General features: G+C 40.1%; 2 protein-coding genes across 13 annotated transcripts; one reads left to right on the forward strand and one right to left on the reverse strand.

Annotated features, from left to right (window-relative positions):
- The first annotated feature begins 50,779 nt into the window (after positions 1-50,779).
- CEP162 (centrosomal protein 162) lies at positions 50,780-92,319 on the forward strand. 6 transcript variants are annotated; one of them, XM_080588136.1, is made up of 29 exons: positions 50,780-51,042; positions 51,523-51,608; positions 52,448-52,527; positions 57,651-57,789; positions 66,392-66,544; positions 66,813-66,999; positions 67,941-67,993; positions 69,024-69,091; positions 70,024-70,051; positions 70,441-70,563; positions 71,198-71,389; positions 71,546-71,627; positions 72,519-72,783; positions 73,806-74,073; positions 75,792-75,934; positions 76,700-76,927; positions 77,621-77,758; positions 78,602-78,714; positions 79,483-79,588; positions 80,402-80,528; positions 81,187-81,350; positions 82,021-82,125; positions 83,289-83,513; positions 84,409-85,079; positions 85,876-86,016; positions 88,311-88,380; positions 88,749-88,847; positions 89,738-89,872; positions 91,886-92,319. In XM_080588136.1, the coding sequence occupies exons 3-29, from the start codon at positions 52,465-52,467 to the stop codon at positions 92,102-92,104; spliced, it is 4,305 nt and encodes a 1,434-aa protein (XP_080444262.1). In that variant the 5' UTR covers positions 50,780-51,042; positions 51,523-51,608; positions 52,448-52,464; the 3' UTR covers positions 92,105-92,319. The 6 variants fall into 6 exon arrangements, with proteins under 6 accessions (XP_080444262.1, XP_080444261.1, XP_080444263.1 ...); XM_080588135.1 differs by having other exon boundaries at positions 50,782-51,042; positions 52,445-52,527; XM_080588137.1 differs by lacking the exon at positions 88,311-88,380 and having other exon boundaries at positions 50,782-51,042; positions 52,445-52,527; positions 85,876-86,017.
- Positions 92,320-98,365: 6,046 nt separating this feature from the next.
- MRAP2 (melanocortin 2 receptor accessory protein 2) lies at positions 98,366-118,318 on the reverse strand. 7 transcript variants are annotated; one of them, XM_080588142.1, is made up of 8 exons: positions 118,171-118,318; positions 117,494-117,756; positions 113,656-113,758; positions 112,833-113,001; positions 110,053-110,155; positions 108,810-108,959; positions 103,334-103,433; positions 98,366-98,797 (listed from the first exon to the last, which is right to left on the reverse strand). In XM_080588142.1, the coding sequence occupies exons 6-8, from the start codon at positions 108,934-108,936 to the stop codon at positions 98,404-98,406; spliced, it is 621 nt and encodes a 206-aa protein (XP_080444268.1). In that variant the 5' UTR covers positions 108,937-108,959; positions 110,053-110,155; positions 112,833-113,001; positions 113,656-113,758; positions 117,494-117,756; positions 118,171-118,318; the 3' UTR covers positions 98,366-98,403. The 7 variants fall into 7 exon arrangements, with proteins under 7 accessions (XP_080444268.1, XP_080444267.1, XP_080444270.1 ...); XM_080588141.1 differs by lacking the exon at positions 118,171-118,318 and adding an exon at positions 118,010-118,090; XM_080588144.1 differs by lacking the exon at positions 118,171-118,318 and adding an exon at positions 109,041-109,297 and having other exon boundaries at positions 117,494-118,003.
- Between the last annotated feature and the right edge of the window lie 8,860 nt (positions 118,319-127,178).

The following is a 127,178-nucleotide window of genomic DNA, read 5'->3' on the forward strand; positions in this document are numbered from 1 at the left end:
CATATGGGTCTCTTGAACGAAACTTGCAACAGAGCATGTGCAAAAATGTTCATAACACGCTAAACAGGAGAGCAAAAATATCCATTTATAATTTAAATGTAGATACGGCTGGCATTCCCTGATGGGCATGTCTGAGGGATGGAGACGCTGAGCTGCAGCCATTAGGGCTGTACTGATCACAATGCAAGATCGTTGAGAGCTGTGCCTGGGTACGGTGGCACTGGGGAAGGAGAAAGCCAAGCTCTTTATGGCCATGGCTTGGGTTGTGCTGAAAGGTGTCCAAGTACTGCCTGCTCAGCTTCCCACACCGCACACCCACAGCTGTGTGTAGGTCTATATTAAATGAAGGACAAGCCTTCCTCTCCCTTCCCCAACTCCCATTTTAACAGTCTCTTACAAATCCTTACCAAAATTTAATCTTTTGGATGCAATACTGAAATACTTTGTTGTCCTGACAAAGGTGAAAGCGATAGTGCCCACATTCATGAAGGTCATGTTGAAGCAATGGGGGAAAGACAACAAATCTTTTATATTATTTTATTTTATTTATCCTTCCATCACCAAGTATTCTTGACCCAGCAGAGTTGCTCTTACAGGGTACAGAAATTCCAGCAGTGGCCATGCTGTTGTGAGCCTTCTGAGGGCTTCCATTGGGCTCTTCATTTTTCAAATCTCAACTTGCTTTCATAAAAAAAACCCAAAGTTTCTTGTTCCTGTTGCCTAAGGGAAAGGCTGAAAACATGAATCCCAATTTTGGAGGCACATGCAATTGCTGCATAGCTATTACCCCTTTCCAGCCTCACGATTTTTCATTATTAAATGCTTATGGGTAAAACAAAAACAAAACAAAACAAAACAATTAGAGTTAGTAAAATTATTTTACATTGAAGCATAGATTTACAGCCTCACTATAGGTGGAACAAAGTATGCTGTTAATCCTAGAATTTCCTGAATTTAGCAATTAATTTGAGGTTCAATGCTGAATCAGGAAAGCACTGAAAGATCATGTGATTTCCTGTAGATGGGGAAGGTACCAAGTTATCATCTTTTTTTTACAAGATTTCTGCCCTCCTGAGCCCATCGGATTTCATCTGCAAACAGTTACTCTTTAGCTATAGAGCCCCAAGAAAACCAAGGGAAGCAGTGCAGCAAGGATTCGGTTTGGCACGCATCTCTGTGCTCACAGGGCATCAATTAAGGTTTGACTCTCACTATAATAATGGACCACGAGTGGCTTTGGATTCAGATCTGAACTACAGCTCTAAGATACACGGCCCCTATGTTATTTAATAGAAAACACTGAAAGGTAAAAGACAGAAAATAAATCATTATCACGTTTCTATTCTGTTTTGTGCTCTTTTCAAGCCAGGGCATAGTTTTTACATCTGCTTTCATTAACCCAGCAGTTTTCATGTAGTTTTCCCTGCATAGGACCATATCTTGCTACAATCTGATGCTGCTAAAACCAAGTTGAATAAACAAGTTGTAATTCAGAACTAGGTCACTAGGTGGTATACAACCAGAGGTGCAGGGACGTTAAGACAAACGGTGATTAGCGCAATGTAATCATCTATGCAAGGGCTCCGTTTCATTAAAGATGTGTTAGAGCACACATCCATGGCCATCTGGTTCTATTTTGCCAGCCCACTTGATTGGCCATCACAAGCATTCCCATGTGTGCTGAAGCATTGTTGAGCAGAACATCTGGCAGCAACCAACACCGCTGTTAAAAAAAACATGATAACAACAGAGGCATTAAAGCAAATATATGTACAATAATTTCATTGTTGAAATCTCTACCAAGTCAGGCATGTTGTCCAAAAAAGAGAACATTGAAATTGCTCCTTTCCTAAATTTTTACTTTACTGGGCATGCCAACACCTCAGTAGGAAGACACTTCAGTGGAACAAATGGAATTCCTTTTTCTTTTTTAAAAATAAAATAAATAAAATAAATAAATGGCATTTACAAGGGAATGAAAAGTATTAAAGCAAGACTGAACTTTTGACTAATTTTCCTGTATTAAATAAAAAAAAAAAAAAAGAAAAAGAAAAAAAAAGAAAAAAAAAGAACATATTCATGCCATATGTTGTCAGAACATATAGAACATGCGCATTCTAGAAATGGAACTGAAAAATCAAAACATCTGACTCTTTATCTTGGCAAAATGAAGAATAAGTGTTGAAGGAACCTAATGATCTTTGGGGAGTGAGAAATATTGCTCTCACTGAAAATGGATGGAATTACTCCAGATTTACACTGATGTAAATCCAAGCTGAATGTGACCAAAGTTTTAGTCAGCAAGTAAATAAGTGAGTCTATTTACAGCTACTATTTATCATAGACTTAAATTTTGTGAATAAGCCACTGTTTTTCCCTTTTGCATTCTTGAGGCTAAATTTTAATGAGTTATGAGGCACCTCATGCTGAAACAACACACAGCTTAGAAAAAGCAGGATGTCCTCAGACCTCCCATCTTTCTTGATTCCTGCGTCCCTCTCTTTCCTTGTCCTTCGCTTAGTCTGAGCCCTACCAGATTGGCCAAGCATCTACAAGGAGATAGAAGAAAAGTCAGACGAGGGCTATGTCTGTCCTCAGAAAGTGAGCTCTGCTTAAGATCCTTAAGCAAACACAGCTGATGCTTTTGCAGCTTGTCTGCTTATGCATTTCAGCATTCGATGCAGAAACCAAACCAATGGAGATTGAGCACACTTCTTACATCGTAGTGTGTAACAAAAAAGCTAAAAAGCAAGATGTATGCACACAGGCCTAATGTCTCCAAGCCCAAGGCACAGAAACAAAGTAAATAAAACCACAAAAAAATCTTTTTTTTTTTTTTGGTGAGGCTATCATAGTATCTTTCAACCAGTTGCTTAGAAGTGTAAATGCTAAGTCGTTAGAGGTAAGGAGGTGCCTCTATATACTGGTAAATAGTAGGAAGAGGGACACTGAACAGCTTCATTGGATTATGATATTTTACCCAGAATTTCCATTGTATGGAACTCAAGGACAAAGACATTTTCTGCTTTCTATATATTGCTAAAAAAAAAAAAAAAAAAAAGAAGGAAGTGCGAGGTTTCTACCCGCTTTCTTCTGGAGAGTACACGAACAGTATGAGGGCTGTCTTTTCCTGGCCTCAGCCCCAAGAACGGCCCTGCTAACATCAGTGCAGTCGAGGAGGACACTACCTGCTGGCAACCAGCTGTGAGGAGGGCTTACCGGAAGGAGAAGGGACAAGTTTGAAGATGCTCTTGCCTATTAACTCTTCATGCTGGAAGACAGGGAACAGAGTTCCTGCTTGTTCGCTGTCAGGGACCATTACACTAATCACACACGTAGATGGTTGCTGGGTCCTTTCCTCCCCTGGCAAAATCCTTTAATTTCGCACCAGACCAGTGTGGAGGAAAGCCTTTGCACAGGTGCCAAGTTAAGTCTCTCCTTGTTCTCAAATATGCTGCCTGATGCAGCCGGCTGGCTTTCAGAGGGTACATCAAAACCATTTCAGGGATGCCTGCCAGATCTCCGGGCAAATTGGTACAAACCAGCTCATGTCCCTGCTGCCACTCCAGGGGGTGAGGACCTTGGAAGGAACTGTCTTCTCCTGCATGCTTTGGATGCTCCTTGGAGGAAATGGTTTGGTTTGTGCCAGCACTGAGCCCCGCAGCAAGCTACCAGCTATGCGTTGGCCCTGGAGACGCACAGGGTAGGTATAAAGCTGATGGAGCTGTCACTCCAGCTTTGCACTATACCAACTGCTTGAACCCAGCCCCTGTTACTGCTTCACAACCCCTGACAGAAGGGTTAGGCAGAGCTGTTTTTACTGGCAAGGATGAGATATGGTTGTAAGGGAACATTACTGATGTACAAGGAAGAATAAGGATGGGCGGTTGCGCTAAAAATACAGCAGTCACCACACAACTGCTAATAACCTCGGTGAATACGATCATGTTTCCCTCAGACAGCCGGCCCCCAAGCACTCATCTCTTCCCCCTGGTGCTAGCGGCACATATCCTTGGGGATCAGCATGCCCCCTCTGAGCAGCCAGGAATATTTGCTTCAAAAACATTAGTTCGCTACCAGAGTAAATGATTTGTCAGGGTACTTGATCCCAGATCAAACTCACATCAGTTGGATGTGTTGGGCTGTCTTTGACCTGTGGCTCTGACTGTGGTGTCCCTCCAGCTCTCCAGGAAAGGCACAAGCAGAGGTAAACAGATGCCCTCCTTCTCCGCCTTGGGCTCCTCTGTGTGGCTGATGTTCCCACATCATTTCTAGTATTGAGTTCCCACATCTTTTTTAGTGCTGAGTTTTGGATCAAGGCCCCTAGTCTTCCTGCAGCTGTAACAACAGCAGCAATTTAGTGGTAACTTCTGTCAGAAGGATTATGAAATTCATTGACAAATGTTCCTGTGTAGTGTGTCAGATTTGAAGCATAACTGAATGGGAAAAGAGTCCTATTCCAAAAAGAGCTTTTAAAAAACGTGAAGTATGTTGCACAACTATGTGTTTTTTTTGTTGTTGCTCAAGGAATCAGTCTTGGTTATATTCACATTTCTTTTGTCATTGGTTTCTTGGTCTGGGTCTGGTGGTGGCTGATGGATCTATTTTTATGACATTGCCAAGAGAGTCCAGAGGTGTGAGGTAGGAGTTCTGGCACTGCAGTCTAATGAAAAGGGGGGAAAATGCATTCAGAAAAAATTAATGTAGAAGGACTAATAAGGTTTTGAGAGATGCAATGGGGGTACTTTCTTTTTTTTAACCCCTAACTCCCATTTATCATGGACTTTGGGATGGCAAGCAGCCCTGGCCATGTGATTATATTGTTTCATTATCAAGACTGTGGTGTTTTGCTGTATTTGTGACCAGCAACACATATTTTAAAAAAAAAAAAAAAAAAAGTCACTCTTTAGTACATGGAATCTGGCTGTGCTTGCCATTAAAGTGGAGAGAAGGGATATAGTATATTTCTTTGTGCATAGGAAATACAGAAGCTTTCACAGTGTGCTGCCAAAGTGGAAGCACCTACAGAAACTATCAAGTTCCACAGCACATTCAAGAAACTATTTATTTTTGCCTATCCATTTTAAGGTTCAGAAAATTTTAGTGTGCTCAGATTTGGCTTAACTCTGATCCCACTGACTTCAAAAAGAACAGAAATAATCCACTGCTGAGTTCTTCTGGAAGCCTCATGCTTAATTCTCATGCAAGAAGGAAAAATGCTGCCTAGGAGAGCGATGGGTTGTGTAAAGGAGTTGAAATGGAGGATCTCAATGCTCCTAGTTTTTCATTTAGAAAGGACTCAGATGCAACAGGCCTTATAGCAGCAGAACCTGGTATTATGTATGTATTATAGATGCCAGCTAATTCTCTTCCAAGGCAAACTGGGAATAGCTAAGATTTCTTATTTGGGAAGGAGAGATCAAGGACTCAGGAGCAGGTCGTATTTCACAGAATGGAAGTACGCACTTCTGGGAGCTGGCTACCTTTTTGTTACTGCAGGCAGCCAAACAACAAAGCTAATATATATATATAGAAACAGGAGTGGCCAGCCTATGACTCCTGAAGCTCGTGTAGCTCACAAGCAGCTGAAAGACAGAGTGGAAGACTTAATAGCCAAGACAGACTGGAAGACTTAAACCCTGCAGTTATACGTTCTCCAATGCTTAGAAGAGAGGTCTGCTACAGTAGGACACTTCAACTGCTCTTCAACTGCAAGATAGACAGAGAAACTTGTGGAAGTGCTTGGAAGAAGCAATGTACACATTAGATATTTCAACCTTATTTTGACCATGTCTTACTGCCTCCCATCTCTGGTTCCTTACCTCTCAAACAAGTGTGGTCCAGATGAATACAATTTGGAATAGATATTTGGACAAATAGGAAATGGCAGAGTCAAGCAGACTGTCTCAATTCTTGATATGCTGGAATATATTTTGCATCTATAATTATCTTAGTATGGTGTTACCAAACCATGCATTTTTTGGAAATAAACAACAAAGTGAACTACATAGGAATGTATGAAGAAAAGAACTGAAATCTATCTCCTTCAGAAAGGCATTCTTTTAGTAGTATGTTATCTTGTCATTGTGAACTGTCATTGAAATCAATAGGGCTTTTGTTGGAAGGAAGAGATGCTCATAGACCCTGAATGGAAGCCAATCCAATACATCAACACAGAGAACAGAATTTCATCTGGTCCTCAGTGTACCTGCTATATCTGGGGGCATTTCTTGGGATGTCCCCTGGCTCAGCTGCTTCTAAGTTTATTGCTTCCACACAGAAGGTGCATCAGAAATGGTAAAAGATTCCAAGTCACTTATTCATGAGACCTTTGGACCAAACTCCTGCTACTGTATGCTTCCTGCTTTACTTGTGAAGACCCCAAAAGAGAAATCAGAAGCACTTTGTCACCACCCCCAGGAGGAATATTCCCACCCCATCCCAGTCAGCTGCTGCTGACTCCAGCACCTACCCCCATGTACAATGGGTGCTTTTTATGAATGTTGTCCAAGTCATCTTTTGATACCTACAGCATTGCTTTGCCTACTGCAAATGCTTAAGTAAATATATTAACCTCAGATCTGTAACTTCACAAAGCCTCATTATAGTTTGTATGCTTCACTGAAACCTTACCCTGTAGTACTAAACATCTGTGATTCAGGGTGTCAAAGTGTTAATCGGCTGGCATGATCAAGATTAAACAAGTAGATTATTTTGATATTCTTCAGTAATATATTAAAAGTGAAACATGATCTGTTGGCCCTTGAGGTTCAGCCTCAGCACATGCAATTATACAAGGAGTTCCCTGTAAAAGTGATCTGGAGAGCTGAAAAAAGAGTCCTTCCCAGATGTGGTCTTAGCAGTGGTCCATAATACATGACTTCAATGAGTTAAACTAAGGAAACTAGCGAAGGCCAACATCTCGGTTTTAAGTTTCAGATGAGGTTTTTGCTTATGCCCACCTCAGGAAATGAATATTGCATTCATAAATTGTTTTTCTTATCCAGGAGATGAACCTTAACATTTTCATTCAGCCCCAGAGTATTAGATTTCTTTAACACTTTGCCACATTAGAATATGTTTTCCATCTGAATGTGATGATGCAATATCTGAAGAAAAAGTTGGCTGAGTGGCATTCCATAACAAGCAATAAAAGTTTATGATGCACACAGTATGATAATTGGCACAATATGAATTGAATGCTTCCTTATGGATAATATTTGATAAGATATAGCATGTGTAGCTATCATAACATTTCAATCAACCCACGATTGCTACTTTAAACTGTATTTATTTTATTGTCTCCATAATGGATTTTACAGTGCCAAAAATTGGTCTGACTTCACTAGAAAGATGAAAAATCAGTGTGTTGTTTTCCCTGGTGCATTTATTTCCCACTGAAATCCTTCTCTCTTATTTTCTTTCTTCTCCTTTTTTTCAACCCACCTCCTTTCCATGAGCTGTTGACATACGATTTGTTGAAAGTCGAAGCTAGTGGACACCGATGTTTTATTTTTTCCCCCCATCATGGCATTATTTTTGCATAGGGGCTTTTACAAGGTTAATTAAATCATAATGGGGAAATCATTCACGGACAATGTCCTTTCCCAGTTTCCAGATTTTATAAACCTCACACCTGTTTTTCTTAGGTTTTTGTGCTGCATCAGCTTATAAATCCTCCTGTATTTCCCAGTGTAGTTTCTTATGAAATAAAACTTTTTTCCCTCCATTTGCTCAACTGTTTTCAATACTTGCAGTCAAGTCTGAAGTTGTCAATCAAGGAACAGCTTATCAGTCTGAGCTTTTCCTTTTCAAGCTTATAGTCAGTGACTTTTGAAACCTGTCAACACCCAGTTGATTTTAGCCTTAACAATAAAGTCACACTCTATCTCCCACCTAGTAGCTTTAGATTAAATTCTGATGTCATATACGTCATATTTACATAGTTAAAACTCATAACAAAGCAACCCACAGGCAATAGGATGTAATAACCATGCAACAGAGCCATTTCCTGTCCCCTTTTTTCTCTCACACTATGTTTCGTGTAGTTTATTGGATGTGAATGTTTTGAAAATGAAAATCGTCTGGGAGAAAACTGCTAGCCAGGCGTGAGGTTTAGAAGAATTCAACTAAAAGAATATATAGAGTTGTAAATGCTTGGCCACCTCTGGTATTGTAAAATAGAAACTCTTTCAATATTTCTTTCATTTCCACAAGAAGAATAGATGGGAGGCCACAATTATGTGCTCCAACAGTCGATTTTTAATATCTTTAATTCTGCTCATATTAAAGGAAAACAATTAACTTGGAGTCAGAAAGCCTTAAACACCAAAAGTTTTACAGTTTTCATTTTAAAGCACAAAGGACCTACTTCAAATACAATGCAACGGGAACTTTAACCACGGGCTATGTTTAAAAGACAAATCCACCATGGTACTTTAAACAATCAATTAAGGCAAGTTTAACAATTTTTTTTTCAGCCTCACAAAATAGCCCCGTTAAACGAAAGAAAATAAAACCCGCTGTGTGCTTCTCTCTCCCACACACTCACACACGCACGCACACACAGAGTACCCTTTAACCATAGTCATATCAAGAGATTGTTTTATCTAAAAACAGCTGTGAGAAGAGTAAGCCTTAACCAGTGACCTTTATGTAAAGCAGTGCAGTACCTTCTGCAAACTGGTTTTGCAAATTGAGGACGACCAAAATCTTCTCATTGATTTAGCTATTACTAAGATTCTGAGTGAAAAGTAAAAAAATAAAAATTAAAAAAAAAAATTGCCTCAAATTATTTATCAAGGTTTTTTGTTTGTTTGTTTGTTTGTTTTTTCACTAGTATTGGTTTAGTTTAAAATTTGAACCTAATGCCCAACTAAGAGAATATGAAGAGTGAGGGGGAAAAGTCGTCAGTGTCTGCTGGAAGGCCAAAGTGCACCTTTCTGGTGGGCAGACCCTGCCTGCAACATTTCCCTTCTACCCTCACCATGCCTGTCTCCAGGATGTTCCAGCATGGAAATAAATGGTCCTTTAATGCTGAAGGGGCACTCCAGGGGATCCTCCAATTGCTAAAAGCTTACGAGTAGGCTGGGTTTAAACGCACATGTCTGTCTGCATTGAGCAGGGCTTGCATCATGGGCTGAGTGCAATGGGCTTGCCCAGATGTATGGCCAGCATCCAGTTCCTGCAAACCTCGCTGCTTCTGTTTTCCTTGCTGCCGTGGCTGCTACTATTGTTCCAGCAGCTTTCTTTTCTATGACGGCTGGGCCAGCAAAGGTTAAATCAAACTGGCCTTGGGGCCAGATGGCTCTCCATGGACTTGGGAGAACAGTTTTATTTGTACTGAGTTCTCCATTTCTTTGCTCAGTAAATAATGGTCCGTTTCAAAATGAACCATGTGTCAAAGCACTGGCTTTCTAGTTTGTCCTGAGAGTGCTTTATTCTTCAACAACCAGCAGTCTAAATTCCTCATGAGGAATTCCTCGTTACACAGTGGGACCATGGAAAAAGGGCCTGTGGGTGACCCTGGTTAAATGTCAGATGGGAGCTACCGGTGTTGCACGGGGAGCTGCAGGAAAGGTGAATGCTGGGGGTATAAACAGGAGTGATGTTCATGAGATATCCTATGACTTGCTTGGAGGTCCTCTGCTGAAGTACTGAGTCTGGTCTTGGGTGCTGCACTGAAGAGAACTGCTGTGACGGGAGGGACTCTCAGGGTCATACAGAAAGACAATGAGAACAAACAGAGATCGAGGAAACAAAGAAAGAAAAGAAATCTTGTACGGTTTAGTCTAGAGAAAAAGATGGAGATAAGAAATGGTAATAGACTTCGAATTCTTTGAATGATATGTGCTGAAGGGGAAGGACCTCTTCTCATTCTTTTCACCTCCCTGTAGATGTGACAAGCAGTAATATGCTTGAGTCGGAGCATGGAAGAATAAAGTCAGCATTAGGAAAACACTCCAGCCATAAAGATAACTAAACACCATAAGGTGTTTTGAGGGAGGCTTTGCAATTTCTAGTACTGGCAGCCTTTGTAAGAAGAAACGCATCTGTCAGAAACAGTTTCAGCACAACAGGTCCTGTCCTGAGACAGGGGGATGGGTAATGACCTCCCATTGCTCCTCCTCGCACCCCTGTTGTCGCTAAGCCTGTGTTTGGCCTTCAGCTCTCTTCCTGACTGCCTCCACACTGACACCTGTCCCACCTCCTAAGCCATCCGACTCAACCCCATAGCCTCTCCTCAGGTGAAGTTAATCGTCAGGAGCCCATAGGACTCACTGGAAGCAGCTACCTCTACTCCCCCAGCACCTGGCAGTGTTTCCTGGCAAGGGCCTATAACTGCAGGAGGGGCAGGGAATGGATGCCACAGAGAAGCAAAGCCACCCAAGGTCAAGCTACCAGCGAGGGGCTCGGCAGTCTTCCTGGGCCTCCTCCCACAGCTTTGTGAATCCGGTGGACCACGCTACGTCTGTCAGTCAACCGGCCTTTAGTACCAGGGTTTGGCTATCTCTGCAAAAGGAAAAAATATATGGGTATAGTTAACATGTGTAACTCTAATGCATAACACATGTAGCCATGTATGTAGCCAGAAGGTGTTCATTGTGCTTGCTGGAGTGATGATTGCCTCAGCTTGCACCACATTTTTTGTGCCACTGCTGCATTTCCCCCATCAATTGCCTGCTTGGCCACAGAGCATGAGTGCTTTTTTCCTCCAGCATACTGAAACAACCAATCTCATGCCAGCCTCAAACCCACTGTGGACCTCCCTGTACCACAGGAGACTTCAGGACGTCACGCAGCCAGTCTGACATTCAGAGCTGCTGAGCTCTTGCTGAGCTCTTGCACCGTGTGCTGAAGTCAGCAAGAACAGCAGATGTTCAGCAACTTTGGAAATCAAGCCAAGAGCCTTTGCTGGGATTGGTGTGATGGCAGAAGGACCCTATTCTGTGTATGTGATATAAAACCCAAGCTGTGGGCTCCCTTCTCCTCAAATGAACGTGTCATGTACGGTGTAAAATTGTACTCTAAGTCTTCTGTCTACTTCATTCCATGGCAAGTTTATATGAAGCCCTCAGATAGCCTGCATAGTAAAAGTCTTGTTTGAGTGGACATAGACCGCTTAAGCCTGCAGCAGGCAAATTTTTAAGGGAGATGTGGCAGACTTGTTTTTTCTTTCCTAAATTAGAGATTATGTGTACCAGCAGAAGCGACATGAGAAGCCATGCATTAGAGAAGCAGGGTGCTGCTGAGTAGCATGTCTTTGGACTCCTTCTCTGGAGCAATGAAGGCAGGAGCCAGGAGCTGGTGCTCCCCATGGACACCCCTTTTACGATATTGTGGTTCCTGTCTTGCCTTGCTGCTTGTCAGTCACAACATGCTGGGTGCCAGCCTGGAGGTTACTGGCTCAGAGCTAACAGTGTCCCAGGTCTGCAAGGGCTGGTGTCCAGCAGCTGGGATGCTGGCCACATCTCTGTAGCCCAGGCTCTCAGCTCTCACAGGCCTTTCATACTGTCTTCTCTGTTTACTAGCAAAGCTTTGTCACGACTGTCCAGAGAAAGTATATGCTCCTTTTTCACCTTCCTTACCTTTTTGTTTATTTAATCAGAACATTTCCTGGTCTCATTTACCAAAGTTTTAATTTGTCTAGGATAGTGGTGCTTTCTTTTAACATCACTCACCCAGGCAGTGTCTGAGACAATGTGTCTCTGAACCACTACTATTCTCTAAATAATAATAGTTATGGTGATGATAAGAATAATAAATACTTAAGGCTTTCTAGCTCAGGGAAACATGAATTGGGAGCCACATGCTTGCAGGAAATGGTGGGAGAAGGAAGCTAGAGGTGACTTGCTCAGTAAATGTATTCATACCTTTTCTTCTGCAGGTGTTGCATGATACATTAGGCTTTGTGATTCCTTGGTGAATGAAGCACGGTGTGTATAATATAGAAAGATGACATTGCACATGAGAGGTTTATGATGATTACAAAGGCAGAAGGCAGGGTGCAGTGTGAGTTTCCTTCGACTAGTCTTCTACCAGACAGTCTAACAGGGAGGAAATATTGGGGCAATAACGGGAGTCAGAGAAGTAACTGGATTTGTTGGAGGAATGAAGCAGGCTGACACTCAGGATAAACACTTTCAGCTTGCCCAGCTTGTCACTGTTAGCTGCGCAAGTGATAAAATAATCAGACCAACAGAATGGCCTCAGATACTGTGAACTGTTACACAAGTCAACTCTGTGTGTCACATTAATGAATATTTATGAAAATTAATATGAAACAATGGAAAAGTTCAGTCATTAAAATATGACCTGCCAACTGCTTCTACCATTGTTTTTGCTGCACCCCATGAAACAAAGAACATTTGGAGTCCAGGCCTCTGCTTCATTTTCAGCTTGTCCCAGGCTTGTGATTTGTAGTTGCAATTTTGTCAAGATGCAAGAAAACAGTGGCCGGTCCCACCACTAGCATCTTCCAGCGGCCTCTACAAGGATTTCACTACGCGGCAACTGCCACATTGAAATGAACTGTCTCTTCTCAAACTCCGCGTTGCGTTTTCTTTGTGGAGCTAAAGGCATTCTTCTGTCCCTAGTTATGCAGGGCAAATCCTGTTTTTTCCACTGGGAGCTGGGCCACAGGGCTGGGGCAGGCGCCCGTGTGATGAAATGGCAGAGCAGATGGTTGCAAGCCATTTCTGAATCACAGCTCAGGCACCACCTCTCTGCTGAAGCCCATCTGATCCAAGGACCTCACTTGGTATCATCAGTGTATCATCATAGATCTAGAATTAACACACAGGGATATCTGAAATTAACGTGGTTTTTCCTTACACTTTGGCTACAAGATGTCTATAGTCGCAGTGAGGTAATGACTGGCAGACACTGATTTTCCAGTGACCTGTGAGGATGCTTGCTCTTGATCTCAATTCAGCACTCCTGATGGTATGTTTTCTTACCCTTTTTTAACTTACAGTCTTGGACTGACTCCCACACATTGAGTCTTTAACTCTCTCAAACTACACATAACAAATACAAGACCCTTTTTTCTAAATTACTTTCTATTCTTCTACATGCTTTATTCCACTTTTTGTCCACTTCCTTTCTTCCCTCCACAAATTATCTCCCCCCCCGCCCCCAAACTGGTGGGTCTCAACGCTCCATCCATCCTCCACCTCTGCCTTGGGCTTTCCACACTCGCCGTTGTCTGCCACCCTTGCCTTTAGCTCTGAGGCTCCTCTTGCCTTCGCCACATCTCAGCCAGCGCTCACACACTTGTGAGCCATGCGAGGAAATCTCCGAGCAGAGCCGACTGCTCCACACTGTCTATTTTGTCCTCTCACATCCTCACCCTTCCCCTTTTCAGAGCAAAGGATTGAAAAACAAAGTAAGAAATCATTTTCTTGACTGAGGGTTTATACACTGATCCTCTTTAGTTCTGGCACCTTCGATTCTCCTTTAATCTTATCTGGAGCTCCTCTGTATGCCATTTCAGAATCATATAAAATATGCAGCATATAATTTATCTTTCCCTTGCTTCCTGCTTTCACCAGCTTCCTTACTGTCAGAATCTGAAGTGGCAGAGATCTCTTTTCATGTCTGAATCTCGGTTTTCCAAGTTCCATTTTTGGCTTCACAATTTGTGAGTGTGCTGTCTCCTCTGTGTCTCAGTGCTGTGTCTTACGGATGCTGCCCACACCTCCAAGGATAAACCACCACCCAAAGTACAAATAAGAAACAAACAGCTGAGATAAACGAATACCTGGGCAACCATGATCAAGTGAGAAAATTGCTCATTTGAGAAAAACTATACCATACACTTTTAAAAACATTGGAAAAAAACAAACTGCTTTGCATTTTACATCCCTCTTCCTTCCAAAGACAGCTGCAAAAGACAGCTGCAAAGAGAGGGGAGTTTTTTGTTTGTTTCCCTGGCTCAAACTGTAGATTCATGAGGTAGCTTAAAAAAAAAAAAAAAAAAGGATCATTTTGACTTTAGATACATTCAGTCTTTTCATACTGTTTTATCCAGTAACACAAGCACAGCTCTGAACACAGGTGGAGTTTGAACTTAAACCATACTGTGCCCAACAGCCCCAACAACATCTATCCCCCATCCTGAGGTCCCATTGGCATCCCCAGCACAGACAACGAATGGGCTTTAAACAAAACCAGGAGGGTTGGAGCCAGCCCTGGATATTTGAAGTACCTGCTCATATTGCCTTGTCCGAGCTCATTGTCTTTCATAATTGCCATCATATGTTACTACGTGCAATGTGACTGAAAGATAGTTTTATTTCCGCTTTGCTGTTTGCTTATTCTGCTCCACGGCATATACAGCAGGAGTCTCCCACAGTTGTACAAAAGTTGGGATCAAAGTGTCCATAAACGAGCACAATCAGTAGCCTGGACTCATTTTCACTAGGTAGAGGATATTTTAGTTATGCGTTCTTGTGATGGAAAGTAGCTAAAATCTGCTCTATTTCTAGTGATATTAAACACAGTTTTTTCCGTGCTGTAATTACACCTCTTTCTTTAACTGTAGCTTGGTTAAAGCAAAAGCTTTTTCTCAAAGATAGAAAGAATATTAATTTAATCTGGCAGAAAAATAACATTTTTTAATTCTTAAAAAGTTTAACATGAAATTCAGTCTATGTACATAATTTGTCTCAGATTGTTTCACAATTGGCTGCCAATACCACTTCGCCATTTTCACGTTTGTTCATTTTGTTTTTAACAATCCTTAATCCCAAAATTGCCATGAGGAAAATTTCACAGTTCTATGTACTCAAGGAAATTTGACAATGTTAATTCACCAAAGACATTTCTATTCGGAGGCTGAAATGGAGCAATTGTGAATGGATGCCAGGACTAAGTTATAAAATGAAAGACTGTTGCAAACTTCAAGGCACCATTGTAAATCGACATTTTTCAGTCCCTGAGTCATGTGATCACCATGTTTCCCTATTTCTAACAAATTAAGAATATTCATCAAACTAGAAATCCTTTCATTGATAGTGAGGATTGCCTACAGGCTGAGTAAATGTGTATCCAGAAATACAATAATATCAAAAAGATCCTGTGCATTAACAGAGATTAAAAGTATCCTACATAGTTTCATAATTTTACACAGCACCACGGAAGACTTACATAGCATAACTCACAGAAGAACAGTTCATTTAGCTGGGAGATTTAGAATTTCAGGTGCCACCAAAACGTTCACAGTGTCTGTGACCACACGCATGGTTAATTATCACTAGAGCACTCTGTTACGTAGAGATTTTCTCAGGTTAAACAATTCTGGTGGACTGGATCTGGGGGACTGGAGAAACGCATCCATGCAAATCTGCATCTGCCTCTCCTGGTCACCACCTTCTAGATTTCAGCAGAATTGTGTTTTCTTTCTGCATCAAACCATCAAAGGAGGCCAAACACAGAAAGGGAATCCATGAGAAACCTCAAACTTTGGTCCAACCTGCTAAATATTTATTGAATTTGGAAAAAATGTGAGACAAATTTAGACTGACCTTGGGCTGATTTATTGTGATTGGCGAAACATGCTTGTTTCGTATGATTATGACTGTCAAACCAGACAAAGCTAAGTGGTTTCATTTGAATGAAACCAAAGCTTAAATCAAAGTTGGAGAGGCATTACTGGAACAAAAGTTGTTGGGGTTTTTGTCTTTTTTTTTTTTTCCTCAGGAACAAAAGTTGTTTTGGTTTGGTTCTTTTTTCATCTCGAGCCAAACTCCATAAAATATTTTATCTGTGCCTTCAGTCTGCCTGCACATATACAAATAGAAAATCATGTTGATTTTCGGTACAATGTTCTTCCTGATCTATATCTACCTATGTTTGCCAGAATGTAAGAAGTCTTCATAGTTTTCTAAAGTGGGTTTCTCCACATCAAGTAGATTCTTCCAGAATAAAGAACTCTTTTTGCCTAAAATATGCAGAGACTGAACCAGAAAGAAAGAGAAACTCTCATGATTTCATTGGAGAGGTTAGAACAAATTACTATTCCAAATGTTAAATTACAGGCAATAGGCAAGTGAAAGCAACAATAAAATATCAACATAAAAAAATGCAAGTCTAATTTTGCTATTCTGGCATTCCTGAGCATTGCAAAATTTATGGCACTTCCTTATATCATCATAATCATTGTTATTACTTGGAATCATCAAGTGGAGTGGTATTTTTTCTAGCCAGAAGAATTTTGGAGAATGTAAGTTGTAAACAGTTTCCTCATCATTTCATTGATATTTTTAAGTAGACTTATTTTTTACCTGTTGAAATAATCTATTTGAAAATATAATATTAATATATATCCTTATCTTGAAGCTAATGCAGATATATAGCCAACTTCTTTAAAAAAAAAAAAAAAGCAAACATTAAATAGCAAGTTGAAAGAACTTGAAGAACTTGGGTAGGTAGTACTACATTTTTTTCTTATATGGTTATAAAAAAACCATTTCCTTTCAGGTTTGAATTATACAATTCACCAAAGCAACCAAAATTTTTGCTTTGAATTGCAGATGTCTTCCTTGACAGAACAATGTATTTAAGTGAATTTGCAATGCAGTCAATACAGAAATAAACATAGTAACAGTTGTACTGCAATTTGTCTTAAAACAGAATTAAAATACATGCAATAGTTTCATTCCTGGAGGCTAAAGGAGAACATTTTGGTATCATTGTGGTCATGTAAAGGAGAATATGATGCAGCTATAAGTTCAGTTACACAGATAATCTGGCAACTGAAAGTAGAATCAGGGCCCGTACTTTTGGGTGTCATTCAAGGAACTCTGAAGAAGGCATTCAAACCTCAACAAAATGCAAAATGAAGGCACAGAATACATTAGCACAGGATATGAGTTAAGATAAGAAAGTAAGGTTTAACAATAAATCTTTTTTTTTTTTTTATATATACATATATAGATAGATAAGATTGCTGAGAAGTGCAAAGGGTAACTCTTAGGAAAGATGTGGTAAGAAGCATGTACCTGGGAGCTTCATGTTGGGATAGTTTATCCTTCCAATGCTCAGTAAACAGAGCTCAGACCCTTGTAGGGCCATGCAAAAGCCAACAAAAAGAAAAACTCTGCAGCATTTCAGTGCAGCAGAAGTGAGCCACATTTCACAGCCTGGCCTTTTGGAGGGTTGCCCCCAATTCAGTGTTTGCAGAAAATTCACCAGAAAGGTAAAGCGAAATTGTTTATGTTCTTCCACAAGCACATCTAAAATAATACCCATTCCCACTGTGGCAGGAGGAAGAATCTAGCTTTCATTGAGCTGCTGAAGTATAGCAATTTCTTTCATTAAAAACAATTCTTTGCTTTAGCATGCAACACAAAACACCCACAGACCACAGGAAATCTCTGGACTAATTCTCCTGCCCTTTCACCTCTCACACATTCGAGCTTTCTGCTTTCTTCCTCCTGTCCATCTGCTTTAATCATTAGCAAAAGCCTTGTGCAACAGCTCTCACAAGTGAAGTCAGCTGTCATCGGAGCATATTTAAACTCTGACTGTTAGTTTCCACTAAATCAGCCCTATGCCCACAGGCCTCATTAAACACAGGGAAGAGCAGTGATGCAGGTCCCAGAGAGCTCGAGGGGGAGCCAGCCTTTCCCACATGAAATTGTGGTCAGAACAGTCCTCAGAGCAGGTTTATCCTTTCCTGAGTTTTCAGGTAGCTTTGAAATGGAAATGCGATAGGCACAGAAAGCTGTCACCGTGTGACCTGAGCACTGGGGGTGGATCTGAGAATGGAGGTTCTGCACCGTAGGCATTTGAGTGCCAAAATACACTACCACTGGGAGGGAAAAATAAGTGCAGCTCTTGACAGTGGTCTACATGGTGAGTGCGGAGAGGACTGCAGTGCAAGACCTGGAGAGGGTTTGATTTTGCTTAGGAAATGAGCTCCCCTTTCAAAACATACTTGCCTTCCCACAGAGCGATGGCTGGAGGAGGAGAATGAAGGCAATGTTGGGGGAAGTTCTTGATGGCCAGCCAGGAGAGGCTCACGGGCAAAGAGGCCTTGCAAAGTCACAGTCTTTGCCCTTGAAAGCAGTAAGGGCATTCACAACAGAGCAAACAAAGTGCAGATCCAGTCCTGTGTTGCAAAAAGCTTTACACTTGGATTACCTCTGCTGGAGAACAGCATATGAAATTCAGAGATGCAACTGAAACTAACAAGTTAAGCCAAAAAACAATTGGTAGCGGGTTACTCAGCTGTGCTCTTAAGTGTCTTTCATCGTTGTTGCCTTCATTGTTCATATACTATCTGCTTTGTATGTATGCTATCCACCAGAGTATTAAATCAATCATTAGGTAGGCCTAGAGACCAACACATCAGTGGAACAAAGTCAAGTGAAAAAATGAGGCTTTGGTCCCACGTATTCATTTAAAATATACGGTTAAGTACACATATTTGGATGAGATCCCCAACTGCTGTGAATTTGTGTGCTAGAATTACAGAAAATACAGACTACCAGGACAATCATACATACACACAGCACCTCCCATTCATGAGGAAATTATTTAGGTTAAGTGTCCTCAGCTTGGAAAAGCAGTGGCATAAATTGACAGTCCAGAACAATCAACCGTATTGTAAGTGGCATGGCAAGGATGAATAGGAAATCATTATTTACTGTTTGGGGGTGGATGCACTGTCTTTAGACCTGTGCCTGGCATTGTCCACCCCATGAAATACAAGGATGCTTAAAATACCTGTATGGAAGAACATTTTCACACAGCACGCAGCTAGGTTTTGCAAGCCAAAGAGAATCAGACAGATTTATGGAAGGTAGCTCTATTTCAGGATATTAATCATGGCAGACGTCAGTGTAGGGCATCACTAAACCACCAATTTCTAGAGGCTGGGAAGATGAACAAAGCTCTACACGCCTTGCTCTAGTACTCTGTCACTACGTGTCTGCTATCAACCACTGTTAGCAACAAGCCACATGGTGTGAGTGATCTCCAGCTTTCCAAAATCACAACATGTTTATATTCTCCAGAGTGTAACAACTCACTGGACATCTTGCCAGGTATTTGGTTCAAATGTTAAAGTCACAGACTGAAACACTGCAAAGCAAACAAATCCATAAGCAGGGAAGACTCTTGTTTGCAACACAGCATTTCCAAATTATCACCTGGTATCTTGAACAGTGCTTTTAATCTGCATCGTACTTTACTTATTAGCTGGTGGAAGGGTGGCAAGCCTACAGAGGAAATGGCCCTGATCTTCAGAAAATAAGGTATGTTTCCCTTAGGGTAGCAACAGATTCAGGTTACCCTGAGTGTACAGTCTATGGATGGGTGTATTTAATGAAGTAAGTTTGAATGTTTCAACAAAGCTGAATCACTCATGTTAATGCAAGCGCAATTAAAGTTATATCAGCACCTCTGCTTTGAAATTGCATCTCAGCAAGTCACTTTCAAAAGTGTATTTTGGACACAAGTTTCAGCAAGTGAAAAAATCTGTGCCAAGGATGGTACTAGCAAGGTATCTGCAGAGGCTGCAGCTACGCTCAGAGCACCTGATCCTGGGCTCCAGGCCCCTGCTCGCCCCCTCCCTCCAGAAGAGCCTGGAGCCCTTGGTGGTTAGAGAACAAGGGAGTGCCTTGGGCCAGCCGCCGAGCCGAGGCACCCTTCCACGTCTGCTGAAATGAATCTGGCTGTTTTCCACCTTCTTACACCTCTCTAAATGGCCACATTTTAAAATACACGCACACACAGCACACACGAGAACATTTCACATTTGGTTTTTGCAATGTAATGGTTTTGCTTGCTTTGTTATGGTTTCTTGCACCAGATGTAGGAATGCTGAGACATATGGAAGAGAAAATCAGCTAGCAAGAATGTGCTACCAGTCGCTATTGCAGGTTCCTCGCAGATAGGTGAATAATATTAAAGGTAACATCAACCAACTGCCAGAATGGCTTAGAGAACCACTGATGTTTCCATCTTCCTTATCAACACTCCCAGCCCAAAACAGTGTAATGCTGGGCCATGCTTGCTCCATTCTTCAAAGGATGCCATTCCAGAAAAATCCTATGATTATAGTAATTAAATATCCCATTGTGAATGCTGCAAGATGACAGCAATTAAAAAAGAAATTTAAGCTTCTCCACAACCTAGTTTGGGCCTGTTCACCAAACAATTATATTAAAATGGGGGCTCCTGGGAGCACTCCAGCCTTAGAGATGTTACACAGGACAAACATTACAGGAGAAAGATTTAGAATGTCTCCATACTAAGTGAAATCTTGGACATAGGACAGGCAGGCTGGTGAGGATCTGCTTACTCCTGATTTACAACCCAGCACAGTCTCCTCCACTCTTCCCCAGTCTTGCTATGTGTCATCTGTTCCTCGCCCTGCCTGCCTGCGAGTTTCAGTGGAGACAATGTGGACACACTTGAACTAGCTTAAATCTCACCAGCCTGCAGACCCACAGCTAGAGACCCACATGGGCAAAGTAATGCTTGGAGACAACCGTGTACAGTGCAGAAAATGCAGAGAGCAAGGTGTGCTGACTGCCTGCACCTGTAGCCAGCCTTTCTGCTGGGTCTCGCTGGCCTCCTCCCAGTACCTCAACCACCTTGTTTAAAACCTGTGCATGTCTGCACCACACCATCCCGACTGCACCGCAGGCAATCCTGGGTCCAGAGACAACCCCTTGCCTGGGTGGCTGTGCACAGCAAAACCTGCTTTGCAAAAGCAACGCTTCAAACCAGCTTTGGGGTCGCTTGCAGAAGCATACAGCATACTTTGTTTGAGTGCTCAATGGCCTGTTTGTGTGTTTACCAACCAGAGGGGGGGTTGTAGCACGCAATTTTGCCAAGGCAAAAAAGGTGTTCCAAGAAGAGCAGCAGCAGCTGTAAGCAAGCTCTGGGAATTAAATAATGGCATCTTATAAAACTTCACAAATTGAGCCAATAAGTACGCAGTAAGTCAGTTTTGAAATTACTGTCTTATATCAAGTTTCTCTAATAAAAGTCAAATTTGTGCTTAGAAAAGCTTAAAGTCCATATGTAGGAAAACTTTATAACTCTAATGGGAGCCATGATAGAGCAGCATGTTAGTAAATACATGTGTAAGCAGCACAGTACAAAGAGAAAAGTAGCAATATGTTAATTATCTCCCTTCTGTATTATTTTTGGTTGTCACTGTGGATGCAGTTGCAGTGAAACACATGCATGTTCCTGACAGCTGTTCTGCTCCACGAGGAATAAAACGGCAGGAAGACTGGCAATAGGAAAGAGAGAAAACAGAGGCTTTTCTTCTATAAAAACAAATTATATGTCCATCCAAAGATAGAAATAACCTTTTTATGCTCTCAGTTACTGATTCAGAGGCAACTTTTCTAAAAGAGAGATATGGGTTGGAAAATAAAGTTGTCTGATGCTGGAGAGCTGTCTGTAGGGAAAGGCTCCTTATTAAGGTTTTCACTTACCTTGGAAGCATTGCAAACGACCATGCCAGCATTGACAGAGAGGTAGTTTCTCACATCCAGAAAGCCCGTATGGCCTCTGGCAGTTGCACCAAGCAAGCGTGAAGGCAGTCTGGAATCCAGTTCTCCACCAGACGAAAGGTGAGCAAGGCTGCTGCCACTCTGCAGGTGTGAGAGTTGGACACTGTGCAGAAGACACATCCCATCGCTGGAGAGCTTCCATGGGAGAGTGCCCACGGCATTGCAGTGTTCTGTGCATAGCACCACCGAGTAATGGCAAATCAACCAACAGCTAACAGCCTGATTTGTTGCACACGCCAACAGGACTAACTTTCCATTACCCAAGACAAAAACAGACAAACCCTTTTTGCTTTCATTTGCCCTTAGCTGCAGTACAGAGCAGCACCATTCTATCCTGTCCAGATGAGGTAACCACTGCTCTGTTCTTTGAGGTATTAGTAATAAAGGCTCAGCTGAAATGAGCCAGATAAGATCTTCAAGGACATTGGTCATCTCATTAGAGTACTTTTTGTAAAGAAAAGTCTAGTAGAGCACCATAAATGAAGGCCACCACAGGCCTTTTTCCATTCTAAGAGCATACTTTTAAATAGAGTATGCTTAAATAAGAGTAAACATGATGGGTTTTTCCTTCAGGGACCACGGTTAATAAGCATGCATTAAGAACAAGCATGACTTAATAGCAATTACTTCTGAGGCAACTTATTGGATCAGCGATGGGAGCCAATCTCAGCTCTGTCACAAGAAGGGCAGTCAAATCTTCTCAGGCAGAGGAGAAAACTCAGCTGGAGATGTTGCATAAAAAGGGTGAAACAGTACCTAATTCCACAAGGGCATTCAAGACTTCAAGTCTCAATGTCCTCAAAATCCAGCATTAGTAATCTAAGTCACATGGTAGTGTGGGTCTCTAAAACATACTTGTCTCTTCACCATTTCTTTCAGCTTAGCTTATATGACTCCAGTTCAGCCCATTGGATTTTGTGGGTTTTATTCTCAGGCATTCAATACATGCACTGCACTGTACAAGCACCAACCCTAATATCTTTATTAGATAATGTCTAAAACTTGGGCATTACAATGCCTACTTCTTTTAATGGAGCTACACTTGGGCTAATGTAGTAAACCAGGTCACCTGTTTCAGGGGGAGAGGGGTTATTTTTTATTTTTTTATCATTTTGAGTTATTAGACAAAGTCACATCAAACAGTTTCCTTTGCCTTTGAGAAAAAAAATGTAGCTGCTATAACCTTTCCTTATCACCAAGTCTCCCTGAGACCTACTGTTCCTTAGATTGATGCATGCTGCGCTGTTAGAAATAGACAAATTATATCCTCTTCCTGTGATATGGTGACTAAAACTGTATAAACAAGTGTTTCAGATAGTGATGTGTAAACAATGAGCCAGGTCATCCCTGTGTGCAAGTATGACAGGAACACAAACTTTCCCGGACTACAGTGAGAGTGTGAGGAAGGTAACTCCCCAAATACGCTGTGGCTCTGGACTTAGAGGCTAGAAAATTTGTTTTACCTATTGTACTCCACATCATTTTGATCATCACAAGAGTATGCAAGTATGTAAGCCTCTTTTCTTAGCATGGTATCTTCTATATATGGCTGGTTGTCTGAACAAGTCATGAATGTTGCAGTGGTTTGCTTTGCTTGGATTTTTCCTTTTCTGTTTTGCTTTTTGGGTTAGCAGAGAGGACATGTGTGTTGTAGAGGATGGGTCGTGGATGCATGTAATGCCCGTCTGAGAGTTGTGGATGGTCACAGACGATCCCTGTCTCTATCAGGGCCTTCATGGTGAAGCCAGGCAGCAATTAGTGGTCTTTACTTCCTGGATCTCTTAGCCAGTGCTTTAGAAAGCCTGAGCTCTGGCCATGGCTTGTCTTGAAAACAAGACTCAAGACCTTAATCTTGATTCATAATTCAGGGGAAATCCAGTTTTCTACCTGTAAGATTGAAGGGCTGCCTAGAACATCCTGGTCCATACTTCAGATAGCCCAATTCCACTCAAATCCCTGTGCTTAGGGTGTTCTGTGACTGGCTTGAGGCCTTCAGACATGCCTAGGGAATACAAAACACTAAACAAAGGGGTTTGGAGGGAAGTGAGGATGACTGAGCCTAGGCCCATAAGTTTTCACTTCTAGAGGTTCTGTTTTTTTTCCCACATTTTATTCTGCAGCATGCCCAAGATTGGCAGGAATTGTCCCAGTTATGAGAAACTACATGACAACCTACTGCAAACAGCCTGAACTAATGTCCCTGACTTTCAATAGGGCTTTAAGCTCCAGCACTCCGAATCCAGTTTCCAGTCTTCAATTCTGAGAGGAGAATGCAGATATACTTTTGTCAGATGTTCTAAGAAGGGCTAAAGTAACTAAACAGAAGCCACAAATCCAGTATATAAAATAGCAGATCTCAACTGCACATTCACAGCACTTTACCTCTGATATTGAAGAATATCATTCATCTTCTTGCTTTGTTGTGTATGTGCATGTATACTGCAAAAGGGGGAAAGTTCTGGAGCAAATAGTACAATACAGTTTCATATAATTATTCGGACAAATCCATAATGCTGTAGTAGAATTTAAGTAACATTCTGTTAGTATAATAAATACAGTGTTTTCAAAAATATTTGTGTTTTTCCATTAAAAGATTGCAATCTGTCCCTAGCTTATGAAGCTCTTTTGCTTTTGAGATAAGACTCTGCAAATGTATAACCAAAAGGTTTAGCCATTGTTTTTTCCCAGAATGTCACAACATGCTCTGCTCTTAAATTGGAAAATATTGCTGTCTCCATATTTCATGATATTCTGGGGAATACAAAGTGAGCTCTTTTATGGACTAGGACAGAGGGGCATTGGAACAGCATGTGCAGGAAGTCACAGTGCAACCACTGGGGATACAGAGAGATGCAAAAAAAAAATCACATTTCTACTTACAGTCCTATCTGGGAAGCAATTTCCCAATAATATAAGAAGATATATGGATACTCTGACCTATTTTTCTTAGAGACTCACTGCAGCTGAGTATTTCCTGTACTGACCTGGATCCAATATCATAGAACCTAATAAATCAGTTAATATTTCAGGTAACTAAAATATTAAAAGATGCCTTAAAGATTTAAAATTTTTCCACACATCATACTCCAGTTTAACAAACAAAGGTAATGTGAAACATGTAAAAATTCTCCTCCTTTATTAATTTTTCATTCTCTTTTTTTTCTTTTTCCTTGAAAGCTATCCAGCTAAGAGAGGGGAAGCCATGACCTTAGAAAGCGCTTTTCTCTTTACCAGAGTGTTTGGAGACAATGTGTGTGGCACATTTAAGTGATACATAATCCCCAGTTCTTCCCCTCAGTCTCTGAGGAATACAGACAGAATCTCTTGTTGTGGGAAGAGCTATTCCCTAGAATGCAGACTTGATCTATTCGGTGCATCTAATGCTGTTCATTTATTCAGTAATTCTGTTGTGTTCTGATTTGTCCTCAAATATAGGATTTTCTTCTGTAATTTGACACAAGAATCCAAATCTTCATTTGTGTCACATAGGCCCCATGGCAATCACTCAGTTCTTTGACAAATGGAGATTCTGTATCACTATGCCAGCAATCATTATACTCAGAATAGACCCAACGCCTTTCATTTTGTTGGGCTCTGTTGACAGTGATGTAACTGCACAGGCACAATCTGCTTAGTCCAGGAGAATCTTCCTATAAAAAAAAAAAAGAAAGAAAGAAAAAAGAAAAAAGAAAAAAGAAAGAAAAAAGAAAAAAGAAAAAAGAAAAAAGAAAAAAGAAAAAAGAAAAAAGAAAAAAGAAAAAAGAAAAAAGAAAAAAGAAAGAAAAAAGAAAAAAGAAAAAAGGGAAAGGGGAAGACGAAAGGGAAAGGGGAAGACGAAAGGGGAAGACGAAAGGGGAAGACGAAAGGGGAGGACGAAGGGGAAGGGGAAGGGGAAGGGGAAGGGGAAGGGGAAGGGGAAGGGGAAGGGGAAGGGGAAGGGGAAGGGGAAGGGGAAGGGGAAGGGGAAGGGGAAGGGGAAGGGGAAGGGGAAGGGGAAGGGGAAGGGGAGGGGGAGGGGGAGGGGGAGGGAAGGGAAGGGAAGGGAAGGGAAGGGAAGGGAAGGGAAGGGAAGGGAAGGGAAGGGAAGGGAAGGGAAGGGAAGGGAAGGGAAGGGAAGGGAAGGGAAGGGAAGGGAAGGGAAGGGAAGGGAAGGGAAGGGAAGGGAAGGGAAGGGAAGGGAAGGGAAGGGAAGGGAAGGGAAGGGAAGGGAAGGGAAGGGAAGGGAAGGGAAGGGAAGGGAAGGGAAGGGAAGGGAAGGGAAGGGAAGGGAAGGGAAGGGAAGGGAAGGGAAGGGAAGGGAAGGGAAGGGAAGGGAAGGGAAGGGAAGGGAAGGGAAGAAGGAAAGGAAAGAAGGAAAGGAAAGAAGGAAAGGAAAGGAGAAAACTTAGTGTTTCTATTGTTTTCCTAAAACAAAAGGATTCCAGTTTCATAAAACCAAGGCTTTTATATTCATCAGAGAGTCTGTTGATCTTTGCCAGCCACTACATTTCTTTGAAGCTTAAGGAGCTGAAACAGTTAATTTACCATGATCTCTTAGAGAGACTCTAGTAGCAGAAAAGGGTTTGCTGAAGGCATTTTCCTGTACTCAGGGTTTTAGTTAATTTTATACACAACAACTAGGATGACACGCTATTATGGAAAAGGTCATAATTCATTCCAGTCCATTTGCAAGCCAGGAATTCTAGGATTTGTATAAGTCTTTTGTAAAATGGCCAATTTCATGTAGAGGCATGCAAACACTCAGAATTGCAACTGTCAGGAGACAAAATTCACTAACAGCCGAGTGGAATTGAACTGAAAAATATTTGGGTTACTGTCTTCTATACTAGATAAACAGTAAATTTTACCAAAAAAGAAACGGTTGTGACACTGAAATAATATTTTGCCATCTATCCATAGGTATTAATTCAACCTAAAATGCATAAAACTCAAGGTTTTGCATTTTTCATGAATGTCTGATGCAGGCTTCTATGGTTTCCTAGCTATCCTGACTCTCCCAGGCCTATAGTGGAACACATGCACTGAAGGTCCTTGGCATACCCATAGTTAACAGCCTACATACTGATTTCAGTTGTTTTTCCTATTTGCATATATCCCATGAACAGTGTGTGATTTGACCTCTTATTTCTTGAATTTGATGTAGTTTCATAGCTGTGCTATGTAATTTCATAAAGTGCTTCAACTTACAGGCTGGGCACACAGGATTCATTGAACGTATCCAGCAAAATCCATCTAAGATTTGGGCTAAAATTTCAGATTGTCAGTGATAAAGTAGTAGACAAAGACATATCTTTGTGTTTACATACTTAAATTTAACTACATAATGTCATTATGTTTATGTATATGGCTAATGCTAGAAGTTAAGTATATAGTTAAGTTTGCTGCTGGATCAGGGACTTATTTCAGGAAGAACATTAAAGCTCTCTGTAGCATTTTTTTAAATTTAGAATAAAGAATAAAAGGGTTGATTTGCTTTTCTTCATTTGCTTGTTTGATTCTTTTTTTTAAGTGTAATTGTGGACCTGTAAACATCAACATAGTTTATGAATACATTTTGCTTTTAAGAAATTGATTATAGCTCGGAAAACATTAAAAAAAAAAAGTTCACAGAAACATTTTATAATGAGTATTTTTTATTTTCCCTGTTAAAATAGGATTTTCACCCCAAATATCCTTCCTTTTGTTTAAAAAAAATGTAAAAGAAGTCCTCAGACCCATAGATGTCCCTAAACTTTTAGGATTTTAACTCTGCTATCCACCAGAAAAAAAAGACTGTTTTATGCTTGGGTTACTTGATTTTTTTCCCCTTGGACTGCAAGTAAATCATCCACCCCAGAAGAGCTTAACAGAAAGACAAAACAGTCACAAACTTCAGCCTGGGAGCAGTGGCAAGACAAAGCAGTTTCATGCGTATTTGGTGAAAGTGGCCCTTAAGCAGCTCCCCTGAGCATGGGAAAGCAGGAGCTCAGTCCCTTTCATCTCTTTTTACATTGGTCTGGCAATGGCTAAGGCATAGATTGAAATTAGGTAGAAGAAGCCAAGTGCCAGCAAGCCATCCTGTCCCAACACCTCTCCTGCAACCAAAGCACCTATTCCACACCATCGTTGAAGTTTGACCATTGGTAACCCAGCCCAAAGCTCAGCCCACCATGGGGTGGACTGGGGCAAAAGCTGCCCACATGCCGGTGGTGGCTCCATCCCATAGGGAGGCAGCCCCATCGGCCGGCCAGAGCACATGGCTGCTGGCAGGAACCATCTCAGCCATCCGATATTAATCCTCTGCTACATGTGAGCCAGAGCCCGAAGAGTCCCCAGGGCAGAATTGCCATTTAATAGCAACCTTTCTCAGTATGCTCTAAATTTGGCCAAGTCAAGCAGCTGCAGTCCTATGTTAGTCATTTGGCAGGCGGTTTGATCCTGCAATTTGTTGAGCACACATAGTAGTCCTTTAATGTAGTCCATTAAACAAGCCTCGGTGCATGCGAGTAGCCCTTGTGTTCAGTGGGAATACTTCAGCAACCGAGCGGTTTTGGTTTCAGGAGTCCCATCCTGTTGAGTACATGGGAATTTTGCCATTGAATTCCACGGGTGGGGGGTTCTCCGGGATCAGGAGGACTCTGTAGCAAAGTGGGGGAAAAAAACGCTTTTAGGCATCATGTGTGGTTAGCCTGGCATTGCTGTTCTGCTAAGGAAAAATTTTCCATGTGCAAAATCTGCATTTTCACTTTGCAGTGTTGCAACTACAGTCTTTGTAAGTGTCTGCTTCTTGACAGATGCAGACTGATATTGAAGGTACGAACGGCCCAGTGCTGTTTTGGCAGTGTAGCGATGAATAAGCAGTTCTTCCCCATCACTCTGTGACAAACCTGTGGGGCGCATGAGCTGCCATATGCCTTCACTGCCCTGACAATACTTTCAGAGCAAACCTAAAGTTGCTGTACATTAGGATCTGCTATGAAAGTGGCTCAATGGGGTAAAATGGGAGTGACTCGAGTTAAATGTGTTGCGTGCTTCCAAAGGCTTAAAATGCCTTTTTCTCCTAAGTCCACCCAAGACACATCCTCCTGGTTAATCCCGGGAAGCCGGGGAACAAAAAGCCACTTCACACAGTGTGGTTCATTTGGATAACAAAATATCCAGAGGAATTAGGTCTGGGGAAATGCTCTGACTTGCAGTTGTTTGAAGGCCAGACAAGTTAATAGTGTCACTGCTGAAGATAATTCAAGGAATTTCAGAGATAAACAGAGGCTGAAATGTTCCCTGTTTAATGGATATCTGATGTTACACCTTGTTATTTCTTTTGAGAAGTCTGCACTTATAAAGACTGTCAACAGCAATGAATACGGTGGGCTTGAGGATCCTCATGTCCACCAGACAACTCCGTTTTTACCAAACTTCCACATATTCTTTGACTTGCAGCTACTTCTCCATCCACGCCACCACATGTCAGTGCTGACCTACCCCAGCCTGGGTGCACGTGGCTATTGCCGCTCACACGGCACCGATAGTGGGCTGGAGGCTGTGCAGCCGAGCAGAAGGAAAGGTCACCACAGAAATAGCTTTCAAGGGAGAAGTGCTGTCTGCAGCGGCAGATGCATGTTCTCACACACACTCCTGCATCCCCCCCCCCGAAGTCAGGGGGCTGCAGCAGGAGCAGACAGGTCTACCTGCAGGGAGCAGCAGAAAAAAGGTGCAGAAACACCCTGGATAGGAGAGGGGGTAGAGGGAAGAGGAAATAAAAGTGCAGCAGAATGAGCTTTGCTTATTATAAGGGTTTGGAAGATGGTTCAGATGCCTTTTTTTTCCTCTGACCTGTAAATGCCTCTTTGAAAAGACATATAAGCCATTTAGGATAAGCGTATTTTAAGGATGTGGTTAAAAGAGAAGAATATGAAGGCAGAGGAGGCTGTATTTATCACAGTTGTTTTAATAGCAGAAAAGACATAACTATGTTGGTCAAGTAATTTCTTCCTGCTGAAGACGGCAAAAATATTAATTGAACAACTTACTTGACAAAAAACTTTGGCTATTATTTAGTCAGCTGTACTTACAGACGAATTTATGTCTGTTTCCCTCCTCATTGTTATGAGAGTATCCCTTGGGAGCTAACAGTGTGAGATAGTATAAAAATGCTTTTATTTTACTTTATTTTATTACCTACACCCAAATGCTTGATAATGGTACCAGGTTTTCTCTACACAACAAGAGGAGGACATGCTGAGTGAGAACTGTAATAGCAAAAATAATTTAAGAAACAAAAACCTTGTTTTCCTCAACTCCCAACCTCGTGCACACCAGCATATAACTGAAGTTACCCAGAAAGAGGTATTTGTGATCCAGCCAGCACATGAACTGGCTTTAATGAGATGACAAAGAACCTAGTATTCAGCTTTCTAACAAATCTTAAGGCCATTAAGGTGGGGTTACTTCCAAGCAATCAAACTTGTCTCGTACCCACATGGCGGGCTCTAGGATCCACACTGCAGAGCATCCGTACAGTCCCCTCTTCACATGCACACGCCAGGCACACGCTCCATTTGCACAATGACGGGAAAAACAATCTCAGTGTGAAACAAAAAATGCAGCAAAGCCAGCAGGTGTTTGGGGACACAGCGGCATTTCCTCCCTTTACTCTTTTGCTTTTTCCCTCTTCTTTCATCCTCCCTCTCCTCCCAGTGCTCCTACATTCATGGCTGCTCTTGGCCATGTCACCATCCGATCACAGCCCTCCTCCCACCCCTGCACACACTGGCAGTGCCAGCAAAGATTCATGGGCTGGTCGTGGCCTGCCCACCCAAAAGGAGAGCGAGTGACTGAAATATTCCCTCCAGGATTTGCAAACACCAGCTCTAAGAGCCCGGACTCTATGCTGTAGCCCAAACACAACTTAGTGTAATCCCTTGCTGCCTCCTGTGCTTATACAGTACAGATCTTCTTGAGTTACAAGACACTTTGAAGATCTCACCTTCTCCCATTACTCGTCTTTTACATAAAATGTCCACAGATGTGAGTCTGCTGGTGTGTCGGAGGACTGCGGTTAATAATTTATAAACCAATACTTCCTATTGGGCATATTGTGTAACGCACTGGGGTAAGGGAGTGGGCTGCCTTGCTGCAGGAGCACCCTCTGCTGACAGGCGGCAGCCCCGAGTTGGGGTGATGGCCACTCTGGAGGCTTGCAGGGGACCAGTCCCTGGCCACAGGGACACTGTGTCTCAGCTTCTTCGGGGTGGTGGCTGGGTCATGACTATTAAACCCCTCGCTCGGCAGCAAAAAGCTTCATGACCCCAGCAAAGCACAAATGAATGGGACTCTGGTGGAAATACCCCTTGTGGGGTTCCTGGGAACCCCACGCAACGCAGCCCTGATTCGTGAAACATGGCTCGCAGGAAGCCCAGCGTTTCTGTGTGCATGCTCCAGCAATCACACTGAAAAGGCTCCTCTTGAGCCAAAGCCACAAGGAAATGGTCTAGACAGCTACACCTGAAAATAGGTCGTTGTGTGTGATGGCGTTTGCCCCATACTCCTAATTCAGCCCAGGTCTGAGTGGAGCACGGGAGAGGATGTGGGCAGATAGATTTGCAGTGCGGAAGATAATTCCCTGCAGGTGGGACTGATGCTCTGGATCAGCAGTCCCGGCCTGAGAAGAAGGGTCCTCCCTAGGGGCAAGCACTGGATGGATCTTCTTCAACTCCCTTCCCGTCTGTGACAGCTCTGGATCTTGAAATTCCAGTAACAATGGTGAGAACAGTCCTACAGCATTGTCCTGCAGGGATGCATGTACTGTGTCATCATAAATAAACAATTTGGCATAGCTAGCAATGGCTGCTCCATAAAGAACCATTGTGTAGCTCTAGAGCACTGACGGCAAGTGCTTGTTCTTCCTTCTCTTAGCACATCTGTCTTTATAAGCGCTACGTCTATTTACTTTTTCACTTTTTTTTTTGAATATTTTTAATGTTTATGAACACTTTTTAACCATTTAATTTATATATTTAAATACACTAAGCTCACCACTAATTGGTGACCTAACAGTTCTTCACATAATCAGAGATCCTCGAGAGATTTTAAATCAATTATTAATTTCAGATTCCCAAAATGCAGTAGGCAGTATAAAAGTTACAGAAAAGCTTTCCAGGGCACTGTGCAATTTCAGCTTGTTTTGAATTTTACTTATGCCTTTGGCCATTTTTCTTACCGGAAAAGTGATTACAAAACCAAAATGTTCATGGCTCTCTAGGCATACCTTTACTGACCTGAGGAAGAGTTTGTGTGCAGAAAGCTTGTCTGCTTTTTCAGACTGGTGTAATAAAAGATATTGCCTTCCCTAACAAACCTTGCCTCGTTGACTGATCAAAATGCTGCAAATGTTATTTCCAGCAGTGCTTTATTATTCTGATCAGAAGGGCAAGTTTAAAAACCTGTGGTAGAGGGATGTCCTCATATAGCTGGAAACCAAAGTGACACTCTTTTCCTTGAAGCTTTTGGCTGCTTATGTCCAGTCTGTGGCCGGTGAGTCCATTTTTGCACCAGCTGGAAACACGGACAGCTCTGCTCTAGACACCCTTCACGGCAGGATGGAAGCAGCTCCACATCCTTCCTCCTGCCCCAGCCGAGGCTCCAGCCATCCTCTCACCACATGTCAGTGGTGCTCGCTCCTCACTGTCACCCAAGCCCACGTTGATGCTTGTGAGCCCCAGACTGCCCCTTTCCTGCTTTCCTCACGAGGGGGGCTGCTGGTTGATGAATAGTAAGGGGCATCACTGGGCAGCCTGGACAAATGGTGGGATGCTGGAAGCTGCTGTGCTGAGAGTCGTGCATAGGAAGGGCCGTCAGAGTCCTGCACATGCACAGCACATGTCCTTGCCTGAGCTAAGGACCACTCGTCCTCACAGGCTGCTCAGGAATGCCTCCAAGGACTGCCATTACTAAGTGTTATTATACTCTTCTTTCTCATCATACAACACAGAAACTATCTTGCAAATCTGCTGTTAACAGGGCAGGAATAAAAGCTGAGGTGATGTGTAACATGGCATAAGCTGACTGAGTTTTCGTTCACTCACCCAGGGGCAACAACCACCTCCACAGAGGGCAGACATGAACCACCGTGAGGACAGATGGCAAACCAAGACCAACTGCCATCAGAAATACCACACATGTTATACTGTCTTGGAGAAGCAATTTGTTGATCCCTGTTTCTGTGAATCAAGCCATTTCATATTTTTAAAGGAGGTCAAAAAATACAGATAGCCTCCTTCTGCCAAAATGTACCTGTTAAGAGGCCTTGTGCTGTACTTAACTGGAACAATATCCTGATTGAACTGGCTTTTGGCTTGTACTTCCAATTCTTTTAGAGTTAGTGCATCAGTAATATGTGCACCATCTCTCTTCCACAGCCATGTAAGCATGTCAGTTTCCTCTCAGTGATCTCCTTTTGTCTCTTCTCCTTTTCATACCTGTATTTTCCTCTTCTTTTCAATAGGGAGGAGGAGTTTTCTCCAGGTAGTCATTCATAATGGAGTAAAGCTTGACTCTGCAAAGTGCCAGCATTAAGCTGGTGGCTCTAATGTCACAGGACGAAACACATTCCTATGAAACCACTGAGAGTTTGGGGATCTAGTCAAACCCTTGCTTCCATGTGACAACAGCAGAAAAAAAAAAGACCATCAGTAGCGATCCTGGGCATTTTGAATATTGCCCAGTTGCATGTGTCTGCACAAAGGGATTTCCAGTTCTTGGCTGCTTTCAACACAGCCATGGGCCAAGGCAATCCTTGAAAAAATCACTAGAAAACAAGTGCTTCTTCCCGGGAAATGCCATGTGCTTCAACCACATATTGGGTTCAGTTTTGTCTTCTAGGTGTCTCCCATCTTAGGGGTTCATCTTCCATATTTTTACCAAATTTTAGATCAGCAACAACTTCCTGTTTTGTGTGTGCTTGATATTCACTGTCATTGTGGATAGTCAGTCATCAGGTATGGATAAAGTGCAGTTTTAATCACCTATTCATTTCCTAGTGCTTGTTACAAAGAAGCATTTAACAAACTCCTCAGCTCAGTGGGTCAAGCATCCACAGAGAATAAGGTGCGTGCTGCCAGATAGAGCAACCCTTACAACAAGAGTAAGAGGATATGTTCTTGAAGGTCTTTTATTTAGGAAGAGGAGCAAAATGTTAAGAAGTGCCAAGATTTTTCTTTTGTGTATAAATCCACTCACTTTTATTTCTGGGGTCATGCACCGCTGAGGTATGTGGTAAGGAAATAGCATCTTGAACTTGCCTTATATTGAAAAATGAAACAGATCTTCAATATTCCATTGAGAAGAGGGTGTGCATCGTTTCTTGAGAATAAGCCCTTTGTGTCTCTATTATTTTTACAATGCACTTTAATGACCTGAAAGCATGTGTGTGCCTTCTTAAATCATCACATACAAAACTACATTTTGACTGTAAAATATATTAAGAATCTTATAGAGGAAGTTATGCCATGTGTGTGTGTGTGTTTTTTTTTTATTTCTCTGCTTTCAAAGATAGGACTAGTTTTGCCTATATTATAAGGACAAGCTCCAAAAAATGAAAAAAATAAGGTGGGAAGGGGAAGGGTTTTTTTGAAAGAGAATAAATCCTAGCCCTAGACTTCAGTGTTAGAAAAGTCACCCTCACCAGATGGCTAATACAGACAAGGGAAAATAGCCAACTTGATTTCAAATGTGAGAGTGATTTTTAAAACGAATGATAGAAACTACTTCAGATTCATTATTTTAAGCAGGGAAACTCATGTGTTTAGCTTACAGGTCTGGTTTGAATAAAACTTTGTCTTTCTTGAATAGAAATCATATGTGATTCCAGGCAGTGGCCTGGACCATTTGCTAATACTAATTGTTGCTGGTTGAAAGTAGGGTAGAAGATTGTTAAAGTCTTCCCTGGCAGTAACTTGATCTGTGGAAATGTACTTTACAGGAACTGTGATGAGGTTTGCAGCTGGCAGACGCTTGTGATAGGATGGCCACATGACTTTACATCTTCCTTTTAATAACAGCATAAAAGCCTGTGTGACACAATTTTGGTAGGATGGCAGAGATTGTATGAACAGAAATAGGGTTATATATTTTTATAAACATTTCACATTTTGAATGATACTCGATGATGTGGCTATTTTGAAATAATATTATCACAATATGCTGAAGTAAATCTGGCAAGTTAGAAAACCACCAACTGAGGCCAGATGGGCTGTTGACGTTCTCACATGAAGCATCAGTGGTAAATAAAAAAGTGTCAGGTTATAATCATACCAATTTACCCTCACTCAGTCTTAACAGAAACCTGGTCAATTGATAAATACTTCATTTGTCGATAAAAAAGAGCTCTAACCTTAGTTAATTAGATAAAATGTGATTTGGGGGGGGATAATTTACATGTTAGCACCAGTACCCTGGTAAATTTCAGAGTGAAACCTTATCTTCTGTTTCTGAAACACCAAGGCTACCCTATTTTCTACATTCAGCCATAACCTGCAGTACAGTGTTGCTGTCTGCATTCACATCCAAGCGGGCAGCATTTCCCTGGTGTGCAAAACACCCAGGGCATGATTCAGCTGCCTAAAAATAGGTCTCTGTGCCCTTCAGAATGCTCTGACGCGTCTGAGACATCCCCACGGGGCTGGCAGATGTGGTGCAAGACCCACCATACCCCATAACCTGACCTGTCTGGACATCCAAGCCCTCCAGAGTAGCATCCAGCTGCATGGGTGGACATCCCACAGCATCGCTAAGAGTGGAAAGCACCAGAGTTTGAAGCACTGAATTGAATTCCCTTTGTCTGCGGTATAAACCAGCTAAAACACTTTGGGATCAGGCTCTCCAGACTCCTGTAGTTGTGGCTGTGGAGCAGCTGTGGGTTTGATGCCACCTTTCTCCCAGGCTGGATGTCCATCTCTTCTTCCCCATATGGAGCCTTCCAGAGGTGTGAGGAAAGCTCAAATCCAGTTGAAGGGATGAATGGCATTTGGATGGCATTAATAAAGATGACATGTCACTTGCGAGCTCATCCAGAAGAATTTCAGCGTGCAGTTCCAGTCCGAGCATCACACGTTTGTTTTCATTGTGCATCCAATCAGTATCAATGTGTTTTCTGAAGATTTGTCATGCTCAGCTAGATGGAAAGTATTCTTTTCACTAATATTTGCATTGTTTCACATCTGGTTCATAATATTTCTCATGCTATTGTCAGTGGAATTGTTCTGCCATTTCCTTTCATGATGTGCTTGATGGCTGTTCTGGAAAATAGTTTTTTTACAGGTTCAAGAAGATGCCGTTGGGTATATTTTCCATTTGGCAAACTACAAAAGTAACATTTACAGTTATAAACACCTGTATAGACTAACATATGTTGTATAGCTTTCTTCACAGAGAGGTATACAGCATAAATAACATGTAAACAGCTTTCTACAAGTTAAAATGAATGCAGAAAAAAAAATGAGATTCTTAGGAAAATAAAAAATAGAAAAAAGCAACTTTTAAAAAAACTTTTAAGTTCCATTCCTCCCCAGTCCCACATTTTATCCAATGACTCTCTTTTGAAAGTAGTGAATATTGTGTACTCATTTTACATTCTATTGAAAAATATAACAACTTCACAGCCACTGGCTCTTTTTATTTATGATTTTACTTCTCTACCCATTTGCGGAGTGGCAGCTGGCTGAGGAAATGGTCTGTGTTGTGTCCTATTCTGTGTGGTCCTGTAAGAAATTTTAATGTGATTTTCTCCAGGGAAACCTGAGCAATTTGGTTGGGTCACATTGGCAGCCAAGGCTGGCAGTAAGTTCTTTCACCCCTTTCTGGTTCTCACCTGAGCATCCTCTGGCATTTTTAGGCAGCACAATGTCCTTGCCTTAAACCCTTGGCTCAGCTGGAGAGCAGACGTCATTCTTAGCATTCATATTCTCAACACTAATATGTGGGCTTCAGTCATGCTGTTGTCCAGTCTAACTCCTGATTTTCTCTGACTGGAGATTTTTGGCAATCTCTTGTGACAATGATGATAATCTTACAAGCATAACTCTAAAGCAAACTCTGCTAATTTCTTCACAGTTGACAGTTTAAAACAAAAGTAGTAGGGTAGGTTGTACAAGAAAGTGAACGTTTGCATTGTTGTGCCTTGTTCTAAGCAGTATGTTGCATCAGGGATGTCTTTCATAGACGAGCAAACAGCTTTACCCATATAAATACTGTATTTGTATTTGCAACAGCCATTTGCATATAAAGACTGCAGCTTCCCTGACTATGGAGTTTCCAGAAGAGTGTAAAACATCTGGGAGAAAGTCCAGCTCTTGCACTCACAAACCTGATACTTCAGGCTTAAATCTCCCTCTTGTCTGCATCTCTCTCAAGAGAAATGGAGATGGCTGTGGGACAGACCTTTGCTTCTTCGATTCAGAGAGCAATGCACTTCTCACCCGCTTCCCTGGCACTCGTGTTCCTGAGGGAATGTGTGCTTTTTCTTCGTGCCTCCTGTTATGTCCTTCAGTTTTCTTCCAGTGGAGGACATGAGGGAAATGGACACAAAAGGTGCAATAAAACTCACTTAGTTGCTTTGAGGGTGTGCAGTCTTACGCTGTAGTCCTCATCTGCCACTGCTCCTGTGCACTTCTAGGAGGTGCAAAATGGTTCTGGTGGTGTGGGGAAGCAGATCAAGGTTGTTCATAGTTGTTCGATAACATTCAAGGCCATAGAAGGTAAAATGCAGAAATGTATGAGAAACAACTGGCCTTCCCACTCCTGCTCAGACCTCGAGCAGGAGGAGCCAGAGAAACACCAAGCAACTCCAAAATCTTTAGGTGCACCCAGTGGAGACCGTTTCCTCACACAGCCTGGGGGCCATACTCCAAGCGGCCCCTCACGAACTCCGAGCAGTGGCGGGGTGTCTGTGGGGAGCACTGTGAACAAGACTGCAGCACGGACGCTGGGCAGGCTCTTGGAAAGGGTTGCTGTAACTTAACTGTGTCTCCATGGCTGCCAAGATTATGCAGAAGACCACGGAGACCACCAAAAAAAGAAGGAATGGGATAGATTAAAGCCACCTGAGACCCACACTTTCTAAGCTATGCCTCTTAGAGTTTCTGCACGTGTCAAGCCTTTCACAAGCAGTTTGGTGAAAACGCTGATCAAATGCTGGCCTTTGCCAGGAGCATGCTTTATAGAACTGTGTGGACAAAGGCTAAGAAAAGCTTTCACAAAAAGCATACAAAATAGGAATTACTGGAATCCCTTATCCAGCTGTAATTCACGTGTGTTTTAAATACTATTAACACAGACAAAAACAAATTCTCAGATAGTTTCTGTTTTAGCAAAAGTGGCTGCCGTTATAACAGGTTACGATTCAATGTTTCATTTTCTTTCATGCATTATAACTTACATACAGCCATCTTTTAGCTGGCTCTGTCACCAAGTTCTGGCTCCCTGTTGAAGCCTCAGTCTCCGACACTCATAACTAAAGCAACGAGACCAAGTCCTTAAACTTATCCACTAAATGTGTTGGCTCTGAGAGCTTTTTCCAGAATTATGTCAACTCTCCACTTATCACTTATCTTCCTGGCTCCTGCAAATGCCCTATTCACAACACTCTGTACATAGCCTCAGACTTTCAGAGGCCATCATGAAACATATTAAAACCATTCTAATCTGCTGCTTCACACATAACCCCTCAATCGCAGCTCGTACTGATTCCAACCACCAGGCTCATAATCTTTGTAGCACATTAGCCAAAAGGAAAAAAAAATCCATTTTCATTCTATCTTATCCATAACATGTGCAAATATTACCTCATCCATCCTTGAGCTGGCTCCAGAGATTAACCCAAAGCTGACATGATAGACGTCTAATTTAAAAAATAGTCCATTTCCTGGCAGTTGGTTTTATTGTCAGGTTTGTTTTAAACTTCGACTTTGGGTGTGATATCGCTACCAGAATTTCATATTTTTAAACACTATTTTGCCCTCAAAGGCTGTAGCCAGGGGTGATGTCATGTATTCTGGTAGCTTTACACATATCTGGAGCAGGAGCCTGAAGATTAAAAAGCAAGTTTTACTCGCTACAACAACAGAGCAGGACACACAGAAAAAAAAAAAAAAAAAAGGAAAAAAAAAGAAGATTTTTGTAAGAAACTGACACAACACTGCATTTAACCTTCTGATTAGGTAAAGCATTACGCGAATCTTTTTAATTGAGGGAACGTCGCTTAGGCAGTTTACTAGGCAGGAAGTGGCCGCCGATGCCTAAAGCAAGCAGCCTCCATAAGGTTTGAAGCAGTGCCCTTTGAAGTGAATGGAAAGAGTTTTACTGAACTCAGCGGAGGTACTCTGCATTTGTACTAATGCAATTCCGAGCACAATTTGACCCACGGGGATGAAGGGCACCGGCTAAATGAAAAAATAGCATGAATCCTTTGTTTATTTTACAGAAAAGCTCATATTGTATGCAATATTACTAAGAAATAAAATATCCTTTGCAGTGAAACAGTTTGTTCTTCCTAATCCAGTATTATTGTTACGCATGTGTTAAATCATAGGATACACATGGTTGTAAAAGCTGATTTATTAACTAACTAGAAATCAGAGGCATCCACCCAAGCGCCACCCAGCATCTGCTCAGACTAATGTCCCTCAAAAACGTCCCATATGTCAAAGGAGAGCATAGGCTCAGAAAAACACTAATCCCAGCTGGTCAAAAGGAGCAAAAGAAAAACAGGTTTTGCTTTATAGACTACAGTATTTTGTTTGTTTTCATTAAACACTCTTACTGATTTTAAACATCTGTATTTGTTAACTTGTTTAGTTCTTCCAAACTTAAGAGTACAAACAGTGCCATATGTGCTCACTGATGGCATTTCTGTTCCTCCTGCTAACATTTGCCCGCAGGGCCAGGCTTATCTCTGACAACTCAGTAAACATGGCTCGCTAGGAAACCTGAACCGCCTGAGGTAGGCCGCTGCCTATGGGACAGAGCAGGCAGCAGGGACACGTGAAAATCTCTCTTCTACAGCTTCCAACAGCCGACACAGCAATGCCAGCCCAGCTGAGGCAAAGCTGGCATATGGGGGAGCCACACGTGGCCAGCTATACTGTGCCTGGTCGTTCACTTTCTCATCTTTTGTGCTTGCTGGTGGGAGTCAGAACAAACAGGTGGGACTGCAAAGCCCAGCCACTCGCACATCCTGCTGTTAAATTATCCTAGGCGCTATTTTAAAATGCTGAACAGAAACAAGTAGCTTCTCATAGTTTTATGAAGCAAGCCTAACTCACTTCGAGTCACAACTGGTCAAAAAGAAAATTAAGAAGTGGTTTGGCTTCAGCCTGTTAGTGCTTCCACAGAGACAAAGTGGAGCGCACTCTGGGACTCTTTAATCTAGCAGGGGATGGTCTAACAAGTTGGAGGCTCAAGCCAAACACATTTAAGTAATGAATTAGATGGGCTTTTAACAAAAGGATTAATCATTATTACTAATGGGAACCAGTTACTAGGGGAAGCAATGTCTTTGTGGCTGCTTTCCTAGAAGGCAGGTCATAGTCAAACCAGTTCCCAGTCCCAGTGCCACAATACTTCTGATTGATGGGGGATGAGACAACACAACGTGTTGTTCCTCACCCTGCGTGCTCTGGGAACCCACAGACCCGTGGGTACACCACTCCCACTCCAGAGCAGCGCAGGAAGGTGATGGTGACGCTTGTTCCTCCACGACAGGACGCGAGGAGCTCCCACTCAGTTCTGTGAGGAGGAAGAGGAGCGCTTTCCCCGGCTGTTGAGTTACACGCTAGCACGAAACTTCAGCGCTTCCCTGGTGTAAGTGTGGTGGAAAAACCTCTGGAACACATTTGCAGAAGAGGCTGGTAGAAATGCTTCACTTCTACAGTTACAAGATGAAAAAAATCTTAAAGTCTGTTAATTTCTGACAATTTGAGTGGCCATGCTCTGAAAAACTAGACCCATTTAAGGCATTTCTGATTGAGTGACCTAATTTTGAGTATTCTGACCACTTTTTACATACATTAATATAATTTCAAGCTGATACCTCTTTCAGAGTGCTTTGACTTCAACTTTTTTTGGTTTCTCCTATGTTCCATTTGACATGTCCAATTCCAGGTTCTAGCATATGCCCCCTTGGTAGGCATATGACCTTGGCAACTGGCCTGTAATCATCCAACCTAATTTTTGGCACCCAGGTTTCCTACAGAACAGTTAATAAAAGTGGGCACCTCTTAAACCATGATTCTTTGCTTCTGTTTCTCAAGTAGTCTGCCCCTTCACACAGAGAAGGCAGATACTGGCGTATAATTTTGGCTGATATTTAGAATTACAGAAACGTAAACCTCTTTTGTCCTCAAACCCACCCTCCCCAAGACCTATAGTTCATTCCCAGTCCTCTAAGGCTTTCCACGCAAACTGTGCTCCATGCTACAGAGCTACAACTCAGAGCTCGCCTCTCCAGGTCTTCTTTCCATGAGCCAGTAAAGACGGCTCTCAGGAAAGAGTTACTCCTCCAGACAGGGGTGCACCTGTACACGAGTTAATGTGACTGCTTGGATGTACAGTCATGCTCATACACTCACTTTTCAAATACACCAGCAGCTCTGCCTGCCTCTCTCCACCAGATAACATGGGAGATTCTCCAGCTATACAAAAGCTGGAGGAATACAGGCAGGGAGATGGTGTGGTAGGTGCGTGTATTTCTTCACAGGAGAAGAGGAATGATTAATGGAACACATAAATATGTTCAAATTGGAAACGAAGGGGCAGAAGCAAAGGAATGGCACAGTTTATTTGTTAAAGGCTACAGGAGGCTCAGTGCATGGACAAGCTGGGTCTGTGGATGGTCTCATATAGGAGAACTGGGGACAGCTTCTGCTGTTTATGTGCAAGTGCATATACCCATTGGGGTGAGGGAGAATGATGTTGTGAATAGATGTAATCTTCTGATCCTCTCTGGGCACATCCTCTGTGAGCCTGACAGCAGCTGGATGAGACAACCAACAGAAGATGAGGTCAGGCAAGAACTACTATGCAGACTTGGTTCATTTAACACTTCCTGAAGGCTGGAGTTAGGAGAGTGTGCATTAGTGTCTTTCAGAAATCTAGTAAACAATTTGTCAGAGCCACTGCATTTCCACTGCTTCCAGAGACTTTCTGAAGCTTCTCTCAGAAAGTTGCTCATGGTACAGTTCTTGGAATTTCACCAACAAAAGTATGAAATTGTCACTTCTGTCTTTGTACACTTCACTACAGGAGGAACCAGCAATATGAGCTCTTCGGAGAGCACACAAGTTTCTAAATGTGTGGCTTATACCTTTTCTTGTACCTCCTTTCCCTGCAACATCACTTTCATTCCACTTAATTCTTTAATCTCTCTCTTTTTCAGATTATTAACAATTGACCTCCAGGAGAGCTAACTCTTAGCACATCAGTAAGAATGTGTATGTTAATCTAATTAGACTCAAAGTCCCCTGAAAAGGCAAAGAAGCATCTGAGGGGATTATCAAAAGCTTCCAGGCAATGAAATATCTTAAGAAATCTGGCTTTACTCTTCTGGGTGTGGACTGTGGTTTGTATACATTGCTGAAATCAGCAGCAGGTGTCTTGGAATGCTACTGCAAAGAAAATACACAGTGGGGTCTAGTTCATATCACTTCACATCCCCTCCTGAATTTGCACCTCTTTCCATGTTCAACCACTGGATGTTTTTTATAGCTTATTACATTTTGAACTCGACACTGCAAAGATCAAATAAGCAGCCAGTCATCAATTAACTTTCCAAAGAGAATACTTCAATATTCACAACACATATGCGTTGCAGGCATAAATGTTAGTGTGTGTGTGTGCACATGCAGAAGAAACCAGGGGAATGGACTGCTCATTTAACACACAAGTTTCCAAACATGTGAATTATGCACTCTTCTTGTACCTCTTTTCCCCACAACATCTCTTTCACTCCAGGCACACGCAGATACACATAAACACACATGCTCACCTTTGACATAAAATTGGGGCTGACTCTTGCTGTGAATGTGATTTTCTTCTGCTCAGTGGCTCTCGTACAATCCTCTGTAAGTGGTCCAAAGGGGCCACAAGGTAAGGAGAATTTTGGCCCACGATGTTTTAAACCTCATCACACATTAGGGCCAGGAGCAGCAATAGCTTCTCATTGTAAATTGTGCCTGTTATTGTAATTTATCAGGATCAAACAGTTGCTGGCAGCCCTTTCCATAAGATCCGGTTGCAGTGTCTATATCAGCATCAAGCAAAATCAAACATGGCTTGCGAACAGAGGTTTAGCGACAAATAAATCACTCAGGGAGCTTTAGAGAAACAAGTCTTCACACACACCAATGTTATGGTACTTGTCTTTATTTCTCTTCCAGCTTTCTTTTCTTTTCTTTTCTTTCCTTTCCTTTTTTTTTTTTTTTTTTTTTTTTTTTTAATTTGATTCACAGTGTTCCTATGACATGTGTTTTGCCTTATTCAGCCATTTGGAATACAGGTGCATGACTGTGTTTTTGATGGAGTGTTGCTATTCTGGAGTGCTCCATCCAAAACACAATCCCACACATGTAATCCAAACTGCTGAAGATGAGTCAACCATCTTCCCGTTGCCATGATAATTAGACATATTTTCATTCAAAGTTGCATAGTCTTTATTATTAGTTGCAGATGCCAAGCTTAAACAGTATTGTTGAATCTTAAAAGGCTTTAGCACCGGGCTATTCCATCTCTCGGCATGGAGGAAATGAACAAAAAGCCCAAGCTTATCTAAACTTAAATTAAATCAAATCAAATATTATTACACTGCAAGAAAGCAGTGACACCTAAATACTTTTATTATACATGTAAAAATTGTAGCTTAATATGCTATTAAGTAAACATAGCCGCTGAACAGAGAGGGTTTGTCGTAATTAAGGGATTCACATAACAGCAGCTTCCAGTCTTACTAATCCATGCAGGCCACACATCTAAATTTCTTTACTTTGAAAACATTTCAGTTTCTTATCACATTAAGAAAATGACCACTTCCCAAAAGCCTGAAACAACAAAAAACTTCACTAGGTTTTAAATCCTTAAGCTAGGTATTACTTTCAAGACAAATGCTTGGAAAAGGCAGTTTTCACAGGTCTTAGTATACACTGTCTGAACCTTGGGGCTGCTAGTGTTTATTTCTGGTACCTTAGGAGCTAATAGGTGATTAGTGGGATAGATATGGAGAGGAAGAGAAGACATGGGAAGGCAGGTGTCATGGGCCTTTGAGGCTAAGCTTTAAGGCCTATTTTAGTAGATAGACAAGCTGATCTCTTGGTGGCATTTTTGGTACGAGGTGGGTGGCAGACAGACGTCAGATGTACAGCTGCTGAAAATCTCTAAGTAATGACAGGTCATATCCCTACCTAATGCCCTCTTTACAAAAAATAAAATAAAATACAATAAAAAATCTGCCTGACTGCATTTAAGAGTTTCAGGGTACCGAGGCTTTCCTTTCAGTAGAAACTATTTGTCTGGCTTCTGTTTTCTGTACACAGAAAACATACACGGAACATCAGTTTAGATTATTTTATTTCCAAGTATAGAAAAAAATAAACTGAAAAGGAGGGCAAATGCTGACTCCAGAGAGGTTTCTTGGATGGTGGAATGCCAGATCCCTCTGTAGAGCCCTTCCAGCACAGGACGACAGGAACAGCGGGCTCTATGTTTGCTGTAGGCGAGGTGTCTACCTCCAAACAAAACAACCCCAAGCAGTGCTGGGGATGCAACAGCAGTGGAGACGATCACAGGTCTCCTCGACTCCTCCATCCTTCGCATCTGTGCTTCACTACAAACAGCGTGGGGCCAGCGTGGGGTCGATGGCTTCATGCAAGAGGGGATGACTAGCGAGGCAGTTCCATTAAACTGACACGCACGCTCGCTCTGCACAGAGAACAGACTTGTAGCAGGCGCCCTTTTCCTCCCTGTAGATGCTGGTTAACATGTTGCAGGGTTTTTGCCATGTGAACCTAATTTCAGGGGGGGAAGGAGGTGTTACTCCTTCTGTGGCCAAAGGAAAAAGGGTTCTGGAAACGCTCATTGGCTTTTCCCATTCATCAGGGGCAAAGAGCTCCCTACACATTCACTTTGTCTGCCCATGGACCAGGTGCTGGAGCAGAACTTTTTACTGGTAACGATTCTTTGCAAGGGTCTAACCTTGTCCCTTTAGCCTATAAGACCCGATACCAAATTCCCTGCGCAGGAATGGAAGATTGAGCCGCAGAGCACAGCCTAAAGGAAAACAAAAAGGTGCAGCAGATTAATTTAGGATGAAATTGTAATGAGAAAAAAGCTTGAGAAAGAAGATAATTGGAATAAATTTTACACTCCATCTCTCCTCTCCAAAAGTACACTATAACCACTTCTAGCCTGCTGAAAATACCACAGAAACACCACTAAAAATCTCTTTGGTCTACAGGAATACTGTTTATAACAGACACAAAGTCAGGAAAACTGTGGAATGCATTATTGGTTAAAAAGTTAAAACAAACTTCTGGCAAATAAATTAACGTACATTCCAAATTTTCTTTCTGAAAATGTAGGCTAGTATACAGCAAAGCAAGTGATCCAATAACAAAGTCATGACCTTCCAAGACAGAAGAGAATCTTGTCCAGTAACTCACTGCTTAATGAAGTTATTCCCTCAGTAGCATAATTACAGCAAGCCTTTTGCCAGAAACCAAAGTCCCGTAGACCCACTAGATTCAATGGTAAATTCATCAGGCTGCAGTGCTTACAGTACAAAAGCCACGCAAGCGTGCTGAAATCCTCAGCCCAGTGGTGTGAAAGGCACTACGTATCCCGAGCTCTGATTACAGCAAAATTCAGCCCTTAAAATGAGACGTTTCCTTTGCAGTATTACGGGAATAGTAGAAAGAACAAAACTGATCCCACGGGCAATGCAACCATGGTGCCTGCTTTTTTGTAGCCAGGCATGGACCGGCTGCCATGCCATCAGAGCAGATTTGTCAGGGCAGAACCATCAGCATCAGATGAGCATTAATTGTTGTGCATATATGCACCTGCCACTATGCTCCACGTCTGTTTGGGAAAGACAGACCCGCAGTTATGGGAGACGTTTCAGGAAGCTAAAGGACAGGCAGGAGCGAGCATTCACAAAATACCATGTGCCCCGGTACAGGCATTGCTGGTGCTGGCACACGTAGCTGCTGGTTTCAAGTAGGAAACAGTCCCGGCCTCTAATAGAGACAAATCTTAATGTCATGGTTGCAAAAGGATTTCAAAAACGCTTTGAGTGATCTTCCTGAGAAGATGCACAAAGCTTTCTTTCTGCCTGTTCATTTCAGCAGACTCTGGCCTGAAATAACCATCCTGCATTGAAAGCAGGAAAAATAAGTTCCTTGGCCAGGTGGGTGTTCCAGGTTCCCACCACTCTAATAACAGATCATTTCTAAATCAACCCCCAAAAACCTGAAGACCTCCCAGTGACACTCAACATGACTGTTTGATCATTTTTCGGCCAGGAGGATAAAATATAATGTTATTGCTAGCCGTATGTTGGTGAGAAATCTACTCCAGTAGTCGTAAGGCTGCCTTACTTTCAAAGGAAAATTAAATTGCAAACCTTTCACTTAAGATTTCGTCCTATTTCTGTACTGACAAATGTACTTGCACTTGCCATGCTGAGACTTTTTGGACACTTATTTGCAGAGAAATGATGTTCCCCTAAATAAGCTCTTTAAGATAAACACATATGCATGTGCTGTTTATTATACTTTAAAAATACAAAAAAAAAAAGAAAAAAAAAAGTTGAGCTCAGACAAAACTTTTCAAACTGCATTTGGAGAGTGACCTAAGATGTGGGAAAGTTGTCTATTGCTTATGTTATTTTTTCACCCACTTTTGAGTGCTTTGAGGCTACATTTCCCCTGAGTTATGACAGATATTGCCACCCACCTTAGTTCTTCCTGCCTCTGCCCTAACAGAACCTCTTTGTTGTTTTATCTAATCAGATTCAGAGGCCCTGCTAGAGTTGGCTCTTTCAGACTGTTCAAAGCTGTTATATTTCTTATTTCCCAGGCTTCAGAAGAACTAAAAATAACCAAGTGAAAACCTGAAATGCAAAGCTAATATTCTTGCCAGTGTGAAGAAGATATGTTGGCAGGATTAACAAGAGATTCTACAGGTCTGAATAATTTTAATAAATGAGCACACTTAATTTTTCCTTGCTGAGTTTTTGGAGCTTAATCTTTGCTAAGCCACTAAGAATTTTTTGTAAAAATATTTATCTTAATTTTTTTCTGAACCAAAGATATGTGGTGTGTCTTCATGCAAAAAGAAAAATTTATTACAGCTTTCTGTATACAAAGCAGAATATTCAAGGCAGATGAGGGTTTGCAGTTCAAACAACTTTGGGGTGAAAGTTTTGTTTCCCCATCCCTGTGGAAAGTAAGTCTTAGATGGGCCAAGCACTGAGGACTCTCACTGGCAAAGAAGGACGTGCAAAAGGCATAGGATGGAATTGTTAAGCTTGTTCAAATGCATTAGGGTTGGTCAAATCTACCATGCTTGTATCTGTCTTTACACAGTAATGTTCCTAGGATCTGTCAAAAGTGAAAGCTCTTAATAGAAGGGATCTTGCTCCTTGGGCTGGATTACGTAGTGTAGCAACATTTCCCAAAAAGTTTAGAGAGGATAGGGAGATGTTAGAAAAAGCAGTGTTAGATGCTTAACTTCTAAGTTAAGAGAGTGAGAAGCAGCTGCAATTACTGAATGCAAACATTCATACTCTTGAAGGCACTTTTAACTGCTTCTATTTGCTGGCAGTAGCACAGTTTTCTCCATGATGGAGAAAGGTTTACTCCTGCAGCTAGTTATTACAGGAACGTTGTGCTCCCCCTGTTGCAGAGGAACTGAGACGTTGGCAGCACAGGGTGCAGCATTAAGGCAATTTGACATTTACATAAATGAGGCAAAAGGAGGATTCATTTTCAAAAAATCTGAGAAACAGTGCTGTAGACCATGTCTGCAAACTTACAGAAACCTTGAAATGACCAGCAACGTGACAGCCTAGCTTCCAACTTGCAGCTCAGTTTGAGGGATGCACGTACAAAGCAGAAATAAGGTTAGTGAACAGTTTAAGCTGCTGGAGCAATTTAAAACAATACACAGTTTATTTCTCAGCTTGTGGAGAAACTGCATGACGGAAAAGACCTGGGGGATGAGATGCTAAGCTGAGTTCAGGCTAGCTACTGTAACACAGTCCACCGTAAATCTGGCCCTGGGGATTTGAGGGCTATGGTTAATCAGCAATGGAGCAATGGCCGATCTGCAGTGACACAAAAGTGAAAGCATTAAAAATATCTTTTAACCTGAAATTATAGTTAGATGAACTATTTTCTAACTAATCCTAATTTAACATTTTTTATTCCTCACAAAAAAATACAGTTCCACATAGGAGAGCATAAAAACGTAGAAGAACATAATTCTGTTTTCTATGAAACTCTTACTTTTAAGGACGGCTCTTTTTTTATCTGATGCATATAGTGGAAAGGATTTTTATTGCATAGTCGTGTAAGGAAGTATTATCACAGTGGGCATGAACAGAGAATGCAGTTTAAAGAAACTTCTTAATTCACCACTGTTTGTTTGCTTTTCATTCAGTATGAAACTGTTAACCTTTAAAAAAACATAACCAAGAATATGGCTAAATATTTATTATCATAATCTCATATTTCACATATTTGCAAGTTCAGTACTGAAATACTATCTAATGCAATGCCTCAGCCAAAGTGGATGTGGCAGACGTTTTGTTTCCTTTTTATTTGATGTCTTTTTCCTCATCGACATTTATGGACGCTATGAATCTGAAATAAGACATGCAAAAACAAAAGTATGGATATTTTATCCCTTTTAATTTTACCATTAATAATTTGAAATCATTATACTAATATGCAAAGCCTTCTATTTTAGCAATCTGACGTAAAAATGTCTAAGTGTACACATGCCGCATTTAAAAGAGAAACCAGTGACTACAGTGGCAAAATCTGATTCCACACAAGTCAACAAAGGTCTCCCACCAATGTCAGTAGAGCCAGAATTTTACCTTGTAATTTGGGGCTCTATCCAGCAGGATCTATTTCAGAATTTGTGACCACACTTCAGCTTTATTAGCATCACCATGCTAATGGCCAAGTTCCTGGCTGAAATTCATGGCTATTCCTGCTCTCAGTTTTTTAAGCTTCACTGTTAAGAGCTCTACAGAAAACTGCTCCAACTGGATGGCATCAGAAGGAAATGAAAATCTTTTAAGTGGCTATTGTGCATGTCACTTGAATGCACTGGATGACATTTCAACACTAGGCAATGCCTCCTCTCCACAACAGTCATCAAGAGTGGTTTGGTTTTTTTTTCCCCCCCATATGGGCACTGAGGTTTCCAACAGCATTGATCCCTCTGCACATTTTTCTATACTTTGTACAAGCCTCTTTGAACATACTTCTGCAAACAGAAAGGCTTCAATGTGCAACAGTTTTTAAGCAGCTTGCAGGACGACTGAGCCCTTGATGTGATTATTTGATTATATATGAAGTAACTCTCATGATCGATGAATGATGTCGCGGCTATCACTTTGAAGTTAATAGCAAAATTTGCACTGGCTTAAATGTGAACAGGATCAAGGCGCGCAGCATCAGACTGACATATCTTAATTAATTTCCATATTTCTCTTTAAGTGCTCATGCCTCACTCCATGCCTCTTCATGACATATGAGAGAAAAGAGCAAATGCTGGAAACTGATGTTTTCACCAGCATTAGGCTGTCATGCCTAACAAATCGTTCCAGTGTATTAGTTTATATGGGCATCCTGTCCTTGATCAGCTCCCACATTTCCCATAGACAGCAGCAGAAGTTGCACACAAAGACAAAACAAATGACCCATACTTTGCAAATGGAAATACAATACTCCATCTGCAGACAAAAGGCCTGATTGAAAGAAGTGCTGCAGCACCTTCAGCAGAGTAATTTCTACTGACTTCAATGGAAAACGCACAGCCCATATTTCTTTGCTTCTTTGAATATAAACTATAATTTATACTTGGATAAAACAATCTGGGACATATAAAGGCCATATTGGAAGCACAGTCTTTATCTCTCAAACTAACAGGAAATGAGAGACAGTAATAGAATTTTAACTAGTTTCTCACTTGCGATGAGTACCCAATGCTGGCTGAAGAAAACTTCCTTTCAAAATGTTTTCATTCTAAGTCTGCTCAGCAGAGGATCCAAATGTGAGTGTGTGTGTGTGTGTGTGTGTGTGAACAACGTTCATTTGTATTCTTAAGTGAGCTTGCTTTATTTTGCCATTTACTAAATGCTGGCGTAAAAATTCCTGAAGCAACGTGACTCTCACAACAAACAAAACTGACAGACCCTGGCTGGAGAGCACATGCAGGCACAGACTGCAATTGTTCTGTGGTTATTTGAGAGACAGTGGTCAGGGGAACAGGGGTCATTAATTCCTCTGCATATTTCAAACATTTCCAGAGACGCGCTAAAACGCATTAGAAGCGCAGCAGCCAACATCTAAAGCAGAAACACGAGAAAAACTTCAGGAGGGGATTTTTGGGTAAGAACGAGGAGGGATGCTTTGGGTTTGACCTTTGCGTTAGGGAAAGCGATGTACTTTTAACTCATTTTGTCTTGCTTTGGTGAGGCTGAAGGGGTGCACCCTTCTGAAATTTCAGGGAATCAGTGAATATGCAGAGTTTAAAAGGATCTAGGAGGACCACCGAGTGCTAGTCCTGACCCCAAAGAGGGCACTGTAAGGATTACAGGATGCATTAAAGGGTGCCTCCAAGGGCATCCTCCAGACACCACCGGGCTGGGGGCACAGCTTCTGCTTGCCGGTGGCAACATTTGCCCCGAGCCCTTCTGCGAGCAGGCACGAAGCTGCTCCTCGCCAAGGACCCGCCATAGCTGCCACACGGGAAAAACGAATTCCGCTTTAATTTGTGCGGAGTAAAAAAGGGGAAACAAAGAAGGCACAGAAGGGACAGCAGGCCGCCGGGACTGGCGCAGGTGCGCGGGCAGCTCCTGCGCTATCCTGCCGTGACCCCTCATGGTGGAAGCGGTCAGCGCTGCCGCCGCCGCCAGCCGCGCCTTCCTCCCCTCCCTCCTCCTCCTCCTCCTCCCCGCCCCGCCCCGCCGCGCGCCACGTGACCCTCGCCACGCCCGTAATGGCGGCCGGGTGCCGCCTCCCCTCCTCTCCCCGCCCTCGCGCCCGGCGGGCCGGTACGGTGGCCGGCACGGTTGCCAAGGCAACCGCGGCCAAGCGCGGGCGGCCTAGGCCTAGGCCTCGGCCCCCGCCGCCCTCCCGAGCCTTCCCCACGCCCTGGTGCCCTGCTCCGCGTCCCAGCGCGTACCCCAGCCAGGGGCTGCCCCGGATTTTGTCTCAAAGTCCTTTGCCCGCCTCCAGTTTTAAAGGTATGACGGTAAAGTATATTCGCGAAGGGTTGCGGGCGCGTGTATTCCGTTGTGGAAATCGCCTGCCTTGTCCTTTTGAAAAATAAACTTGTACGTTGTTAGCGTTCAGAGCCGCAGCTTTAAGGGAGACAGAAGTACAAACATACGGGAAGAATCGATTTGCTTCTCCAGCAAAACAAATTAATCATTCTCCATTCGTTTAAGTACTTGGCATTAACAGTTTAACAGTAAACTGTTAACAGCATCCAGTGTTTGCAGTGCCCTTTGATGTAAAAATATAAAAGGATAATGGATTATGTGTGTTGTGAGAGGTTACATTCTTAATCTTCTTACCATCTTTTCAGAGATATTGTCCAAGTGCTTACATAAGGATATCTGATTTAATTCAAAGTCTGGGCAGCCTGCTATAACTGTTTTGTGTTTATTTTATTTTATTTTACTTTATTTCATTTTTATTATTTTATTTTTTAACCGCCAAAGCCGAAGTGTCGGGTGGTCTGCGGATGAATAAGGAGTGAAAGCAGGAAGCAGTTGTCACCACTCACCTGTCAAAACCCATTTACTAGGTAGGTAACAGTCCTGTGTACTGAGAGGGCTCCATTTGGGAGAAGTTTTATTTAATGGTAAAAGCATTTCTGTGAGTGTTGAGCCCTTTTATGTTTATGTAGTGCTTCTCAGCCTGGAGGATGCTAAAGTAGTTTAATACTGCAATGTGTATGCGGTTTTGAAGGTAGCCATATGTGTTGAGCATTGTGATATGCAAAAGCTTTGTAGCATTTTGAGTGTGGGGCATATTTTATACCTGAGAAATCAACAAAGACTTTGGGGAATGGGAGGAGGGCAAGTGCTTTTGGTTTTGTGTTTTGGGGCAGATCAAACTGAATGTCATCCTCTAATCTTGAAGGTTTTTATGTATTTGTTATTTACCGAGCCGTGAACGCAGCAAAGACTGTGAAGAAAAACTTACAATGCCAGATGTCTCCATCTTTAGAGAAGAAACACAGAAAGGAATTAAAAGCCCTTAAAAGGGATGGGAAGTATTAATGCTGTGGATTCTTCAGTTATCGTAGACAGAATTCTTAATTGTAGGTAGCTAAGAGAGATGTCTTTTGAAGAAAAACGTAAAGGTGGTGAAGAGACTTGCAATTTCTTTATCCATCACAATGTAAATGCTGAAGCTGATGTTCTGGAAATTAGTATTTTTATTATATGGAGTCTGAGTAATGCAAATATGTTTGCACTGACTCTCTCATTCAGTTAATAATGTAGATTTGGGTTGGGAGGGGAGAAATTTGACATCTCTCTGGAGATTTTTTTTGCTTACAGCCCTGTGAAAGCAGCAAATCTCTAGGTTACCTCTAATTTTAGAGTGCTTTTAATTAACTTTATTTTTATTGTTTAGAAGGTAACATCCAGTTGCAGATGATGGCTCATCGATTTTCAAAAGAAGAACTAGATGAGCAGTTTGAAGAGTTTCTGAAAGAGGTATGTCTCAGAGCAAGGTCACATCCATTTTCTCCATTAAAACACAGAAGAAAAATTGAGTATGAAATAGAAGATGCAGCTGTGCTTCTGTCATGATTCATGTAGCTGTCTTATGAGTGGGTCCTTGCAACGTCATAACTCCATTGCTAAACTGAATTCATACTACTCTGCTGTACTGAAATCAAGAGAGGAGTTTTGAGATTAAATATGAGCATTTTGTCACTGCTAGATTATACATTTAGAAAGAGCTGTTGGTTCTTGCTTTTGTTTCGATATAATTGTGTGTGTGCGTGTGTTATTCTATACTTCAAATTGATATTTAACTGAGTAGAGATAATCAGATCAAAATCTATATGTAGCTGCAAGGTGCATTTTAAGAATGTCCTTATTTTTCTGTGTAATACCTAATTTCACTGAATTTTATTTAAACACTCTTGTTTTAATTGTAACAAAATTAAATATGTTGTAGTGACTGGAAAATTTTAATTTGAATCTTTTAATTGCTCATGGTTCTTGATGTTTCTGCGTATAAGCAAAATCACGCACATCAGTGGATTATGACTTTAGCTAGCAATTATCAGACATGGTCAAAATGTTGTAACTTGGTGTATTTTTCATTGGATAGAGCTTTGCAATTGCAGAGTTTGCTTTCTGGTATATCAGACACACTGTGGTAAGCCTAAGATACAAATACCACACATGTAAGGCCTTTACTGGATGCTACGACAGTATGTAAGTGTAGCTAGCGATTGCAGATATTTTTCTTGGGGTCTTTGTTGTAAGCAACGAATGGTTAAACTGTGGATTTTGTACAATGTAATTACTTGTGAGAAGTTTTATGGAAGCTAGCACCTAAACTTTCACTTCTTACTGTGTAGTGGAGAACTGTAGTAATAGGAGGCTTCTTTTCCATGGAGATTTCAGCTTTTCCAAGTCCCTACTTCTGCCTTGACCATCATGCGGCTGCTTTTACAAACACAATGTAGATGTTACTTAATTGGGCAATACAAAATTGAGAGAATAGAGAACCAATATGCCATCCGAATATTAAGATTCACAAAGATCTTAAAGGTAAATTTTGGCCTTTAATTTCATGATGTAATTGACTTTTTTGAATTCGCTGGAGTTATTAATCTAAGTAAAAATAGAAAAGTAGGATTTGTTTTTCTGTCAAAAATGCTTCTTCTATTGTTATGAAGGCAGTTGCTCTGGGGAGGATAAGAGATTTATTTTTTTAATTTATTTTGCGCATCTGACAAAAGCCTGTATATGACCACTTCTCATATTTTATTCTTCATTTACATGTTCTTCTTGCTCGTCGGTTATTGTCCACATTGAGAACAGTTGAGTTAAAATAATTCAATACAGCTATTTTGTTGTGGTTTTTTTTTTTTTCTAAGTGGCATTTGGCATGTTTCAGAGAAAGCAACTTTTAACAGCTCATATCTTAAACTTATTTTATCGTTTCAAACTAAAACTGTTTTTAAGCAAGCTTAAACACTTTACACATATATACTGTCAACCTAGTCATTACAAATGTTTTATTTTATGTTTTGCTAGCTAGATACAGACCCAAATAATGACATTATTTATGCTGTTACTTTATATTCATACATCTTCCACTCTGTTCTTCCCTTTGGTATTGTTTTTTTCATAAGAAGTAAGCAGCTTTTTAATGTTAGAAAGATGAGAAACTGATGTGCTCCATTGTTTGAAATGCCTGGCTGTGTAGGTGATGTTTTTTTTGTTGAGAGCACTAAGCAGGAGGCAGTAGCGGGGGCTTTGGGGTTGGAAAGTTTCTTATTAGTTGAAGGAAGACTTGCTGTTGTTTAAGCAAATGTTTCAGGGAAGAAAGGGAGCAGGACATTTTTTCCTTTTAAGTAACTCTTGCTTGCAGTTTGTGAAACTACTTTTATTTGGGGAGGATTGTATGCGTGTCTGAGATAAAAACACAAAGTTGAAAGATCGTGGATACAATTGGATGATGCAGGTTTAGTATGTGGATTATACTGAAGAAATCTTTTGATCTATGCAGTGAACTTCAGAAACTGCCAGTGACGTGGATTTTCTAGGCTTCTGTCATTACACAGAAGGAAAGAGAATTACTTCATACAGAATTGGCCTTTTAATAATTCTTCTGCATGATAATACTTACTCCAAACTACTTGTTTATACATACATAGACAACAAAGGCAGAAGAGAAGAATTATGGATGGCAAGAGCTTGTTGTGATCCTTCCACTCGACTTCCACCAGCTTCAGTGTACTTCCCCTACTGTCAATTTAATTTCCTTTAAGTATCGCCTGTCATATTGGTGTAGCTCGTGAGTTTTGCGTGTTGGCTGTGCAGTTCCCATGGGACATGCTATGGAAGTTCTTACACCCAGAGCTTTCATTTATTTGCATTTTTTTGATGATACTTCAAGCAAAACAAAGTTAGAAAAAAGCTGTTACCTGCTTCTAGACTTCTAGGTTGTTTTCTGTTCTACATAATATTCATTTACAACTGAGAAAGAAGACTGGAAAGGCTATGTCATCTTAATTAGGAAATCTGTAGAGTAACACAGAATAGTAATATTTCACATTAAACCATGTGAAATGTTTTGAAAAAACATTTTAAATTTTTTATTAAAAGATCAAATATATTAAGATATTATAATTTGGAGTAGTCTTATTTTCTTGAAAAAAAAGACTTATTTCACGAAATAATTAGGGCAGCTGTTCATGAAAGTGTTCTGGATCCAATCCTGTATTTGCTTATCTACTTTCTTAAATTCCTTCTCCTCTATAGGAGATGGTAAGCTGATTATGTGACATAGTGGTCCTAAGTCTTAAAAATGACTTTGCTTTGATTTAAATTGAGATTAAACAACTTTTTTTTTTTTTTTGTTACTGTCTCTGTAACTGAAAGGCTGAGAGGCTCTTTTGTAGGGGTTAGGAAGAAATTGGTACCACTTACTGGTACTGAAAATCCATTACCAGTCCAAAAATTTGATATATATTTTTTTTTTCTTTTAGCAAACAAACAAGAAAAATCTAAGTTTCACTGTTGAGGCTGTTGACCTGTTGGAAAAACACGAGCATTTTTGTGTCAGTATTTCATCTCCCAGCTGCTGCAACTTTACTGTCTGCAGTTGACAAGATGGCTGGACATAGAAAGTTTCCAGAACTTGAGAGCAACATCTGGGAGTTTCAGTTTCTTTAGTTACAATGCTCTAAGGAGTACGAGCATCACTGAAGCACTCTGTTTGCAGAGTAGACGATGCTGTTAGTCATAAAAGAAGCAGCAAGTGACAACAGAGCTTGCGTCGAGCACCTGTCAGTACTTGCAGACAGACCTTTGGGGACAATGGCACTAGTACTTTGGTAGTGACTAGTGTAAGGAAGTTGTTATTTATAGGGCATTTATTAAAAATGTAAGACACTTTTGTTCTATGTCACTGAGCCAACATAAAGAAATTGCAGTACATCCTGTTGTCTAACAGTTCCATAATTTGCAAAAATTGTTTTTATTAAACTGCAAGACTTGGGGTACTTAAACTGTGACAGGCATTTAGTTTTTTAAAGTGAAATTTTAAACTCTGAAGATGTTATTGTTCAGAGATATTAATAAGATTTTTTTTTTCTTAAATGGTGCTTTGTGATGATTGGTGTTTTATGAATATTCTGTTAGGCACATATAAATTGAAGCATTGGATATCAAGTAAAAGTAGCCTTTTATGGCAATGCTTTTTATGCAATAGGAGTCGGGCAGTGGACTACGGAGGAACGTTTTAATAAAACATCCTGTTGCATTTTACATACTCAGCATGCACAATCCTGTTGCTTCTAGTATTCTGTTTGTACTGTCACGTTTTCTTATTTGTGACAAGTATAAAACTGAAGCTTTTGAAATCTTCCTGTATGATGTATTCCATATGTGAATTCTTTGCATCCTATGTTTCACGGGTTTTGCTAACTCTATTACTGTATTCTTTAAGTCTCTTCAAGACAATTGATTTCAAAAGCTAGTGCTAAAATAAATACATAAATAAAAATAAACAGTATGCCAAACCGCTTAACCCTGTGCTTACTGAATTTAAGCACAGGGACTTTGTAACACGTAAGCTTGCAGTGCACTTGCTTGATTCTTTTAATCAAAGAGGGAGCCTCTTTGGTGGTGGTAGTGTAGGTAGAGAACATGGGATTCTGCCAAGGAAGGAGAAAGGCTGGAAATGTCATGTTTCCTGTGTAGTTCTTAATTGTTCTTAAGTTATATTTCCTACACAAATATATTTCCTTGTTCAGTGTCTGGACAGCTAGCTAACTGGGGCTCTGATACCACTATAAGCCACAGAGAGCTATACTAAAAGAGATTTTCTTTAACAAGTTGTATCGCTTAAGAAAAGGGCTGTTGTCTTATGAAGGGTTTGTAGGTCTTTTCCCGTTACTGTTTTGTAACTAAATTCCTAGCCTTTCTTCTCCATATCATAGCCTTTTCTTCTCCACTGAATTAAGCCATCAGTCAAATCAGTATAGGTAACTAAAAAAATACATAGCAAAGCTTAATACATTGAGTCAGGTAGAAAGGGATTTGGTGTTTCCATTCATTTCCATGAATACATAATACAAAGTGAGCTTCTGAAATCTGTTTCTGGATTGTTTCTGGATGTTTCTGGGAGCTAGAAAGTTGCTTGTGAAGGTTCACTTTTAGAATATAAATAATGTTGCTTGTATAAAAAGCCTGGCCAAGCAAAACAGCTTGTATGCTACTTTATTTTTTCTTTAATCTTTAGGGATGTAGGCAGGATTTTGTCTGGTTGTTATATGTTGTAACTAATTGAAAAAGGAGGTGATTATACTGTTCTTTTGAACATAAACTCCACAAAGCAGATAACTTTTAACACTTTAAATTCTGGCAGTGGTGTTACACTATAATCTCCAGTATTGCTCCACATGAATATAGTTACTGTCTGTTACTCATTCTTTTCATGCATATACAAAAAAAGCAGATGGGAGGAGTAAAGACAGACATCTGAACCCACAAGTTCAAGAACTGAGTGGCTGAAATACAATTAAACAATGTTAAACGGTTAATGAGAAAAAGTAAAAGCTAACTTTAATCTAGTATGTGATTTGATTCAGTCTCTTTCAGATGATTCACTTGGAAATTCAAAAAAAAAGTCCAGCATTCTTGAGACGTTGGGACAGCCTAGGAAAAAAGAAATGAAGAAAAAGGATTCAGTGCCGTGGTGGATATCTGAGGAAGATTCAGATGATGGTGGTAAATAATGTTGTTCTGCAGTTTTTTGGCCACAGGGTGTCAGGCTAGTTCTTTCCCTTCACGCAGGCTTGGTTTCAGATGATGTCAGTGCAACTCAAATACTGTAGAACATTACAGTGCAAGTTTGCAAAGGATAAAACTCAAATGTAATTGTATTTTTTAAGAGAGATCATATTCAAGCTGTGAGCAAGCCTTCTGCTGTTTTTTTTTTTTTTGTGTAGCTTTCAGGTTACTAAAACTTGTAAAGAGTAAATACAGAGAGTAAGGTAATTAGAAAATGTAACTTATGAATTCTACTGAAACATTTGTAGTTATGTTTCGTAACCAACCTGTTCTTATACTGATGGTTTAACAACAGCAGCTGATTCAAAAACGTCTGCTGTCAGTATTTCCCTTACCATAAACATGGCTCAAGGAGAAAAGGGCTGTGATAACACAGTCACTAGTTCAGTATTTACTAAGTCATGTAGTTAGGGAGGGAAATGTATTATATGCAAGCTTTCCACCTCTGAATTTCCATTCCTTCATTGTTTTCCTATTTGGTAGCAGACCCTAGGGGTAGTTAGTTTCCACAGGGCGATTGTCTCTTCTTCTTGTAATAATCACTGTCCTCTTATTTTCATGATTTGTGTAGCTTGTAACGGAGCTTAACAGAAAATCCCAGAAATCAGGTTTTCATATGACGAAGCTAAGGTACTACTGGTAGTCTCTGATTTTAAGAATATCTCTGTCCTGTTAGTGTTGTTATAGTTCATGTCAAATCTTAGTCAGAAATTGTGCCATTTAGGCACAACCATTAATGGATGTTGTCTGGACTCATGTGTCCTTGGCTTTTAAGATGTTGCTGGAGATCTCCCAATGGACATGAGAAAACTCCTATCAGGCAGTGCAGGTAGTTATGAAATATTATGATTTCCTTACTGCTTTTCAAAAAAATCCTGAAGAACAGTGTGGGCATAGCACGAGAATTAAGCAGTTAGCATGACCTCATTTCTCAATGTTTTTTCAGTGAAAATTTTCAGGGGTCTTCAGAAGTTCATCATTCTTCCATGATTTTTTTTGAGATGCTTGAGTCAACCCATAAAGCGCTTTGATGCTTCTCCTGCTACTTCAACCAGAAATACTGGAATAGGTACCTAAAGGGCAGCCTAATTAGAATTTTTGGAGAACAGTTCTTATATGGGTTAAGTGCAAAGTAGAACCAGAAGTAATGTGATGATATCAGGTGGTTCCTGTCCAGACCAATTCAATGGTTTTTATTTTTTAAGCTAAGAATATCTTTTCAGCCCTGCAGTTTAACTAGAGGAAAAGCAACTAGAACTGAAACGTGCTTGATCTTCATTTATTGACATATGAAATATAAATAAATTTCTAGTAAACTTGTTAAGGTCTTGTATTGGGTTTATGTGGCAAGGTTTTGGTAGCAGGGGGGTGTAGGGGTGGCCTCTGTGAGCAGAGCCCAGCAGCTGCCCCATGTCAGATCAGAGCCAGCTCCAGCCACCTGCAAAAGGGACTTGCTGCTGGCCACAGCCGAGACAAGGAGCAATATTCATTGGGTCTCTGGCAGATTTAAGGAAGGGAAAAAACCTGCTGTATGACAGCAGCTGGGAGTGAGGAGTGAGAACCAACCCTGCAGACCTCAGGGTCAGTGCAGCAGGAGGGCAGGAGGTGCTCCAGGCGCACAGCAGCAGTTCCCCTGCGGCCTGTGCAGAGGCCCCTGGTGGAGCAGGCTGTCCCCCTGCAGCCCATGGGTCCCACACGGAGCAGATCTCCACGCTGCAGCCCGTGGAGGAGCCCCCGGTGGAGCAGGTGGATGTGGCCTGGAGGAGGCTGCGGCCCATGGAGAGCCCCCGCAGGAGCAGGCCCCGGGCCGGAGCTGCAGCCCGTGGAGAGGAGCCCACGCAGGAGCAGGGGTCTGGGGGGAGCTGCCGCCCGTGGGGGACCCGTGCTGGAGCAGTTTGCTCCTGGGGGATGGACCCCGTGGTACGGAGCCGTGTGGGAGCAGTTGTTGAAGAGCTGCTGCCTGTGGGCAGCCCCCTCAGGCTCAGTTCGGGCAGGACGGCATCCCGTGGGAGGGACCCTGCGTGGAGCAGGGGACAAGAGGGACTGTGAAGGAGAGGTGGAGAAGTAGCATCGGGGACTGACTGCAGCCTCCGTTCCCTGCTGCTCTGGGGGCGGGAGGTGGAAGAGGGTGGATGGGGAGAAGGTGTTTTTAGTTTGTTTGTAGTTTCTCACTGCTCTAGCTTGTTAGTAGTAGGTAATAATAAATTATATTAATCTTCCTATGCTGAGTCTGTTTTGCCCGTGACAATAGTTGCTGAATGATCTCACTGTCCTTATCTCAACCCTTGAGCCTTTTCCATCATACTTTCTCCCACTTTTCCTTGGAGGAGGGGGAGTGAGAGTGGTTGTGGTGGAGCTTAGTTGACCATCAGGGTAAAAGCATCACAGATATCTTAAAACAAACTTATCTTTTAATGTGAAAATATGTAGAAGGTAAATCTACCCGGTTTTGCAAGCATGGATTCAATTTACCCATGAAAGAAGTGAGATTGTTCATATTCATACTCTTCCTGAGGGACTGATATGCTTCTAGAACTGCTCCTTTTTTTCCTTTCTCTGTCTCTCTTTGTGTTGCACGCTTCTGTGCTTCCATCAAATACAATTTTGCTAGGTCTAATATTCTTCAGTAGATGTGTGTTATGAATTATGTTCCTCTCGTGTATTAATAATGGATGAAGGCACAGCAGCATTGCAACATAAGTTACTGCAAGGGATGAAATGAGGAGAAGGTGATCTAGTTTTGTAGCTTTTTGTAAGGTTATTAAATGTGCCGTAAATAGCAAAATAATTGTCCTGCTGAAGAAATAGTAATATTGCTCTGATGACAACAAATATGGAAGTAAGCTGAGTTTAACTTCTCAGAAGTGTAAATTTAGCATTTTTCAAAACTTTGTGCAGTTCCTTGTGAATTCTCATAAGCTTGAACCTCCATGTTGTTTTGCAGATAAGACTCTTATTAACAGGCTGTCAGGTAGTATAATTATTATTCTCTAAGTGTTTTGTTATCGTGAATTAACATTATGTAAATGTATGAATCTCACCTCCACCCCCAGTGCAGCATTACAAATACGTGAGCTAGCTCCATATGAGTTGATGCGTTTGAATGGCACCATGGAGAGAGATTGTGATATTAATGAAGTGCAAAGTCTAGCTAATTAGCTTGAGCTATGCACCACGGTGATAAACGTTTTCCAGTTTGGGGTTTTCATTTTGAGCTGCTTTAGTATCTATACCATGCTTTCCTGAAAGACATGAGACAGGTGACTGGAGGACTATATATTTCTGCAAGTATTTGTTGTGTGAATGTTTTTTCCAAGGCGTCTCATTGCCAAAGTGTTGGGAAATAGGTAGCAATTTGCACTAATGACCTCTTTTCACTTGGTTTTGTAGGCTAATGGTAAACAGTGTAAACTACTTCTGTTCTTTTGGCTAAGCATAGTAAAGTACATTTTAAAATAACTCTGCTTATTATTCTAGGCACGTTTGAACTCTGTTCTTCAGCTTTAAGCTGAAATGTGTAAATTATGATTCAAGATACGGTCTTCCATATTTGACAGGTTAAAGACATATCTCTAACTAATCTGATGTCTACTTGTTTTTGCCATTTAAATGATAAAGAGAAATTGGGTTATAATAACTCCTGTCCTGTCTTGCTTGCCTGTCTATTCTTGCTGTTTGTCTTCTCAAGATTTTCAAACAAGATTTGTTAAAGTGAGAAAAGAGAAGAAAAGGATGGAAAGCCATGCTGAAGTAGTGGAAAACAATGAAAAACAGATTCCACATTCAGATTTCCAGTCTGGTATTTGATTAAATATGTTTTGTTCAGTTTATTCAATATCAGCCTTATATTACTAGTACATTTCCTGTAGAAAATCCTTTGTAAATAGTCCTTTTGACCTAGTTTTCTCATGAAAGCAAGCTGCCACTTAATTTGTTTGTCATTTCCCAAAGAAACCAACAAATGTGTGAACTTTTGCTTAATTGTTGTTACATCATTGATCACTGTACCTAGCGATGTAGGTAGGCAGTCAGTATTGAATGTAAGCAAATGCAGGAGGAAAATAACCTTGAAAGTCAGTATCAAAGATCGGTATAGTTAATAAACAGAAAATATCTTTTCTGTATTTCCTATTCAAGAAATATTAATATTCAGTGTTCTATTTGTTGAAGCTGAAAAACTCCAGTCAGATAAGTATTAATATTATTTTCCCTCTGCTGTGCATGCTGCCTCTGAAATGGAAACAGTGCAGTTGGTATCGTAATGACAAATTAGGTTATTTAATCTGAGGGATTATTTTAGTCAACGTAATTTCAGATTCAGCCGTCTATATGAAGTAACTATTAATGCTATCTGAGAAGAAACTCCAATAATAATTAAGAACTATAATTGTTGCTCTATGAAACACTTTTGTGTAAAGTATAGTAGCAATTAACTTGATATATATATATATATATACTACGCTAAATGTAGCTTTGATGTTGAATTCAAACAGATTCAATAATATTTTGGAGAGCCATGACAAAGAAATATTTGGCAGTTGATCCTGTTTGTGACTACGAAGTCTATAGATCATTTTCCTTATGGTAGATTTCTAGAGTGTATGTCCTGTTTTCATAAGCCTCCTTTGTGCAAAATAGCTATAAAGCATCTCGGTCTGGGATAAAAACATTAAAATTGACTGTCTCAAATTAAGCTTAACATTTGAAATGTGAGCAATAGAAGAAGTTTGACAGTTATGTCAAATTACCATTTTAAAAGGCACAGGTGTTTGCATTATTTACAACTGAAGGCATGCTGTCAACATTTTTGGTGTTTCTGTAGATGTGGGAGAATGAAGGTAGAGAAGTGATGCCTCATTAGTGGTCTTGGCCATCAGTCAGGGGAATAAAGGACCCATATATTGTATCTGCAAGGGTTTTAGAGCTTTTTCTTTTGACTTTAGCCTGCATCTGTCATACGTTTATCTTCCTTTAATCATCTTGCATATTTCTGAGTTCTACGAGCTTCTGGTCAGATCTCCTCATAGTCCTCCTGTTTGTAGACAACAAGAGTGCTTGACCAGATCCCCTAGGCAGCCTTTGCTCTCTCATGTGTCAAGGTAAATTTGAACAATCCGTAACTAAGAATTTTCTCTGAATTAGCCAGTTTAGGAGCACCCTACCGCCCCTACAAAGCACATACAGAAACACACATGCTTGATGGTTTGGACAAGTCTCACGCAGTGCATCTGTCTAGTCTAGGGTAATATAAAGTGTATAGTTTGACTATCATCTAAGTCTCATGAGAGAGCACAGTTTTCAGCAATGGTACTGTTATCTAAAATTTAATTAGTGGTAAAGTGAATAGGTGTTTGGTTTTATTGGCCACTAAGCAAGTCCTCACAGGGGTTTAAATAGGCAGTATGCAGTTCTTGTAACTGCCAGTGATAAAGGCAGTAGTAATTCACATCTTGCCTATGTTTTTCTGCTTTTCTTTGAACTGATCTAGATGCTTTCTTTCAAAACCTATAGTACAAAACTTCTTTTATTGTTGAATTAGTTTTCTTAGTTTTCTTTTTCTATGTTTTCAGTTAGTATATACATTGAGCAACAATAGAACAATGTATTTGAATGCAAGGTGTATATGGAGTAAGAACTAATTAGTAATTTTTCTTTTAAAAATTAAAGGAAAAAAATTAGTGTTAGCATTCTTAAATGCATAACTTGTTAGTTTTTATTTATAGCTGCAAAATTTTAGATAATTCAAAAGATAATGAATTACATTATTTTTTCGGAATTGGCAATCAGAATACTCACACCCTATTTTTCTCTTTATTCCCTGTCCATTGTATATTAAAATTCGTAAATGTTTGTGTACACCTAAAAGTAGTTCCCCCTAAACCTTCTTCCAGTGCATCTCGGAGCAAGGCTTTGTCTAAATTCCAAATGCTGGAAAAATTTCATAAGGACAAGAAAGATTCGTATTTAAACAAAGAAGAAGAAAGCATCGCTTCTGACAGTCCAGACAATTTGGAGGGTAACAAAATTACTGTGTTTTATATGATATCAAAAAGAAAATTGCTCAATTCTGTAAGTCATGGTCAAATTACAAATAACAGAAGTAAGTGTTTGTCATCATATCTAGGTTTAAGCCCTGCGTATTTATGTTCTTAAAGTTTTTTCTGCAGGTGTGATAAAATATTTTTCTAAGTGAAATTCAGGTTCTTACTTTAATTTATTGTAAGGGGCAGTATACCACGTATCATGAGTCTTACAAAATATTGCAAGAATTAACAGTGTAAGGCTATGACTAGTAAAATGAAACTGCTGCTCAAGAAATCATTTTCACAAGAAATAAAAATGCCCCCCCATCACCCTTGCAAGTCCCTCAGAAATCGATAAGACTATTCAAACAGTCAAAAAACACAGTGAAAATATAAACTTTGAAAACCATCCAAGTTGATGTTGTTTTTTTCCAAGTTCAATAGGTTTCTCAGAGTTCAGATTGTGTAGGGCTAGTAAAAAGATGTTCTTGCCTTCAGCAGCAACAGTAGCATCCCCTTGTAATCTGGTGCACGTATCTGGGAATTGGGAGTGGCTGAGTTATAAACCTCAGTGGCTGTAAAACAGCATTTGATTTTCAGATTATAGTTGGAAAGTGCTTTTTAAAAAGCTCAGGTCAAATTTGAACGGGAAAATTACTTGAATATTATCAGTTAAAAAAATTGTGAAAACTTCAAGAGCAGTGCAAGTCTGTCAGTTTATTGAGCTTGAGATAATTAAAATAAAATTAAGGAAAATGTTTTGGTTTTTATTATTTTGTTTCATTAAAAATTGAGATTGCAGTTAATCTAAAGTTAATCTAAATGCTAAAGCAAAAAATTTGTGATCCAGCTGAAAACAGACTCCCATTTGCTGTCTTGATAGCTAGAACAAAGTGCCCATCTGGGTAAATCACTTTAAATTACTGCATTTAGCTATCAGAGAAATGGACTATTCATGTTTTTTTTTTAGCTTCTGTACAGCACAATGAGTTTTTCATTTCCTAGTTTTCAATGTAGTAGCAAATAGGTTTTGTTTAGGTAGTAACTGTATAGAGGTGGAGCTTGGCCTTAAGTTAGTCTCCAACATCTATTTGTAGCATGCAAGGTAAGTCAGAGCTCTGTATCAGGGAGGGAACCAAAGTTAGGTACAGGAATGGAAGTCATTTGCAAGATGTAAAATCACATGTATTTAGCCTCCCAGTAAAACATGTAAGGGGACTTTGTCATTGCAACTCAAGGAAAAATACTGTACTACTACTTAACAAGAAGGCTCTTAAAATCAGAATGCACGTGCTAAGGGCAGGCCATTAGGGAAGGAAAAGATGTTCAGACTTCTTTTTCCCCCCCCTTTTTCTCCCCTTCCTCCCCTCTTTGCCTCACTCTGGTACATTTTCAGTATTGAAGGGAGGGGGTTCTCCATTGTCATTATATAGGCAAGTATGGCATTTGTTTAAAGGAACTTAGTTGGACTTGTATATTACAAGGGCAGAATAACAGCCTAGAGCTGATGCACTTGATCAGCACATGGGAGACAGGTTTAGTGTTCTTGATGTGCAGGGTTATTGAGGTATGCCTCTCCTGCAGTCCCCTGCCAACAGGAAATGAGCTTTTGTCAGTGTCTTCACCCCTCCTGGTACATTCAGTACAAGCACACAGCTACAGTCTAAACATCCTTTGGAAAGACAGAATAAATTCTGAGTTTATTTTTGCTGACTGAAGATTCATTTTGGAAAAGACAGACGTGGTAACAATCCAAGCATAAAAGTGGATGTTGCAGGGGGAGGCAGAAGGGACTTAGTACAGCTTATTTAAGTAGTAATTTACTGCAATATTTGGCTTTTGGTTTTTGGTAAGGAAGTAGGTACAGCAGCATTCTGTTTGAGAGCAGAATTCGCACATAAAGTTAGTGAACTGCCTTCGCAATAATTAAGTTACAGTAAGGAGAGCAACTGCATATTGCAGTTACAAAAGCACACAGAATGGAAGAACTATGTGTTTGTCAGCAACCTCTAAGTTTGGTTACTTTTTTTTTTCCCCCTAAAGCGCTTAATTTGCAACAAATGAAATGTAGCTGTTCAGCCAATGGCTACAAATTTTAGAAGTCTGGTGCTTTCTCGGAGATAATTAATCAAACATAATTAATAGATTTTCAACAAGGAAGTGTTAGTTTCTCTGTTCTTTTAACAACAACAACAAAAAAAAAAAGTTAATTGTTCTCCAATTGTTCTCCATGAGTAGTGTTACAGGAAGTCGATAACAGTTGTTACATTTATCCCATGCTGAACTTTAGGCTTGGGCCTAAATATGTAGGATGGGAAGAAAATGTTTATAATAGGCCAGTTAACTCTAAACAAGGTTTTACATATCATAACAGAAACAGAAGTTAGAAGAACACAATTTGTAAGATTGTGCATCTTTGCAGTTGCAACAAGATCAAAAAAGGTGGTTCTGGAACACGACTGAAGTGTCATACAAACAGTTTCTAGGTGGTAGTAATATTGCAGCTTCCTTCCTAGGAATGCTTGGATCAAGTGGAAGCATTGTCAAGATACAGAACGCTTTGCAGCTGATGGGAGGAACTGATGAGAATACGCACACAGAAAAGATGCCTCTTCAGACAAGTAATGGGATCGCTGTCTCCTTAAGTAGAGACAGCCTGGAGACAAATGGTGAGAACTGAGAGTGCAACCACTTCAGGAAGTTAGCTAGATCTAAACCTAAATTATTATTACAAAATGTCCTCTAATTTATTGCAAGTTGAGATTCTTCACTTCTCAGCTGAAGCTTATGGATTGAAAGTTCCTTATATTAATTTGTGATAATTTGATACCGTTAATAGTTTGTAAGTCTGTCTATAGTTGTAGTTAACTGTTATGACTATTATGTGTAGTCATAGAGTGCCAACACAGTTAGTTTATTCTGTTTTCTCAAATTTAGATTCAGTGGTAGCCTCTGGGCCTAATCAAAGTATCACAGGAGTTGGATTGGATACCCTGGAAGAACAAGAAGAAAAAGAGGTCTTTTTTGCCAAACTCGAACAGGAAGCTTCATCAACTATTGATTATTCAAGATTAAATAAAGAGCTGGATTCCAATGATTCTGTAATACTAGCACCATTTGTTCGGTAATTTAGAGGGAAGAAAAGTTGCAGACTATACTAGTGGGCACATATGACCTGGGCGTCTGAATACCACATTTGGGTATCCGTGAGACAAGATCCTGTATGTTTTTCTGGGTGTGGATGGGTTTTGTTTTTGTTGTTGGTTTGCTTTTTTTTTTTTTTAAAGACAAAGAAAGTGGGTTTAATAAATAAAGAAGTAAGGCAAGAGCGTGGCTAGGTGATGAATGAACATAGCTACATCATGTTTGTACAACACAATAGTTACAAGTTGATTTAATGTTCTTAACTGTAAGGTGTAGCTAAATGACAAGAGTTAACAACTGATAGTAACTAGGTAGTAGACCAAAAAATATTCTGTTTCCCCCTTGGATGAATATGGAGGAAAGACAGACTAGGGAAATCCATTTATAATCAGTAATGTGAAAACAAGTTCAAATATCCGTGAGAATAATGGAGGAACAGGCAGTTCAGTCTGCATTCATTAAAAATATTAAGTGTAAACATCCAATGTGAGAACAGCTGGAGAGTCAGAGTTCTGGAGAGTTTTAAGCAAGAAAGGGGAAAGAGATGATTTTTTTGTGTTGCTAATGCAGAATGAAAAGGTCAGAACAGGAAGCAAGCCTGATGATAAATGTTTGTGTGAGAATCTGGTGTAGATGTTGGAGGGAATGGAGAAAGGAGGTGATTTTAAGAGTTAGATTGAGAATTTTAAGTATGGAGATATACAATATGATGGAAATGGAAACAAATATGATAAACATACATATTTATTTTAATAAGTACTGACATTTACCTGACTTTCTTACCTATGATTTGATATGATGGAGAAATTCAGGTTTCTGGTACTTCTTACAATTAGCAATAAATGTGAAGTTTTATGAGTTAAAAAATGTATTTATTTACTCTCCAAGAAGAGACAGTAAATTTTTCATTTTGTTTCTCAGAAATGAAGAAAGTAAAAAAGGAGAAGAGGAAGCTGCACATGAAGAGAAATCTGGTAATACTATCAAGCTGTTCATTTGAAGATTTTTTTTTTAAAGTGCATGTGCTATGAATTGCAATAACCTCATTAAGCAATAACAGAAATAAATTTGTGGATTAGTGCTCCTGTTCAGATGCAAAGTCTTCAGAAGACTTCATAGCAGGGCATCAGAGGATGCCTTGTGCTTTTTATTTTGGTTTGGATTTTTAATCTATTGCGACCAAAACGTATGAGACGGGAGGGGGAAAAAAAAAAAAAAAAAAAAACAGAGAAAAAGGAAGAGAAAAAAAGGGGAAAAGAGTTCTGCCTATCAAAAACTGATTTAAAAAAAAAAAAAGACCCTGATCTTGAAATACCCCTTAACATTTGAGTTACTCCAGTGTTTCAAGTGTCATCTTCTGTATTTTTGTTCTGTCTTTTCCTGCCTGAGCTTGATCTCTGTAATTTGCAGTATTACTCTTACCTGATCTTTTTTTTCCAAGTTTCCATGCTATACTCCTTCCATACTACTTGTCTTTCTGTATTCGTATTTCATTTGCCTTCTTTATTTCACTCTTCATTCCTAATATATGATAAAGATTTAGCTGAAGTTTTGAGGGATACTGAGCTTGAATTTCCCAAATATAGAGAGGCCATATTTGTAAATCACAGGAAATCTCTTCAGAAATATGATTGATCAATAGATCGCAGATCATGGTAGGTGTCGCAGAAATACTATAGCAACTTTGTAGCTTTGCATCATTTCACCCTAAAGTGAGAGAAAATGATTGAATAAAAACGGTCAATTCAAGTAGGTCACAAGGTGACAGAGTTAATTTACATCTGTCATACAACAAACTTCATTTGTATTTGGAGATATTATGTGTGACTTTTACTGTAGTTTTTCTACTATACACAGTATCAAAAACTTTCTGTTTTTGTGTAACAAGTAATAGTGGTAGTAGCTGTTCTTAGCTGAGAGATTGGGACAGAGGAAATAGCTTTTCCCATACTGCTTTATCTTTCCTGAATATTGCATTTGTTTGATGTTTATTTTACTCTTCAGGCAGCTACAGTGAAGATTTTGAAGAAGAAACAGATGCTAATCCTGGCTTTAAGGCTGAAGGAAATCAGGTAAATCAAAATATGATGTCAGGAGTGAAAGTGTTTAAGACAAATATAACTTTGCAAATGTTTATATTCCTTTCATGAACTGTAAAATCTCTCCAATGTATAACTGTGAATATACTAAACCCTTGTATTATATGTACTGTCTGAAAGAATATAATGATCCTAGGACTATATTGTTTTATTGAGGATATACACTTCCCTGTAATGTATCACTAAGCATTAAGTTCTTCACAGGGTTGCCTACCTATTCCTCCTCTGAATTAAGAGGAGCTCTGCTTAGAGCCTCAGCCTCAGGACGGACAGTGATTAATTTCTCCCGTGGAGCTATTAAAGTGGTGTCTATGCTAGCAAGTGACTGAGACCAAAAGAAGCAGATCTGTATGGAGAAGCAGTTCGGACAGAGAACGCAAAATCTACACGGCTTTGGGAATATTGCTATCAACCTGCTTCGTCAGGTCTTTTGAGATGGAGCATGTGTGGCTGGACCACACCAGGTGCATTCCTGGAGCATGCCTTCTGGTTTCGATTTTTAGGAAAGGAGTCTATAGAGCACTGTGTTCATCTATAGTAGATAATTTGTAGTTCTTTTTAAGTTTATTGGAGTAATATTTCTAAGAAATGTTTGAAAACAAATAGAATGGAACTGTAATATACTTACTGCTACATTATTTTATATTCTGAAATTACAGTAGAAGACAACCAGGAAGGTGTAAATATCTTATTTCATTTATGCAGAGTATCATTTAGTTCCCAGTCACTTACAAGAGGGTTTTTAGAGTACAGGGTGTTGAAAGAGGAGAGCTTTAGAAAAGTGCACATGCTTGGAACATGAAGAACTGCTTTAGTTCTTAGGTTTTGGGCCAGCTTTTAAAGTTTGTCCAGATTTTTTTCATGAAATTCCAAACGTAATATTTTCATTTGTTTATTCTTCACAGGAACCAAACACTGGCATGCTGGCTAAAGGTAAGATACAAAATTTCATCAGTAGAAGAATATTAAATGTACCTTTTTGATACTTTTTCATCTGATTGTATTACTTGGATTTTTTATTTTTTTTTTACTTAATTTGGTTGTGTTCTACTGGAAGTCTGTTGGACTGAAATGATTAAAAATAAATCTACGTGTTAGCACTTCAAAGTAATTACTAATTTATTTTTTTATTTTACTAGACAGTATTTTTGATGCTTATATTTAGAGTTACTAATATTAATGGCATTATAATAATCTATATGGCTGCTTTTTTGGCACATTTAGAGCATCAAGATAAGCTTTGGTGTACTCCTAATTCCAGCGTAGATGGACTATGAATAAGAGAACTGTGTTTTCTTTAACGCTTATCTTCTTCGTTTTAGTTGTGTTACTTGATTCACAAGATTCAACTACAGAACTTCAAAAGACTGTTGAAACATCAGATGTAGCACTAGGTGAACATTATCTGCCTCAAGAAGTTAGTGGAATTGAAATGAAAGAAACAGGTAAAGATTTTTATTTATTTTAAGCAAACAGATAGTTATGGAGTCTTCATTTGTTCTTAAGTTGCCAGTGAACATGATGCCCTTGGCTTTTATTAACGTATCTTGAGAAGAGAAGGAATTATCTCAGTAAAAAGGTGTCTTTTTAGCATAAACACACCTTTTTACCCTTGGTTACTGTAAAGTTGCTGTTGACATTGCAGTCTGATTTAAATACAATCTCTTTTAGTTATTCACCATAGCTAAAATTCTGCTTTGGGAGTGTTCAACAATAAAATACACTGTTGTACAAAGCTCTGTAAGAGATTGTACCTAGCTGATAACCAGAGTATGGCTCTGATGACATCTGTTAAAATTGTTGTTTCACATACACTGTTAGCTTTAGTAATGAGACAATAGTGGGGGTAGGGCTGGGAAAGGTATGCAAACTGTAGATAAGGCTATTTAGCTCATACTAATTAACTTGGTAACTGTTTATTTTTGTAGCAGAAATGAGACTTCTTTAGTTTTTCCGTACTTGAAAACACTGTTCTCTCCTGATAATAGTCCAGGCTTGTAACTGAAACATGGGTTCTGGTGGTATGTTTCCCACGCAGAAAGTCCTGTAGTAGCTCTTAAGGGCTTGCATTTTTCACAGGCACTTCCTATGGACAAACTACCAGTGACATCGAAGCATTACGCCAGGCATATCATCACATTGATCAGTCTTTGGAAGACACTGATGAGCAAAAAATACATGATTCTGCAATGGCAATCTCAAAGTGCTTATTGGAAAGTGTTACACAAAATAATGATATCTATTCAAAAAATGTGTCAACCACTGAATCAGGTAAATACCTTAAAGGAAGGTGTGCATTGTGCAAACATGTGAGTGAACTGGTAATATCTTTAATATTCAATTTATGAAACATTTTTAAATGTTGTCCTTTTTACAAATACATTTTCTAATCTTTTAAAAATATTTTTATTACTTTGCGCTAATTAGACCTACCTACTGTGGAAGAACTGATGAGACCTATTAAAGGAGACTCATATAATGCCAGAAGATTTGATTTGGAACCTGAAAGGTATTTATTTCAGAACGTGTTTTAAGAATTGTAATAAGTCCATTAACTATTTGTGAAAAACAGCTTACAAATGACTCATCTGTCTTTTTCACATTTTTCACTAAGACTGAAATTTTACCGTTTTGCGTTGGCATTATGGCATGTTGCTGTGAATTGTACAATGGTTATACAGTTAGTTGCTTTAGACCAGGATGCCCAAACTTTGTTTAGGTGTTAAGCAGCAACATTTGCCACGTCAGTTGGATGAGCCTTCCTCGTGCTGACAACTACTACAAATAGGATCTCTGCTTTTTGGGACTTCTGCTCATCGTTCCCCTCCCCTGTCCATGGCTTTCAGCCCACATCCTATCCTAGTTCTCCGATCTCCACAGTCTGGAAAGAGATCACATCTTCTTACACTGCTTATTACTCTCGTAATTCCTACTAACCTATGCTCCATACCTGCTTTTGTTCTACTCCAACTGTTATGCAGAGAAGAAAGCACAGCCATCAGAAATAGGTTTTGCTTAACAAATTATTTTGGGGAGCTTAACACTTTGCAGAAATTATCATTTGTAGTTTTATTAACGCTGACTGCATGCTTGCGGGTGTTCATCTTATAGCCCAGTTTGGTGCCTTCACAAAAGCAGTTACTGCTGGGAAATGTCTCTTGTTTCACAGTGTGAGAGTGAATCTTCAGCCTAGATTCTTTTTTTTTTTATATAACTAAATCTGCAAGATTGTTCTTAAAAAGAGCCTAGTGACTCTTTCAAGTTCAAGCAGTCTTTACAGATGTTATATAAAGAGAAAATGGCCCACTTTTTTGAGAGTCGCAGAAAGGCAAAGGGCAAAAATCTTACTATATAGTGAGTAATTTATTATTTATTTATTATTTATTCCTTTTTCTTGTAGTCCTGTGAAACAGACAGGCAGCACAGGAAATGAACTAGTCAATCACTTGCCCTTTAAAGAGCACCAGAATAATACAGTTTGGGAGACAAACTTACTTGAAAAATCTAACAAAGACGAGAGCATCTTTCTGCAGATGGGTGCAAATAAAAGTAACCTTCAGAGGGTGACTGAAAAAGAAATTCAGACCAGTGAAGTTCAGCCTGATGTACTAAATGAAAAGATGGTAGAAGACTGTCTGCTTTCACAAGGCCGCAAAACTAACCAGGTAAGTGGTATCAAATAGATTTTTATTATGTGAAAATACATTCAAAATGTATATGTCTTTAGACTGCCTGTTATTTGATTATGCTCTGATGTCTAGAAATTAAGCTTGTTGCTGTTTTTTCTCGAAACCTTCATGTTATGATTACTATTGTTAGAGATATCCACATCCAGTGGACTTTGGGACTGGCAGGACAGGAAGAATCTTAGCCCAATACATGCGAGGCTGTTGCAGTTCCGTATCCCCACCTCAAGCTAGCAGTGAGTCTGAGCATGTATTCACATTGAGGGGACTGTGTGAACACACACAAGGCTCAGAATGGAGAGTGTACCCACAGAGTGGATAGTTAGAAATACAGCTCATTAAGAGCGTAGATTAGACTGATCAGATGTAGGGCTTTTAATCAGGCTAGCGTGGTGACTAGCAAACCAGTCAGCTTCTCTAATCTTGTTTTCTATTTCCCACACTTGTTTCTACCTAATCCATGTGAATCCTTCCTTTCACCTAATTTGCCATTTGTTTAGTTGATTCATTCTGGTGGGCTTCACACAGGGCCAGTAAGCTAATCTTTCCCATTTGCTGTTCCTGAGAGTCAAGGGCTCTGTTTTTAATGATGAGGTTTAGGAGGTTTCTCTACCTGCCTCTGTTTCTATTCCTTGCTTGTTTTCTTTGTTCACTGTGATTTAGCCTTTAGTCAACCTGATAGCTACACGTCTCGGTAAACTGAAGATCCTGTAATATAATAAAACTTTCCAGAACAATGAAACAGAACCAGTGCAAATACTTGTTTTATATAAACTTCTGAAGTAGGAAAGCATAATAAATTCTGCAGGATGTCATGCTACTCACTTGGCTAAAATTAAATCTTAAAACTAATTCCCTTGTTTTTTTCTTCCCCTCCCACTCAGTAGTCTTATTGCTGTGTAATTCTGGTAACTGATTCTATGTTTTTCTGGTAGCAAAAGTTGCCTTCAGATCACACTAAACCCTAAATCCTGTTTTTAAATAAATGTGCTCTGTCATAGGCTCTTCAGTCACATTCCACGAAGAATGAAAGATCAGAGTCAATGACAACTAAGCAAATGTTGTACAAGAATAACAGAAGTGCAGCACCTTTACATAAAAAGAAGTCTTCGTATGGTCCTCAAGGAGTGGTTAGAAGTTCTGGGTATGGGAAATCCACTTCACACTCAAAACAGTCTTTTCCAGCTACTGAAAGGAAAATGCCAAAAGAAACTTTCAAGAAAAACACTGTGAAAGCCAGAAGTCCTTCAGACAGAGCCAAATCTAAAGGTAATTCTATCTTAAGAGGTCTGAATTTTACTTTTTAGAGCCAGAGAGCTTTGCTGTTCATGCTTCACATCCTCTTTCTCCCCTAGGTTCCACGCGCCCCCCCCTCCCCCAAAAGTAACGTTTCAAAATGGTGTAGAAGAATCCAAAGCTAAATGTGATTAAGTAATTATTTTTTTTCTATATTTTTCTGTATATATATCACCACTATATTACTATATTTAGGATTTAGCTATTGTTCACCAGTAAGTCCAAAACAGCTGCTATTCAAAAATGAATCTCTATACGTTACATTTTTAATTACACTAAATGCAAAGATTTGCTAATAGACTAGCTTCTGCACATGATACTGAATTTATATTCTTAGCTTCTTTTTTCATCTTTGTTTTTCTAGAAAACAAAACACTCTAAAATAAATAAATGAATGTCCTCTTTCCTGTTCATGTCTCCTGTTGTAGCACTAAGGAATGAACAATACCTATGTAGTCCTGTAAATGCTGAGCTGCAAGTAGAGGACTTTATTTATTTATTTTTGATGACTGACCTCTTGCTGGAAGGGTTTTCTGAGATAATTCAGCTGGCCATCTTTCACCAGGCCACATTTGCAGTCTCAGAGGCGTGCGAAGATAACTTTTTGGATGCCGAGGTTTTAGCACACTTCTACCATGTAATGCTTTTGAAAACCCTGCAAGTAGTGTTGGGAAAACCAGTTGAAGATTAAGTTGCCTGCCTTAAAGAGATGCTTCAGTGACAGCTGTCAGACTAAGAGACCTTGTTCCTTACAGCATTGCTGTAGAGCTGGAGATGGTGCAAGTGTACAGGCAGACAGATGTGATGGAAGTGAGAGACAAGTCCTAAGAAAATGAGGACACTAGCCTCACTCAAACATGCTTTTCTCTCTCTGTCTAAACAATTCTCCCACAGCAATTTCAGGTGCATTCAGAAGTTACTTTCAAGAGAATGCATTCTGCCTCTGTAGCTAAGAAGAGAAAGGCGTTGAAGCAAACAGTTCCCTAATCATCAGTGCTGAGGGAGCACCTTTGTGAGAGGAGAGTGGAAAAAATGTAAAAAGTATTAAATTTGGAAAATGATAATTGCCTGTTTGTTTTTAGGTATGATATTCCTAAGGAGAGCTCTTAGCTTAAATCATTAAAGGCAGAAATGAAGTGGCAGTTGTAGTTAGTACTTGTTTTCCAGAAGACTAAGTTGTGCATAGTTCCATGTATGGTAGTTACTTTCTAGGGGGAGCTTCCTTGGTTTTTACTTTGTGGTCAGGTTGCTACTTGATGCAATAAATAGATATTGCATCTCTTTGTGTGCTACCTGCACTCCAAATTTTGAAAATCACTGTGTCTTACCTTCACCATAGCTTTCAATATGTTTTATTTCTGTATACATAAATAACTGGTCCCTTCTCGAACAGAGAACTGAGATGAATCTTGTTTCATGAAGGATTTATTATCCAGCTATTTATCCCAGTTGATCTTGTGTTGGTTTGTTTTATTGTTTGTTTGTTTTTTACCTTAAGTACAGAACTGATGCCTGCTACATTTTCTGTAGTGTCTCATTGCTCTGAAGCTTCTATATTTAATTCAAAATACAGGTTGTAGAATGCTTCAATTGCCTGTTAAGGGTTGGATCACGTGAATAGATTTTTTTTTTTCAAGGACTTTAAATTCTAAGTTTTAATTTTGTTCTGTTTTCCTTTCTGCCTGATGAAGAAGTCTTATTTGCTACAAGGATAATAAGATCTGCAACAAATGAACCAGCTTCTAAGGAGGCTATTAACAGAGTTATGTCTGGACAATCAGCTGTTCATAATCTTGGGCACCAGGTTGTGGATTCTTGCAGAGAGTATCAGCATGTAAGTAGTAATTAATGATGCTCCTAATTATAGCATGTACAGCTTGGTTTGCAAACCTATTTTGTCAAAACTTTAATAATATTCACAAGATATTGAATAAAAACTTTTTAGTCAAATGCTTGGTTTTGCTTTTAAAATCTGTAAGAATAATACTGATTTTCAGTTGCTTGGATAATTTGGTTGCTTTAGTAATTCTAGGTACTTCAAGTTTTAAAGCTTATTAATTTCTTTTAAAAATATGCTGTAGAATTGGGCATAGTTTAAAATAATTTTGTTTTCTTTCTTAAAAATGTTCTGCTAAGGATCTTAAACAGTACTTGTATTTGTTTTTCTACCTGAGTTACACTGAATATTTAATAGTATGTTTTGACTTCTCTAAGATGACTGAACCTGCAGTACCATGTTGGATTTTCCTTCTTCCTTACAAATTGTATAAAAATGTACTGAATGCCTAAATCATTATTGCTTTTCAAAAAAATGTATAATGGAATACAGTGGCTGTGTAGTGGCTCTCATATGAGAGGTGTTTGTTTCTAGCTGTTCTTTGTTTTGTTTTCCCCATGCATTTTTAGGAAATAAGAAAATAGCTCATTAAAGGAAAAATTTGCGGGATGTTTTGATACTAAAATGGTGTTTTATTTTCCCTTCAAGTATCCTATGTGGTTTCCAAGAGCCAGATAAGCCAGTTAAATAAAATTGATGAGAGTAATTTTCTGTAAACAATCAACTCAGTTTAATGGTTCCCTGAATTTCTCTCTTCACTAGCATTTGCCATTTTCTCCTGTCAAAAGTTGTGAGAGAGAACTATATTTGCTAAGACGAGCACAAGTTGCTGAGGAGGACCTGAACAGAGCTCGTGATTTGATTCAACAGCTAACCAGCACAGTTTCACAAAAGGAGAAAGAAATGGAGACAAAGATACAAGAGTTGAAAACACAGCATGAAAAAGAGCTTTCTCAGTGGGGTCAGGAAAACTATGTTCTTCAGAGCAAGGTACTTTATCACTTTGTATCCTGCTAATATAGAAAATGAGAAACATTACTTCTGAAAGTTGTTATTCTGAAAGCATGTTATTTTAGATGAGTTGTTAATGAGCAGAAAATCCACACATACAAAGCAGTAGTGTATGTGTTCAAATGTTTACCCAGTGCTTCATTTATTACCTATAGGACATGATCTTTTTCTCTATAAACTGTCTTGTCCTGAATTCACTTATTTTGCTATTTTGAGATTTCTGCAGCATTTTTGTTTGTTTGTTTTTCAAAGATTTAACTTGGTCTTATGTGTTTAAAAAATGGGTAAGGGTAATAGATACCACTTGTTGAAAAAGCAGAAAAGTATGATATGTTGAGATACTGTTTGTTTATTTGATGCACATTTCAATGTTGTGTTTTATCTATAAGGCATATTTGCAGGGTTATTTCACTATAACTTCCAGTCTAAGTAAATAAGAATAGAAAAGGGAGGGTATAATTAAAAATAATAAAAATTAAGAATTACCAAAATTTTTATACTTTGTTGCTGTTTTGTATTGCTTCTGTTAAACTCCAATGATAGCATTGGCTCATTGATCTACTTTTATATCTCAATGTGTAGTAACCTATGTATAATATAAAGTGTAGCATTGTAGAGGATTTCATATGACTAACAAATATGCATCAAATCATTTCTATTTCTTTCTGAAAGTTGAGAAGCATGGAAGAGCTGACTAAAGAAAAGAGGTGGATCCATCATACAGCAACAGTTCCTGTCACTGAAGAAAAATTGTCACAAATACAAAAAGAAATTGAAGATCAAGAGGTCATTATTCAAGGTTATCAGCAGGTATACCACACAGCATATCATGTTGTGTTCTGGCCAATTTCAGAAAGAAAACTATTTAATGGTTACTACTGTTCTGTTGAAAATAGTTACCTTTCTATCTAAAAAGTGAATGAAATTTAGATGTGAAGGGCACAGATAAATTGCACGTTAAACAAGTGTTTTCTACATGTCTGGTTTGAACTAACATTTTTGCCCCAAATGTAGTAGAAAACGTATACTTACAAGTAATATTGGAAGTCTGTAAGATTCTGTTTTAAGATGTTTTTCACAGAATATGAACAGCTGATTACAAGGAAACCTTGTAAGTGTGCCTGATTTATTACTTAGTCAAGCATAGAAATAGATGAAGCAAGCTTAATGATCCCTTTGAATACTTGCAGCTGTAAAATAAGTTAGTTTAACCAGCTTCCAGCTGGTGCTCAGCAGCATTTCTTAGTATGTTTTGCGTGCAATGTCATCCCATTGTGGCTGTAGGTATGGCAAATCAGTGACTAGTTTTGTTTACAGAGCTGGAGCATGGGCAGGTTGAACTTTGATCTATCATCACTCATCCATGTATGTGCTTTCAGGATATAGTTGGGATAGATTTGCAGAGGAGCTAACCCAGGAGGACTGGTACTCCAGAGTGAGCAGATACTTGGGCAAGATTTTAGAGGTCACTAGATACGACTTCAGCGTAAAGATAATGAAAGTAAATAGCCTTTTTGGAAATTTGGTAATAAACATTTGCTGTTTGCTTCTGTTTCAGTGTTTCAGGAGGGAAACTTGTTTTTGAACTAGGTAGAACAGTAATTTATGAACATTCTTTATCAATTAACATTAGCTTTGTCTGTTTCATCTTAGGAAAATGAGAAGTTATACAAACAAATGAAAGAGCTGCAAATCCAAAACAAAAAAAATGAAGAACAAATGTTTAAGGAAAATCAGTGTTTAATGTCTGAGTTAATAGCCCTAAGGTAAGCTTAATTAAACATCTGACCTAAAGTCTCTAGATTTCTCAGGTGACTTTATTATTTTTGTTTATGAAGAATCACTGCAAAGTCTGTCAGATGCATGTTTTGTGGTGTTTATTGGATTTGTGATTTTTTTTTTTTCTTTTGAGAAAATTTGGATTTATACTGATTATGGGCATTTAATTCTTGGTATTTTTGCTGATCTTGCAGACCTATGGGAAGACTAGAGGCTTCATTTGAGGAATATTTCAATTGTAAAATTCAAATATTGTTATTCAAATCAGAATGTTTAACACATATACTGCACTTGTTCTGGTATTTCAGCTCTGCTCAAATCTGAATATGTTTTGATATTGTTGTAAGATAGACAGTAGATCAGGAGCCACAAGGGATCCTGGTAGTGGAGGAAACATTAGATTCACAGCACTGTAGGCCCTGTAAGATTCATGTCCTATGTAAGTAACGAGGAGGAAAAAAAAAACTGTCAACTGTGTATATTCCTAATCTATAAATCTTTGCCTGGGAGAGGCCCATAGATGAGTTTCATTGATGAAAATACGTTTTCTTTCCTCCTCCTCTCATGTAGCAGATTTCCCCCATACAGGTAAATTTTTTTTGGTATAAGGATGCACTGTGTGGTTGCTTTTTTTTTTTGAGCCTGCATGAATTGACATTTTATAGTACCATTTGGAGGGTTCTGTGTTTTGCTTTCAGTATGCCAAGTCATCACATCGCAAAATTGGCCTTTTTTTTTTTTTTTTTTTTTTTTAGAGAAAAGATAGAAAAAATTAATATCCAGTCACGAATTGTGCAGGATTCTGAACCACCCAGGAATCAAAGTTTCACGGAATTGATTTCAGAACTTCGAGCAGCACAGGTAGGTATATGCCAAGCCTGTTTGTCACATGGGGGGAAAAAAAATCAATATTGTAGGCTAACAATATAAATGAAGAAGGTAGTTGAGCATGCTTCTCTTTTACACTGCTAATTATTTGCCATGCTTCTGAGAATTCGTTTGATACATTTGTAATATACAAGTAATCCCTTTCTCATCAACGCACTCTCACAAGTAGTCCCTTAAAACACAGATTGACTGAAAGTGTGGTGCTTGTATTTACTGACAGTCCTGAAATACCTTGTGTGAGCTGTTGCAGAAAGTAGCAACACTTCTGTAGGTTTCACCTAAGACAAATCCGGAGTACTGTTTATCTTTGCTCTCTACCAAGAAGGTTTTAGAAAAGAACGTTGGAGAGAAAATGATCTGTTATAATTTGCTCATCTCACTCTTCTAGTACTCCAGATGCTTCTGTTTTTGAGGGAGAATGTTTTGTACACTTCACATTAAAATGAAAGGCTTCCAAGAGCTTTGGTTGCTCTACGTACTGCAAGAGGAGGGACTGTTATAGTACATACTTGCTCTGATGATCAGGCCAGAAACTAAAAGGAGTTTTGTTTTGTTGTTGTTTTGTTATAAAATGGTTAAGTCAGTGATAAGGGAAGCTGGATCTAAAGAGTTTCATAACCAGTGGAATTGCTCCTGGTCCGATACCGCTGACGTTGAGCTCTAGAGACTCTAAGGGCTCCTCTAGTTTCAATACAGCCGTAGTGATTTAATCATTTTATGGTGAAAAACATGTTCATATTGATGTGTATTTAGTTTTCATGTCTTACCATTTTCTCTAAAACTCAGAAGGAAGAAAATAAATTACAAGAAGAGATAAAACGTCTTAAACAAGATAAACAAGCTCTTGAGGTAGACTTGGGGCAAGCAAAGAAAGAGAGAGATTTAGCAAAAGTCCAAATTGCATCTACATCAGGTAAAGCACCTGCGTTTTATTGAGTAATTGTGCTTATTCTTTGCATGACTACACAAATATACAACTAAAACTTGCTTCTCCATATAGTATGACTTTGGAAATGATCTGGATACGTTTGACTAATATTGTCTAAACTTGCAATAGAAGTATACAGTGAAGGAGAGACAACTGTACATTTGGCATTCTATTAGAAAGCCTTTTATTGTATCCAGCCAAACTCTTTATTGCATATTAAGCTTGATTTCTTGCCTGTCTCTCAGTGGACATGGAAATCATACAATTCCACTTTTACGACAACTCTGTTCATAAGAAAAGATTGACTATGTTGCCTTATTCTAGTAGGTAGTAGATCCCACTGGGATTCTGTTTTCAATACATTCTATGGCAAACTGAGAACTACTGACTACTACAATATATGAAATAATTATTATTCTATGGTTTGTTTGTTTGTTTTTTTAAATATTGTTGCATTTAAAGTCCTAATTTGCATCTGATTTTAAAACTTTACTGCAGTGACAGGATTGTCAAACTAGTAAATGTATGAAATGTGCTGAGAAGAATAGTATTGACTGTCCAACACATTCAAATACATTGAATTACGTATTCTTCAACACATAATTACTAATAAAACAATAATAATGGTGTTTTATTCTTGTAGGTGAGAAGTCTTATGAATTTAAAGTTATGGAAGAATCATACAAACAGGAAATTCTTCATTTAAAAAGAAGACTTCAATGGTATGCAGAAAATCAAGATCTTCTAGATAAAGATGCAGCCCGTCTTAAAGATGCAAGAGAAGAAATTGAGAAACTAAAACTAGAGGTGATAAATATTTAGCTTTATTTAAAGTGCTGAAACTTAAAATGATTTCTACTGATGCATATAATGTAACTTTGTCCTTCATAACGCTCCCACCTTTTTGAAGAAAAACCACATGAAACCTTCATAACCTTTAAATCAAATGTGGATATCTTTATAATCAAAATATGAATTACTGCATATGCAGTCAGAATTGCAAGTGCATATTGCTTAAAACTGTTTTTGCTTGTGTTTGACACACTAATGATAGTCCTGGAAACAAAAGTAACATGACTTAAGACTTGCAAATTTCTTGGCTAAGAAAAACTGACCGTGAATTCATGTACTATAATGTAGTACGTTATATTATTTCATATTAACCAAGCCTGCATACTGGGAGAATGGGAGGAAAGGAAGCAAGTTTACTGGTTTGCAGTCAAGAATTGTTCCCGAGTGAAAGTTTTCTTCTAGATTTCTGTGCCTCGTTTCAGTTTTAGCCCCATGGATCTTAATTGTCTTCAAGAAGCTGTAACTTAGTTTAAAAACATAAAGAAACGATTAGTGTAGAAATAACTATTACCAGTTCTTAAGTTGTAGAATATTTCTATGATTGTTTTTATTTGAAATGCTTACTTTTGTACTACAGGAAAACTTCTCTGAATGTATATTTCAGTTTTTCTCATAAATTGGATAGGTTGAGAAGCTCAGAGCTGAAGCTGGAGACCAGTGTGTGCAACAGAAGAAACGTTTGAAAGACAGAGCAGCAGATGCTAAAAGAATTCAGGACCTTGAGCGACAAGTATGCCATAATATAACTGTGTTTCACTTAACCTTTATTTTAGATAAGGTCACTTACAAGGCTTACTAGCCCTTTCATAAGGGTAAAGCACTGAATGAAGCCCTGTGACAAAGTAATTTTTATACTGTAGAACACTCAACGCAAAAAGCTGCAATTATTTAGTTACAAAGGGCTCTCCTGCTACTGTGTTCTAATAAGCCATTTACCGACAACCCGTTTAAAATCCTTTAATGTTAAATTACTGTTCAGATTTTCTTGGAAAAGAGCAAGAGGGCAAAAGCACATGCAAGCTTCCTGTTTCTCTTCTGAGACTCCCTCTGAATTTAGTAAATCCTTAAAATTTTAACCAAGTTGTTTCAAGAGAAGACATTGAAATTCCATTGAGTTCCTACAAAAGCCATGAAAACTGGGAAAATAGAGAACTTAAAATCCGTGTTTCTACTGAGGAAAAAGTCAGGAAGAACTGCACCTTCCTCAGTTTTTGGAGGCAGCGGTTGGTTAGCATTTCACTCCAAAATCGTTCAATTTGCTGTGCTGGGGGAGAAGCAGGGATGTAGGAAAAATAGGAAAGAGCCTCTGCAGTATTCTAATGCAAAGAATGCAGAAACCATCTTACCATAGTTTTAAAAAAAATAAATAAATAAAACTTTTTATTAGTCTTGCACACAAGGTTTTAATTTATTTTGGAGTTTGCAATGAAATAAAAAATGACATTTAATCTGTTACTGAGAGAATTTCAATGCTGTTATGAAATCTCTCTGTAGCAGCTAGAAAAGTAGAGTTGAACGTGAAATTGTGAATGGGAAATCCAAAAGAAAAGCAACTATTTGAACGGCATTAAGAGCCTTATACAACTTAAGTGCTAAGAAAATAAATAAAAGGTATTTGACGTAAGACCATCTGATGACCAAATCTATTCTGTTTAAATCTGTGATGTTGTATAAGAAGTCAGTTACTAAGAGATGTTTACAGACAAGCAAGACTCATCAGTAACAAATGTAAACAATGCAAAAAAAATCATAACAAAAATTCTCAAAACACATCTTCTCGTTCTTATCACAGCTTAAATGGATCTTGTTTGTCAATGTTCTGTCACTTATTTCAGTTCATTTTTCACTAGAACTTTCTTCTTTTTGACTTCTGACTTAATTTTCTTCTGGTAGATCAGAGAAATGGAAGGCATTCTAAAAAGAAGGTATCCAAATTCTTTGCCTGCTTTGATGTTCGCTGCTGCTGCTGCTGAGAAAACTAACGATCTTTCAGCTAAAACAAACACAATTGATTTTTTGGAGAGAAGAATAAAAAAGTTAGAAACAGAACTTGAGGGTAAAGATGATGAAGCTAAAAAAAGTCTCCGTGCCATGGAACAACAGTTTCAAAAAATAAAGGTAAAAGATGGATGCTTGTTGAGTAGTCTGCTCCACAAGTAACAGTCATAAGGCTATTGGGGTCTGCCACAGACCAGTGGTGAAAACTGAAGGCCAAGAACACAGTGAAAAAAATATTAAAAGAATTTATTGCTAGAACTTCAGCAATTTGGGCATCTAAAATGTAAAGAGCATTTAAAATTGTTAGGGTACTATCAAAACTGAGAGGACAAGTTCCTGGGGCATAATAACTTAGTTCTTACAACTATGTGGATATCATCCTGTGGGTCAGAGCTGCTGCTTACCTACTTCCTTGCTGCACGCACAGCAGGTTGTGGTTTCCTTCTGCAGGGAACACTAAACGTTCTGTCCAAAATCTATATGATAGCAACTCTTTAAGATTTGTGTTACGAAACACCGAAATTTGGCATTTTACTTCACAGAAAGGTAAGCTTCACAGGTTCTTAATTAGCAGGAAAATTGTACTTCACATCTTAAAAATTATGTTTGCAAGCATGGCAAACAATGGTAGATTTTAACAAAAATAAAAATTTCTTGACATATTATGATATTATTTGTCCAAGTTGTTTACACCTGAACAGAACAAAATTACATGAAAAATGGTTTCTTGTCCATTTAATTTTCTTTCCAATAGCAACTCTGTTCACTGTGAGTAGATGAATTTGTCGTAAATGTCTTTAGTAATTCTGTTCTACATCAGACTTAGCTTTGCTTCACATTTTTTTTCATTAATTTCTGAACTGTTTGAGTAGTGTTGTTAGTAACACTGTGTATCCTGTCTTAAAAATCTTGCGTCAGACACGCAAGAACTTTAAAGAGTAATAGAAAGAGGTATTCATAAATGTACAGTTAAAGAAACTACTCCCCCCCACACCTTCTCCCACCCCTACTCCAGATACAGTATGAGCAAAGACTTGCAGAGCTTGAGCAGCTGCTTGCCTACAAATTCATGAGTGAATTGCCAAAACCGAATGTTGATAAAGCCAATTCTACCAAACTTGAAGAGGAGCTTCAGAATCTGAAGAAGAGCCATCAGATCACCGTTAAAAACCTCGAGACAGAAATTGAAAACCTCAAGAGTCAAAATTCCGAATTAAAACTCAGAAGTAAAAAGGATAACAAAGACTTAAAATTAACAGATTCTCAAATGAAAGAAGGTAACACAAAAGACAGACTGTTAAAACTAAATCAAGAACTGGTCACAAAAAATAAAGAAATAAGAGACCTTACAAAGACTGTAGAGAAACTTCAAAAAGAAAGGATGATGATGTTGTCTGATAATAATTTGAGAAATAAAACTGATAATAAGGAAAATTCTCAAGAGATCTTGAAAAAGAATACCTTAGCAACAGATAAAAGGAATTCCAGCAACAGTGAACCCTTTCTGGGCATTTTTCATGATGACAGAATATACCAACCTCATACCTTTTCTGATCCTAATATCTCGGAAGTTCTGCAAGAAAATGCACAGTTGAAAGAGGAGCTAGAAAAATTGTCTCTAGAAATGAACCAGCAGAGGGTGAAGTCTCAAGCAACGCTGGCTTATTCTGAAAATAATATACGAAGGTAAATGCTCAACATGTTCCTTTAAAAACCTTGTTAATGATGCGTGATGCAGGATCAAAATGACACGTCAGCCACGTGTGAAGCCAGGTTATACTTGACCATCATTCTCTGTAAATTTCATTTTTGCTGTTTGATTTTTCACAGCAGTGTACAGACACAATTATTCCTGCAGGAAAACCTATCTCAATCCTTTTTCAGTACTACAGTTTGTCATGGTTCTGAGTACAAAAGATCTCAGTATAAATCATTGTATCATAAATGCTTTGTGTTGCATAGTATTAATGTTTGGTACATATTTTGGTACTTTGCTTCAAACTGAGGCATGCTTTCAGTGGGAGTCACTTGACCAGCAGTGGAAACTTTACACTTCACATAGTTTCCCTTAGCTCCCTTCATACCTCAAGGTAGAGGAAATAAGCACGTTTAGGTAGCAACCCATTTTATTCTAAAATGAATACCTGAAATAGCACAGCTAAATTGTGATTTAACAGCATCTATTTTCTCTCCCTTGATTTTTATAAGAGGAGCCTAAAAAGGTGATTGGCTGTGTTTTCAGTATTCTAGCTGCCTCTAGTTAAATGAAACACATAGCCAACATTGTAGGTTTCCCACCCTCTCATCTCTCCAAAGTGGTGGAAGTACTGGTGGTGGTGCCTCTTGCAAAGTATTATGAAATATCTAAGATGTGCTACCTTTAACATTTTTTTCGTATTTTGTGTTCAAATGAGAAAATTCACTGCATTTTTGAAGAACTGTCTAGCTGCTTTACTACATGTTTTGTTCTTCTCTTGCCCAGGATACAGGAAGACACAGCAGAATACATTGCATCTCTGAAAGCTTCCCATCAGAGAGAAGTAGAGAACATCCTTTGTCAGTACGCAAAGGAGCATTCTGCTTCCAAAGTAGCTGAACTTAACAGCAGAATTTCAACACAAGAGGTAAGATACAGTAGATACATTCATTACACATAGCAATCTAGAAACAAATAACTTCAACAGGTATCTGTAACTTTTATTTTCCTTTTAAGTAGGATGTATTGTTTCAGAAATGGGCCTGTGCCACTGTATTCACAGAATCGCAATGGGTGAGGCTGGAAGGGACTTCTGGAAGTCATCTGGTCCAACCACCTGCTCAAGCAGGGACACCCAGGGCAGGTTGCCCAGGGCCATGTCCAGGTGACTTTTGAAGATCTCCAAGGATGGAGATTCCACCACCTCTCTGAGCATCCTGTGCCAGTGCTCAGTCACCTGCACACTAAAGAAGCCTTTCTTGACACTTAAAGGGAACCTCCTGTCTTTGAGGTTGTGGCCACTGCTTCTTGTCCTGCCACTGTGCACTGCTGTGCCAGAGCCTGGCTCTCTCTTCTGCACACCTTCCCTTCAGGTGTTTATGTACATTGATAAGATGCCCTGAGCCTCCTCCAGGCTGAACAGTCTCAGCTCTCAGCCTTTCCGTATTACAGAGATGCTGCAGTCCCTTCATCATCTTTAGTTGCCCTTTGCAGGACTCTCTCCAGTCTGTCCAGGTCTCTTGCACTGGGGAGCCCACAGCTGGATACAGCATTCCAGGTGTGGCTTTACCACTGCTGAGCAGAGGGGAAAGGATCACCTCCATTGACCTGTTGGCAACACTCCTTCTAATGCCCTCCAGGACACCATTAGTATTTTATTTAACTTGGTGTCTACCAGGACCCCCAGATCACTTTTTGCAAAGCTGCTTTCCAGCTGACCGGCCCCCAACATGTACTGGTGCTTGGGGTTGTTCCTCTCCTGTAGACAGGACTGCGTAAGTCCCTTCATGGAGGGTCCTCTTGGCCCATTTCTCCAGCCTGTCCAGGTCACTCAATGACAGCGTAGCCATCAGCCACTCCCAGTTCTATATCCCATCAGAAAACCGGTGGACAATACACTCTGTTCCACCATCCAGGTCACTGATGAAGATGTTGAGCAGGACTGGACCCACTATTTATCCCAGGGGTACACCTTAGTTACCGGTCTCCAACAAGGCTTCATTCCACTAATTACTGCCCTCTGGGCCTAGCCATTCAGTGAGTTTTCAATCTCCCTAGCTGTCTGCTCATCCAGCCCTTACTTCATCAGCTTTTCTATGACGGTCTTATAGGAGACAGTGTTGAAAGCCATACTGAAGTCAAGGTAGACAATATCCACAGTTCTCCCCTCAAGCTAGTTGTTTCATCATAGAGCATTATCGGGTTGGTCAAGCATGGCTTCCCATTTTTGAGTCCATGCTCACTACTAGCAATCACTTTCTTGTTTTTCATGTGCTTGCAAATGGTTTACAGGATTAGTTGCTCTGTCACCTCCCCAGGGATCAAGTTGTGAGGCCAACCGGCCTGTAGTTCCCTGGGTCTTCCGTCTTGTTCTTTTAAAGGAAGAAGTGACGCTTGCACTCAGCACTCACGGTAGCACCCCATCAGGGTCCATGGGTTTCTGTATGTCCAGTTTGCGTAATTATTCTCTAACCTGATCCTCTTCCACCAAGCGTACATCTTCCTTGCTCCAGACTTGCCCCCTAGTCTCTGGAGCCTTGCATTCCCGGAGGCTAGTCTAGCTAGGAAAGACAAAGGCAAGGAAGTCACTCAGTACCTCAGCCTTTTCCTGTTCTGTATCACTAGGGTGCCTGACCCACTCAGCAGCAGGACCACATATTCCCTAGCCTTCTGTTTGCCACTTACATACTTACCGAAGCTCTTTGCCTTTGTTAGTCCCACCAGTTTCAATTCCAAGTGGGCTTAGGCTTCCTTATTCATATCTCTGCATATTTGGATAGTGTCTCCATATTCCTCCAAAGTTACCAGTCCCTGCTTCCACCTCCTGTATGCTTCCTTTTTGCATTGAGTTAGGCAAGGAGCTACTTGTTTGTCCATGCAGACCTGCTGGTGTTTGACTTGCTGCTTATTGGGGTGGACTGTCCTCATGCTTGGAGGAGGATCCTTGGCTATCAACCAGTTTTCTTGGGCCCCCCTTCCCTCCAGGGCCCAATCCTTTAGACTCATCCGAAAACATCCCTTCAGAGGCCAAGGCCCGCTCTCGTGAAGTCCAGGATTGTTACCTTGCTTTTTGCCATTCCCTGGTGGATCCTGAATTCCACCATCTCGTGGCCCTTGCGGCCAAGGTTGTATTTGGCCTTCGCATCCCCAGTGAGTCCTTCCTTGTTTGTGAGTTTGATGCCCAGCAGAGGATCTCTTCTAATTAGGTCCTCTCTCACCCGGGTCAGGAAGTTGTCACTGATGCTCTCCAGGCACCTTCTGGGTCACTTATGCTGTGAAGCCGATATTGGGGTGAGTGTTGTCCAAGAGGATCTAGGTCTCCAATTATATTTGTGCAATAAGATTTAGGGAGAAAATGCCTACAGTATGAAGGTAGGAAGCATTAATGGATTCAGATTCTCTCTCAATATTTTTTTTAACTGAGGGAAGTAAACTGAAGAATGAAACTTGTTTTTGCATACTATATATGTACATGTGTGCTGTGTAACAGTTCAGGTAATTTTAGAGTCAACAGTAGTTTTTAATATATGCATTGCTTGTAACTGCAGTACTACAACACTGTGATTATATTTCTGGTGTATTTTTCCTGTATAGGTTTTCATATGTTGTCATGAGAATTTGTTAGTGATAACGATACTTGATCTTTTTTTTTTTTGTAGATATTAATAAAACATCTCCAAGAACAAATCAGCGAACACCAGAGACATCAGGAAGCCCTTCTAGTTTCACAAATGCGAGAGGAACTCCTACAAAAAGAGGTATATTTAAATTTGGATTCAGGGTACATTACAAAATTGTTTTCTTTTTCATCCTTGTAATTAAATACCTCAAGTAATATATAGTAAAATGAGCCTTAGAAACAGTATCTTTAACAGTATCTCCTACACCAATTATATCTGAGAATGCAATTTATTTATTTTTTGAAGAGGGTTAGTGCTCAGATATTGGATAAGGGGACCTAAGGGTTATGATAAAAGACTGTATAACGCTTTCACTTTAGTTTACTCATACACATTAAGAAAGTGAACAAAAAACCTTAGTATGTTAAAAGAAAAAATATCAAGTTGAAATAGGAAAAGAATAAGAATAAAGCAATAGAGCTTTATAAGAAAACATACCTAAATTTCTGGAGGCTTTGGAAAATCAATTGCAAGTCATCGGCTGAGCTGATTTGACTTGCCGGTTATTAGACCAAAGGGGTTTGATCGTGTGCGTTAGCAGCATGTTTTTTCTTAATTTATTCCTTAGAAATGAGTTTCACTGATGCATTTTATATTTGATCTTTATCCAGTGTGTATGAGGAGAAGAGAGTGTGAGAAACTTTTAATCATATTATCTAGTAATTTTTTAGTATGTTTAGAAGTATAAAAATTGACTGTGAATAATCATGACTCATTACAAACAGGATTGGATTTATCAAAAAAGGACTAGACTTTCTTATCTTTAGGCCACTTCATACAAATGAAAGATAAAGTCCCTGAGCCCCTGTTTAAGCTTTCAAATAAAGGAGATATTTCTCTTTTAAGTCTTCCCTTCTACAGCTTTTGAATAGAGTCATTAAACAACACAAATACACTTTGAAAGGCATCTGTTGTTATCACAGTGTTAAATACTGTATAAAATCTTCATCAATTATCTGAAATTTTAGGTGGCAAAATTGTTGGAAGAACTGAGAGAGGCAAAGGAGAGCCAGAGTCCCGAAATGAAGCATTTCTTGTGTCTGGAAAAGAAAATCAAGCATATAGAGACCAGACATGCAGAAAGGGAGCAAGAACTTCAAAAGGTACACCACAGCATATTCTGCATTTACTGCTCGAGGGCAATTTATTGTTTGAACTGTAACTTTATGGTATGTGCACGGGCTCATATACCCCATATTGGAGATGGGGGCAACTATTTTTTGATACAGTCGTGGTTTGGTCTGCTGATGCAATTAATGTGGTGATAGTCAGCAATTCTTTTCTTCAATTACACCATGAAAGCTGGCCATTGAAAATGTGACAAGAGTTTGTAATTTAGTTTATTAAGCTGTGATACATTCCTCAACTAAACTCTTAATTTTACTTTCTAGTCCTAGAAGTCCCCTTCAGGAAAGCTGCATATAAAAGTAGAGAAACATCCTGCAGCTGTCCTTTACATTTACAACCCTAAACAACAACAACAAAAAAACCTTTATCATTTACGCATTAAAAATTCTGGGTAATTGTCTAATGTTTGTTTGACAGTTAGATCTTTTGACACAGTTCCTTGTGTCTGACACTCGTATCACCTGCATGGGCAAAACAGTTCTGCTTTTTGTTGTTTTGTTTTTCAATTTTATGTCATAGCCTCCAACCTGATCTCTCTATCTGGGGGGAGCTGCTATCAGCTGGAGACTGTTTTCTAGTCCATGTAAATTTTTCAACACTTCCATCATTTCAATGTTTGAGTGTCTTTCATTATTGTTTTAACTTTGGTTTTACTTAATTACATGAAGTCAAAGGCCAGTTGGATTAGAAGACAATCAAAACTGTAGCAGTTCATAGCTTGTGGAGTTTGTTCTACAGTTTTGAACCAGATCTCAAGGAATTCCCAGTTACGTACAGAATTGTTCATGGTAGAAGACTTTTTTTCTCACACATTTCTACAACAGATCTTTAATTCCAAAAAAGAACTGTGCATAAAACAAGCCTGTAGATCAAGAACAAACTCTACAACCCCTGATGACTTTTTGTTTGCATTCTGTCCTACTAAGGCAACTGTAATGCAGTTACTTTTTTACACTATTCATTTGCTTTTGTATACTGTGGTAACTTCCTGCCATTTCTGTAAAATACCATCTGCTGTCTAGTCTGTGATCCATCCCTTCTGAAATCCTTACGATCCATACTGTTTACTTTTTTTAATGTATTATTTAAAAAACAACAACAGAAACACAGAAATGATACTATGTAATACAACTACTACTAGGTAATTTCATCTTTTCTGCTGTTATTAGCCTTGCTATGCATGAAGCTTTAGGTTTTATTTGCTCTAGTTTTGTACCCTTAATCACATGCAGTGGGGGAACCAAACAGGCCTCAGAACAAATGATAACAAACCTGAACTGAACAATGTATGGAAAAACTAATTGCTGAACAATGCAGTAACAGGTTGTCCTTAGTATCAAACTACAAATGGCCTTTAAGTGATAGAGATTTAAGAATCTATTAGAGTTCAATAGTGGTGGGTAGTTTCTGATTTCCTGTGACACTTTATGTTGGGTAATTCAATAGGATCATGCCATGGATTCATGTGAAAATTAATTCAACCTTGTATCTGCAACAGCTTCAGACTTAGTCACTGATATTTTCTGGTAATTCATACAACTGGTGGCTTTTAAAAGCACAGCAGTAGCACAGAATATGTAATTCAGATTTTGTTTGTTTCTGCTGCAGTGTTCTTTAATTAACACATTTAAATGGCAATTCAAAAAGCTCATTTTGATTACAAAGGGCTCTATGTTATGTGATCAATTTTGTCTAATGTATTCAAACTTTTAATTGCTGCTTTGGAGAGGCTAAGTCAAATTCTCCTGAGGCTCATTAGTCAGTGATGGCTTCTACCCTTCTGTCATCAGTGCAAATATCTAAAGGCATTATATTGCCATGAGAACAATTTTTTGTAATGCTTGGAACAACTTGTTCCCACTTAACATCAGCACTGGGCTTTGAGACTGAGCATCAAATAAAATGAAGTGGTATATTTTTGCAAAGGAGCAGTGGTGACTGAATATTTGACTAGAAAATCCCAATGCTGACTTGCTTGTAATTTGCAGGCAACACAACTAACACAACATATTACTGAAGCAAGGCAAACCCATGAAGCTGAGAAGTGGAGAAAACTTGCACAGCGGAAGAATCAAGAACTGGAGAAATTTCGAGTGGAATTGGATTCAATTTTAGATGTTTTACGAGAACTGCAGAAACAAGGCGTTGTTATTCCAGCACCTAATTCCAGCGGATTCAGCGTAACAGAGAACTGTTGGAAGACATGATCAGATAAAATGCTGCTTGTGTAATCAACTTACAATGTTCAGTTATATATAGGAAATGTTATGGGAAATCAGTGATGTAATGCTCGTGCATTGAATTACATAGATCTTTTCTGAAATCTTGCTGCTTCAAAGGGAGAGCTTTGAATTAAGCTACACTGCAAAGTGTATGTCATATTTTGTTAGTAATAAAGTTCATGCATTATTTTTTTATAATATGAGGAACTTTGAGGTTATTCTATTGAAAAATTCCATGCGACCTTTTCAGATGCTATAGAACATTCCTGAATATTCTTAATGCCTGTATTTTTAGTGTATAGTGTTACCAATAGTTTTCATCCAGCAGGGCATGGAATTTTCTTCTACAGTTTTGCTTCTCCCCCTCTAACTTATAAAACTTTCCAGTTTCTTTAAGATCCCTTTCAAGTTCTTAAATGCTTGAAGTGTTGCAGCAGAGTAGTCATTTTCCATTGTCATTCTGCTGAAGTGGTAGACAACATAGCAGGTAAGAAGCTGAATGTTAGAGATACCACCACACCTTCTATCCTGCTGGTGTGCACACACCTAAGTGTACCTACTGCCTGTAAAATAGGGGCTAATGTAGGAGGCCTTCCTGCCGTATCACTAGTGTGTAACACGGGCTCTCCTGCTCCAGCAGGAAATAGGGAAGGGAGGAAAAGAACAGCTGTTACAGTTATTGTCTGAAAAAAACAACAAAACTCTATCTTGATAAGAGGGTAGAAAAAGTAGAAGAAAATGAAAATACAGTAAAGAAAATTGAAGGTAGATATTTAGTGGCTGGAAGAATGGGGTTTTGAAAAATAAAATCAGTAAATTACTAGTTTGATAATGTGAGTACTGAAACTCCTTAAGAATTACACAGGACCTAATCTAAGGCTCTAGCTCAATCAATGATACTTATTTAGAGCAAAGACAAGCTAAAAGCTAGAATGTACACCTGAGGTCCTCTCCTGTAATTGCATTCATTCTACACTGTATTTTGTGTCATTGATTTTACCTTATGAAGCTAAGCTTCAAATCAAAAGTGAAATTGTTCAGACCTGTATGTATTTATATGTCACACTTCATTAGGGACCAGTGGTAAGCATGCAGTTTGGCTTATACAAGCATGTGACAATGCATAAAGCACAAAATAGTACCACTTGCACCATATAGGCACAGGCAGCTATTTACAAGTCACAATTAACAGTGCAAGATTTTTGAGTACACACAAATCTAAAATGTGTGCACATATATATTTAAAAAAAAGTCAAGGATGAATATAAAACAACCGTAGTTAGTATACTAAGCTTTTTTCAGTATGAGTTTTTTCCCCAAATAATGAAGTATTGGCCTATATTCATAAGATGTGTAAATACAGCACTATTTATATATAAAATATCAGCTGTATATATAAATATGCTGCCTTTCCTTGATTTGGGACCGTTTTGCAAATAGGTAAAAGTGAAATAATTTTAACTCAGCCCTTAATAGTGTTACATGTACAGCAAATAAAGTGTAAACTGAAGTGAGATTTTCAAATCATAGCAATTCTTGGGTTCCCAAAGAGGCAGAGTACTGGAGGTAGGTATGGCTAAGGCAGGGGCTAGGAGAGGTAGGTCTAGGGAAACATTTCTAGTTGCTGGAAACTCACCCTTCCAAACTGTTGCTTCCAATAATTTCTCAGAAGTATAATCTCCAGGTTGTCAAGTGTTTGTGCAGTTCGTTCATGTACCTTTTAAAATTCTTATATTCAATTCTCAGCAAGTGCTGGTGTCTCTCTTATAATGTGAAATTCAGTTCAAACAGTAAGTTCTCTTTCAATTTTTACCTTTACTGTAAGACAGAATATGATTTATACTATGTTCTCATAGGTGTTTATGTAGTTGTGCATTCACTGAAGCTTGTTTTTTAATTTGTAAGGCATTTACCATGAGGAAATCAAGCAGGCTTCGGTGACTCAGTGACCTGGATTATAGATAAGACAGCTGCTTTGATAAAGGAGAACAGCACATGCAGAAGAGTCATAGCAGAGGTGGCAGACACACAAGCACTGTTCTCTTTCACATTCTCTGAAACACACCAAAATTACTCATGTAACAAATTAAATAGGTTATTGTCATGGATAAAGACTTTATTTGATAGTACATAATACATTTTCAACTCTGCCCCTCTCTCATCTTTAACCTATTCTGGAAAAAGAATGAAAACCAGACTCCTATTACCACTAAATATTCAAATTTTGCTTTACTCCAATTGTGCCTGGACTCTTTGAACAGTTGTCTGTCCAGCGTGAATTGTAATGTTTAGCTTTACATACTGTTAACTATATTCCTATTGTCCAAAAAAAATCAAGAAAGCACAGGCCTCCAACTCTTGCTGGAATAATGCATGGTGAAAGGCTCGGTGCTGTCCTTGCCTGTCAGTACCTGAGGCTATAGCATGACTTCAGGTGAGATCACCATGGCTCCAGGTGACCTGGCTTTATCATCTGTCATTGCCAGAAGGACAGGATTGAGTAGAAGAAGAGCACAGTTTAATACCTCCTTTGCCACGGGCTTGTGAAGGGTTGTATGGGGTTCTTTTCCTCACAGAATGACAAAAATGTCAGTATTAAAGAATTCAGGAGCTGCAGCTCAGATGTATAAATGTTAAATAGAATACCATTCACATCACTTACTTTGCCTTTTAGCCTCATAGACAGTACATCATTAGGTTTCAGTAGACACAATTCATGGTTTTACCTTTCCCTTTCTTTTCTCTGTCAGCAGATGTCTCCTGATTTCACTTTTAGTTAGGTACCCTTAAAAAAATCAAACTTGTTTATACACAAAAACAAATATTCACCTTTGAAAACTGGAATACGTAACTTGCCCTAGTAAGAGTTGTTACACAATACAATGCATACTTAAGCAAACAAACATACACAGTTTTCCCCATGAAGTTAAATCTACCACAGGTGCTGTACTTACAGTAAATTTTGAGAATAGGCTATAAAATGGACAGCCCAAGCGGTTAGAAAGCTTTCAATAATTCCATTTTCAGACATGAAGATGGGAACACCATTAAGTTCCAAGTATTCCTTTCGAACAATTACCCTGGTCAAAACACTTTTCATTTACTTTGCCTGATGCTGGCTTTCTGGGGAAGAATGCGCTTTTCTTAAAAAAAAAAGTACCATACAAAGCTGATTATTATACCAGTCCCTTTTCTCATGAGAAAAATCATCATGTCTATTAGTTCTTAAGAAGGAAAAAGAAAATAAGAACAGATTTAAAATAATTGCTTTTGAAGACCACAAAGTTTGTATTTGTTTTTGACTGTTCTAATGCACAAGCAGAGCACAAGCCCGAATCAGACTGCACGGTTGCCACAGTGCTTCTCAAGTCACATCAGAGCTATGCAGAGTGCAGACTGCCAGGTTGTTTACCTGTAAAAAGGAGCTTGAAGGACATTGTAAAAACAGAAAGGAGGTACGATGAAGAAGTAGAACAGAAGCAGGATCTGAATGTTTAATTACTCTTACAGGATTAACACATGCTTCAAAAGGACACTAAGAATGCAATTCAAATGTGTAGCATGTCCAGTTGGTATTAACCCTCGGTCATTTTATTAAATGCCTTTCATCAAGGCATTAAGTGTCACCATCTTCCATACACATGAACACTTTTCCCTTCTCCCCAAAAGCAGCAATTATGCTCCAAAAAAAAGGCTTGAGGATTTAAGGTGGGGGAAGAAAAGCTTAGACCACAGTGAATAGCAATCTTTTCTTTTTCTAGAGCCCAGCCTGCATGACTGATACCCAGCTTTCAAAATAAGCTTCATTTCCCAATAGCAAAAGAGATGGATAATTTCTTTTGCACAGGTTTTCCCCACTTAAGCAGCAATTTGTTTTCAAGATTGGCAAAGGGGGGAAGAAAAGATCAAATTTCACTGCAAGCAGCTCACTCGTCCAGAAAAAGGTTATAAAAGCCACATTTAGAAGCAGCAGAGTTTGCTAGCAAGACCACTATTCTATCACATTTGAGCTTGAGTTCAGACAAAAGCTCATCCATTAGACAGGTGAGATGCTTGAGCTCCCTCAGCAGGAAGCAGCTACCACATTCAGAGCACAGCCCTTTTCCACTCACCTTGAACAGCTGAGCGAAGAGGAATTACACTCTGGAACCACCTAGGGTTTTTCTGCAGAGAAAGACAGTTGATCGCCCTAGCTAAGGTGATTTTGGCAAGGCACGTTTACACATATACAGGCTACAATGAGAGTTTGTCTATTCCAAAACTGCATTTTAAAACATTTGAAAGAACTATACTCTGCAAACTTTGACTTCATTGGAGAACGCTTATTTAAGAACAGCTGTGTGAGACAGCTGTATAGATTTTTTTCTATTTGTCAATAGATTTATTGACAGGACAGACACACTTCCAGTGCTCTGGTGCTTTGGGGACATATGCAGTACCAATGCTAAGGAAAGGGACAGGAACTAATCTGGGAAGAAAAAAAGAAATGGAAGCCCACAAAAGCTACAGCCTCTGTACTCATGGTTAAGTACTTACAGCGAAAGGAGGCCTTTTCTGCACTGTAAGATACAAGACACCTCTGTTGCAATCTGTGCAGCTGTGCTCATTTAATACAGACTTCGCTTCAGGCTTTTCTTGGGAAGTATTTTCAACGATAATCTGCCAGTTTTAAATAGCCCATGCTTTTAACCCCTACTTAACGTGCAAAGAAACAATGCAAGAAATTACATTTGAAATCAGGAAGCGTAGGTGTCAGTGGTTTGTAATAAAGGCAAGGGAGATGGAAAAAAAGAGGCTTCCCCCACTACCTATATTCTTTAAATGCACAACCCATTCATTGCTTTTTTCCCCTAGCTGTCATTTGAAAGAATGAATTCATCAGAATTTGCATCTCAGAAGAGTGTATCAGCAGGCCACTGCTACATTTTCACTTGGACAAAACCATGTTGTATGCAAAGTAGATTACTTTCAAAAGAAAAAAGAATCCAGTTAGGCTGGGATCTTGAGCCCCCTAGTTTGATACACATTAAGAGCTTCCTGCAAAGCACTGTTACTCCAAATCCAGCAAACCCGGTTCTTCTGCCCTCCAAGTGCTTGCTCTAAAACCATTGAGCCTCTAGCTAACCATCTCTTCAAGAAAGCTGACAGTAAAAATGGCTAAGGTTCAGAACCTTATTTCTTCTCTAAAAAAGAAACAAAGATTGAAATTACACCTATTTGTTTTCTTAACAATCCCTTACCTGGGAAATAGCTGCAGTTGCAATACCATCCCAACTGAGTACAGACAGATGGAGCAAGTACAGCTCAGCTATGCTTCTGGAGCTGGCCCCCCAAAGCCTCCTAGCCCTTCACTAGCTATCTGGTCAAAAAAATGCAGTTTCTAGAGCCAAAAAGCATAGGAAGGTTCAGCTGATAAGCAAAGCATGAATTACATACAAGTAGTGGTGGTATGTTAACTCTGTTGGCAAAAGAAGACTTTTTCATCTAATTTCCTGTGCTCTAGCTACTGAATTCTGCATTACCCAACTGACAGTTCACATCAACAACAAAAATCAAATTAATGCGTGTTGGACACTAATTCCAGGGCATCACCATGCACCTGACAGAATGTCACTCTGAAGTACCGTAACTACAGGCACCAATTTGCTTTTACCAGGCAGCAGGTGGTGGTAGCAGTTTGTAAACACAGTAACCGAACTATTTAATATACAAGGTATTCCCTCTGGAAGCTTGTAAACTGGGTCTCACCTGCACCTAAAAGCATTTAGGCATTAGAAGTACAAATTAATGCCATGCAGGTACCCATCGTGCTGCTGTTTCAGACGTCCTTTTGGGGAGCAGCAGAAGCTGCAGAATCTCCCCAGCAGCTGCCTGCTTACTCCTTGCTTCAGCTGTAGTTTGAGTTCACACTTCTCTTGGCGGAGGAGTTCTCATACACCTCCCAAAGCCAGGCTCTGGCCTTCACAGTCCCCACAAGTCATGGTATCTTCAGAAGCTGGACATAAACAGTTATTTAAAACCAAACTGAACAAAAACCAAACAAAAACAACAGGGAGCAAACCCAATACTGGACAAAAGGCTTAGATGACAGAAGGCATTGGAATAAGGCATTCAATGTTTTACTTCTCATCTAAACTGTTCTGTCAGCACAGCCATTCTTACATACAAATTAAAGAAAAAAAAAAGAGGGTCTGAAATACCTTCTCCCAAAACAACCAGAAGGCTTCCAACTGGACAACATCAGGATTATTTTTTTTTTTTTTTTTACCTTAAAGTAAAAATTTTCAGTCAAGGATCCGATGAGAAGATTGCATGACTGATTTGCTTTCTAAAATGATAGGTGGCTCTGAGATAAGGAGATCATCCTCACCTAGTGAAGAGTTCTGCTCAGTGTTCACAAAGTTCGGAATATTAAATTTTGTAAGACAATTCAGGTCCTCCTCAAACGTTCCACTGCTCCTGGGAACTTCCTGGAAGCGGATATTACTTTCCAGACCTGGACCTTTCTGACTTGGTTTTGCTTTGTCTAAGTGTTCCACTTCATTAATGCAGAAATGGAAAAGTGATCGGGATTCTTCAGCTATTTGACGAGAAAAGACTCTCTCAGACTCTAACGGTCTTCCAAAATCTGCCACAAAGCTATTCATCCGGAATCTTTTTTCAGAAGGTTCTGTATTGCTAGAGAAAAGACAAAAAAAAGTGAGAGCATGAAAGTAGAATTATTGGTATTCTTACCATCAAATCAAGTTTCAGCAGCCATTACGATCAGGAAGAAAGGAAACCCTACAGCTTATCTACAAGGGACTTAAAAAGCCAGCACTATTTATTTTCTGCTGAAGCTATTTTAAGTCTTGATTTGTAGTGGTAATTTTCCATGGGAGTAAGTTATCAATACCCGTACTCTTTAATGGCACTTCTAGCAAGCAGTATACTTTAATAACCAGCTCAGCTCACTGAATGAGCCTACAGAATTTCCTCTTAGGTAGCTAACAAGCAGTAGCAAGTTCAAAAAAAAAGTTTCATAGAATGCTTTGAGAAAAGTCTTTAATAGTGAAAACCTTTGAGAGACATTAGGTAACACTGCTGTCACTAAAGGAGTGATGGGGTGGTTGGTTGTCCAGACATCAAACCATCTTCTGTAGTGACCTTGGTCAATGTCATTCAGACTTCCAAATTTAAACAGATTACTATAAAGACTGGAAGGCTTAAAGAGTCAGAAACATAGTCCAGGAAGGAAAGACATCTTGACATTTCTCTTGGAGTTTTCTGTAAGTGTTAGCTCAGAACAGCTCCAGTCTACACAGATTTGTGCACAAGCCACAAACAGCTGAAGGTAAGAAAAGCTCAACCCAGACAAGAGTTAATCCTAGAAATCCCCGCTTTCCAAGTGCTAGTTTACTTTTATGACATTGTACAAGAATTAGAGCCTAACAAAGTCAGTTACGCTGGCCTTCAAATCAAACCAGTCCTCTAGTTTGTCAAAACAATATTGGCTCATTCTGCATTTCAAAGTGAAGCATGCAGAAGCAGCTTAATGTTTAAACTGATGCAGGACACAGGATTAGCTAAATAATAATCTACTGGATACACAGCAGGAGGCAAACACCCAGTCACTAAATATCCTGGGTCAGAAGGGACCCGCAAGGATCATCGATTGAAACAGACTGGAATAATGCCACAGTAACCTTCAGAACAGGTAACTGACATTAACATATTTGTAATGCAACTGAAAGCACCACTGAGCTGCACATATGGTTTTGCAGAAAAGGAGTTCCTCTATGGTTTTGTGGCACAGAGTAGAGCTAGCAAGCACATTAAGAATAAACATTGTAAGCCTAGGAAGAAAGTTTTAAAATGTATCCACTCGAGAAGCAAAGTTAGCTTATAGGTGCAGAAAGTCCTTTATAACACAGCCAGGTATGAAGTAGCAAAGGCTTCCTGCACAGAAGGGCACCCAGGACTGGCAACAGCAACCTGCTCTAAATGGAGGAATAGAAGATGCAGAGAAATTTTACAACGGCCAAGTTTTTGAGGACTTATTATAGAGAATGATCCTGTGCTGAACAGGGAGCACATGATCTAGTAGTATACAGTCATATTGTCAGATTCTGAAATTCATGAACACTATCTTGCTGTATTTTGGGGAAGACTCTTAAACTAGACTAAAAACTTTTATAGTCTTGCCCACTACAGTATCCAAGTATACCTCAGCGTACATCTTTCCAGAAGACTGATAAAACAAGAGAAGCAGTTTCAGAAATCCCAGTTCTGTATTTGGAGAGCCGTGGCAGAGAACAACCTACTTCTATTGCAGTATTTGGGCCAAGAGGATTCCGAGTCCCAGAAGCTGCCATTAAGAGCGGGATGGTGAACACCAGACACCTCGAGCATCACACTTCAGGAAAACCACTCAAACAAGCAGTCACCAGTGAACTAATGCAGGAGAACTAAGCTCCCTTCTGGGAATTTTCTGGCCTGTGATACTGGGTTCTGGTTGCAGCACTGAGCTCCGGCCTCTGCCCAACGAACTCAAGTGTACCGTCAGGGTACAGTTTGTAGTATACCCTTCTACTGACTTGGGACTGTCACTTCAGATTCCTCTGTAGCTTAAGCAACCCTTCTCCCAGCACCATGGAAAGGAATAAATAGCCAATCCTCCAAAACAAGCAGGGTTGGGCAGCCTAAAGGGACCTTGTGGGATCTAAGCAGCTCCTTAGTACCAATCTAGAAACACTGCCCTGAACCTGAGAATCTTCCCTACGTTTTTCAGCAAATGTACAAAAACATCTATAGGTGTTTTTGGTTCAGTGAATCAGTATTTCTGAGTGGATTCCCCCCCAAGAATCCTTGCCCCAAACCAATTCTTTTCTTGGGAAACAAAAAAAGTCATTTCACCTTTACTGCAACTAATTGTACAGCCTGCCTCAATACCTACATGAAGCCTTGTAATCGTAAAGGCAGAAATTTCAGAAAATTTCAGGCAGAAATACAGAAAATAGATCAATCTCTTTTTGGACAAGCTAATGTTCTACACCTACTAATACAAGTGAACAAAAGAAAAGTGCAACAGGTATCATTTCCGTTACTAATTACATTTCTGCCTTCTCATCCGTGTCCTGAATCTCCTTCTCTTGGGCTGAGGATGTACCCAAACCTGAACATTTTGTACAGTTTTAAAAAGAACACACTATCATACCCCTTTATATTGAGCCAAGAAAAGCATATTACTAGAAAAATCAGAGCATTCTACTTTGGATCCATCCATCTGAACCCAGTTACACTTCTCTCTCACATTAATGGTACTTTAAAGAACAGCCAGAATGACTTCCTGAAGTCAGAGACACGTCCATCAACCAGGATGGCTTTCTCCCAAGACCTAGGGATCCCATTAACATCTATTTCTAAAGGACAGCTGCAAGACAGCCCACTAATGAAACTATGAGTCATGAAGAATCCAGTGAGCTGTAAAGACAAAATGCAGGCAAAATAAATCCACAGTCTACACTGTTTTTGCAAGTAGGTATTTACATTCTCCAGTTTATATATATATGCAGCAAAAAAGATAAATCAATAGTATTCGCTGCCCTTAGTGTATTTCTGGATGGTCTTTTTCCAGTACTGTACACAGTAAGTTAACAGACGTCAAAAAAAAGCTTAGATTTGTTAAAGGCACCAACTCAGCATATGAAATAAGTGGACAAATATTCAAGCACACAGCTCTCAAAGCTGCCAAGGAATTTTAAAGTAAGTACAGAAAAGAAATGTCTAGGCTGTGTTCAACAACTGAAGAAAAAATATATTGAGATTTAGGATGGACAGGACCCCTGGAGGTCCCTAGTCCAATGCCCTGATCAAGGTAAGACCAACTGTGAATTCAGGTCAGGTTGCTTGAGGTCTTATTTGGACACAGAAGCTGACCAAAGACGGAGGTTTCACAAACTCTCTAGACAGCCTGTTCCAAGAATATTGATGAAGAAAGCAGAAACGCATTGAGATATATTAAGCAGCCCTCTGCTACTTCAATGTACACTTTTACAACCGCACAAACATTTTGACAAATATCCATGTAAAATTCTCATTGTCGTGTACTTGACACACCATCACTGCATCCCCCACCTTGTATTACCCACATATGTAAAGACTTGGATGTTAAGCAAAGAAAAAAAAAAGATCCCCAGGGAAAAGAGACAGCACACCAGTATTTACAAAGCCTTTAAATACATTTGGGAGCAGAGCATGGCTTTTTTGTTTGTTTTGACAATACAGAAGGGAGGCAAAAATCCCAGCTATGAAATCAAGTCAGTTGCAGGAAGCTGAATTCTTCTGCCTGCTTCCCTCTCACAGGAGCAAAAATGCAGGAGCAGAGCCAGGACCTCACCGTACCCGCAGGTCCTCCCTAACACGCGCCTGCCTCTAGAGATAAGCTGTTACAAACCGTCAGAGGCAGCCTTCATACGAGTAACCAGCACAGGGCCCTCAGGAGGCAGAGACAGGCCGGCTGCGTCAGGAAGCGATAACGGCAGACAACTGCCTTTCACAATCAGCTTCTCATCACTGCTACCTGCCTGCGAGCCTTCTCACCCTCCGGAGAGCCTTGATTTCTTCTTGATGACAAGCAAACCTGGGAGGAGATGTGGGCTCAGACTTTCTCAGAGGGACACTGATAGCCTGCATGCTGCACAACTGCTTTAAGAATCAGAATTGCAGATAAATGCTTAAGCCAAGGCATGGTCTGCATATACAGATCAGCCAGAAGGAGGTGGAGAAAGGCTCCGTTTGTGACTAAAAGGACACTAGTGCAAGGAAGTAAGGAGCTGATCGGGACTTCCCCATCTACTGCAATTTTTCAGCAGAAACTAAGATGCTTGGAGTCTCGGTGAACTACAGGGTTAAGGAAAGATCTTGCAAGTATTACCGACATCTACGTTTTGGACTTGAATACAAACATGCAAAACCCCTCAGACTTCAACATTCTTAAGTCAGTATCTGCCCTGTATTTAATTTGTATCTACCCTGTCAATACTCGCGTCTTTTTCAAACGCTTAGAACAAAAGAAATATTTTAAAGGCACGCAACAGCCTCTCCTAAGAATGGAGTACAAAAAAAAAAGTGCTGAGCCAGTGCAACATCAGCACTGCCACTGGTCGTTCGTGGGCTGCAGGGCACCACACGGGACACCGAGGCTGCACTTGTTATTCCAGTTTTTGGACTCACTCTTGATGTGGCGCTCCAGTCTTCGTCAGCAGAGTCAGGACAAAGAACATGAAGATGACAAAGACTGCAAGACCAACCCAAAATCCAATCACAATGGAGTCTGGTGAAAAAGAGAAAACAATACGATCAGTACTTTACCTGCACTTGCAGGAAGTTCTCTTCCACACACAGTATGGGACTATGGATCCCCAAAAACTTGGCATCTTATTCCTGATTGGCAAAATGGGAAGAATAAGATTTATTTTTATTTTTGATTGGAAAGCTGACACTGAACCTCTCATTTCTAGCCCAAATTTTACTCACATCCAGACAAACCAGAAACATGCTGAAAACAGGAAGGGACTGAATTCTCTGCTATTAAACTAAAAGCAGCTCCCTTTGTTATGCCTGGCCCACGTCCAAGCCCACGTCCAAGCACTGCTTTGGAAACAATTCAATACTAGAACTCGGATAACAGGATTATTTGATTTTCAGCAAAAACCTCTGTCCCTATATAGCACAGAACTCCTGCTATTTTTGAATGATTTCTGCCTGACACCACTGGGGTTCCAGGTTTTGACGGATCTCTTTGGCACAACAGGCTTAGGAAGATTTAGCTGTCTTTCAGTGGTACAAGTGGGGCAAACAGTTCCAAGCAATCAATTGGTAACCACAGCCCAGAGTTACAGAGCACCAAGACAAAACATGACTTGGTCTGGGACCTGCAGTCTACAGGTGGTTTTTCACCTGTCCTTTCAGTTGGTTATTTTTAGTTTATGCAAATAGTCAAAGCGTGCACTGTAAAAGTTTAATAAATTAACATATAGACAAGCCAGAGGAAAGTCTCAGGCAGGACAAGCTCTCATCACACAGCCACCACTGAACCTCAACAATCCCCAGTGAACGTAGAGCTCCTCGACGAGCTGTCTGAGCCCGTGCAGCAGGCAGAGCACCGAACGTTTACCAGTACCTCGAACACTCAGTCCCCTACAGGACTGACTAAAGACACCAGAAAACAAGGAACCGGCCCTCCTGCCTGGTACTTGGCCCCAGTGATTAATCACACTCCCACTGTGAAACATCTTCCACATAAAAGGCAGATCTGGAAACTAGAAATCAATTGAAACCATTTGCTCTTTCTGTGCGTAGAAAAAATGCCTGCTGCAACTCGACATTTTCTCCCTGTAAAAATACTCCATCATAATCAAGTCACTCCTTAATCCCATTTTCTGGTAAACTAAGGAGGTTAAGTTTCAAGTCTCTCACTGCAAGTTTTTTTCCATCTCTCCTCAACATCCTTTAAAGTAACTGGAGGTAGCTCAAGTATAGGTCTTCGTGATGAGTAGAAAATGGGGGGAAAAAAAAAATCATCCCATACTGACACTGTACTCTTTCCAAAGTCTGGAGTATTTCTTTTAGCTTCAAGCATACTGGTAAGAGTTTATTTCTGCAATTCTGTGCGTTGTGAGCCCTAAGTTATTTTCAGAATCATTCTGTATGTATAGCCTGTACTCGGTGTTTCAAGATCCATCGTGCATTTCACCTTATTAATACAAGATAGTTCATGGTTATTTATCATCTTATTAGACTTTGCAGTACCTGCAAATTTGATCTGAAAAGAAATATTCCCGTTAAGCAATTTACTACTTAACCAATTGCATTGGTAAGCAGAACAAAATACGATCAAATAGGATGCCTTAGAAATACATACATAGATCATATTGATCAAGTTGAAAAAATGAATATATCAGATAATCTTGATTTTTCTTAATTGACAAATTACTACTTCCCACAAAAATCACATCTGCTGGCACTGTGTGCTCCCATAATTCATGATTAGCAAGCCTTCCTCAGGGTTTGTTTGGTGTTTTGCCCCCTGGAAGAGAACTCCTGTGCTTACTGAGCATAAAGCTACATCTTGCTTGCTTCGCTGTGGCTGTTGACACTTCTAACCCTCTGCTGTACCAATAATGTTCTTTGGGTTTCTTTAAAATTAAAGCAGCAGGCCAGAAATCTCTTCAGTATTTCATGTAGATCTCACTAAGTGCAAATTATCCAAACCTATTAATTTCTAAACATTTATTCAAAATAAATGGCACGTCAAACTACTCGTATTCAAAATAAATGCTAAGACTACACTTATAATACCAGCCAAGTTCCAAACAGATTAGGAAAGCATCCCACCACCTTTCTAACTTTTAGTATCAGCCTTCCTAACACAAATTCATAATCCTCTGATCACTCCTACCTACTTTACCTCTCTCTGATGTTACCAAGGCTTCTTCTGTTCCAAACGCACAAAAAATTGTTTGCATCTCTATCAGTCACAGATAACTCCTGGTTATCTTTGTCTATTTACTTTAGAAAGTTTTAATTTATAAAACATCTGATGCCTACATTTCTGGATTTTCTGATTTCCAGTTTCTGCCTTCACTTCTGCTCAGGCAGAATGTGCTTTCAGCTTTTGAAACAGATTTTTTTCATATTTGAAAGGTCATTTGGAATTTAAACAGCCCTTCTTCTCACCAACCCCTTTTTTAATTATGATTTTATTAAGTGTTTTCTGTGTATTAGATTGTTTTGTCAGCTTTTCTCTCTACAAATCACTTTACATAACTTTTTCTCTGCTTTCAGAAAGCAGGCTTCTGAATTTCTTTTTATGTACGCTGAATTAGTAGGAACCTCCATTTGCCTGTAACTAAGTCAGCATTAATCCCAAAGAAGCCTCCAACTTTCTCTTGCAGAATTCATCCTAGCTTACGGTTCACCACAGTGCTTTCTCACATTGGGTGAAATAACTTGGTATATCAAAAATTCAAAGAAATCACACACCTCTAAGTTTAAGAGGGGACAGTGATGTCACCTGAACTGGAGTTCACCCCTAAGTTTTTAACATAAGTTACAGACATAGATGCCCTCTCCAGTTGGACTGGCTTCTTTTCCTGTGGACTCATTTCTGGACTTTGGTGGAATTTACATTCACACATCTACCAGCATTCAAGGACTGTTGTACCATAAAGGTCCTTCCTGTTCTCAGTGCAGAGTAGTAAGAAGGGCCCTTCTCAGCCACTTCTGATTTTCAGTGCTCCAACCAGACGAGCAGGTGTTTTCCACATGGAGTGGCACCACAGACATTTTCTCCTTGCACCACACACCTCCCCATCAACAGTTCAAGCCATTTATTCCTTTGCTTTCATTACAGCTCCCTGTACAACATACAGATAAGCCCAGAGCACCATTTTAACTTTACGCTGTAAACCAGATCACCAAAGCAGAGCCTCGTTGCTTTCACATTGGTTCTTTTATCACTGATTTTGATTCTACCTTTACTGCAAAAATCTTAGAATAGCACGGTTGAGGAAGATGGAGTATTTCCAAGTGGGAATACGTCCACAAAGCCCCAACCTCACCATTTATGATGCTTGCCTCTACAGAAATTTAAAATTCTTTGTTAGCAAAAGCCGAATATCAGTCTGAATGCAGCTGTGCAAAAAAAAAAAAGAAAAATGAGATTTAAGATTTCTTATGTGGCTAAAAAAAAAAAGAAGAAAGAGCCAGCAAATAAAAAAGTGAGGACTTGTCAGTATTCAAAGTCTCCATGACAATGTAGCCCTAACATAATCTCCTCTCACACGTTCAGATTTCAGTGAGACTAAGTGTCTGACCACGTTGCTTCCACAATCCTCAACAGGCCCGACTCAGCCGGAATTACCTAGAACAAGGAATTTATTGAAATATCATTGCATACGCAACAAAGACAGACTGTTCATTTACTCACACACCTTTACTAGATTAAAATCAACCCGTTGAGAATGCAGTAACACCAAGGTAAACAGAGGCCACTCCAATCTATCAGTTAAAAAAGTGGAAAGAAACACAAAAACAGAAGGGACTTCCTAAGCAACTGATTCAATACTGCTGTTAGCCCCTCTCTTTCACAAAGATATCAAGCTCCACCTGAACAGGTGATGTTTCTTCTGTCCCATTCTCTAACAAGTGTTGTCCAGAGCCCTCCTGCTCTACGAACGGCACAGCCAGACAGCAAAGCCGAGCTGCCATACCCAGCACGGCAAGCAGCTCAATGGCAATCCGAGATTCGTTTTGCCACTAGACCTCCAGCAGTTCAGAGGTAAGTATCATTTATATTTGTTCTCCCATCACACTGACACACAGAGCTAAGAAGATGGTGAGTACACACATGGCAGCTCATCTCTGTAATCAGTGATCTCTGTAATCAGGTTTGGTCTCTGATTAAGTGGAGGGAAGGAATATAAATCGGAAACATGATAAAAACTAACCTACATTTTTCAAGTACCTAACATTTGTAAAAACAGAGAATAATCAGCAGACTTCTATAAAAAATTAAAGGTGAAGTATAATTCAGGCCAAACAGTAGCTTCTGGTCTAGCTCTTGTCTTTTAGAAGTTGTAAGAACTTCTGTGAGTTCTTCTGGATCTCCCAGTGCCTCCCCAAAGCCTCCCGACTGTGCAGAAGCAAGGCAGATCAACCTTTCCGAGCTACTGATAGCCACGGCAAGCACTCCTCCTTCCCAGTCTGAATCCCCACCACATTTAAAGAGGCAGGAAGCATGGATCCCACCCTGGACCAGCACCCCAGTACTGGATGGTGGGGACCCTGCCCCGCTACTTCAAAGACTAGCGCTCAAATATTTGCACAGTGAGAAACAGTGGGACAAGATGGTTTGCTTCTCTTTAGCAAAGTGCTTGCAAGACACATCCCAGAGTTTTGAGTTAGTTTGTTCCTTTTTTTTTTTTTAAAAAAAAAAAAACAACTTCACCTTCCCCCCCTCCCCCCCACATAAATTTTCTAGAAGTTATTGTCACCAAGTTTATTGTAAAATAAATATCGGCCTGGTTTCACTAGCTTGTCCTAGCTAAATTTCCTCTTGGTTCCTACTAATAATTTTCATCTCTCTGATCTCTATCCTCCACTTTCTACTTGTACTGTAATTAAACAGCTCCAGCACTAGTACAATGGTAAATTAACACAAGCATTCTAGGCAGAAAATTCTAATGATAATAGTTTCTTCAGAATAAGAAAATTCTTCTTTCAAGTCTCTTGAAAGCTTTATACTTATTTTTTATAAAGGAAAAACAAAAGCAGTAAGGCTGCCCACCAATGTCCTTTTCACATTACTGGGAACAAGAACAGAACATGGATTGCAGCAAGTAGGCACCAGAAGCAGCAGGGGCTGCACTTGCTGTTACAAACAGTTCTTAGTAGTCTGCTATTCTTTAGTACTGAGAAATTCCTACTAGACTCAGGAAACCCATGGTGCTCCTATATAAAAGGAAAGCAGTCAACAAAAAGACAGAAGAAGAAACAATTATAATAATCCAATAAAGAGGCTAATAACTAATTGTTGAGAAATCAGAAGGTTCAGAGAGATTTTTGTACAATAATCGGTTACAAGTGAGGAGCAGTGAATAAGATGGGGAAGCTCAGCTGAAATAAAATATGTCTGTACTGAACTTACATTTATGAGCCTTCAGGCCTTCAAACGACACCGGTCCGTACTCATAGTACTCGTACTCCCAGGTGTAATCAGAGTTAGACAAGGCCTGCTGGGAGGTTCTGTTAGAAATCAACCTCAGGGCAGACATCTTGCACTACAATAAATATGACCCTGTGGATACAAAACGTGTTAGTACAGAATACATTTTTCTAACACATCTTTTGATTTCACCCAGCACCTTTTCTTACTTACAGGATTCTCTCTTGCCACTGTTCCCAAGATGAACTGCTCATGCCTACGAAGATGCTCACACCATTAAATCCAGTATCACTGCCCATCAGGCAAGGCCATCACAAGCCCTCTCTCCCTTTCCTCAGTCTTTGCTGGCCAACCACCAGCCAGCACAGCTTCTCTTTAATGGATAGAGAGAAGCTACGCTCACCTCCACAGAGATGCTTGTAAGTATAAAAAGCATCAAAACCAGGCTCCTCAGAACATAGCTTTCATAGCTGAAAAAAAAATAGTAAATACCAAAGACCTCAGCAGCTTAGGATGAATGCTGCCATGAAAACCTGGGCACAGAACTAGCTAGAATGCCAGGCTCAAAGGGTTACATCACTCGAAGTCCAGCAGACAGCTCGTTACCAGTGGTTACCAGTCCCTTTAGGTACTGATGCTGGGCTAATACTGTTTTAAATCTTTCTTAAAGAGCTGGATGACGAGACAGAGTGCACTGGCAGCAAGTTCACAGATTAATGGGGGGGGACAGTCCAAAGACTGGAAGGCAGACTCCTATTCAGGACCCAGACAAGCTGAAGAAATCAACTGATGGGAACCCAGCTGACTGCTGGGGAGCAGCTCTGCAGGAAAGGACCTGCGGGTCCCCCCAACAACAAGCTGAACACGAGTCCCCAGCATGCCCCTGTGGTAAAGAAAGCCAACCATTTAGTAGCCTGAATTAACAAGAGCGTAGCTAGCACATCAGGAGAAGCATTTCTTCTCTATTCAGTGCTGGTGAGATGGTATCTGCGGTACCATATCTGGGTTTGGTGTCCTCGCGAGAGGCTGAGGGAACTGGGTTTGTTCAGCCTGCAGAAGAGAAGGCCCAGAGGTGACTGCAGATGGCTCTGAGGTCTAAGTTACAAGACGGCATAGAGAAAACTGAGCCAGACCCTTCTCAGAGGTGGACAACAACAGGACAATAGGCAACAGACACAAGTTGAGACGCAGAAAATTTCAGTTAGATAGGACAAAAAAGACTTACCTGATCTAGCTGAACATGTTTTGAGCAAGAGGTTAGACCAGATGACCACCAGAGGTCCCTTCCAACCTAGATTTTTCTGTGCTAAAAGAGTTTCAATATGCCACTGCAGAAGGAAAATAAGACAGGAGTGATTTTCCCCACAGATCAACAAGACCTGTAGGGCAACATTACTGATTATTAAAGTTAGCCTGATAGATATTCTGTCATTCCAACACTGCGCCAGGGATTTGCATTTTGCAGAATAATTTTTCAGTATTAGACGATTCTACACACACCAAAAGAGAGCACATCTCTGCGCAAAACATCTGCTGCAGCAACTGGAATCAGAACATCTACCCCGAGGTTTATTACAAAACAGCATTCCATAAGAAACTGTTCAGTGCTTTTCAAAAAGTAAATTGAGCTTGGGTAATTTTGCATTCAATTCAAACCCAGCAGGGTGAAGACTTCATGTGGTTTGTAAAACTATTGCAATTAGCTGTTCTGTGGACATTGAAACTCCTTAGAGTACAAAATCAAATCCAGGTAAAACTTCTTGGGGGAAAAAAAAGGACCCTAAGTACCCATGTCACTCAAATTAGCTGAAACTTCAGTCTTCTGTTAGATTCAATAAGACCGTATGCAAGTAAAAGGCATTGCTCAAATGCTAGGATGGCCACGCGTAAAGACCAGGAAATCAGGCAAAGTGAGAAACAAATTCACCCCAGAAGTATGAGCAGCCTTTCAAGTTCATAAAAAAATCAAAGTTATCTTTCTGCAAAAAGTGATAAACCATTTAAAACAAGAAACTGATCTATTTTTCAAACTCCAACCAGGTTAATTTTCAGGATTAGCCATTCACCCATGTGGGGAGGTTAGACGGGAGGACACTTGCTTGAGGAAGGATCAGGTGCTTCGTTACCCTCACCCTTCTTCAGCCACTCACAAAGCTCCCAACTAGACTAAACAGCCTAAAGCACAGAAGGTGAGGAAAAAGATGCTTTAGTGGCTGCAATGTACAATCCAGTTCACAGCTCAGGATGTTTCCCATCCTCTACTTCCTTAAGGGTCTGGAGGAACATGACAGAAAAAGGTTAAGTAATTTCAAGTGCTTGTGTTAAAGTTCCTCCTTTGCTTTCTCAGTGACTTGAAAACTTTCCTTATTTCCTGGAATAAGAGAGAATGTCTAATTAAGCTTTAGGCAGAGTTTTTCATGTTTTCTAAAATCAACTAAGGTAACTGCTGCCTTCTGGAAAAAGCAAATGGCACAGAGGAAAAACTATGATTCTTGTCCTAGTTTGCTCCCAGCACAGCTCTATCAGCTGTCTCTTACAAGCTTCTGCATTTCATTTTTGTGACTGACCCCTGAGGGTTCCCATCATCTTTTTCCCTTCTCCTCAGTGTTTTCTTGATGATACATCTCCTGTCAGATTTTATCAGCACGTTCCTGTCTAAGCCTGCTTTTCTCTTTTGCAGCCCTCTAGAGGAGTCTCTTATTTAGGTATTTCTCATACGGCTTCAGCATTCATTGTCACCACCTCTCTTTTAGCATAATTATAAATCCACAGGCAGAAAACTTCCGAGTAGGATATAGGAACAGTCCAAAAAAATGTTTCATCATCTACCTCAAATGCAAGGAGATAGAATCATAGAATATCCCGAGTTGGAAGGAACCCACACGGATCATTGAGTCCAACTCCTGGTTCCGCACAGGACCACATAAAAAAATTTAAAAAAATAAATAAAACCATTTCTGAGAGCATTGTCCACAGGCTCAGGGCTGTGACCACTGCCCTGGGGACCCTGTCCCAGTGCCCAACCATGCTCTCGGTGAAGAACCTTTTCCTAACAGCCAGCCTGACCCTCCCCTCTTTCAGATCCACACTGTTAACTGGGTGTCATGCAGATCCCTCCCCGCAGCCTAGTCACTAGTGTCTACTTATGACCTATGAGGAGAAGAGTCACAAAAGAATTTGTCCTGGTTTAGCTGTAGGTTCAAACTCAAAATTCCAGCATATCACCACTGGCTACAGGCATTTCTACACTTACTTCAGGTGTGGATCAGCCACTATCAGAGGCACAGGTGCTTACTGGAACTTTGGCCCCCCAGCTCCCTGCCTAATCTGTTACTCAGGTTTTGCAGGACATAAAGCATGCCTTTAAATGATCCCGTAGAGCTAAGCATAAGCATTGTCCCAACCTAGCATGCACCTCACTTGTAAGCTTTGTCTGTCCAAATGTCTCTAAAACCTTGGCCTGAAACACATTAAAACAAACCTTCTATTCTACATGCCTATCTGTTGACTCTGATGTATATGGCTCACACTGGCTCTTTTTCTCTCAGAAATAAGTAAATGAGCAGTAAAAGTTTTATTTTGCTCATTCAAGAAAACCCACAGCAGGGCTGTGCTCAGTGCTACCAACCAGGAGGTCCAGGCAGGTTAGTCACCTGTCAACTAAAAAGGACAAGCCCTCACGGCTTTCTTCTGGAGCACTGGCTTGGTGTCTCTGAAGCCTAAAGGATGCCAACAGGCAGCAAGACACTCCCCAAGGAGACACAGCTGCGACTCCTGGAGTTGAATTATACCTTCATGAGAACACGTTCATAACCTTTGTGAAAGTCTGTAAGGTCACAGCTGCTTGCCAGCGGTACTCGTGCAAGCTAGTTTGACTCTGCAGCGCTGAGTCTGCACAAAATCCACATCTGTGAATTGCAGCAGTGGGGTGCAGACACCACTAAGGTTCAACTATTTGAACATCCAGAGTGTTTATCAGCACATTTGCTCTGCACAGCCACTTACCTTTCAAACTGACACCCAGTCACTCTAAGGGCAAAGCTGGGCACACGCCATATCTGAAGCACAGCTTTGTGGTTCACACTGCCACTGGGGCCACAAAGGCAAATCCGTTTTTGTGTGCATCTGGAACTGGTCTTGTATGTCACCTGCAACAGCCACCTCCAACTCCGACCTGCATGCAGAAGAGTAAATCCATGCGGACTGGTCAAAGTAGTGTTCATTTCTGGAGCAAGATAAACTACCAATATGGTAGACACAAGCAAGGAGGTAAGTTTTCAATCAAAAACCACATTAATTTTCCATTTTTCCATTCTGCTTACTTCTGTAGAGATCGAACACTTTACAGACTTCATAGACTAAACAAATTGTTGGTCCCTTGCAAATGGTGAAGATCCCATAATCCATGCAGGAACAGAAATCAGCAGCATTTCAAACTGATAAATCTGAGAAAGCTTAGCACTGCATCCCAATGCATCAGCTCCATCGTCTAGGCAGTACAATTAAACCAGAAGTGCTGGCTACAAGAAAGTAACAAACTCAGGCTGTTCCTGTGCCCCCTCAGTCCCCATACTACCAACAATATTCTGCTTGCTGGGGGCAAGGGAAGCAGCCATCACACCACTGCATTGCTTTTTGCTCCATCCCAAGGCAAAGTCACAGAGCAAGAATTGAATGAGGAAAGCAAGCACAAATCTGTTTACTCTGCACTGCAGGAGCTAAAACATAATAGAGATCTCATCTTTCTACAACCGTACCACACAGCTATTGCTTCAAACAAGCTGTGCCACTTCTGAGTACTGATGAGAAAGGAGTCTGCAGCACACACTTGGCCAAATGGTCCTTGCTTCTTTCCAGTTCTCAAGATCCTAGATGTACAGGGTTTGAGATCCAGCTTGAGGTCTTGTACAGGGTATACCCAATCTTCTCACCTGCAATAAGAGAGGAAAGCAAGCAATACAAAAGCAAAATTTAGCAGGAAAAATAGCATGATAATTGAAAACTGACTGTACAATTAAAATCAATCATACACGCTAACTTTGAGTACATAGCACCTGGGACTCTTCTTGGAAAGAAGAGAAAGTACCCATATTAACAACTCAGAACAGCATCATCTGCATGAGCTATTGCACTACAACAGCAAGAATAAATTTAGATTCATCACAAAAGGGCTTTATAACAATGGTACGGAAAAACACTAAATTAGTCTAGGGGAACTAAGGACAAGAAATGAAAAATCACAGGCAGCTGTGCTGCACGTATTACACATCACATAACATACATTTTAATATCCTTGCAAATGTAAGCTAGACTCCAGCACCTGCTTATCCAACATGCATATGAATTCTCACGAAAACGTCTTATTTTCCACGAACTAGCACTTAATGTCTTATGCTGTTCTGCTGCAGTGTAGAAGGTCTCCACACCATTATGTACAATTTGCATGCTAATTGTATGGCTACTGTTTGTGCCTAGTTTAAAAGAAATGACTTCATGAATTTAAAGTCAAAATTAACAAATAAAAGATGAAAACAGTTTGTCAAGTACTTTCCTAAGACGTCAATCATACATGCAAACATTAATGCCTGCTTAGTAGTTCAACTCAGTCGGGGCCACCTGAAGCTTGGCAGAAACTAATATGAAATCACATTGTGCTATGAGTTCACAGACAACTACATGGGTTTGAAAAAAGACAAAGAAACACTACGCATGCTCGCTTTTAAGTCTTGTCTGGGAAGAAAGCTGAATTATACCTAATGGGACATCACAAAAGCTATATATTCCTTCTATTCTGAAAAAGTTTCAAACCTGAGCTGACAACAAAGGGACAGGGAACTGTCAGTTAGTACAGAGCTACTGGAACTTGCTCCCAAACCACACACTGAAGCAACAAGCTTAGTTCAACTCCAGTATCAAAAGCCTTTAAAATTACAGGCAGAATATACAGTCCTAAGACAGTATTAACTACAAACAATAGAGAGATATTAGCCATAATTCCATTTGTTCTCTGCAGCTACGACAGAATTACACAATCAATCAGAGCTCAACTTTGAATCCTGAAAACAGATCAGATTTCAGCATCCCAAACATCCAAAAGGAGTATTATGAGCACACACACTTCCACTCAAATAATATGTCTCTACAAAAAACACAATTTGACAGTTGATGTAGTCATTGGAGAAAACAAGGCCAAACCTCCTCCTAAGCAAAGAGGAAACAAATAGAGAAAAACATATTTGAAGAACAGGTTCTCATCTCTGAGCAGCTTTAAAAGGAAAAAAATAAAAAGGGTAGCTTTTGCTCTTTACTAAATATTTTTTACTAGCTCCGTTGCCACAAAAAGCTCAGTGCTGAAATGGAGATCTTCTGGATTCCTTGCTAACCCTGAAACCTGTTAATCCAATGCCTTATTCTGAGCAGAGAGAAAGGAAAGATTCCCCCCTTTCCATACTCTTACTGATCAGCCCACCCCAGGTCAACTGCAAGGAGCTAGCTACAAGAGTTGTTTTTAAAATGCCTTCTCTATGTGTTATTACGTAAGAACTGATAATAATAAATGATAATAAGAAGGCAACTTCAATAGTAGGGCTAGAACAAGTGTTTTATTTTTTATAACCCAAAGATGATATTATATTTGATAGGAAAAAAAATCTCTGTGAAGAGAATTTCTGTCAATGCATATAACTCTATTCATAGGGTTACTAGACTACAGATTTACTCTAACAGGCTAGTTTGCAAATCTCAAGGAAACTGCAAACTTGATGCTGAGTATGGCCAAAAGAGCAACTGAATCCAAGAACAGGGGCATCAGGGAGAATTTCAAACAACCACATCTACGCTGACTGTTCATAGCAGGGGTGAGGCTTAAAGAAGGAACTGTTCTCGCATCACTGCATCAGGGAACTCGGCGCTAATTAAGGGACTCTAATTAAGGGACTCGGCCCCTTTGCCGAGATGCAGCACTGCTGCCTGTAGGGCTGCATATCTGAGGAAACAGAGAATTGTGCTCACCCTTCATTTCACAGCTCTCTGTCAGCTTTGCAGCAATGAAAAAGCCAGGATACCGCAGCTGAAAAGCAGAGTGGAAACTGAGGCCACCCCCCCTCCTCTGTAACAAGATGAGCCCCTGACCTTCACACAGCACCCATCGGGTGTGAAGCACAGCCATGCACTTCACTGCTCAGCAATTCTGTCCACAGAAACACATTTCCCCTGCACAGCTCCTGTCTGCCTTCAAGGCAGCAGAAGATAAACTGGCAGAGCCGAACAAAACAGGTATGATAAACCACTCGCTCAGAGTTGCATCCACTCTTGGATATCTCACAGCTGTGGTTTGGCCGTGCTGAGGTGGAAAAACGTCTACAGGTTAAGATCACACCCACAGGGTCTGTAAAGTCATAATCTCTCAGATGCGAAGCAATGCTTGAGCTTTTCAGTTTGAAGAGTCAGCTGTATATTATGTTTTCTCAGGAACAAAATAAAAAATACAGCTTTTCCTGAAAATTTCCATACTGCAGAGATAAATGTTTTCTGAACTTTTGCAAGTCACTTACAATACAATCAGTTCAGCAAAAACTTTGAATAGCTACTGAAATAGATCTTTACTAAAAGGCAAACTGGTTTGGGACTTTTCCAAAACAGAACTGATTTTTTTTCTCCCGCCTTTAGATTTAGTTCTTGTCTCTACTGTTGTGGAAGAAGCAAACAATTTATTTCAAATTTCTTCCCAGCAATACACTACTCATAAACACACATCTGAACACTCTCATCCTTAATCCCTACCATGTCTCTGTGCTACACGAGGCAATAAACAGGCAACGAGGGACCAAGGAAACAGTATTAACAACAGCACAACCGAGGCCCATTGGAGTGAGCACACAGAATAACGCTTCACAGGTACTAAAATTTTGCTCACACTATTGGCTTAAAGATTGGAAATTTGATTTAAACTGTTTAACGAGCTGCAAGAGCATCATCTGAGCTTCACCTTATAACCTCTTCCACCACAATGTGTACGCAAACAGTGAAAGAATAAGCACAGCAATAAACAATTTTGACAGCTCTTAACACTCTGGATTTTATTTCTTCAGAAAATTAATTCTCTGGCAATAGCTTGACTTTAAACATCTTTTCTCATGATTGATGCAGCCAGAATGTTTCATTATTTTAGGCAAGAAGGGAGCCAGACTGCCCTCAGTCAACGGGGAGTTACCATCTGACTGGCATCTTGCCAGGTATTTACTCCTGTGGCAAGAATTTACCTTAACTCTCTGATTAAGAACCTGAATAGGAAATCGCAAGGGGACCAGAAAAACAAGCAGCATTTGAGACAATTACCTGATTATCTGAGAGCGGAAGCCAAAACATCTATTTATTTCCACACCGGTTACATAAATCTGCATCTCTGAGGAGCTCAAAGGAGGAAAAACAGAAAACAACAGAGGCAACGGCTCTGAAACAGAGCGGCAGGTTGGAGAACACAACTGGCAACAGAAGCGCCCTAATGTTGTGCCAAACAAGCCCTGCCCAGCCTTGCTGGGGCAGCGTAAGCCAGCATCGCCACTGCTGTCCCATCCCTGTACAAGCCCTGCCCAACACAGGAGCACTGGCAAACTATCGGTGTGTACCCACACATCCAGTCACCACCCGGCATTGCAAGCACCTACCAATGCGGACACGTCAGGACGAGCAAGGCAACCATGGGGGAACGGAGGGAAGCTCTGCCAGCTGGTCTCGGAGGGGATGAGCTCCAGCAAAGGGAAGGGCAGGCAGCTGAGGACAGGGACCTGGTCCTGCCACCGCCAACAGCCGCTGCTCACCAGAGGGACCACTGCGGGATGGTGGAAGAAAGCACCAGGCTCCCCTGGGAAAGGAGGAGGGCAAGGCTGAGAATGGGTAAAGCCATCCACTGCAGAGAGCCACACGCCACCTGGACAAAAAAAGAACAACAACAACAAATTTATTCTGCCTTTTTTTTTTTCCCTTGCAAATGTTTTTAGGTTGGATTTTAAAGTTCGCTCGAATGCACAGCGGTCAGGGCAGAGCCAAACATACAACCCCGGGGAGGGAATAAAAAGTTTTAACGCCTTCTAGACGAGCCACAGCGGGGGTTTAAGGGCTGGCTGGGTTGCCTTGGAAGACGTGTGCTCCAGAGCACCAGAAGGAACCCTTCAATTAAATACCGAGGCAAGACGCAAGCCCCTCTTGCAGGCAACACCTCCCCAGCACCTCAACAAGCCCCGCAGCCCCCCTGTTTATTAACAGCCCACAGAAGCCCCGCAAGCACCCAGCCCGCCCCCTCACAGCTCCGTCCCCCTCCCGCAGCCGCCGCCGCCGCCCTCACCTGGCCGGGCACCGCCCCGCCCGCCGAGCGGAGCCCCGCGCCGGCACAGCCAATGAATCAGCAGCAGCATGGCACAGCCACCGGCACGTGACGCCGCCGCCCGGGCCAATGGGCGGCGCGGGCGGGAGCGGCGGCGCCTGGTGGTGCTGGTGTTACTGCTGCTGCTGCTGTTACTGCTGCTGCTGCTGCTGCTGCTGCCGGGGAGGCTCCGGCGGCGCGTGGGCGGCCGCGGGCAACGGCCTCGGCGGGCGCTGAGGGGGCGGCGGCCATTTGCCGTTAGCCCAAGGGGGGGAGCGTGCGGCTGGAGAGACCTCTGAGAAATCAGTGTGAAATCGATGCTGCGCTCAGCTGCTTGTAGTTATCGGAGCATGGGGAATGACAGAGTCGTAGGGCTCCTGGAGGCTGGCTAGTCCTCGGCTAGAGCACGTTGCTCAGGACATACGCTGTGGTTTCAGTACCTCCGTGGGTGAAGGATCCATAGGTTCTCTGTGGAAGCTGTTCTGGTCTTTGACCACCCTCACTGCAAGAATTTTTCTTCTGCTTAATGGAAGTCCTCCCTTTCAGTTTTGTGCCCTTTCCCTCATGTCACAGAATCACAGAATCATCTATGTTGGAAGAGACCTCCAAGATCACCTAGTCCAACCTCTGACCTAACACTAACAAGTCCTCCACTAAACCGTATCAATAAGCTCTACATCTAGACGTCTTTTGAAGACCTTGTCAGTGGATACCACTGAGGAGAATTAGCTCCCTAATTCCTCTACCAGGTGTTTATACACATGGGTGAGAAGCCTCTGAGTCTTCTCCAGGCTAAGCAGCCTCAGCCTCTCCTCATACAACAGGTGCTCCAGTTCCTTCTCCATCTTTGTGGCTTTTATTCACCGTCAGGGCAATTGGGCTGTGTCCTTGAGCTGCCTCACACACCGATCCAACAAAGCCATTGGCCTGCTGTGCTACCCGCCCTCAAGTGTTACGTTTACCCTTTAGCATCACCTTTGCCATATGGTTCACATCCATTTGTCTTCTTCCACTTGAATACAGGTCATGTGCAAGTAAGGGCATCAGTGAAACCACTCTATTTCATCTGTCTCTCTTCAGCCCTTGGACAGGGCTGTCTCTTTCTATAAACAGTCATAAAAGCTCTCAATGTTGTCATCTTCATCTCAAAAGTATTAAACTGATGCCTATGTATCATCATAATCAGAAAACTGAATAAACAAAATGGAAAGTCAGGAACCTGCCTTCTCCTACTAATTCCATTGATGTTGAAAAGGCAGCGTGACTCAGACTTTTTGTTTGTATTTCTTAGGTTTAAATAAAATTTAGTGCTCAAATTCCCTCTTAAAGAAGGAAACCTCGTGTAGCTTCCACCTCATCTCCTGTGCTTTCGTCCTTTAAGGAAAGATTAGAGCTGTCTTTGATACCGTATGCAGCAGAGACCAAACAAAACCAAATCACAGCTAGACTAGTGAATCAGAATTGTATCTTCTCAAGACTCTTAATGTCAGTTTCTAACACTTATTGGTGAAAATGCAGAATTGGTGATTATGTAGTGCTCTTTCCAGATAAGCTGTGGATCTCTGCAGGTGCACAAACTCCCAGTGAAGATAAAGATATTTAATTATTTATTTTTTTTTAAAGGATCTTTTCCCCATTGCTCCTGTCATTTCATTCTCTGTCTCTTCGTCCAAATCATTAGTGTGTCTTCCTGCTTACAGAGCCAGCGGTGGAAACTTGCAAAAGGCAAAGGAATTCAGCTGAGGGAAGTGGTGAGCAGCATGCATTCGCATTGCAGCTGACCAGAATGAGGATGGAGCTTCATCTGCAGCATCTGCTCTCTTCTGGCTCAGCAGCTGTGGTGTCAGCCCAGAATTTAGTGAAACACAGCTAGAGACTACATTTACAATTAAAGCACAAATTCTGCAGAGAGTCATTCTACCCATACTTATTACTTGCCAGATCTTTAAATTCATGTAGGCAGTAGCTGCCTGGGTTTTAGCAGCCAAATCAAAGCAACTGCAAACAAAAAAACCTCTTCACTGTAGCCCAGTCATAATAGACCACACTCTCACACATCCCCAAAAAAATACAGTTTTGAAAAGGAATACTATTAGAGTTAAGAACCTTGCAGTTCTTACATATCTCAGGTGGTTTAAATGGAAGGCAACAGAGGGACTTGCCTATACCACTTAAGACAAGTAGAACTATGTTGCAAGAATAAAGTTGTTGGGTTGCACTTGTACCTTAGTAAAAATGTTATAAAGAAACAAACTTTGAACATATTTACCATTTTTCTGTACTACATTCTCACACTTCTCAAAGTTGCAGATCTGTAAAAAGGCTGCCCTAGTGAGCTTTCCAGTGCTGTTGATGGCTAAATGTACTAACAAATTCAGCATTCAATGTCACAAAAAAATAATTTTGATTTTTCTCTCAAACAATGCCGAGCTCCACAAACTGTCATGTTTTAAAAGAAATGGTATTATAGGGGAAAACATATTTTATCCACCTTACAACATATAACTAAAGTAAAAGGTAAAACTTAAACATTCAGGAATAGATTGAAGTTTTAACATAAGCCACCCATGCATGTTTGATTTCATTCACATTAGTAGAAATTAGGTGTAAATCTACAGATAAATGTAACAATAGAAAAGCGGTTGAGTAACGAACTATATTTGTATCTTTTAAAAAAATATACCACTTTCTTAAGTGATTTTTTTTTAATGAAATTAGTATTAAGTTGAGGTTGCAGGAAACTATTGGGAAGCCTTGTACTATGCAAGTGGAATAGCTTTCTGAGATACACTTCGTGTCCACAGTAGCATTAGGAGAATTCACTTCTTCCATTGTACCACGTCAGCACCCTTCTGCTCACCTGTTACTGAAAATGCTGTCTCCCTTCCAGTTTGAGTTTGAAGCTCTTAGTACCATTCCTCTGTTAGAATAAATAAAAAAATAAATTTCATGGTATATTCTATTACAGTTGTGTATTTACAATTAACATTCTTTGGATAAGTTTCATTGTCTTGAACATTGCATCTGTTAGTGATATTTTCTTTTGGTAAAGTAAATTTCCCTCCTATTAAAGGTAGATCAGAATTTAAGCATTATTCTAGCATCAGCGACATAAAAGTTAAATGTCAAGTATCAGCTGATCCTGAGTATTTCCCTTTTAAGGAAGGCATAGAGCTGATAAAGTTCTTTCATAACATCAGTTATGTCCTTTACTGATAGTTTTGCCCTATAAAATTTATTCAAAGTGACAAATTTCTAGCATATAGTCCTTTTTTCTTTGTGTGACCTTCATTCTGTGTTCCTCTCTCAAAAGCCTGAATGTTCTGAATTACCATTTAATAATTAAAAAATAAATAAATCAAGAAAGATCATGCCTATGCCAGTTTACCACCCATAGCTGTTTAAAATCTGAACCAGCTCAGACCCCATCTAAATGCTTATTGGCTTTTTAACGTGAGTAATTTTCTTACCTGAACACAGTGTAGATGCTACATGTAACTTGCAGTTATTTTTATTCACCAAACCTATAATCTAATTCTAAAAATTCTTTACAGTTGTTAGACATGCCCTAATTCCCTTAAAAATACATTGTGATATTTAAGTTTGGAATAAACTAATGCCTTTTTTTTTTTTCTTTTTTTACTGTCAGTGGTTAAAATGTACAGCTCTCTTTGTCAGCCAGTAAATATCCGTAATCAAATTCTTGAACAGTTGTCCCGCCTCCAACACTTGCAGTTACCTCTCAGTCAATTTTAAATTCTGAAAAGAATAAATTGCTTCCAATACTTAGAGTCTGTCCTTTAATTTGGTACCAGATTAATCTTGTGACAGCCTTTATGGTCTTTTGCACAGCTGTGGCAAGCTACCTAGCCTAGATTTTCTCATCTTGTCCTCTTGCTAATGTGTTAGCACAGCATTGCTCTTCCTTGGTGTGTTGATCACAGAATAAAATCTTTACATCTGGCATGTTTCACCCTAATTTATGGAGCACCTTCCCTTGTTCCCAGCACAGTTCCTGTTTCCCAAAGGAACAGAGTTGCAGAGTTAAAAAAACAACAACAAAACAAAACAAAACACTCAAAAGATTTGCAGTTTGTTATTCTATGCAAAACAAGGAGGGGAGGGACAAGAAGACTTCGCTGTAAGAAATTCTGGGTACTGTATTCTAAGCATGTTAGTTATGAGGCATCTTTATTCCAGCAAAACTATTCGTAAATCACAGGCATTATATCCTAGTTTATTCTACAGATTACGATTCTATCATTTTTAGCAAAATACTCTGCAGCACTTGCATAGCACAGCATCTCTAAGTAACAACACAGAAATGTGCTCCATGTCACTGAAATTTGATAAGCTACAGCATGTAGTTCAAAGCTTATCAGAACGTCATGTTCATCCCATATACTTGATATGCCACAGCAACTGCTAGAAATCACAAGCATGACTAACTGCCCTAAGCAATACCTCTTCCAGGTTATGTATTGTTTATTTTACAGACTAAGAAACAGATAAACATAGATATAATTTACTCTGACTGCACTGAATCTGCTGTGCTGTGCAGAGGACCAGTGTAGTTGAATTTGAGGCAGTTGTATCTTTCTGGGAACTCCATACTGAAAAGGAACCAGGGACCCTAACTTCAATTCTCCCTTTGGATATCTGCTCAGGCTCACAAGTGCTCACAGACCCTGCCACTGAAATTCAAGTGTCCCTGAAGTTGTCTGTAAGGAACTGACTGTGGTGAAGCTGGAGGAAAGGAAATCTTTCCACTGGAGGCATCACCACACATCCAAGTGCAGTTCTTTCTGCACCTCTCTGTTCTCCCTTCATATATATTCTTCACTTTGATGGGAAGAGCTGCCTAGCATATTAATATTCAAATGCCTTGCAGGTATTAACACAGAGGTTTAGATTGTCTTTACTTCACCCAATTCCCTGTTCAGTCCATGTTCTGCCTCTTTGAACTGAAGTCATAGTTCAAGCAGGCCTGAAAGTGGTGCATTCTCTTCTGAGAGGATAAATGGGAATGCGCTCAGACATGTGGATCACTGCAAAGACAGGAGATGAAAATAATTCTTCACTCTCAGACATTGCAGAGATGATGTTCAGTCATTCATTTGTTGGTCTTATTAAAAAGCTGTCATATTCTGATTGCTCCTTACTTAGAGTAGGTTGTAAAGCTTCAGTCAAGCCCAGAATCTGTAGTATTACCTGTTGGCTATTCCTTTTGGCTTCTCCTTAGTAGTGGAAAATACATAACCTACAGCATATATCACTCTCTGCCAGAAACATGTTTGCTCATAGAAGATTCACAATAACATGATCACCGCTGTACAGAGGATCTTTACTGACCAGGGCTGTGCCTCCTGAGAAATAGCATCATTTAACTACTACACAGTTCACCATACAAAATTATTACAATACTTTCTGTGAGGCATCTTAAGCTGCGTGAGAATTTCTTTTGTTAGATAAGCAGATATAATCAGAACAGGCAACCTAACGTGCACAGAGCATTTCTTCTGGTCTGAAATAGATAGAAGCTACATCAAATCTAACTACAAGCTGAATGAGATTTTACCTTGATTGACGTTAATCAGTTAAATGGTTTGGAAGAAAAGGTGACTGACACCTGTGAAGTAGAGATGGATACTACAAAGAGATAAGGTTGCAAGGTTAGAAGTTCTAAAAAAAAATAAATATATATATATATAGTATTTACTCTCTGGTAGATCTATAAGGGATAAGACAGGGGTGGGAGGTAGGCAGAAACAGTATATACCACAAAACCAATGTTCTTTTGAGTCAGTGGTTTTCAGCGTTCAGTAGAGTTATGAACTACACTCGCCAGACTCATTTGGTTAAGGTAGATAACTTGAAGGTCATGAAAGAGGTGAAGGGAGCACTTCTTTGTGAAAATATTGACAGGATGAAAATATTGTTCTGTACTGATTGCACAGTAGCAATTTGGTCCCTTTAAATTTCATACACAAACACAACCACTTCTATAAAAACAGCAACTGGCCAACATAACCAGTACAAAACAGTCATTGTAAAGACAACATTAATGTAAGAAGGAAATGCACCACATTTTGGGGGAGTCCCTTAAATACAGCTTTATTTAAATACAGCTATACTGCAAAAACAGACCCTGTTTATAATACCTGTGCAATTGTCATCTAGAACTCCACTGGCAGGCGCATGGAAAATGATGCATTCAGAAGCGAATCACCATCTCTAGTGAAAGAAAAGATCCTTGAGGGGAAGAAATTGCCTCCCTACCTCCAGGTGATTCATAGGGACTCCTAAAATGTTAAGGGTTTCCATTTGTTTTAGACACTTAAAGTACCAAACATAACTTTAGAACTCATATCTCATTTAACCTCCAATGAAAATGTTGCTTTTTAACAGGTTTGCTGTTTTTATTTTTTTTAATAAATAAATAAATAAATAAATAAATAAATCCCCAGTTGGTATAATACCACAGCACACTGAATTCTGAATATAACATTTTGGCTTTTAGCCACCTTCAGCTTTGAAGAAGTTTTCTTTGATAGAACTTCAAATATACTTCCACAACGATACTTTTTTTAGCCTTTAATCCTTGTGAGTCATGTCTCTTCAAAGAAATAATCTTTCAGTTTGGACTACGATGGTTCTCAGAAATAGCTTTTAATACTTAAGTAAGTGGTATTTGAATAGCCAAGTACCTTTCATTTGAAAACTCAAACTTTCGGCCAGCTTCAAATCTGACTCTTGATTTCAGCAAAGTGTTTTTAAGCTGCTTACCATGCCAGAGAGAAGACCACACTGTTTTATCTTCTGCATGATGAGAACCAGAGTACCCCAGAGGCCAAACAATTTCAGCAGATGGAGAGCATGAAGAATAGGTATGATCAATGTAGGAAAACTGCTGGCCAGTAGAAGGGCAGAAAGTCAGAACATTTTACCAGTAACTAAGTGATAAGTATTCATTCTTGCTCCTTCAAAAAAGGCTGCTCCCATCATAGAGGGCTTGTTTCTAAATTGGAAATGCTGAATGTGCTAACCTGCAGGCCTTTCTCCACTGAGGATTTGGCACTGGGATCATCCAACCGTACAAATATGATGTATGGAAAAGTTCTGCCCTGCAGCATTGAAAACGTTGCTGTGCAACAGGTAGCATGAAGCCTTATTTCAGTTAAAGTATCTTTTTGGTCAGAGACTCTGCAAGTACAGAATTTAAAAGTCTGTATTCAATAAAAAGATTTTGTGTCCATCCGAGATCTTTCTTTGGTAGGGAAAGAAAGCTCATTTTGGTCAGTCCAGTGACTTTGCCGGAGCTAATAAAAGCAACACCTTTGTGTTTCCAAGTCAGTAGTGTTTCTGCAGTGCTCACTGGCCACTTGTTCTAAACTGGAACTTAATGGAGCAGAAGAGAATGGACAGAGGGGGATGCCGCAAGGTTCAAGAACAATTCAGCCCTCTGTGTATTCCAGACAAACACATCCATAACCCTTCCCAAGAAAGAGTAAAACAAAAACCACCACCACCACAGGAACATACTATGGTCAAATGTACGGTTTAGAAAACTAAGCTAAAATGTGAATACCAGGTATGTTTAAACTGTTAAATATTTAAAAGCCCTCCTGTGACAATAGGCATGATATGCTAATTCTCATGCTGGGTTGGTCTGCAAGAAGGGAGTGAAGTTCAAACTGCTCAAATAATATAAATAACAGGAAGCTTTATGGAATCATACCATACACCCTATTAATCAAAAGAAAATCAGGTTTTAGTACTTAAAAAGACATTATTGTCCTAAATTGGCATCAACTTGACAGGGATACAATTGTGAAACAATTCACAGTGCTGGTTTTATGATTAGTGTGGGTGGAAATGATACGCCTGAAGTCTCCTTGTGAGAGACACGATTAATGTTGAGGTGCTTCTCACCAGCAAGACCTTATTATTAGCTTCTTCTCCCTTTTGGTTATCTTCAGGAAGAATAGTTTTTGAATTACACGAGAGGAATTGAAAACAAAACTGTTAACAGCCCTAAGTCATTCTTACAACTCAAGTTCCTGGCATATGTAAAATGTAATAAGTAATTACCTTTTAGTAAGTCTGTAATGACGATAATCAAAAGTGGTGGATGTCCTCTGAGCTTGTAGAATACAACGTTTAGGAGAAAGCTTCACATCCAAGAAAAGAAAGCCAAGGAACTCCAAAAAAAAAGTTGAAGAACTTCTGTTCCTTTTTTTTGTTGTTGTTGTTTGGTTTTCTGTTTTTTTATTTGTTTTGTTTTTAATATAAGCCTTGGCAGTAGTTGCAGATTTTGAAGTTTCATTGTGTGAACATACTACGAGTCCAAACAATGGGGCAGACCCTGTCCTGAAGTACACAGAGATTAAATGGGGCAGGGGAAAAGTTATAGCATGATGCCCAAATAGAGAATGAGAAGGCCAAAGTTGAAAAATATAGTCGCATTTTGTGTTCAGGGAAAGACAGACAGACACCCCAGCTATAAATCACAAAGGAGAAGTATGAAAATGTACTAGAAAGTCTCTACCTAAATCTTACCTTGTGAGTATGATTAAGCCTTCCATCATTAGCAGTGAGAAAACAAATTGATGATAGATGTATCCTGTCAAGGATTAGTTTAATTTGGTATCAAGTATTTTTCTGACTTTCCAGGAGGAAAAGCAAGTCCAATATAGAAATACAATATTTAAACTTAATTTTCTTACCATCTTTACAGAAGTAACACGGGCACAAAAGCATGATATGCTGGGAGAGCAGAAAACTGAAGATACCAGCACAATCCCATGGCTAAGAACACCTCCCAGATTTTTTTAAGGGCAGATAGACTATCCTTTCTTTCTCTCTCATCTAAACTACGATATAGGTGCCTTTGCTGCAAGCCAAGCCTGATGTTGAGGAAGCCTAACTACCTCAGACCTGTGGTCACAGACATTTACACCCCAAGTCTGAAGCATCGCTTCAAGCTCACT

This window comes from Anser brachyrhynchus, assembly GCF_964034855.1.
Source record: "Anser brachyrhynchus genome assembly, chromosome: 3".
In the NCBI taxonomy this organism is placed as follows: Eukaryota; Metazoa; Chordata; class Aves; order Anseriformes; family Anatidae; genus Anser; species Anser brachyrhynchus.

Coding starts and splice junctions, on each gene's coding strand:
- CEP162 (XM_080588136.1), top strand. CDS start 52,465: ATGATGGCTCATCGATTTTCAAAAGAAGAACTAGATGAGCAGTTTGAA. Junction 72,784..73,805: donor AAGGCCGCAAAACTAACCAG/GTAAGTGGTATC, acceptor GCTCTGTCATAG/GCTCTTCAGTCACATTCCAC. Junction 79,589..80,401: donor CAGAACTTCGAGCAGCACAG/GTAGGTATATGC, acceptor TCTAAAACTCAG/AAGGAAGAAAATAAATTACA.
- MRAP2 (XM_080588142.1), bottom strand. CDS start 108,936: ATGTCTGCCCTGAGGTTGATTTCTAACAGAACCTCCCAGCAGGCCTTG. Junction 103,434..108,809: donor AGGCCTGAAGGCTCATAAAT/GTAAGTTCAGTA, acceptor CTTTTTCACCAG/ACTCCATTGTGATTGGATTT. Junction 98,798..103,333: donor ACTGGAGCGCCACATCAAGA/GTGAGTCCAAAA, acceptor TCTTTTCTCTAG/CAATACAGAACCTTCTGAAA.